This window comes from Mixophyes fleayi, chromosome 7, assembly GCF_038048845.1.
Source record: "Mixophyes fleayi isolate aMixFle1 chromosome 7, aMixFle1.hap1, whole genome shotgun sequence".
Taxonomy (NCBI): domain Eukaryota; kingdom Metazoa; phylum Chordata; class Amphibia; order Anura; family Limnodynastidae; genus Mixophyes; species Mixophyes fleayi.
Window position 1 is genome coordinate 95,517,639 of NC_134408.1, and position 130,000 is coordinate 95,647,638.

Sequence of the window (130,000 nt, forward strand, 5' to 3'; positions counted from 1 at the left end):
TTTTGCAGCTCCAGCTTCTCTTTTTTTTTTTATCCCTTGTCATGTAAGGTAAAGGGATAAGGCATGGTTTTCTCTGAGTTTTGTCCTTTAGAGTGTTGGGGCTACTTGGCTCTATAGCAGGCTCACTTTCTATCTTTTGATGGTGTGCTGCTTGTCTTATTCACTGTGTTTTATTTATCTGGTTTTCTTGACTCTGTTTTTATCCCACCTGTTAACGTGTCAGGGAAAAATTCTTGAAGGTTAAGGCTGGGGTGACTTCTATGTTGAAGTTTACCTGTGCCGCCTTTAATGCTAAGTTGCCATCCGCATAGTCAGGCGCGATCGCCTTGTAAACAGCCTGCCAGTCTGGTGATTGCATGCCATGTGTGTCACGGGATTCTGGTTCCAACTGGGCGGAGCCCGCAAGAGCTCTCTCACTAACGAATACTGTGGCTAAACTTGCCCAATTGGTGCGGTCTCAGTCTATGGGCAGTCCTTCTCCAATTCGCTCTGCCTCAGTTGCAAGTGCGTTGGATTCTGCTTTAGATTCGCTAAGCCAGGGCTGCATTCTCAGTACAAGGTTTGGGGTCTGTCTCCTCATTAGAAGAGGATGTTGCAGTCCGCTACGCCATCCTCCTCTTCTAAGCGCAAGTGGGAGTGGAAATTGATTCTGACAGGGATGCTGCTTCTGTTGTGGTGGAAGGTCATTCTGACCTTCAGAGCGTGGAGGAATTGATATGGTCGGTGCGTCAGGTACTAGAGATTCCTGAGGTGGCAGTCCCTGAGGCTTCAGAGCCCTCTCTTTTTACATGTCGGACAAAACAATCTTTGTCATTTCCCTCCTCTTAAGAACTGCAAGCTTGACTGGATCGCAAGTTTCACGTGTTCCTTTGGCTACAGTCATGTTATCCTTTTCCCCCTGAGGTTCTTGCAAAACAGGAGGCTCCTCCTGAAATGATTCCCTTTCCTGTGAGTGGTTTGTTTGCCCCTCAGCTTGACACCATTATCAGTCAAAAAACAGGTGGAAAAAGTACTTTTCTATCTTTCAGTGCTCCAAAGCCGAAGATGTCTAGGTTTTTTGTTTCTTTTGCTCTTCCAACAAGTATAGGGGTCAGTACTTTGCGGGTCAGTCCTCCAGAGGTCAGTCGTCTACCCTCGGAGTGGTCTTGCAGCATGGAAATCAGGCCTGGTCGGCTTGGCGTCTGGCAGCAGACAACAGTAGTCGTGATGGGCTTTCTGACCCTGTACGATCATCTGTGGTGGGAGCCCGTCTTCTCCTATTCAGGGATCAGTGGTTCCAGTCTACCACAGATGCCTTGGTACAGAGGGTTATGGACCGGGGTTACATGATTGATCTGTTTTGGAGTAGTTATTCTGGTTCCAGATTCCCAAAAAGGTTTGGGATTCTATTCCAACATTTTTCTTGTTCCAAAACCCGACTGCTTATTCAGACTGATTTTGAATCTGAAATCCCTGAACACCCAGGTCAGGGTAACCAGATTCAAGATGGAGACCTTGCGGTCAGTGACTCACAGCATGGAACAAGGGAAGTTCAATGTGGCTCTAAAACATCAAGGATGCCTACCTGTATGTTCCCATCTGGGTGGGTCATCAGTCCCTCCTCAGGTTTGCGGTTCAGTCTGAACTACCAACTTTAGGCCATTCTTTTTGGCCTGGCCTAATTCCCGTAGAGGAATGATAATAGTCCTGTATAAATCTCATCATAGTATCAGGATTAATAATTATAGTGGTGACGCTAAAGGACAATATATCAGAGTAAATATTCCCAAATAGGAGCACTAGGTGTCTGATCACTTGTTAAAAGGCTAAATTGTTATGTGAAATGGATTTTAAAACACAAACCTTATTGTGAATGTATTAAAATAAAATATACCATAAACATTACTGTGCCATAACCTGCTATTGTGAACTATGAAACAAGATACAGTACAAAAACCATGAATAACATCAGACTCCCCTGGAGGGTTCCATGTGGTGCTACCTGTCCATCTCTATATCCATTACTGGCTGGATAATCATGGGCTTCTTTATTATGCCTTATTGCTCTGTTGGGAATTATGATCATCCCTTACCTGGACAATATTCTCCTGAAGGCAGAGTCTCCGGTGGTACTCCTGTCTCATATCCAGGTAGTGACCCAGATTCTGGAGTTCCATGGTTGGACTCTTAACTACAAAAAAAATCGAAGTTTACCCCAACTCAGCGAATGATCTTTTTGGGACTTTTGATTGACGCCAAGCAACAGAGGGTGTTCTTGCCTTTGGACAAGAATCTGGACTTGCAGAAGATAAGATCTCTGTTGGCTGTCAAACAGATATCTGTACGTTTCAGATTGAGAATTTTGGGCAAGATGGTATGGAATTTCGAGGAGGTCCAGTTTGCTCAGTTTCATATGTGGGAGTTCCAGTTGGAACTCCTGTCGAAATGGAACAAATCCCATCTGAATCTGTCCAGACAGGTATTCTCTGTCTCCTTGTGTGTGCCAGTTGCTCCTTTTGCACAAGCAAAATCTCTTCAAGGGTTGTCCATTCTCACACTGGGATTGCACTTTGATTACAATGGATGTCAGTCTTTTGGATTGGGAAGCCATCTGTCTTCACGCTCTGCTTCAGGGTCTTTGGACTGTAAGGAATCCAAACTTCCAATCAATGTCTTGGAACTGCAGGCAGTGTTCCATATTCTGATCATAGCACAACATTTGCTACAGGGAAGGGTGGTGAAGATTCAGTCTGTTAATGCCACGGAGGTGGCATACCTCAATTACCAGGGCAGCACGAAGAGTTCTTTAGCCATGCGACAGATGCACAGGATCTTTCAGTATGCCAAAGTTCACACTCTAGCGGTCATGGCCATCCAGGGGTAGAAAATTGGGAATCTATTTTTCTCTGCATCCTGGCGAATGGTGCATTCTGAGGTGTTTTGCCAGTTGGTAGACAGGTGGGGTCAACCGGACGTCGACATAATGACATCTAGGTGGAACTACAAGGTTCACCTATTCTTTTCCCGGGCAAGAGATCCTGTGGCTATTTCAGTAGACTCCATGTCCGTTTCTTGGAGGTACCACTAAGTTTACCTTTTCCTGCTGGTAGTCATGCTTCCGAGGGTGTTAAATAAGATAAAGAGAGAGGTTGTTCCAGTCCTTCTAGTGGCACTTGATTGGTCTCAGAGGGCCTAGTACACAGACGTTCTCTCAACAGTTGGGGGTCGGTCGTGACGTCTGCCACTACGTCCAGACCTGTTAACTCAAGGATCTTTCTGTCTTCTAGGTTCGGATCGTCTGGCTTTAACGATGTGGCTGTTGAAGGCATGATTCTTCGAGCTAAGGAGTTGTCTGAGAGAGCGGTGCAAACCATGAATCGGGCTCGAAAACCGAGTTCAGACAGAATATATAATTGGGTCTGAAATACATATATTGCATGATGTGAAAGGAAGGGGTATCCTACCTCTTCTTTCAGTTGTCCAGGTTACTTATGTTCTTGCATGACGGGTTGGACGCTGCTTTGCATCTTAGTTCTCTTAAGGGTCAGGTGTCGGCTCTTTCTGTCTTCTTTCAAAGACTGCTCGCTTTGATGACTAATGTGCAAACCTTCATTCAGGGAGTGCTTCTTGTGCACCCTCTGTATGTTCCTCTGGTAGCGCCTTAGCATTTAATTTTGGTGTTGAATGCTTTAAACACTTGAATTCGGTGGATCTCAGATTTCTGACCTGGAAGACAGTCTGCCTTTTCGCTATCTCTGCGGCAAGACGAGTTTCCGAGCTTGCAGTCTTATCTTGCATATCTCCTCCTCTTGTTTTCCATTAGGATAGGCAGTTCTTCAGACCAAGCCTTCATTCCTCCCTAAAGTGGTGTCTAGATTTCACTTAAATGAGGACATTCCTGCCCTGACTTAGTGTCGGTCTTCGGAGAACAAATGTTCTGTTCATTCTCTCGATGTGGTGCTTGCCTTGCGTATATATGTGCATTGGACTTACGATGTGCGCAAGACTGAAAATCTTCTAGTCCTCTATGATGCACACAAGAGTGGCTAGCCAGCTTTTAAGGTGACTCTTGCTTGGTGGCTTACGGATATAATCCATCAGGCTTATAGTGGGGCTGGGCAGCCTGTTCCAGATAATCTTCGAGCTTACTCCACGAGGTCTGTGAGTGCTTCCTGAGCGGTACGGCATGGTGTATTGGCTGAGCAGCTGTGTCAGGTAGCCACGTCAGGCAGCCACGTGGTCATGTGCCCATGTTCACTACAGGTTTAATGTGTTTGCATTCGGGAATGCCCGTTTTGGGAGAAAGGCGCTTCACCACACTATTACTTCTAAGCGTTCCCATCCGTCATTGTGGCTTTTGGATGTCTCCAATGTCCCCGGTGTCCCCCAAATGAACTAGAGAAAAAACAACATCATTCTCCAACCACAATGATAACATGTAATCCAACAAGAGAATCCGAGCATCAAAGGTGAGTGCCCAGTGTACCCCAATGGACTAAGAGAAATGCATTTTACGTAAATATAAAAATCTTTCCATGTCTTCCTACATACCAGTATTCTTGTATTGGATGCACTTTTATTAATCAATTTTTTAACAAAATCTTCACATAAGCATTGTCACTGGATGTGGGCTGGTAATAAATTAGCACAAATTTCATATTAATATCTTCTGTGTGTGCTCACATTATGCAGTTATAAGAATGTATATAAATTAGTTTTGTTTGTACCTTTGCTGTCAAGATCACTATAGGCTATTCCAATGTTGCCTGTGTATATAAAAATATAGAAATGTTGTACCGTGCGTTAAAGCCTTAAGGTTGTGCATTAATGAGACAAGCACCATTGTTACTTGATGCAGTGGGATCGCAAATCAAAATTAGTTTTTCGTGTTTTATTGGGTTGTTGCCATATTTTAGTATTTCTACCAGTAATACACGCAATAATTGCTGATAAGTTTTACCAGCAAGATCACCAGTCCCACAAAGAGAAATGTCTCCATTTTTTTTCATCAAACTTTAAAATATTATTTGAAGAATAAAGAAACCTAAAGTTATGCTGATATTGTGTTTGGACAAGGCATAAAAATAGAGAAATAATTACTTATTGAATTTGTCTGTGTTGATACTGATATTTTTTTCTTTTTTTCATCTAGAAATGGGTGAATAGAGAAATTTCAAACTTTGACTACCTCATTCAGCTGAACACAATAGCTGGGAGAACATACAATGATCTTGCACAGTATCCAGTGGTAAGTGACTAATATGCATATGTGACCACATGGCATTACTGTTGTTCAAACCTCATTACTACTTTTATAAAAATGTGAAATGATGCTTTGACAATATCTTGAATGCTTTTTTTTTTTTTTTTTAAACTCTTTATTTGAAGAGGAAACAACAGGAACAGTACATACAACATTTTTGACAAGAAAAATCTTAATAATCAAGGTGTTTCCTCTGAGTTTTATACTTTTATATCGGTGGGGAGGGAAGGGAGGGAGGGGGTAGAGAGGCACAAATATTGTCAACAAAATAGCTAATAAATAGATAGGCACGTAAACTTGAAACAATGCTAAGAAAAGCTGGAACACACAGTTACAGTTGTTACGTGACAGAGAGGTAGCATATAGACATTACTCGCCCACCGCGCACCATATCCATCCTGGGGGGTCCAGAGGCGGCCCAGAAGCTATGTTCCAACTGCCGGGGGAGGAGCCGTATTGGATAGGCAGCTACGGCTTTCTAGTAAGTACCACGGGGCCCACACCTTATCAAAGTTATATGATTTATCATGAAGGTAGCACGTTATACTCTCCATGCTTGCGACATGACCTATGTACGACCGTAACTCCTGCATAGAGGGAGCCCTAGGGTCTTTCCAGTGCATTGCTATTAGGGATTTAGCGGCTGCCAGAATATGGGAGATAAGCTTGTTAGAAGGCACGCTTTCATCAGGTATAGGGCGAGAGAGAAGGAATGACCAGGGGTCTTTACTTATCTGTTGTTCTGACACAGAGTTTGAGTGTAAGAACCATATTCCAGAAAGGAACTATACGAGGGCAGGTCCACCATATGTGTAGCATCGTACCTCTCTGGCCACATTCCCGCCAGCAGCTCAGAGTGGCCGTAGGAAACATTCGAGACAGCTTATCGGGAGTATAGTACCACCTATAGTACACTTTGTAGGCAGTTTCCTTAATCAAAGTAGAGATTGAGCTCTTGGCAGTCCCCTCCCTGACTTCCTCCCAGCATAAGTCATCTGGGGGAGGACCCAAGTCATTTTCCCATTCCCGCTCATGTCGTCCTGGAGTATCGAAAGTATAATCTATGAGCCAATTATAGATCTGGGAGATCATCCCTTTGGTGAGAGGTAAATGTAAACACATGTACTCAAAGGAGGTCGGGGCCCGGAGAGCCTCCTGGGGGGGCAAAGACATGGCGAAGTGTCGGACCTGGAAGTACTCAAAAAAGAGCGGACGAAACGGTTGAAATTTATGATGAAGTTCTGACATAGAAGCCCAAATTCGATTAACCACCAGGTCCGAAACCACCCGTAATCCCGCCTTTATCCAGAGTTTAAATTGCTTGGTCGAATTGCCAGGAGGGAAGTGTGGGTTGCCCCAGAGGGGGGTCAGAGGTGAAATAGGGGAGGACAATTTATATTTGACCCAGCATGAGTCCCAGAGGGATAAGCAGAATTTAAGAGATTGAAGAGAGGAGGCCGCTGGTGGTCTATCTATGTTGGCCAACCCCCAGAGTGATGCCATGGAGGGGACCCCCATATAGTGGGTCTCCAAGTCCACCCAAGCTATGGACTGGTAAGGCGTATAAGTTACCGCCACCTGGGTCAGATGGGATGCTAAATAGTAAAATTTAATGTCAGGAAAACCCCTGCCTCCCCGAGCCCTGGGCTTCTTAAGCACTGCTATCGAAATTCTAGGGGGCTTGGCACGCCATATAAACTTTAGAAAGGAGGAATGCAGATCCCTAAACACAGAGTCGGGAACCCTCACTGGGACCAAGTTCATCTTAATAGCAATAATCCTCCCCAGCCACGATATGATATAGCTCTTCCAAGTGTCCAAATCCTGTTTGATTTTTGACAGAAGGGGAAGGAAGTTTTCCCCATACAATCTCTCATAGGACGAGGTGATATAAACTCCAAGATATTTGATCTTATTTACCTGCCAACGTAGCGTAAAATTTGTCTGTAAGCTGGACCTAAGGGAAGGGGAAGCGTGGAGGAGCATGGCCTCTGATTTAACAAAATTAATTTTATAGCCAGACAGGAGGCCATATTCATCGATAAGTTTATATAAGGCGGGTAAAGACTCCTGAGGATTTGTCAGAGAAAGAAGTATGTCATCCGCGAAGAGAGATATCTTGAAATCCCGCGGCCCCACTGTCACACCCGAGATCAATGTCGACTGTCTGATCATCGCCACCAGGGGTTCTATCAGTAGAGCAAAGATTAAGGGCGAAAGGGGGCATCCCTGTCTCGTCCCGTTGGAGAGGAAAAGAGGGTCGGAAAAAGACCCATTAACCAGGACCCTAGCTGAGGGAGAATTATAGAGGGCAGATACCCCAGTCAGAAATTCAGCCGTGAAGCCATACGCCTTCAGCGCTAGGGTCATAAAATCCCAAGAAATCCGATCGAACGCCTTCTCGGCATCTAGTGAGAGCATCATGGCCGGGAGGCGCCTGTGATTAATAATTTGAACAAGGTCAATCGCGCGGCGAGTATTTTCCCTCGCCTGGCGACCCGGGATGAAACCCACTTGATCATGATGAATTAGACCCGGAAGGACTTCATTCAGCCGGGTAGCCAGGATCTTTGCATATAACTTTAATGTCAACATTGAGAAGGGAGATGGGACGGTAGCTTGCACAGTCGCTAGGGTCTTTTCCCTCCTTATGTATAACTACAATCCGCGCCTCTAGCATTGTTTTCAGGAAGAGTTCACCATGTAAGACAGCATAGAACAGGGAGCGGAGGTGAGGAACCAAGGTCTGGGAAAATCTTTTATAGTAGGCTGTGGAGAAGCCGTCAGGCCCTGGGGCCTTGGAGGTCTTTTGGGCTTTGATGACTGCCAGTATTTCCTCCGAAGTAATCTCCTCATTTAGTTGTTGGATTAGGCTACTGAAAAGGGTAGGGAGGTTCGCTTGCCGCAAAAAAGCTGCTATTGTGTCCGCAGGAGGGGCACTCCCGGGATTCAGAGCATCCAAGTTATACAGTGAAGAATAAAATTTCTGAAACTCTCGCCCTATCTGATCGGGACGGTAAATAGGTAGGCCGGAAGGAGACTTCAGGGCCATGACGTTGTTTTGAGATCTCTGGGCCCTTAGACGGGAAGCTAGTATTCTGTCAGCTTTATCTCCCTTTTCGTAGAACGTCTGCTTCAGCCGTTTCAAGGCCGAGGCAGTGGATTCGGAGAGTAGGAGGTTCAAATCAGATCTCACCTTTAGGAGTTTGGTCAGTATCTCGTCATTTGGGGAGAGTTTATGCTGTCTCTCCAAAGTCTGGAGTTGAATAGTTAGTGACGCACGTTTAGAGGTGGCCAGCTTCTTACGGTGCGAGGCCATGCTGATAAGATGGCCGCGCACCACTGCCTTATGGGCTTCCCAGAGGGTCATGGGGGAAGTATCAGGGAGATCATTAAAGAGAAAATACTCGTCAAGAAGGGTCCCGAGCTCTAAGATAAGTAACTGATCATGGAGAATGGAGTCATTAATACGCCACGAGGCGGGGCGAGGAATAATATCTGATAGGTCAGCTGATATAGGAGAGTGGTCAGACCAAACCATCGGGTGTATGTGAGCCGCCCTGAGTCTTAAAGACAAATCGTGGCTGAGGAAGACCATGTCTATTCGTGAGTAGGTACCATGAACCGGGGAGTAGAATGTGTAATCTCTGGATGAGGGTTCCCTGAGCCTCCAGGAGTCAAAGAGGAGATGATGGGAAAGAAGGTAAACCAAGGCCTTAGATTTACGGGACTCCGAGCCACAAACGGGGGGAGGCAAGGTGGACGATCTGTCTATGGTAACATCTACTACAACATTAAAGTCCCCTGCCATAATCACTTCTCCCTGGCGTACCTGAGAGAGCAAAGAATCTAAGGCAGCCAGGAATGAACGCTGGTTTTGGTTTGGGCCATAAACATTAACTAGGGTGCATATAGTATTATTACGTTTGTCCACTAGGATTAGAAATCGACCTTCAGGGTCAGAGTGAGATGTCAAGAGCTCAAATGTTATGTGAGATGCAAAAAGTGTAGCTACTCCTCTCTTTTTCTGTCTGGGGTCACAAGCATGGAAAGCAGAAGGGTACTGTTTAGATTTCAGTTCTGGGTGTGAATGGCGGGTGAAATGTGTTTCCTGAAGAAAAACTATATCTGCTCTGTTGTTTAAGTGTGAGATAAAGTGTTGTATGCTTTTGTGGGCTGTTCAAACCTTTGACGTTCTATCTTGAATGCTTTGAAATTTTATGTTTGTTTTAGTTTCCATGGGTACTGCAAGATTACACATCAGAAGAGTTGGACCTAAACAACCCAGCTGTCTTTAGAGACTTGTCCAAGCCCATTGGGGTGGTGAATGAGAAAAATGCTGCTGCTGTACGAGAAAAGTGAGTGGGTTTTACTCGTAACACAGTGTTCCAGTGCAGTCCTAATATCAGTGGGATTCCACGCATTCAGTATAGTTCTTTTCCTGTCATATAACTTGAATTTTGTTCTCCCTGTGAACAGGCATGTAAACCAATGAAATTTATAATGCCATGTTGCACTGAAATATATATTTGAAGACTTCTGATAAGGAATAAAAATTTGGTGGGGAAGGAGGGGATTTTGAGCTGTTGCATGAAACAAAGTTTCAATACAGACAGTATTATCCAAGATGGACTGAAGATATTTTCTAGGATCTTTACATTGCTATACAGTGTGTAAACCAACATAATGACATTTAGTGGTAGATGATGTCTTTGTCTACTAGTTCAAATCTATCACATAGCACATTTACTCCATCAGCTGAATAGACACACAGGCATTAATGATGGGGCACTTCTACAAAGAAAGTTCTCCTTTCTGGTTTAAGGCTCCTCCCGCTGTACAGTGGGTTTATTGTTTATTTAATCACCCTTAAAATAGGAGTCTGGCCCATGTATTTTTTAATGTGAATAAGGATTTATTTTTCCTATATGCATGGTTCACATTTCGCTTGTCAGAGTTTATTTCTGACCCCTAGAATGTAATATGGATGAGGTCTTCGCTTCCATACATTCCCTACATACGTGGCATTCATTTCTCGCCTTGTTTAGGAATACTTCACAATTTCCCTAGCATGCAGATTCTCTTCAGTGGTACTTTTGGGTAGGTACAGTCGGGAATGTTGCACCATCAGACCAAAGTTTTTTAGCGCATGGTGTATATACCATTAGTCTGGGATGAGATCCCAAAGTTTGTACCACTTCTTGGGTCTTTACATAGAGTGTTGAGCTCTTTCTTCTGCAGTGTTGATTATTAAATCTTTGTATAGGTTTTTGTTTCTTTTAACATATGAACAGTGAACGTAAAATGCATTGCTCATTGTTAACCTGACATTACTTTTTAACAGTTGCAGTAGAAAATATTACCTTCCTGCCCGCTACTCCCCTATATCCCTTTTAAAATGTTTTTCCCTGTTGATGTACTATCTTCCTATTTTTTGTTTTACTTTCTGTACCCCTACATTTTGAAAAATGACTCCATAGAGCAAAGAAAATATTACCTTACAACTCATTAGCGAGAACTGTCCCACCTCTTTAGGACCGTATTCTGTTGCAGATCAGAAAGCTTCGTCTGGCTGTGTATTAATTTAAAAACTGTGCAGTTGCGATAAAGTGCAAACCTCTACAAATTAGAAATTGCACTTTTAATAATCTTGTAAAGTAATAATTTGAACGTATGCCATTAACCAAAAAATATGAATTTAAGGTATGACAATTTTGAGGATCCTTCAGGAAAGATTGACAGCTTCCACTATGGTACACACTACTCCAATGCTGCTGGTGTGATGCATTATCTCATCCGGGTGGAACCGTTCGCTACCCTTCACATCCAGCTTCAGAGTGGAAGGTAACTATTTTTAACCTATAAACCAGTAGCAGTATGGATTAACTTGCTAAACTACCTCTTCAATGGCTAGGTTTATTGGGTTCCCCTCTAGTTTAATTTGCAATGTTCCTATGCCATATGCTCTGGAAATATATTATTGTGAAAAAAATTCATACTTGGTTATTGTGACCTTGAGCAATCTGTTTTATGTGGAGGCATAGTCTTAAAACTTTGCTTTGTTAATTCCTCAAATTAGAAACAACTAGTCATAAGGTTTACACCTGCTTCATGTGCGTTGCAGCAAGTACACTTTAGGGAAAGAGGCTTTGGAGTCCAAAAAGTTTTATGTGACATCATTTAATATATATATATATATATATAGTAGGTCCAGTATAGGTATCACTGGTTTCCACCTTTATTTCTTTCTTTGTAGATTTGACTGCGCTGATCGCCAGTTCCACTCCATTCCTGCAACATGGCAAGCTCTTATTGATAACCCAAATGACGTGAAGGAACTAATTCCAGAATTCTTTTATTTCCCTGAGTTCCTGGAGAATAAGAATGGTAAATTAGTAATTTCATTGTTACAGTACAATTAATGTAATGAAATCTATATAAAAAGCATATATGTAGATAAGCTTGCGTTAATTAATACCCTGCCTGTGGTCTTCCCTTTAGATAAGCTTACTGGAGGGAAATAAAACAAATAAGGGCTATTGCTAGAATCTGAGAATTGTTTAGTGCTTGACTTGGCTGCCAATCAAAGGCTCAGGTTGTTAATTTGTTGTTTTTATAGACCATGCAAATGAATAATACTAGTTTATTCCAAAAGTACTAAAACAGTATTGGAGTGATGGTGATTTGAAGTAAAAAATTTGACCTTCATAGTTAATCTGAGTGTACTAGTGCATACTTTTAAACTGTCTCGTATATTTAGACCATTACTATTGTCCAGTTTTCGGGCAGTTTAATAAAGCTGCAAGTGCAGATTTAGAGGAAAATTATAGATCCCTGAAAACCGCTCCAAGGCAGAAATACTTCTTGAACCTTTTAACTTATGAAATCTGTGTACTTACTTTAATTCTATGGTGGAGTGGTGTTTTGTACAGCAGCAGCAGACTGCGAGTGCATTTGTGGCATCACCTTCTGCTTATACACTTAACGTAGGCTTTCGTCCCAGGCTCACAAACTACCTGCTTCTACCTAGCAAATCAAGGCTAAATCCAATAGGTTTGGAGTCACCCCACTTCTGGAATACCCCTGGGGAAAATTTAAATGGGGGGGGTGGGGGGGTGAAGCCAGTCGGGATCACAGAGTACTGTACTAGGAATGCTGTTGCAGGGAATGCCTGTTCCCTCTGCCTACTTTAAAGGCATCTAGGATACAATCCTTAAAGAGGGAGGTTGAAGAGTAGGAGGTTCCCACAGTTATGCATGAAGATTAGCCTCTTTGGACTATATGTACACCATCCTAAGCAGCATATGTCCCTTTCTTGGCTACAATTAACAAATAATGGAATAATTCAGTTTACCATTTCAATAGACATAGATCAAGTTTCAAAAGAGAACTGAAAGGCACCTTATGTGTCTCGGGGGCACTCAAAGGATAATGAGATTATTTAAAACTTATATAAATTTTATTAATGTCAATTAAAATATAACTACTAGAATATGGTTAGGAGTAGTGAAATATTAAAAACAAGTATATGACACAATGAACCAAAGGTAATGACTGTTAAGATCGATAGGTAGACTATCGAAACGTGCTGATTCTCCAATAGTCTTTATCAGTTTAAGATGGGTGCTGAATATAATAGAGAGTTATCATAGACTCCCTGCTGAGCAGTGTTCATTAAAGGGGTTAGATTATGAATCCACTGGGTATTGGTCATACATAAATATGTATCCCTAATTGGGGATTGATGATACACAAGTGTCCTCTCTCAGATTATTACATGTAATGAGAGTCAAGGATCATAATGTGTTCTTATAGTATGCCCCAATCCTTAAATTTCCCAGTATCTGTCATGTGGGATTAATTCCAGATCCCACCAATCAAAGATTATATATGTGAGAAAACTCCCTTTAAGAATCAAGAATCACATTACACATAAGGAGACGATCCCTAATTGGATTGTAGTGGTCTTAATCACAAAATATAATAACCATTGTCCAATAGTTATAGAAGTCCCTTATCTTTTATATAGATTGAAATGTGAAAGTGTATAATGGGTTGCTCAAACTGTATTGTTCCTATAGAGAAAAGACATAACGGACTGTAATTGCCATCAGCCGTTAGTCCTATACTGATACCGCTACTAAGTTGGCAAAATAAGCCTATGATATCAATTGATCTAAGCAGCCACACTACACAACCTGCTCAGCCCTATAGCATCCCAAACTATATAGTAATATATAAGAACAGGAGAGAAACAGCACGTGTAACGCCGACGCGCGTTTCACTCTGCTAAGCTTTATCAAGGCAACCTCGAGCCAGGCCTAGAAAAAAGAAAGCAAACAGAAATTTACAAATCCGCGCGGCGCCGGGACCCAGCAGCCTCCTCACTCCCGCAGCTGTCACTGAATATCGACGTCAGTGACAGCTGTGCGAGAGAGGAGGCTGCAGGGTCCTAGCGCCGCGCGGATTGGTAAGTTTCTGTGCTTTACTTTTTTCTATAACTGGCGCAGGGCAGAGGAGGGGGGCAGATGGCAGAGAAGGAGGGGGACAGATGGCAGAGGAGGAGGGGGACAGATGGCAGAGGAGGAGGGGGACAGATGGCAGAGGAGGAGGGGGACAGATGGCGAGGGCAGAGGAGGAGGGGGGCAGATGGCGAGGGCAGATGGCGAGGGCAGAGGAGGAGGGCAGAGGAGGAGGGGGCAGAGGAGGAGGGGGACAGATGGCGAGGGCAGAGGAGGAGGACAGATGGCGAGGGCAGAGGAGGGGGACAGATGGCGAGGGCAGAGGAGGGGGACAGAGGGCAGAGGAGGAGGGCAGAGGAGGGGGACAGAGGGCAGAGGAGGAGGGCAGAGGAGGGGGACAGATGGCAGAGGAGGGTGACTGCGTGAGAGAGGGCAGAGGAGGGTGACTGCGTGAGAGAGGGCAGAGGAGGGTGACTGCGTGAGAGAGGGCAGAGGAGGGTGACTGCGTGAGAGAGGGCAGAGGAGGGTGACTGCATGAGAGAGGGCAATGTGCCTGGATGCAGAGGGGCATTTTTGCATACAACTAAATAATTATATCTGTCGTGACCTAAATACTTATTACAATTTTTTGACCCAACTACTTCTAAAACAGGACTGCTCAGTAATTATTTTGGAGGGGTGCCTTGAAAAAATTTGGAGACTCTAAGGGTGCCGCGAACTGCAAAAGTTTGGGAACCACTGGTCTAGAGAAAACAAAATCAAGACAGTGGCCATCCTGATGAGTAGTGGATTCAATCCACTGAGAGAGGTCAAGCGAGTAGGTTAGAGAGAGCAGTTTTGAAGCAGCATTGGAACACGGATTAGCAATAGGGATGTTGAAATCACCCATGATGATGGTGGGGATGTCAGAGGATAAGAAAAGTGTTGAATAAATTGTTGGTGGGGTCCAGGGGGGCGATAGATGACCGCAACACGCATAGAGAATTGGTTAAAAATCCTAATAGTATATACTTCAAAAGATGTAAACGTGAGTGATGAGACATTTGGTAGAACTGTGAATGTTCACTGTGGGGAGAGAAGTATTCCAACAGCACCTCCTTGTCTGCCTCCAGATCTGGGGGTGTGGGTGAAATGGAGACCACCATGTAATATAGGGCTGCAGGTGAGGCAGTGTCTGATTGCGTGAGCCATGTTTCTGTTATTGCCATAAGGTTGAGGTTGTTTGAGAGGAAGAGGTCATGTATGGAGGGAAGTTTGTTACAAACAGAGCGTGCATTCCAAAGGGCACATTTAAAGGACTTTGAAAGAGATGGGAGAGAGGTGATGCATTTGAGGTTTGCTGGATTTCGGTAGCGTTCAGATATATGCGTGTGGGAGAAGTGTGGGGGACCTGGATTAGGTGATATATCACCAGCTAATAGAAGCAGGGAGGAAGAAAGATTGGAAATGATTGTAAGATGTGCATCATTTTAGTTTCTGGCGACAGGGTGAGGCTGTTATGAACTGTTTTCCGATTTAAATTCGAAAGTTATGAGTGTTCACTAGAGGTGAGTGAAGTAATGAAGGGCCAATGTGGTCAGAGGTGATTGTTGCAGGAAGGGTGAAGTAGGATATAGTTCTAAAGATAATGCCATGAAGGAAAAGCAAGAAAAATAATTTTGCAAGCTTTGGTAGTTGTAAGGAAAATAGAAACAAATACAGGAATTAAAAAAAATTACCTAGTTGTAATGTCCTGTGCAATCAGAAGTAGCAGAGTAAAGATGCATGCATTCTACGAAATTGCTTCCTAGAATGCAACAAATATATATATACGTGGACTCCTGTGACCCTATCACATTTTAGATTTTGGCAAGGTAATGTCTTCTGCCCAAATATTTGAAAAGTACAGAATTCCACACAATGAAATGTGAAAATAGATTCATCATCCTTTAAAATCCCATTTGACAGATCAAGAGATCAAAGATAAGTTAAGTATATTCTGTACTGGACAATGAATTAACCTTTACTTTCCAAAATCCCATTTAGGAGCAAATGTAAATCAAGACCAACGCTATCTTACTGATTGTCGCTCTACTGCAGTGATGGGCAACAGGCGGCCCTAGGGACGTATGCCACGCTCTGAGCCTTCACCTGCAGCACCCAGTTCCTTTTTTGCTTTATTGGCAGATTTGTTGAAACCAAAGTTTATCAGATTGCCTACCTCTGTTTCAGAGGATGCCAGATTTAATGGATCCACGGAACACATTTGGTGATCATGCCCAGTAGCAGCACTTTTCTGGAACCAAATCATATCATTGATTTTACAAGTCCTGGGAACTCACTTCCCTTGGGAAAAAAAACCCTGCAATATTTTTTGGGGGGGAGACACTTCTCCAAGTGGATTTCATATATCTGCACCTTAATGTAATAGTTTATTTGTATGGCAGCAAAAATCCACAATCTTATACAATGGAAAGCTTCTCTCTCTCAGGTACCTTCCAAACAAAATAGTAATATTATCATTAGAGGTATAAAGTGTGATGCACATGTCAGCTACTGTATATTAACTCTGCATCTGAATTAGAACTTGAGGGGACTTCAACAACTCTGAGGAGAATGACAACCTGAACCCTTCCAGCCCCCATCCCCACATTCTCTAACACAGGCCTGTCCAACCTGCGGCCCTCCAGGTGTTGTGAAACCACAAGCCCCAGCATGTTTTGCCAGTAGACAACCTGTTGATAGCTGGAAGGGCATGCTGGGACTTGTAGTTTCACAACATCTGGAGGGCCGCAGGTTGGACAGGCCTGCTCTAACATTTCATGTTCTTCTGTTTTAGACTGTTATGCCCCTGCAATGCTGATATTATTTACTTAAACACCCAATACAATTTAAGTTGAAAAAGAACCTAATTAGTGTTTGTCTGATTATATATTGCAGGGTTTGATTTGGGGAGACTGCAAATTTCTAAAGAGAGAGTCAATGATGTGATTCTACCAAAATGGGCTAAAAGTCCTGAAGATTTCATCAACAAGCACAGACAGGCACTGGTATGTGGTTTTGCGTTTGAGTGCCCCAACTGACAATTGTTTAAGGATTGTATTTGCTAATGCCAGTGTCTGTCACTAGGAGTCAGAGTTTGTTTCCTCTCATCTTCATGAATGGATTGATCTAATCTTTGGCTACAAGCAGAGAGGACCAGCTGCTGTGGAGGCTCTCAATGTGTTCTATTATTGTAGTTATGAAGGTATTAATCATATATATTAATGATGTTTTTGTAATAATGAGCAATTATAAAAGTATACTCTTTAGGGAGCATACATTAGATCAATGACCTATGTTACCAATAGTGTTGGGGAGTAGTACAATAATGCCATAATCAACCAGTCTTAGGCCCCATACTTGAGGGGAGGGGTGTTGTTCCTACTAGCAGCTTATCGTTTGCCCACCACTGTGATCAACAGTGATATATACTCAGTCTTTTTTTTCCACTCATTCATTATAATGTGCAAGCTAACATGAGAAGAATCAATATTACGGTATTCTTAGTGTATCATAAGCAGGCTCTATATGTAGTTTTTTAGTTTAAGTAATTTAATTCTTCCTTAAACGTGTGTACAAATTGCGTAATCCCATCACTGGGTGTGTGAGCTTAACCCAGAAGTGGGCCACACACAGGTACAGCCAACATTACATTGCCATCCAGTTGTTTTGGTATTGCTCAGGCCAAGGGGGTCCAGTTTATTTGCAGCCACTTCTGGTTATGTCATCCTGATCTTGGTTTTTATATTTCCATACCTGCACAATCAGGTGCTGTGGACCTAGATGCCATTGCAGATGAAAAAGAAAGGAAAGCAATAGAAGGAATGATCAATAATTTTGGGCAAACACCATGCCAGCTGTTGAAGGTACGTAAATGTTCTATCATTTTAAAGCTCACTTATTGCTTTGCATATTATACATGAAAGATAACTCCAGTCCATTCAGTTTCTAATTAAAATGTGGCATTGTTACCAATATCAGTTAGTAAATATTGAAAAGGTCTGGTACTAAAATACCTGCAAAACTAAAGCATGCATCGTTTCTTAAGTATAAAAGTATATAAAAAAAAAATGTAAATGAAAAAAATAAGATTCCTCTGATTCACAGACGACTGTGTGTAAATGAATATTGCTCTATATTTTAATTTCTTTATCCAATTGCAACACAGGAACCTCATCCAGTTCGGCTAACAACAGAAGAAGCTTTGCTGAAACTTACCAAACTAGACAATGCAACACTTAACTTATTCCAAAACCTAACAGAGCTAAAGTCATTCTTCATAAAGGTAACTTGTGAATACCTTGTCAGATATTTTATTACAGTTTAGAAACCAGAACTTATCAGAAGTTTACATTAGAATATAATTAAGCATTGACTCTCTGTTTTTCTTCTTTTATTGTATGTATCTCTATAATTTCCTACCCCATATTAGTCTTTAATAATTCAGGGAAAATACTTTTCTCCACAGTGCTTGTTGTGTATACTGGAAAACTGATCATGACTTGCTCTATTTTCAGGGAATTAGTGATGAAATTCCGGTTGTTAAAGCCATTGTTCCAAAGAGTCAGTTACGTTCCTTTATATCTCAGGGAAGCCCAGAAATGTTGGTGAGTTTTTTAAAGTAGCTTTTTGACAAATCATTGAAATTAGTTTCATGAACCTTACTGACATGTCGACAAACTACCTGTGATATATCATTTTAATGATTTTGTTTTTGCTTTCTGCAAATTTGTTTAGGTAACCATTAGTCAGAACCTGGTTATTGGAACCCATGGATGGCTGCCTTATGATAAGAGCATTTCCAATTATTTTACATTTACCAAGGACCAAACTGTAAATAATCAAAAGTAAGAAGTCTGAGATCATTCTGAGCATGATAGAATACATACCTAGTAGTTATGTGGTTTATTATCTGCATTATGATTATTATTCCAGTTATTTTAATGCAATAATGTTAAAAGGTGAATGGGGTTAGATTTAAAGGTTAAATTTGTACTTTTATTAGATATAAGATATGGGTTATATTTTGCGCATTTAACACCAAAGCTAAAAAATTCACACAGCTACTTTTTAAAATGCAAAATAAAATACATAACGAGAATGTAATGGTCGTATCTGCGCAAAAGTCTCTCTTCAGTGATGATGAATAATGTATGGTTTATGCCTTTATTCTGATTCCAAATAAACACTGACATTAGCCTGTGAAACCAAATTACAGAACCCAACGTTTTGTGTCTGGCCCATTTGCTCCTGGCCTTGAGATTACCTCCAAACTGTTTGTGGTGTCCCATGATGGGAAGGTGCTGTTCAGTGGAGGCCACTGGGATAACAGCATTCGAGTATCATCACTGGCTAAGGGGAAAGTGATTGGACAACACATTCGACACATGGGTGAGGATGAGCAGTTTTTTTTCTCACTTCTGTAGATTGCTTTTAGTTTAAAGACTAATTTGACCCACGCGTAAATTTGAATTACTCCTTTCTGGAGCCTTAGCATTGGTCCATGCTCCACCCGCAGCAGACAACAGAATTTGCTGACACTTGTGCATGAACCGCAGTTGACTGATGAGCTGTCTCAGGAAGGGTTGTTCCCTCAGGACCCAGGGATCGATATTTACTGAATAGTTCTGCTACTTCGTTGGTGGGAGACTACTTTCATTGGGCACCACGGTGGCTCAGTGGTTAGCACTTCGTTTTTACAGCACTGGAGTCATGAGTTCAATTCCCGACCATGGCCTTAGATGTGTGGAGTTTGTATGTTCTTTGTGTGGGTTTCCTCTGGGTGCTCCGGTTTCCTCACCCCACTCCAAAAAACAGTAGTAGGTTAATTGGCTGCTATCAAATTGACCTATTCTCTGTGTGTGTATGTGTTTTTTAGGGTATGGGGCAGAGACTGATGTGAGTGAGTTCTCTGTACAGCGCTGTGAAGTCAGTGGCGCTGTACAGATGATAATGTAATTGAAAACAATACAGATATTCCCAGATTTTGTAGAGCAGACTCTGGTTTGACATTTCCTACTTGCTGTTGATGCTAAAACTAGGAATTGTCAATGAACATGTCTGCTAACTTTGTGTCTCTGAAATCTGTTACTTCTTAAGACTCCAAGGGGCATATTTAATTAGAATTCGAGGCCGCGATTACGCGCGGATGCACGGGTCCCGGTACTGCAACATTGCAGATATCTGTGCGCACCCCATAGGGCTGCGCACAGAAATCCGCAATGCTGCGGTACTGTAATGTCACTATAGAATAACTAAACTAACTTTCTTGTAACAACCTTATGTCTGTGCTGATAATTGTGTGTTCCTTCGCTACTGGTAAACATGATAACATTAATCACTTTTAGTTTAATTTCTCCTTGATTTATCCCCCTAGAGCATAAACCAGTGATGGGCAAGAGGCAGCCCTCCGAGCCTTCACCTGCGGCCCATAGCTCCTTCCTGTTATTTTGTCAGATTTGTTTGTATATTATATATTGCAACACTTGTTTAAAATGCTGCTGATATGTTGTTACAGCTACATGACTCCTTATTTGTTTAAATGTATTAACTTATTACGGAGATTAAGGGTAATGCACGGCCCTTTTGAAGGTTAGAGGGCTGCACAGTGTGGCCCCCAGAGTGTATCAGGTTGCCCCTCACTGTTATACACACCCCTGCTACATGTATTAGGCACCGTTTTATTGTCTGGGCCACTCAGAGATGATAGGGAAGCTGAGTTCTGTAAATTGGGACATGGCTGACAGATGATCCTTTACCCGGGACATTGTATTATAGCACAAAAGCAAGATAGGGTTATCCCGTAGAGAAATGATAATAGTCCTGTATAAATCCCATCATAGTATCAGGATTAATTGGTGGCGCTATAGGACAATATATCAGAGTAAAGATTCCCAAATAGGAGCACTAGGTGTCTGATCTCTTGTTAAAAGGCTAAATTGTTATGTGATTTTAAAACATAAACCTTATTGTGAATGTATTAAAATAAAATATACCATAAACATTACTGTGCCATAACCTGCTATTGTGAACTATGAAACAAGATACAGTACAAAAACCATGAATAACGTCATCAGACTCCCTTGGAGGGTTCCATGTGGTGCTACCTGTCCCTCTCTATATCCCATTACTGGCTGGATAATCATGGGCTTCTTTATTATGCCTTATTGCTCTGTTGTGATTTAGTGTGGAAACCCCACAGTTGCCCTGGTCTCCAGGGGCTAAACCAGCCTAAGGATGGGGCATACTGAAATGGTGGTAAAATTCTGACTGACTTAACTATTGCTTTAACTGTAGAGCCTTGTACGGTCTTGTAGGTCTAAAATATCACTTAATCTGGGTTCATGCAATCCACCTGATCTTGCAGTACCACCTGTAATAAGGCAGTAACAAAGTTCATGATTACTTGAAGCCAGCTATGTGGCTAACACTCATTATATAGCGACAGAAAAATGGTAACATCTAAGCTAATGAAATGGGGGGTTCAAAACAGTGCTGGATACAGAGGGGGCGATTCCACCCCATACACTCACCCCAGGAAAAAGTCTAGATGCACCCCTGGTTTTAGAATAGTAGGAGGTTGTCATTTTGATGTGATCTTTACACTTTTGCATGGTACACTTCTTCCAAATTTTTTCCATTGTTGTTATCCTTTAACCCTTGAAAAGCTATACTATTTCTGTGGGATTTAATTCGTATTGGGTATACATGTGTCATCAGACTTTGATTTAAACCTATAATACAGATGAATCTGTTTTGATTTTGCAATGTCATAGTTAATTTTACTTACATGTCATGATTTACATGGCCAAAGCAATTACTTTGAGAGATAATGTTGCTACAGAGCTTATCAGGCATCCAGACAATATGCTGACTAGTCATTTCACAGAGACCAAACTCTCGGTACAGCTCTAGTGCATAAGATCCCTAATCTATACATAGTAAATAGAGTTGCTTTTAAAATGTCTGGCATCACTACGGTTTATTGAGCTTGTATTCTCCTGCTTTGTGTACAACACATTTGGTTAACTTGCAACTGCTTGTGTTTACAAAAAAAAAAGTCATTGATGTAATATCCCCTTTATTCATTTGGTGAAATAACAAGCATGTGTATACATGGGTATATGTTGTATGGATGGTTATTTTACACGGTTTTGGTTGCAGGCATTATTATTCCTCTTACATCCGAGCACTATATATTATTATTTACACTGACCATATAAAGTATATCAATAATATATAAGCTGTGTAACTTCACAAATTGTATGGAGAGATCCAATATCATCTTTCTAGTCTTGTATTGTTAAAGATCTGTGACTTGAGAAATTGTTTGTCTACTGTAGAGAATGGTTACGTCTGAAACCTTTACCAGTATTGTCTTTTTAATATCATATGGGAATCTGCAGTATATTGAGAATAACAACATGTATTGATGGGAAGAAGGAAACCGTATGTATGCTTAGGTCACGTTGCTGTTACCATCTGTCTCTTAGATGCATTGATATAGACCTTTATGTTACAGATAGTTTTAGCTTGCCTTAAACTGGATCTGTCACCGGCAAACAGTGGAGACAGTCATTTTGTGGACAGAACCATATACAGCCTATTAATGAGCTAGGAACCATTGACATTACCGCCGCACTGACTGACCAGTGTTTATTATCACTTTCATCCTTTATTTTTATGATAATACTACATTCTGCAGCTCGTTACAGAGAATATTAAATCATTCATATTCGTCCCTGCGCCATTGGAACGTAGAGTCCAATTATCTACCACACACAACTGGCAGAAGCCAGTTAACCTACTATTATGTTTTTGGACTGTGGGAGAAAACCGGAGCACCCGGAGAAAGCTCGCGCTAACATTGGGAGACCATACAAACTCCACACAGACCTTATAAATACCTACTGTGTCAAGTTAATACAACATTTGAGCTCTTATTTGTGAACATTTAATATCCTTTTTATGTACAATAACATGACTTTTAGTTGTGTGTGTCTGTGTTTGTATTATGTTTTATATATGTATAATGTTCACAATAGCATTACCATTTGTGCTCAGGTAACATTACTAGGCATGCATTGGCAGCTTATCTACAATAATCCAGCTGTTTTAGACTTGAGTGTCTCTCTCTCTCTCTCTCTCTGTAACAGACATTGTGACCTGCCTAGCCACAGATTACTGCGGCATTCATCTAATTTCTGGCTCTCGGGACACAACGTGCATGATCTGGCAGATCTCGCAGCAGGTGGGTAATAAATTGGCCTCATGCTTATTAACATCTTCTAGTATTGCATTTTAAGGTATGTAATTTTTAGTTCAGAAATCACTTATTGGTGGTTTTAGTGCCCTACATCAGGCACAGAGACTGGAAGCTGCCCTGTTTACTGTTCTGCAATGAATTTCAATGCTACTTGCCAGAATAATTCCGCTCTCATTAAACAGCCCAACATTATAAACACACAAGCTAAAAGTCAGGTATCTGTGAGATAGAACTTCTAAGGACAAACGCATCTATATCATGAAACCATTCAACTATATTAATGTACATATAATAAATGTAACTAAACTTAAAGTATCACGTTCTGAAACAGATACACAGTATCACGATCTAGTGTCTTACATCATAAGGGAAAGACTGTCTAATATGTTTAGTTACTTTCTATGTATTTAATTTGTGTTTGGGATTACTTCAGCACTGTGACTTTTAATGGCAAAAATTATTCAGATTTGCAGCAGCTAAAGGTGAAAGTATTCCGTTTCTTGTGTGCATTCCAAGTGCACAATATAGTGACTCAATAAAGTCTTTATACACTGAACATTGACCATGTATGTAACTTATGATTAAACAGTATTTTTCCTTGTTCTTCTCAGGGTGGTGTTTCTGGTGACCTGTTTGCTAAACCTATGCAGATCCTGTACGGACACACAGATGAAATAACTAGTGTTGGCATCAGCACTGAGCTGGACATGGCCGTCTCTGGAGCTAGAGTAAGATTCTCTTCACTAAATAAAAAGCTGCTTAAGTTCTTTCTTATGTTTGTTTTACAGCTGTACACATTTCTCACCATACATTTCCACCTAGACAGTAGAAAGTGGGGGTTCCTTATGATGATTTTTTTTGTTCCAGGATGGGACAGTGATTATTCATACAATCCGAAGAGGCCAATACATGAGGACCCTTAGACCACCAAGCGACAGTTCACTTGTCATGACCATTCCTAATTTGGCCATCTCCTGGGATGGACATATTGTCATCCACAGCAGCTTGGAAGGGAAAGGAACTCTTAAGGTGGGTTATTCATCACGGTCCTTTACTAGGTGTATCATACATGGCTTTTCTGTGTAGTTTGTGTCAAGAAAGTAACTATAAATAACTGTAACATGATAAAGTGCTTTAAACAGTCCCACCATTGGAATGTTGTGTGCGACTTGCTGTGATTTTCTGTACAACATAAGAACTCGACCAGAACAAAGATTGATGTATTTTTGTTCCATGGTAACAGGTGATAATTTAGTGATGTGTTTATGATTGTAGAACAAGAATGCCTTACATCTGTACAGTGTAAATGGAAAGTATCTGTGCTCTGAGAACCTGAAGGAGAAAATACTGGACATGTGTGTCAGTGGCGAGTACATTGTGATTGGAAGCCGGCAGGGACATCTTTCTATACGTGATCTTTACAGGTTAGTGCAGGAAGTGTAATCTATATTTTTGTAATGTTTATCACACACACACCCCCATTTTGTCAGAAGTCAATTAACCTATTAGTATGTGTTTGGACTGTAACACAAACACAGGAGAACATACAAACGCCACTCAGATAGGACAATTCTAAGAATCAAACCTAGGACCTCAGCGCTGTGAGGCAGCAATGCTAACCACTTTGTATATATGTATATTGTTTTATACAGCACGATGTCAGAGACGTAATTGGGTTTCAAGAGGAGGGTGTAATCACTGGATGAAGAGGATGGGCATGGCAGCTAGTAATCCAGGGATTACAAATAGTTTAAACATTTATCAGTGATCAAGAATTGGCAGTTATTCTTAAAGACAAATGATGCTGATTCATTTAAGACTGTTGCAATTTTTGTATTTGTTTTTTTGTAATAAAATAATCCATATGTTTGAGGTTCTCTCTCCAACTTTCCTTCATAATTCACAGTGGATAATATAGTCCTCAATACCAGGCTTTATAGACTGTAAGTAACTGAGCTGGTTCTTAAAGCAACTAAACATTGTATAAATCCTTAATTAAACAGTAGAAATGGCACTGTAACCACACAATAGGGTGATATTGCTGTCTCTACAGTGGCGGATCCAGAGGGAGGGGGGGGGGGGCGGCGATCGGGGCAATCGCCCCCCCCCCCCCCCCCTAGCAGGGGCTTGCTGCCGGCGGCTGCACACTATGTGCAGGTTCGCTCGGCAGGGACAATATGCTGCCCGGCTGCTCTGATTGTGTGATTGTGTTTAAAACACAATCAGAGCAGCCAGGCAGCACATTGTCACTGCCGAGCGGACCTACACATACTGTGCAGCCGCCGGCAGTCTTAAAAGTCAGAAAGGGGGCGGGGCCTAAATCCCCTTTCCCCCTAAATTGCCCGAGATAGAAAATCTTTCTAGATCCGCCCCTGTGTCTCTATAGTAGATACTATGATTAATTTGGAAAAATGTAAACTGGTTATGTTAACATTCTTTTTTTGTTAATAATGTTCAATTGTTCACAGTCTGAATCTCAGTGTTTCACCTTTGACCATGCGTGTTCCCATTCATTGTGTTTCGGTGACAAAAGAGAGCAGTCACATTCTCGTGGGTCTGGAGGATGGCAAACTGATCATTGTTGGTGTTGGCAAACCAGCAGAGGTGAGGATTTTTCAATCATATAAATGATCAGAATGTTAATAATCATATGGAGCCGAATCTTACAATCTCCATTGTCGAGACTTTGTTCCTGAACCAGACCATCCATGTGAAAACGAGACTGACCATTCACTTCAGCTGTCCTGGAGGGTGTGGTGAAACTGTAGCAACAAAATCCAGGAGTATTATTTAGTAGAAACCGGTCTTCACTCACTTGGACAGAGCAGCTGAATATGAGCCTAATACAAATCTAAATCCATTCACCCTAGATAAAAAGGCACCTCAGAACCAGCATTATCATATTGGTTAGTGGGAATACATTAGATACCACTAAATCTAAAATAAAAGTTAACTCTCCATGTGAGAAGGCATCTTGTAACATTCACAGTTGTATATGTAAAGTGCCAGCATGACACTTCAGATGTTTGACATTTTATTCACTTCTTCTATACGAGCTGCTCTGTCAGCCTTTCAGGTAGAGATACTCCCTATAGCAGGGGTGGGCAACCTGCGGCTCTCCAGGTGTTGTGAAACTACAAGTCCCAGCATGCTTTGCCAGTAGATAACCAGCAGATAGGTGGCAAGGCATGCTGGGATTTGTAGTTTCACAACACCTGGAGAGCCGCAGGTTGCCTACCCCTGCCCTATAGTATCTTTGAATAGGTTTAGACAGCAAGTGTGAGATGCATAAAAATATCTCCCCACTACAATGTTATCTCCAATATCTTCCTTTCTGAGTAACTATGAAACATTTGCATACATATTGAGAATATTTGTCCTATAATGTAACTGATATATTTGGTTTAGTGGTCTCATAAAAGGGTAAGGACCACTCTTTTTGTGCATTGTGTAGTACATGCAGCTCTTGTTTGGACAGAAGCAGCAGCCACTTAATCAGGGGCCCTGGTTACTGCAGACTTTGCATGATTAGGACAGTTTGAGCTCTCTGCCAGCAGTCGGCACTGGCTGCATTCATATTGGTGGAGGGTCCCTATCACAGGAGTACATGGAGGTGGCTGGTTAGAAGGTAGAAAACCTCATGTAATAAACCTGTCTGTGATGGATTCTGCAGGCCTAATATAATACAGGCAAAGTTTGAGAACCATACTTTTGCCTGCTCTAGCTGTTTTAATGTCTTGTGTATGAGGTAAATAGATACAACAGAGAAAGAGGACAGCAATAACATTCTCTGGAACTAAAAAGACAGCATGTCAAACCAAACAGAAACTAGAGCGTCAAGGGTGGGCACCTGGTGTCCTCCAAAGGACTAGGGGAAACGGATGTCATGTATAACGGTGTTGGATCTTCTAAGTAGTGACACATCCCTTATTACACTTGCTACTTATCCTGATTTCCACTGCGGCTTTTTCAAAACTTTATTTGTTCATCTTTTTTGTTTTTCTAGGCGAAGTCAGGTCAAATTTCCAGAAAGCTTTTTGGTTCCAGCAGGCGACTCAGCCAAATATCATCTGGAGAAACTGAATACAACACACAAGACTCCTAAATTCACTACATCCCATTCTAAAAATGCTTAGAAAGAGGAGTGCACATTCTTAAGTCTCTATTTGCTGCCTTGTGATACTGTTGTGAGGAGCATTGTAAACACTACATTATGGGTATGTGAGATGAAGTCCTCTTCAAGCATGTGTATTGCTGATGTGGACAACCATGTACTCAGTGTTGACATGTACACATCATGGATTTGAGAAGATGTACATTTAAGTACATTTTTGTTTAATATTGCCTTAAATTGCTGCTTATTTCTTTTGCTGCCAGGTGTTTTCTCCATTCAAGCAGCAAAAACGTTTTTATAATGTAAAAACTGCTTATTGTAATATCCTATATGAGAAACCTTTTTTCCTTGCACTACATGTTTAATGCAATATGTCTCAATTACTGACCATCATGTATATCATATTGGAGATTCCAAGCACTACTGGGAAGTAGGACTACATTCCTCTTTGCTAGTAAAGAACACTCACCTTTTAAATGTTAAGTTTTATAACTTTGTCCATGGTATAAGTGGATGTATTAGGTAGGAGTACATGATCCAGACAATGGAGATACAATCCCTTAGCATAGTTAAGTCTTATTTACATGGATTGTGACATTGTAAATCAAGTATTTTATGTGGATTGTGTGTAATCTGAAATAATAATAGTTTATATGGACTTGTCTCATAGTTCTGCCTTGCTTTACAGAAGTCTGATGGATTACTGACACACTTCTCATTCCTGTTGTCTCATTCAGATAATAGCGATTACATTTCTAAAAATGTCCATTTCTCTGGGCTCTACCCATTTCTGATAATTGTGTCATCTGGGACCTTCATTCCAGGTATTCAGAAGCTATTAGCCTCATTGTTTTAATAATTCACAGATTCACTTTGTTGGTAGACAGAAGGATGTAATAATTCAATTACCATCACTCCTGCAGGGCAGCTTAGCTTATATGGGGAGATTGTGGCCAGCCATAGGAAGGGAAGCGGGGGCAGTAGTGACCAGATCCACACTATGGCCCATTACACAGGAAATACAGCTTAACACTACACACAGAAAAATAATATGCCTGGCACACACATTCCAGATGTAACATTTTTTTCAAGTGATAGTTCTAAAGGCAAACAAACACTACTAGGGTTACACAACCTAAAACTCTCCAGTCTACCTCTGATTTATACCTTAGAGCAGTGGATCCCAAACTTTCTTAGTTCGAGACACCCTTAGTCTCGCCATAATTTTTTCAAGGTATCCCTAAGCAAAAGTAATTACCAAGTTGTCCCCTGCCTTGCTCATCACCTGCCCTGGCCGCTGCACCCCTTTGAGATCGCCTCGGCACCCCGGGGAGCCACGGCACAGAGTTTGGGAACCACTGCCTTAGGGCAAAACTAAGTTGGCCTTTATATAGACAGTAAACCACATGGCCCAGACAAATGTATGATATAGGTTGCCTTCTATGCATATTTTACATGCCTAATTAAGGGTGGCATAGGCTTTTACAAAATATATTCTCAACAGCACCATTTGGTCCTACTTTAGTTTTAACATTAAACAAGTGCCCTAACTATATATCTCTAAATAGATGTTACTCAAACAAAATCCCTTTAAACTGTGATTTAATGAATACCGTAGTAATCTTTTATCTACTTGAACCAGTTGTACAAAATACATTAAAAAGAACAGTCACAGATCAATCACTTGAAGTTCCCACTTAACGTATGTATTATAAAGTTGTGTGTGGGTAGTTATTTTTTAGGAAGCCAGTCCCATCAACCCCTGCAGCAACTGTGTGTATATGAACCTTGTAGGCATTCGACAGGTCCTCTATGAGATTGTCATCTCTGCTTCATGTATGCAGTGTCAGGTGTAACTAGCGTCTAACATGTGGATGCACAGCTTGAAGTAGTAACACACCTATCAGGAGTGACACAAGCACAAGAGTTTGGGTAAATGGATATCATACTACATATTTATTTAGAGGTTTTTGGGTTTTTTTTAAGCCTTGCCAGAGTAATAAACTAATATGTGATCTATTTCAAACACCTAATTATTGTATATGCGCTTGCTTCCAGAATATATGTGAATCAAATCTATTTATGTTGAGGTTAAATGTGTTATGCTTTAATTGTATTCGGTGCTGTACGTCTTTTTACCAGTAACAAATATCAAACTGTATAAGGTGTACATTTGTATTGCTTTCATACAGACCACACATGCTGCTTAAAGGGCATCCCTCACCTACACACAATGGAGGCAGCCATTTTGTGAGCTGAACCAATATCCATCAATTTACAAGGATCTCATGCCTCAGTGATGTCTCTAGACCAGGGTTTCCCAAACCCAGTCCTCGGGGCTCCCTAACAGTGCAGGTTTTCCGGATCACATGTGAAATAATTAGGACCACCTGTGGATCTGTTACAATGTGTCGGTCAGTAATGAATACACATGTGCTCCAGCAAGGAGATATGGAAAACCTGCACTGTTAGGGAGCCCTGAGGACTGGGTTTGGGAAACCCGGCTCTAGACTATTTCCTAATGAACTGTTTGGCTATATAGGTGATGGGTGACATGCAGGGCACCATGATATATAACTTAGCGTGTTGCTTGCTCTATATCCAAATACCAGACTTGGTGGATACTGTTTTGTTAGTGAAATATTACAATAATTGTTTTTATAGAGTCTACCAGTGGATACAAAATTATAATGGGGTCCAAAATATTTGTAAATAGGAGAAACAAATCAAATCTATGTCACGGTTGCACAAAGCCATATATTTATTTCTAATTATCTGAATTTCTCTGTAGCATATTGGAGTGCTATTAAACATTAGTTTTAAGTTATAATTTGCTTTAGTAAAGGTCACGAGAACAATGTACGACTTGTATATAGAAATCCAGCCTTTTAATTACTTACGTACCTTCATTGAAAATATGAATAATTCACGCTTATTTTTTACTATACTTATTTGATTTCATCTTAAGTAAATTATTGTTGGAATAAATTACATTATTTGCAGAATGAAAAAGCAGCTTTATTATTCTGCTTAAAAGCACAAATAGTGACCATTTTAAATCTCCAATTAAAGTTCTGTTGAATGTCGGTCTCAAACATTCACAGAACTAGCATTTTTATATATTTGTTGTTTTGCTTCTTCCCTAATATACTTTATTTGCATTTACTAAACATAAATAAAACAGGTAATAGTACTGTGCATCCCCCACAATTGGCTGTATTGTGTAGATGTGCTATATCACCCCTGTTACAGGAAGATGAGTGGTGCCAAAGGTGAACATCAGAGGGCCTGGCTATAAGCAAGTGCAAGGACCCTGCTAAATAAAGTGAACGTCAGGGGTCCAGTGGAAGGGTCACCATGTAATATTTTCGTCTTCCAATAACCGTAATTTAGTAAAACTGATTCGTAAAGTGGAAAATCCCTTTAAAATGTTGTCTACACTACATATATAATTTTCTCAGATATGTATAGCTTGTCTACATTAAATCAAGATCCTAACCCATGGGCTATACAATTATCTGTTAGAATTGCTGCTTATGCATTGCCAGGTCTATGCTTCCTACATGCAGTCTAATTGTTTTTCATGTTAAAGAAGCATCATACAACACTGACATTAGTACAAATAACAGAATCAAAATGTAACGTCTTCCAGTATTGGGAGTGTGAAAGGGTTTGTTTGGAAATGGTAACTAATAGCTTTGACCAAAACCTATTTTCTATGTATTTAAAGCTCTTACACATTTCTAATCCCTCTCAGCAACGCTGGTCTATGATGTTGCCGTGTGCAATATAGGTTATTTTTGCGTGTTGTTATGATCATGGTCTCTAGAAATGGCAATATTATATTATCTCACAATATATTATTGCACCATGTGTACTTCATTTTGTTACTGTAATTGCGTCTGCCTATTTTCTAATCCACAAAGTGGAGGAAGAATCTAGACCTTTATTTTATTGAAAACTGACTTTACATTACTTAAAAATGCATGTGTTTGTACCTTAGATACTATGGGTTATATTCATTTAAGTGGGGTAAAAAAAAACTGGTATAGTAAGTATGAAATCCTAATGTAACTATAGTTGCTCCAGTTTTTTTCTTTATTTTACTTGTATAAATATTCCCAAATTTCTACTGACAATTCATAGAGGTTTTATGTATCTACCTTTTGAAAATAATAACTTTACTGGTTTGTACTGAAATTTCCTTGTGTATTTTGTGCAATATATTTTGTTTTTATTTTGAAGTGTACAACCTGTCTTCTACAGAGTGAGCTTGTGACCTGAAATTTTAATAATTCTATGCCTTTCAGCGGCAGGGGGTACACCAACCACTTGCAGAAAGAAATAGTGTGGACCTTTCTGGTGCTGAAAGGACTGTGTGTATATCTGCTCTATTTTATGTACAGGGTGATTGTGGATGTTTTTAAAATGTTTTGCACTTTTCTAGAAACTCAAATTTTTAAACTGTAACAATTTAATATTTTGTACAGAATATATTTGAATCGACTATTGTATATACTGTAATTCGGCAACAAAGAGAATAAAATTTTGAATAATGTTTGAAATGTCTGACTGTGTAACAGTTTATACTTTTAATCAACATGGTCTTATTTTATTCTCTTGTCCTATCCTACACTTTTCAGTTCTCATTAAAAACAATGCTAGAAAGGACATTTATGTACAAAAAGCGCACAATAATAATTAACCCAATATCGCTTCACATGGAGTTTGCTACTACAAAATTGTTTCTGCTCTGTTTTACTTGTTAACATGGAACTATTATCTTTCTTGCACAGATAATCGAAGAAAACCAATTATGATAATTTTAAATGTACATTATCAGTATTTTATAGCATTAACTAAAACCTGTATCAGTGACCACCGTGTAGATGGCAGCATGGTACAATCAAGATGAATAGTGAGGGAATGCTTTACTGTAACAGGAACCTCATTAATATAGTCCATTAGCTCAAAACAATAATTAACGCTCATTTTACCTTTTTCAAGGGACTGGTAAAAAGGTTTAAAATGAAGTGGTTAAAAACATCACGTTAAATAGGGAAAAAGCACACTTGGCTATTTGCAGTTGTCATTGTTTCCTTTTCACTGAAATTAACATAGCTGCTTTATCTGATGAAATAAAACTAGTTACATTACTGAACTCTTGTAGTAATAATAAAACAGAACTTCCATATCCTGGTCTGACCAAGCAACTACCTTTTTCAAACTGGACCTCACAGGCGTCCCCAGCTTCCACCCAGACTGGAGGCCTGATTATAACCACCTGCTCTGTCGCATGCATCTTGCTGAGATCAGGCCATCGTCAATTCCTGAGTTTAATCTGCCCAAAGATATCCCCATCACTGCAATTTGGGAGACTTATAAAGCCACTGTTAGAAATTGATAAATATTAAAGCAACTCTGAGCAGGTGCAGTAGGGAGAGGTAAGAAGCGCAGTGTCTTCTAAACATAAAAGGTGTCCCACCAGCAATACTGTATCGTGTATTCGTCTTTATTAGGTGGCAGTTGGATGCAATTGTCTCAGAAAAAGCTGCTAAAACCCTCAAATGGCTCCAAAAGCAGTTTTTTGACAAGGGCAACAAGACAGACTCGATCTTGGCTAATAAACTAAGAGACAAACATACAAGAAATGGGATATACGCAATTATAGACTCCAATGGGAATCTGATGAATAACCCATGTAAAATCGCTCCTTTTATGCTTACCTTAATTGTAAAAATACACAGCTCAGAACTCCCAGTCGTTTTCTGCCTCAATTGAGCAATATCTTGACTTACTGTGAGCTCCCTCAATTAAATTCCTCTCTAATAGACATTCACAATTGTGACATATATTGTCTGAGAAAATTTTCCAGGCTATCAAAGTCCTTAAATCATCTAGTTTTACAAGTGCCAGCATGCTGTGGCAGCCATGAGTATGCTTGCACTTGTAGTTCTACAACCTAAACAGTTTAGGGTGACCAGGGATTGCTGGCACCAGTGATCAGCAAAGAGAAAAAAAAGCTAATATTTATCTATTACAAAGCCATAGTGCTTGCAGAACATTGCAGTTTTTCGTCTAGAGGGGCCTATTTTTTGCTGGTCAGATTTCCCTTAAGGAATTCAGTCTTGTGCTAAAAAGGCTAGAGCAGACATTGACATGAGACCTCCAGGTTACTCTGTTATAGTGTCACCAGCTCAGCTTGTAATAGCCTAGTGCTGGTAGCTGCTCTTTTTAGTGGGACCCCACACTGTTCACCCCCACCCCTCTCAAATATGGTGTTACCAGCCCAGACAATAAAAGTTGTTGCTGGAAACACCTTTTGGGGGGTGGGGGTTCCACCGTTTTGTTCTGTTTTTGTTCTTTATTATAGTTATATATTTTTTTTTTCAACACTACATTAAAACACAAGTCATCATCATTAATATGATGACTGACCTATCAACAGTATGGTTTAAGCATTCACACACAATTACATGTATGATGATTTGCACGGCATATAGGCATAGTAGCGGTAAAATGCATCTACATTTTTTGACACAAATGCATCCAACTAGGCTCATTTACGCATACATGTTGTAAAGATATATCTGATTTTCACAGTCGTCCACTCTGGGGGACACTGCTACCATGGGTTGTATGAGGGCACATGTAGTTGGCACTTAGGTTTAACTATTTAACTTGCTGACTCCGCCCCTCTGCAGCCACTACTAGCCTCAGTGTAGTTTAAGTGCCCAAGGAGTTGGACTGCCTTAGTACTGCTCCGCAGTACTTACTGCTAGTTTTATTGTTTGTTTTCTTAGTTTCACTAGTTAGAGAGATGTAAGTGCTGTTGGGCAGCGCTTACATCTGTAGCCAGGGACGCAGAAGCGTTCCGAGTTCTTCTTTCTTGGAATGTCACAGCAGTAGGGGCACAAGTCATCGCTCCTCAGCACAGTGACAGTGCGCAATGCGTGGGGGTCATGGTAGGTACCCTACAGGTTTGCGCTGCAGGTAGCAGAGAACGCCAAGTCCCACTTATGAGAGCGCCCTTTATAGGGAGATACCAAATCCCCCGCTGAAGCGGATTGGATCTCCCGTGGCCATATGGAGGCACCATTCAGAGGCAGCCGGCGGTGACAGTGCAGGGTATCCTGATAGCACTCTGAGCACCGCGGCTGGGCTGGAGAGGTAAATGGCTGAGCTGTGACTCCCTCCCTCTCCTGATTCTTTACTGTTGAGCCTCTTTTGGGGTGATTTTTTATATGTGTATATATATATATATATATTACATATAGTGATATTACTGATATGCCTCACATTTTGTAATAGAGAATTCTATAATTGAACTCTAAGGAGGGAAAGACTAAGTAGTTTTAGGTCAGGCTTCTCTTAAAGGTGTACAGCCTGTAAGCAACTACAGCCCTATCAAATTCCAAATCCGTGCTCTTCGGTCCAGAACTAAATAACAAGATAAATCAGGCCGTGGGGGAGAGAGTACTTTTCTCCCAGTTAATGTTTCCAGAGGGCGGACGCCTAGATTTGGCTCCTTTCGGAGCTCCTTTCAGGGAAGCCCGATCTCTAGGGGTCAATCGCTCACTAGGGGAAAACCTCTTGGTTCACAAGGACAAGCGCTCAGGGGCAGAGGTTCATTTTTCCAAGAGGCGTCCCTCCTCTCCTCACGGCTGCGGGGGTAGGGGATCGCCTTCAGTTGTTCATAGATCAATGGGTGGCGACCAGGGCCGCCGAGAGGGGGGGGGAGCGGGTACAGTTTACCCGGGGCCGGCCATGCCAGGGGGCCCGGGCCAGGCCCTCGCTGCTAATTTAATTTTTTTTATTTATTTATTTTTTTCTCTTTTGTGATATTTTTTTTTAACTTTTTTTATTTTTTTTCCCGCGGGGGGAAGGGTCTTGGGTTTCTTGGGAGCTGGAAGAAAAAAAAAAACAAAAAAAACCCAATACTCACGTGATCGCGCGGCGCCGTGTCCCTGCTCTCCTCTCCTCCATTCACACTGACTGCCGGGCGTGACGTCATCAAGTCACGCCTGTCAGTCAGTGAGGAGCGCCGCAGCCAGCATGAAGAAAGAAGACGAGCAGAAAAGAAAGAAGTTGACAAAAGGCAAGTAAAGAAACGGAGAGGCAAGGGGAGGAAAACAGAGAGGGACAGTACTATAAAGAAAGGGGAGAGAGAAACAGAGGAGGAAAAAAAGGAGAGAGCCACAGGGGAATAAAAAAAAAAGTGGGAGAGAGGAACAGAGGAGGAAAAAAAGGAGAGAGCCACAGGGGAATAAAAAAAAAAGTGGGAGAGAGGAACAGAGGAGGAAAAAAAGGAGAGAGCCACAGGGGAATAAAAAAAATTGGGGAGAGAGGAACAGAGGAGGGAAAAAAAGTGGGAGAGAGGAACAGAGGAGGGAAAAAAGGAGAGAGCCACAGGGGAATAAAAAAAAATTGGGGAGAGAGGAACAGAGGAGGGAAAAAAGTGGGAGAGAGGAACAGGAGGAAAATAAAGTGGGAGAGAGGAACAGGAGGGAAAAAAAGTGGGATAGAGGAACAGAGGAGGAAAAAAAAGTGGAAGAGAGGAACAGAGGAGGAAAAAAAGTGGGAGAGAGGAACAAAGTAAAAAAGAAGGGGGAAAAGCAGCATGGAGGTCGCAGTGTGAGCATAAGGGGGTACAGTGTAGTTGTGATGAAGGGGCACAGTATTGTGTGTGTGATGGCACAGGGGGCTTGTTGCAATGTAGTGTGTGTGAGGTAGGTGGCGGCTAATTAATGGGCGCTATTTTGTTTGTAGGGTGATGGTGAGGCAATTTAATAGTGGGGACTATTAATTTAAGATGGGGTGGTTTGGGGGCTATTGAATGTTGGGGTGAGTTTAGGGAGAATGAGGTCTATTTATTAAATGTGACTATGAATTATTTCATGGCAGTGATGGTTGCGGGAAATAGGTATTGCTGGGGCTGTTTGCAGGAAGGGAAATAGGTTTATTTATTAAATGTGAATAGTATTATTTTAATGTTGGGGCTGGAGGAAGGCCTAATTATTAATCGTGGGTGCTATTGATTTAACGCCGGGGCTGGCTGTAATTTTCTAAATGTAGCCATTTTTTTTTCAAAATAGGTCCTTCAACATTTCTGGATCCGGACAAGCCACAACTAAAGAAACCAGCAGCCACAGGTGGAGAAAGTGAGAAGAACAGGTAGGAGAGAGCAGCACAGTGTGTGAAATGTTGTGATTTTTAGTAGGGACAATACCAATTTTTGGTGAATGTTGTGCCCAATGTAAGGTGTAGGCCAAGACTGAACTGTTTGTGTACACACTGCATTGTTTGTATACTACACTGTGGTGGTAGATGTCCTGAAAGTCAGGAGTGCTTGAACATATGTGACGCTCCGGCGAATTGAGAGCCTAGTGGTTTTGATGTTAGCCACGCCCCCAATGGCACGTTTGCCACACCCCCAAATGCATGACCACACCTCCCAAAAATTTTGCCGTAAGGCGGCGCAAAAAAATTTTGGGGCTTACTTGACTATGAGGGGGGGCCCCATGAATTTGTTGTACCCGGGCCCTGAATTCTTCTTGGCAGCCCTGGTGGCGACCTCCCAAAACAATTGGGTTCTTGGGATTGTGTGCAAAGGGTACATAATAGACCTGTTGGAACCCGTTCCTCATCTTTTCTTTGTTTCCTCCCTGCCATGGAAGTTGGAAAGAAGACAGGCGATGCTTCAGTCGGTCACATCTCTTCTTTCCGCGGGAAGTTATTTGCGAGGTTACGGATTCTCAAAAGAGACGGGGTCCAGATCCTTCCGTCCCATTCTCAATCTCAAGGGCTTCATTTAACACCTTCAGGACCTACTCCTTCAGGTCGCCTCGTCTTTTGGATTTTTTGCAGGCGGGCTTGGAAACATGTCTTGGGCTCTCTTCTCTGAAGGTCCGTCCAGGTTTGTCTCTCTCCCTGTTTTTCCAGTGTCTGCTCACAGTCCTTCCGGATGTGCAAACTTTTCTCCAGGGAGTGCTGCAGATACAACTGCCATATGTTGTGCCTCTGGCCCCCTGGGATTTAAACTTGGTTTTGGAGATTCTTCAGAGGTCTGCTTTTGAACCTCTGAGTTCAGCTGAATTGAGGCTGTTAACTTGGAAAACACAACAAGGATCACAGGTGCAAAATGACCATAAATCTCGGGAAGAAACTATTTATCTGCAGCTCCCACTTGTCAATCTGCTGAAATTGCCACGTACATAAATCACAAAAAAAGAAAAAATAAGTAGAGAAGAGCTGATAATCTACCATGTTGTTTATTCAAACAATAAAATCCATAAAACAGAATACTTTTATAAATACATAAAAACCATGTTACCCAAAACTATATAAATCCGGATTGGTTTTAGGCAGGTATGCACTTATCAGGTCATATATTGGCACATCAACATGTTGATCAATGTTATATGGACAGTTCAATTAGTCCTCATATTGACAGTAATATATGCACAAATAAAGTATATACGATGTATAATTCAGAACCCCATTTATCCCATTGGATCTGTATCAGCGTTCGTATTCAGTCCATAAGACCAGGCTCATAACTGGCTGCACCCAATTTGGCACCTGTTGTTAAAAGAAGTTCCTAAGCAACGTCTCAATTAAGGCATTCGGATCTCTCTATATATATATATATATATCTCTATCTCAATTAGGACACCAGTATGCATCCAATGTATATATATTGATGGTATAACTTATCTTTCTGAAGAGTCCTATGCACTGCCGTCCGTTGGAATGGCCATTAAATCCGAATGGTATGTTTGAATAAACTCACATATGGCTGTTAATGTAATGTTAGATGTCGACTGGAATTCCGGAAATTGTCACCTGACACGTTTCTCTGTCTGAACTAATGGTTTCATCGGAGTTAAGTAAAATCTACGGAGACTACGCTCCTTATAACAGGTCTACCATACAAGATTGTCCAATCAATAGCCTGATCTTACTAATAAGATGAAAGACCCAAATATATGTAACAAGTCATTATCTTGCTTCACTGGCCCATTGATTTGCGATTCATAATAATCAGCCAATCAAGTTAGTCCTGGATCTCCATGCAATAAATTAAATGGTAAAGTTCTTCCAATCACGATTTGTTTCCTTGCTTGGTTGCTAGGCAGATTAGGAATCTCTTTTCAATTTACCTAGATTACATCGTAATATCTCTTTCCACAGACCTATTTTAGGCAACCATTAACCAAGTAGTTGCAAACTTGCAAATCTTGGCAGGCCAACAGCATTATATTCATTACAAGTCTATTCCAAATAAAGATAAACGCATATGTTAGATTCAATCATAAATATGATTATATGTTTATCAATTACCAATCCGGTTTTAAATGACCTCAGTATATTTCTAAAAGATCCATGTATACATGCATCTATTGCACATACATGTATACATATAAACATTCAATTTAAATATTTCATACAACTAATGCGTTCGTATTCTGAAATTGAATTATAAATTTTAAACATTCTACTTTATTTTGACATAATTCCCAGTTTATTGATAGTGTTTAGCGGCTTGGATATATAAATAAATTTTTCCGCCACACATCTCAGATTTATGTATATGTATAATACAAAAATCCATACGCAATCAAAACAAATTATACATAGTATTTTATATAATAACTTCTTAATAAATCAGCTAGGTGGCTCAAATGAATCCAGGCCAAAAACATAATATATATCATAATCATAAAAGCTGCAGAAAACATTTTATATATTATTCAGGGCCAAAGCGTCATTTAGGCCACATGGCGACAACGTTTTAAGTTTAAAGATCCAGAAAGCTTCACGTTTACACGAATGATTGAATCTATCACCTCCTCTCTTTGTATTTTCAATCTGTTCTATAGCTTTCATTTTTACATCTTTCAAGTCACCATTTTGACATCTGTTGATATGCTCAGACAGCATGTGTCTTTACACTCTTGATAATGTTACGCTGATGCTCAAGAAATCGTAAATGTAATGATCTAATAGTCCCTCATACATATTGTATACCGCATCCACAATGGATGAGGTATACTACATCTACAGTTTAGTGATTTCATAATTACAAATTTCTCTTTGGAAACAAATTAAATAAATTCCTTTGCTCCATGATCCACTGATTTACATGTTAAACAGCGTGCCCTTTCACATCTATAGAAGCCACAAGTTCTATTCATCAACCGACTCATGGGATTACTAATTATGGAGGTGTCACCCAAACATTCTAATCGTGACCTTATCTTATATTTGGATGCGCTACCTTCATGGGATCCCAAGAAATGACTTGGTGCCAATTTCTCCTTCAAATTCCATGCCCTCCTGAACACTACATTTCTACCTTTATTGATCTGAGATCCTATTAGGGCATCCATCTCCAAAATAGGAAGATTGTTAGTGAAAATTCTACTTATACTCTGTGCTAGATTGTTATATTTGGTAACAAATATTAGTGACCTATCCTTTGTTTTCTCTGTAGATTTCTCTGTATGTATCAATAGCAAATTACGATCCATCAATTCCACCTCACTCAAGGTATTATCCAGTAATAATTTAGGATATCCTTGTTTAATAAATGACTGATATAATATGGCAGCTTGTTCTCTAAAGTCAGTTATTTCAGAACAATTGCTACGCACTCTAAGGAACTGTCCTTTCGGTATATTAGTCTTCCAATTTCTAGCATGCCCACTTTGAAATGTAGATAATTGTATGTATCAACCTTTTTGTTAAAGTTTTCGAGACAATATTACACATGTCAATGTATAATGACACATCCAAATAATTAATCTCTGTTTGACTATGCACACTTGTAAATCTCAGGCCAAAATCATTATCATTTATACAAGACATAAACAAATTAATAGACTCCTCAACTCCATCCCAAACAAAAAATAGGTCATCAATATATCGGCCTTGGAGAACCAGGCCCAGTCCAAGCGGCGAACCCCGTATATATTGGTCCTCAAAGAGGCCTATACAGAGGTTTGCATAACTCGGGGCGAACCTGTTTCCCATCACCGTACCTATAAACCTATAACTTGCAAATAAAATACTGAATCAAATGTAAAATAATTGTGTTCTAAAATAAATTTAATTGATGACAAAATAAATTCAACCAAAGAAACATCCATAGTCAGGTCCTGTCTGAAAAAATATTTCACAGCTTTCAACCTGCGTGCATGCGGAATATTGGAATATAGAGCCTCTACATCACATGTAATGAATCTGTAAGAATCTTTCCATTCTAGCCCAGCCAATAGATGTAAAAAAAAACTAGTTGTATCTTTCAAATGAGACCTCAATGCAAGTCCAAATCTTTGAAAATAAGCATCTACAAAAAACGATAGATTACTTGTGAGAGATCCTATACCCGAAATGATCGGTCTACCTGGAGGTGATTTCAAACTTTTATGGATCTTAGACAATGGGTAAAATGTTACCGGATAGTTAATATATATAAAATTACAGATGTCTTTATTGATCACTCCCTTCAAGAGTGCTCTATCCAAAAAAGTTTTCAGTTCATACTGATACACCAGAGTGGGATCTGATTTCAGTTTACTGTAAAAATTACAATCACTTAGCTGTCTATAAGCTTCACTAGTGAATATTATATTAAAATATTTTCTTCAATATTTTGCAGAACCACACCACCCCCTTTACCCGCAGGTTTGATAAGGGTTCTGTCAGAAATCAATTTCTTTAGTACCAATCTCTCTTGTCTTGTTAAATTGTCTCTGAAAGGTTTTCTCTCCGCTCAATCACATAATAATCTAAAGTCTTCCATAGTTTTCTTATAAAAACTTTCCACAAAAGGACCCTTATGTTGGAGTGGGTAAAAATTAGATTTGTTTCTCAATAACCTGACTGGGTCATCTTATTAGTAAGAACAGGCTATTGATTGGACAATCTTGTATGGTAGACCTGTTATAAGGGGAGTAGTCTCCGTAGATTTTACTTACCTCTGATGAAACCGTTAGTTCAGACAGAGAAACGCATCAGGTGATATAATTTCCGGAATTCCGGTCGACAGCTAACATTACATTAACAGCCATATGTGAGGTTATTCAAACATACCATCTGGATTGAATGGCCATTCCAATGGACGGCAGTGCATAGGACTCTTCAGAAAGATAAGTTATACCATCGATATATAAACATTGGATGCATACTGGTGTCCTAATTGATGTATATACAGAGATTTAAGTGCCTTAATTGAGACGCTGCCTTAGGAAATTCTTTTAACAACAGTTGCCAAATTGGGTGTGGCTAGTTATGACCCTTTTCTTATGGACTGAATACTATCGCTGATGCGGATCCAATAGGATAACTGGAGTTCGGAATTATACATCGTATATATTTTATTTGCGCACATATTACTATCATTATGAGGACTAATTGAACTGTCCATATAACATTGATCAATATGTTGATATGCTAATATATATGTCCTGATAAGTGCATACCTGCCTAAAATCAATCTTGATTGATACAATTTTGGGTAACATGGTTTTTATGTATTTATAAAGGTATTCTGTTTTATGGATTTTATTTGAATAAACGTGGTAGATTTATCTGCACTTCCCTACTTATTTTTTCTTTTTTTGTTAACTTGGAAGGTGCTGTTTTTACTGGCAATAGCATCTGGTCGAAGGGTGTTGGAACTGGGTGCTTTGTCCTATAGGACTCCTCACTTGGTGTTACATGAAGATATAGCAATCCTTATGACTGTTTCTTCTTTTTTACCCAAAGTGGTCACGGGGTTCCATATTAAGCAGGATATTGTGATCTCGGCTTTTAGGGAAGGAGCGTCTTCTTTGGAGCCTTCATTTCCTGCATTCTTGGATGTAGTCAGGGCGTGTGTATGTCAATAGAACATCGCCTTCTAGAAAGATGGATTCCCTCTTTGTACTTTATGATTCCCAGAAGAGGGGCTGGCCTGCCACCAAGCAGACTATTACTTGGTGGATTAAGGACATAATCAGGCATGCTTATGTAAGCTAGAACCGGCCTGTGCCAGGGCCACTCCACTCGTTTGGTGGGGGCCTCTGCGGATCAGCTTTGCTGGGTGGCCACCTGGTCCTCTGTTCATACTTTTACCAAGTTCTATAATTTTAATGTTTTTGTGTCTTCTGACGCAGAGTTTGGCCGCAGTGTCCTGCGGGCCAGGCTATTAGGGCGGACCCTCCCATAAGGGGCTGCTTTAGAAAGTCCCCATGGTAGCAGTGTCCCCCGGAGTGGATGATTTAGAAAAGAAGTTTTATGTATTTATGTTAAATCTCTTTCTCCGAATCCATATGGGGACACTGCGTTCCCTCCCTTTTGCTCTTCTGCTGTGTGGTCTTGGTTGTCTGGCCTTCTCTCTTGGGGCTTTTGTAGTACACTGAGGCTAGTAGGGATTGCAGATGAGTCAGCAGCAAGTTAATTTTAACTATTTAAGTGACAATTCCATGTGCCCTCATACAACCCATGGACGGTGGCTAAGTGGTTAGCACTTCCGCCTCACAGTGCTGGGGTCATGAGTTCAATTCCCGTACATGGCCTAATCTGTGTGGAGTTTGCATGTTCTCCCCGTGTTTGCGTGAGTTTCCTCCGGGTGCTCCGGTTTCCTCCCACACTCCAAAAACATACTAGTAGGTTAATTGGCTGCAATAAAAAAAATAAAAATTGACCCTAGTCTGTGTGTGTCTGTCTGTGTTTGTGTATGTTAGGGAATTTAGACTGTAAGCTCCAATGGAGCAGGGACTGATGTGAGTGAGTTCTCTGTACAGCGCTGCGTATTCAGTGGCGCTATATAAATAAATGGTGATGATGAACCCATGGTAGCAGTGTCCCCCGAGTGGATTGAGAGAAAGAGATTTAACATAATTACATAAATCTTTGTTTTATTTTCCCTATCACAAATTTCCATATTCCAAACGCTCCTGAATTTATGCTTCTTCCCCTCCTGGTGCAAGATGTCACAAAACATCTCTATAAATTAATTAGGCATATTTGAAACTCTGCTAACTGCTTAAAGAACCAGGCCCCCTCCCCCACATATGCCATAGTGAACAGCAGAATTTGGCACACCTACTCCATGGAGTACATGACCAGTGTAATCAGAGACATTGAAAAATCCTCCTCTGCAATTTGGAAGCCCTGGCTCAACCATTTCAATCTTCCCTCGTAGCCCAATACAAGTTTTCACAGTGTGCTGGCCCTGTTCTTACTCTTGTGAGCTATTTCACTCACGACTCAGCCATCTGAGTCCCTCCACTCTTACTCTCTCTACCTCCCTTCTATTACTTCATCCAAAATGGTGTATGTGCACTATACAATATACACTTTGTATTACAGTAACATTATTATTTTACTACTGAGTGTAATATTATGACAGAAAAATACATTGTAAAAGATAAAATCAGGGAAACTGAATTGTTGAAATGCTTAAAAAAAAAAAAGCAGGAATCATGAAATAAGTGTAAAATGGAAGTTTAATTATTACACTCTTTGATATCATGGTCTAACACTACACAGGACACGGATTCTCCCATAAAGAAATGAGAATTTTCAGTTCAGTTCACAAGCTGATGAGTTCCCATATCTGCTAAGCAGGCTGCAGTTGTTCTGTATTCACCCTGGTTAATGAGTTTTATTCACATATGGGGCAGTTCACATGTGGACAACTGAGGAGGAAATAAAAGACAAAATAACAGAGAAGATGGTAGATGGAGATTCATTGGTAGAAGTCTAGGACTGGCCTTGTTCGTGACTGCCCAACCCACCGTATCCACAAGATTTATTTGCACCTCTTCTTTCAAAAGGACAGGGGTAGGGAGATTTCTAAGAAAATTCAATCATAGATAACCGGCGTCACAAGGCACAGTCACCTATTACAATGCTGGCCACACAAATATGCACACCAAACAAAGGGTAAATGTGCGCAAGGTATAATGACCGGTAGTGAGTATGGGGGACACATGGTACCTTAAATGGCTGAACAGAAGGACACATGGTAACAGGACAGGCATAGAAGGGGCTCTCCCCAGATTGCTATGGATATATAGACTACAATGACAGATACAACTAAGACTAAGAATGTGGGACCTGGGTGCACAGGGAGTGGTAAGGAGGACAGATAAGAAATGGTCATGGAGGAGGTATGTGTGATGTATATAATTTGTGTATAACACCAATTCTACACCACAGCCTTTACACCACTCATAAAAGAATATCACACACTTCTTAAGAGAAGCCATCCATTTATTGTCACATTTATGCTCATCACTGTTGCAAGAGGAAACTGAAGTCTTGGCCAGGTTCATGCTCTGATGGGGATTTACCTCTGCACAAGGAAACAAAAGGGCAGATTGTTTAGTTCTCTAAAACAACTAATATGTTTTAATGCAATAACAGAGACCTGTATATGCTACCTAAAAATGGGTTCTACAGGTTTCCATATCACCAGTGTAAAATATAGAAGTATAATTTTCTGCATACAAAATAGAACAGACTCCCCACAAGTAGCAATATTGCCCACATTTACTTAACATGAAGATTTGCTTAGGTGGTATCAGAGAGGTGATTTTGCATGCATCGTTTTAATACTGGAATGGAAATGCTGGGGTATTGTCAACCGAGATCTCCAGATATAGAAAGGCTGCATACCACTTTTCTATAGTGTGGGCGGCTTTTGTCTCACAGAACTCCAGTGTTTTCCATTAAGTAAAATAGATAGGAAAAATGTCAGAAAAGCTTCTGAACAATACGTTCAAAAGTGCACGTCTGACACCACGTTAAGTATTCGAAGCACATACTGTATCCTAGATCACGATTACTGTGACATCCATCCTAATATACTGTATAATCCCGTGGCATATTGACAAAGCAGTGACTGTGAAATATGCATTGTGGGTTAGGATGCTGAACCACAACATACATTATGCTTTTTTATAGTACTGATTTATTAAATATATATTGATGATAAATTATTTGACCCCTATTACTACAGGTTAGGTATTTTTAGGCCTTCATGATTTAGTCATACGGTTGAATTGTTATTTATTGATCATTGACTATGGGATTGCTATAATTTATTTTATATCTTGATCAATTATAATCATTAATAATTATCTGATTTAGTCATTGGTATTTTGCAAAGTGATACTAATTTATTGGAATTCTTATCTGGTTTCAGCAGGCCCTGAATCAGGATATTGAAAAATGATTTAATTACTGCATAGTTTTCTTTTTTTTTGTGTGTGTGTTTTTTCAATCTATGATGTATAAATTAAATAAAAAATTGAATTTATTTACCTTTTGGCTGAGTAGTATCATTGACTCTAATGTATTCTTTAGTTTAAATATTGCTTGTCTTAGTCAGCACCCATCACTACTAAATTGATATTTAGGAGGTTGTATAGTCTATTCATTTTCATGGAGCAACCGATTTTTGATTAAATATACAGTATATACCTTGAAAAAAGTCGGGCTTTAGTTATACCAAGAAGTGTTGCCTTAGTTCCCTCCACTAAAAGCATACATCCCTCTCGTAGACCCTGCAAATGTGAAGTAGTAGGTTAAAATAAAGAAAGAAATCAAATAAATAATTTACTATACGGTTACTAAATTTGTATTAACCGCCAATAGACATGTCATAAGATCCTTAATACATCTACAAGGAATTCTGGAGGAAAAGTACATAGCTTTCAATATGAGTCTAAGGAGTCGTTCCAGTTAATGGAAATGGCATATGTAATGAAACTTAACTGTGCACCAATCATCAGAACTGACTACACTATAGGTATTTTATATTTGACTTCATTATATATTCCTATATACGTAAAATGTATGTACAATGGATAATACAAATTAAAGTCCAATTACTCTCACGTTTATGACAATATGTAATGTTCACTAACCTACTCCTTAGTGCCTGTATATGGCGAGACTTCATTTTAAGTGGCAGGAGAATAAAGTCATAATTTACTATATTTATTCTAATTATTGTTTATGGGTGATTACAATTAACTGCTTCCAGCCACGAAGAAGAGAGGGCACTAGAAGCCAACAAATATATAGTAAGAAGTTCCCTGGTTTAGTAATGAAAAGTTATAGAACTATGTGGCACATTTAGATCACACCGTAAACTAAGTACACACACTTTGAAGTTAGGTGACATAGGTATACCCATATGGTATTTTTGGAAAAAAGAACAAAACACTGCTTTCTATAACATGCAGATGTGGTCAGATCCATGAGGTGGTAAAGTGTGCTATAAGAGTGCATACATTTAGGACAATTATTTTCTGTTTGGAGAAGGATGACTCCAGTTTAAAAGTAGATTAGTACACGCAGTGAAAAACATGTAATTGGCAGAGCCACTCTGGATAGTTGCATGCCCCCTAACTGTCCTTACATCAGTGGTCAAAAGGGTTGTTGCTTACAGGATTATGGGTGTGGCCATGGATAAATGGAGCATAGTCTGGCAGATCACAGGCATTGTCCTTTTTTTAGTTTTACATGTTGGAAGAATCCAATCATAGACTTCCAGGATATCTGTACACATTTATTGGGAATGGACCCTATTTTACTGTTAGATGTAATGATAAAACAACAAAACAAGTTCCTTGGAATGAGATTTTTTGAGAAAATAACCAGGTGAAATCTGAGGACAGGTTGTTTAGGTAAACAGTGGAGATTTGGATGCCACAGTTAGTTTTTGTACAAGTGCTTGCTAGTGTTGCTGAAATGATTTCCCTGCATACTATGCCACTAATGCTTTGTTTTCTATAGTTGTAGCGGTCATAACTGCACATATACAAACTAATTGAGAAGTAATTTAAACATGTATACACGTTAAATCAGGGCACATTCAATAAACTGGAAATTACAGAATACTGAAATATGTGATACCCAAATTCAATTTAACCAAAACCATGTAACCAAGAAAACAATAAATAATTTAACCATTATTACTTACAAGGACAGGAGGAGTATCTGGTTCAAGATGGTACTGAAATATCCTTTGTTCTCGGGTCTCCTGAACAAACAAAAATTATGATCAATCGCTATAGCTCTTTTGGAGATAATATATTAACATGATCGCAGTAAATAAAATTAACATTTACATAAATACACTGTCATTCTTAATCTTTCAGGCTGCCCTTAATTAATAATAGTTTAAAGAAGAAGTAAAACCACTATTGGACATACATCAAGGCAAGTATATTACTGAAGAAATGCTCTGAAACATGTGGTCATGTAGCAAGACAGGTAGGCATTAAGAAAAGTAGCAATGCTTCTGCTGTGGCTTGCTCTGTATTTATCCTATAAAAAGCTCTGCATTTATTAATAAGGTCCAACTACTCCATATATAATCCTGCTCACATGGGACAGATTTTCTACTGTGGTAAATATGTACATAACCTGATAACTCTAGTAATGACTGGGACTTTTTTTTCTCCTTATTCAGCTGGGGGACAAGTTTTTAGCCCCTGGGGATACCCTATGGAATTTTTTTTTAACTTAAACCCTATGAAAGCATTCCACAAACCATTGGAGAAGTGAACTAGCATACCCCCATGTGTTTGCTGTTAGTATCTGGCTCCACGTAGTGAGGGTTTATGTTGAACGGTACCAGCCCAAGCGCTTGTAGAGAGGGTGGATACACAATTGGCATGTCATTGGTGGTGTTGATGCTAACTGTAGCCACATTGGTGCCCGCACTGGAACCTATGTAAGGGATCCCATTCTGAAAACACAAATAGGAGGCCATGGTAATCATTGAAAAATCCAATATTTTACAAAAACATGTTAGCACCTCTTTCTCTTAGTGCAATGTGTTAACTGCTCAAACTTACTTCCCCCTGTGTCTGCTTGCATTGGATGACCTGGGCACACTACTACAACAACTATATAAAGCAAAGTATTATCTATAAAGTGCCCACATTTATAATAGTACATCTTTAGCTATAAAACTTATTACCTTGGGCACCGAACATAACTCATCCCTGCCCCCTTAATTGAATACTTCCCTTAATGTCCCCTGCATCTCATTGTCTTACACCATTGTAATGCATCCCTTTAGCACAGTTTCCATCAGGGATGTAATGACTATGCATAAAATATTCATGCCCTCCAGGAACACACATTACCTCAATCACTTTTTTCCTGATGACCGAAATCAAACCATTATCATACAAATCTTTTAAAAGCTGGAATGTGTTACCACCGCCTGTAATTACGATACAAAAAGGCTGTTTAGTACTCACAGAGTGGCCTATTATAGACCCCAAAACATTCACCTTGTGACATTCACAGATATAGCATATTGTATTTCAAATATGTAAGAGTAAATGTATCAAGCTGAGAGTTTTCTGGCAGGTTTGAAAAGTGGAGATGTTGCCTATAGATTCTAGCTATCATTTTGTAGAATGTACTAAATAAATGATAGCTAGAATCTGATTGGTTTTTCAAACCCGCTGGAAAACTCTCAGCTTGATACATTTATGTCTGTAATAAGCAATTTCTGGCAGCTTATTTGCCATGCATGCCTCTGAGCAGCTGGGCAGGTAAGCAATCAGATCATGTAATCGCACTGCAGCAAATCACTCCAACGGGGGCTAGGCTCACTAGGAGCTTCCTGATGGGCTCCCTGCACTTTTAGGTTTGTCTTCCAATATCTTCCACTAGGGCTTCTGACCTTGTCCTTCAATGTGTGTAACAAAATGTGAAACATTTACAGATTTGCAAATGTTGGCAACAGATGTCTTCTATGAATAAAGGTATTTTAATTTAGAGCATTTAACATGGAAACATGTAAATCCTGTTCATGTCCAAGGCAAATATCTGCAAGATTACACATTACATAAGAGTACAGTGTAGAATTATACAAATATTGTATCACTGTATTTATTTAGTGTATTGGATATTTCCAGTATATTTTTAAAATGTAATATAGAGTTAGTAAGGTTGAAAAAAAGAGATACATGTATGAAAGGTTAAATTCAAAGAACATTAAAACTGCAATGATTTAGAGGAAGGAAAAAGAAATTCACAGTTTTACAGGTGCCCACTTAGTCTCATGGGGAGGTGGTGGGAAGATGGGTCCAACTAAATATTATATACTAATTATATTACTGTTTCTTGTAAAAAAAAAAAAAAAAGGTAATGAATCCATGTTTAAATTCTGTTAATTTGCCATTACCACTTCATGTCATAAGGGATTCCACAGATTAACCACCCTTACAGTAAAGAAGCCCACTCTATGCTCATGGTTAAAGAGTGTTTCCTCTATTCGCAATTGATGACGCTTTCTCCTCCATATGGTGCTTGGTATGTAAAGTTTGTTAGACACATTTTTGTATTGGCCTTACTTTTTTCCACAATAAACAAGCCTTGTTTATCCAATCTCTCTTAATAATGTAATCTTTCCATTGTCTTTATTAATGGGGTTGCCTGCCACTGTACCCGCTCAAACTCTCCTATGTCCTCCTTATAGTGAGGTGCCCAAAACTGTACCCCATATTCAACATGTGTCCTAACTAGTGACTCATACAATGCTAATACTAGGCTTCATCCCCCTTTTTATGCATCTCAGGATTTTATTATCCTTTGCAGCTGCTGCCTGGCATTGTGAGCTGCTACTCAGCTTCAGGACAACCAGTATCTCTGAGTCATTTTCCATCTGAGTGCTCCCATATTGTATTTCCTTTAAGGTTAAGTAGCATAGTTATTAGCACAGCTTAGAGTCAGAACCCTCCATATAGCTACATTAAATGTCAACTGTCATGTCACAGTTCAGTCTTACTCTTCATTAATAACACTACAAAACTACCACCAGTTCTGTAGGTTCATATTTTTCTCCTAGACCTAGATCTCTACAGACTTATGTGGAACAATATGCTGTGGTTTTTTAACGTTTGTACATCATCTGCTACAACTCTCATCTTCTCCTAATCTGAACCTCACCTCATCTCATTGTAACTTGTTCTTCTCCTGTAAACTATGTATGCTAACAAGAGGGTGTTATCTATTGTTATAACCAGTGTTAGACTGCTGATCAGTGAAACATATTTTAGGGCACCATTTGTGCATGAGTAAGACCAGTAGCTGACCAGTAAGCACAGATGTAGCTAATTTATAGTTTTCCTAACTATATCTTAGCATTCACTTTAAGTGGAGATGCGTTGTTTTTTTTCTACACTTGTGTTGGGAAATGCACAGTTAAACAAACAAGGAACAACCTGTATGCCTGCCAATAACTCCACATGCTGCAGCCTGCCACTAAATGTCTTATTTTACTATCCTGGACATTGTAACTAGGTAATTAAATGATTATTTTTTCTCTTTATTCCCCTGCCTCACTCTCACCCCTACAGCTGCTCAATTCCGGCTCTCTCTGACCCCTATACTTTCACTTGGTATTCTGCTTTCCACAAACTCTCTCACCTCCACCTTTCTGACTATTCACTGCTCTCCTGCCACTAATTTCACCTCCCTCACTATTTTCCCAATGCCTTTGTATTTACTACTACTAACTCTATCAATATTGTGCTGAATTGTGTTTGCCATTGTACTGCTCTATCAAAACATTGCTGTGCCAAAATATTACAATGTCATAGTATTACCTTTTACGTTGTTTTACCACTTTTATTACATTGCTGCTGTCATACCTTACTTGCCACCATCTGTCTTCTGCACTACTTAGGCCCAGACACCACCATGACCTCCCCACCTTCTAGGCCTCAGCACCATCAAGACCATTGCCCAAATAGGCCTCTGCACTATCCAGGACTCTGTACAACCTAGTCCACTGCACCACCATGGCTCCATCTAGGCCCTTACAGCCTGCCATGAGAATCTTGCAGATCTCTGCGTCATTGTAAATCTCACAATGTCTATTGCCCCAATTTCTACATTTATGCTTCATTAGTCCCTCCCTTTAGAATGTAAGCTCTCATGGACAGGGGTCCTTTACCTTAAATATCTCATGTCTGTACACTATGTCTCATTTTTACCCACTTCTCTCCTCTTCAATGTCCCCATTTTATCTTCTGCTGAATTGTTTTTGTATTATTAATTGCATCAATGCATTTATTATTCTGCTTATCTGAACCATTTGTTCTTATCTGTATGTACTTATGTAATTTTGTTTTATGTTCTAACCTCCTATGTATGGCGCTGCAGAGACCTTGTGGCGCCTTATCAATAAAAGATAATAATAATACAAATATATCACATTAATTGCACTACCAAAATCAGTTTGAAACAACTTATATGCTATGCATGACTAGTCCTACATGAAACCAGGCTAATGCTGTGTAATCAAGTAATTTTCTACAATATATTTCAGAACTGTATCCCTTGGAAACCTTTAAAAACGTACTCATGATAGAGGTCAGGCTTACAGATCTAATATTTCCTGCCTACTGTAAGAATATTTGACATTCAGAAGGAAATGTTTGTTCTTAGGAAACCTCTAGCTCTTCAGCTGTTGACTAGCAATTCCCAGCATGTTTCTTTCAGTAGATATAAAATATAAAGTAAAAATCCAATGCACATGTCACAATTTTTGAAAATAATGAATGTTTAAGAGACATTTCAAATTGTTAAATTGTGAGAATTGGCAAACCTGGATAACTTTATATTTATATTGCTTAATTTTATACTAAATAGCATTACCAATAAAAATGGCCTCTGACTTCTGTACTGCATCTACAGGATCAGCAGCTTCATGTATGCTGTCTAAGCCATAACCTGAAAAAAATACAGTATTTGGTGATTTGTAACAATGTGCGAATTATGGCAACACAGCTTTGCTTTATTTCATGATACATCTTTGGGGAGATATAATAATGGAAAAGAGGAACAATTTCAGAATATTAGATAACTGGTGATCCACCTGACCCAATTGGTTTTCTGGGGGTAAATGTATTAACCTCAGGATTCGTCAGGGTTATTGGAGGCTCTTCTTGTCCCTGCCAGCAAGGTTTTGTCCATAGTCACCACACTGCCTTGCTTGAGCTAAAAGAGCATCTCCAGACCACAGCAGCAACACAGAACTCGTCTTACTCATTAGACAGCAGCTGGCACTAAATCAAACAGTTTGCCAAAGTGCACCAATCAACCATGTGAACTAAGGCAAAAGAGGAAACATTCAAACACATGTTTTAATACCTTAGATAACACTTAGTTGCTGGGTTTTTGTTTTGTTTTTTACATTTATTTGTTGTTATTTTAAACATACAACAGTTTATTATAATTTTTTTAGGTAGTGGCTAATACCACTTTTGTAAATAGTGATAGTTAATGCCAAAAAATAGTTAATCATAAAATAATAAAATGATAAGGAGTAAATATATGAACAGTATAGAATGAATTCAATTCCAGACCATGGCCTTATCTGTGTGGAGTTTGTATGTTCTCCCCGTGTTTGCGTGGGTTTCCTCCAGGTGCTCCGGTTTCCTCTCACACTCCAAAAAGCATACTAGTAGGTAAATTGGCTACTATCAAAATTGACCTTAGTCTCTCTCTGTCTATCTGTGTGTGTATGTTAGGGAATTTAGACTGTAAGCTCCAACGTGGCAGGGACTGATATTAATGAGTTCTCTTTACAGCGCTGCGGAATCAGTGGCGCTATATAAATAAATGGTGATGGTGATGAATAGTGTTCAAAAATCATCAAAGAGATATAGAAATATATTATGTGCATAGAGAGGTCTATGTCATGTAATAGTAGGAGGGCAAGGGTAAATGAGGAGAAGTGGAAATTAATATGGTACAGACGGAATGGCTTACTTGTAGAAGTGTAATGGGTGGTGTAGCTGAGAAGAAGAAATATGATTAGTTAAGTTTGATATGGTAGTGGATGGAGAAAGGGTGAGACAGGTGATAGACAATATGGGAAAACCAGGCTGTGGAAAGGAAGAAAATGTAAAATAATATGTATTCTTCGATAGTGTGAATAAAGGAATGGTTAAATAAAGATAAGATAAATAAAACTAGTAAATTATTTCAAAACAATGTATAAGTACAGCAATGATTGTCACGTTTCAAGTACGGAGGTAGCCACTGACTGGTATTGACACAACAAGACTGAGAGATGCAGTCTAACGCACCCTTGGTTTTCACCAGGGACCCCCGCAAAGAAGGTATGGGCTTGGCTGCGTGAGGTGCACAGGTCGCGGTTCTCCCAGGTAGTCATCAGTGCAATGGAGTGTACACAGGATGCGAGGCAAAATAAAAAGGGGAATCCAGAAGAATGGTCAGAAAAGCAGAGGTCAGGAACTAGCGGACAAAAGGTACCAAATCACAAAGACAAAGGGGAAGTCAAGGAACAAGCTGAAGGTCAAGAATAATAGCAATAAACAGGAACAGGGAGAAGGACTCTGGAACGCTGGAGACTGGTGAACCAATACTCTGGCAATGTGCCAGTGGAAGTGGAATCCTTATATATCAGGAAATGGACCCTGATTGAGGAGAGGAATTTCGGTGGTCAGAGTACATCTGACCGCCAACCTAGCCACGGAGAGGGCGTCCCAATAATTCCGAGAGAGATAAGCCACAGTTTTCTTGATACCTGCATGGCCGACAAATTTAGAACTGTGAGCCCATTTCAGGATTTGAGGGCGAAGGTGGACATCAACGAAGGAACAACCCACAGGAGGAGACTTGATTGTGGATTGAGTCAGTGCCATAATCTGAACAAGATTGATGATAGGTTTGGCTCTAAGGGAATTTGCATCAGTAGGATCGAAGGATTGAGAGTGGGCATCAGCTCTGAAATTCTTGGAGCCTGGCCGAAAGGTCAAATTAACCTGAAATCTGATGAAGAATAGTGACCAAATGGGCTTGCCTGGAGTTTAAACATTGGACGGATTAGAGATAAGTAAGGATTTTATAATCCGTGAACACTGTGACTGGAAAGCGGGCACTCTCTAGCAAATAACTCCTTTCTTCTAAAGCAACTTAACACCAAGCCTGCCAGACCTACTATTTCTATTTCAGCAATGACAATTAGCAATGGAGCTCTCCTGAATGTCACAGGAGACTTTGAAGAACACTGCTACCCCTCCTCTTTCTTTTCTACCTATGACGTTGCCCAACCGCACTAGAGACTGCCAAGAACTGTGCTAACCCTTCTGTGTCCCTCTGTGAAATGGCGCTGGATCGCCGTTTGAGGGCGGTACTTATAGAATCCAAAAGTCATGAGATCTGAGATCCGACCACGTAACAATGACGTTTTGCCTCATTTTCAATTCCAAGGGCGCACGAAAGTACCGAGTCGGCTCGCCTCTGTACTCAGATCTGCTAAGTTCGGGTGTGTTCGGTTCTTGGGGAACTGAGCCTGAGCATCTCTAATTATTATTATTATTGAACAAATATAACTAGTTCTTTTATTTACTCTATACACCTACACATTCCTTTACACTTATACTCACCAATCCATCACCTCTGCAACATATCCATCCCCACATCTACCTATCTACCCTCATCCTCCTACTATTTACATCACATAAATCTCAGTCTATATTCCTTTTTTATCTTATCTCTCTGATCATTATTTTTTTCTTTCTTAAAATTCAACATTATTCTTTTTCTATTATTCATACATGTACTCACTTTCTCTCACCATCATTTTATTATTCTATGAACTTTTGTTATGATCAACTATCACTATGTATTATAGCTATAATAATATTTTTACCATTCATACAATCCCGATCCTCTATCATGTACGACCATCAGACCCTGAAGTCTTATGCCACACCACTCTGTACATACACATGTAAGACGTCCAAAGCCAGATGACACCCAGTGTTCCACAGCAACGAATGGCTAACAATAACTTTTTTCTAGTTTAAATAGGTGGAGGACACTGTGTATGTATGCCAAGCACATAGGTGAACCTATCTACCATGCCTAACATAAGTCTACAGATGCATCTGTTACTACTGCAAGTACTATATCAATGACAAAATGCTGAGCTTCAGCCATTGATGAAAATATCTGCAACATACTAATGAATTGTGACAACATAATATAACAACAAATACAATGAAAGCATACTAAAATGCCTGATAAATGTGTCTCTTCTCTTTTTACTAGTATGCAGTAACAGTAATAACAAATAGGTAATGCAATACTTAATGCAAACACGGTGGTAAAATATAACGAATTAAAAAATTATTTATGAAAAAAACAGCATTATACATAAGTAGTTTGGGATGTACTTTGATAATGAAACTGATTGTAAAGTTTTTGTATAGCAGACATAATCATTTGGAACACATTTCCTGTTTTTCACAGTTAGCACAGAATATGTGACAACTCGTGATTTGTCATAGGATTGCCAGCTAATTTCACACCCAAAAACAAGTGGCTGGATTCATGCTGTGATTAGAAAGCTTCAACTTACCCAAGCTTTCAAACTTCTGTCTTGCAGTTTTAGCATAGGAATCTCTGTCATGGAGAGCATAAGGGATGAAAAGGACTCGTTTCACTTTTCTGGAAAGAGATAAAACTGGGTCGTACAGGGTTTCACAAATGATAAATGATAAAAAAAACAGATGAAGCTAAAAAGCCACATTGATTTTTTTGTTTATAATTTACCGTTTCACAGACTGTTATATGGCAGAAGATAGATGGAGATATGATAAATTCTGCAGTAATAGAAACTCTATAATGGAAAATTTAGAATAAACATGAGGGGTCTGATTCATTAAGGATCTTAACTTAAGAAACTTCTTATTTTAGTCTCCTTGACAAAACCATGTTACAATGCAAGGGGTGCAAATTAGTATTCTGTTTTGCACATAAGTTAAATACTGACTGTTTTTTCATGTAGTACACAAATACTTGATAGCTTATTTGTACACTGAAATTTAAAGTTGATATCTGTGTGCTACATGAAAAAACAGTCAGTATTTAACTTATGTGCAAAACAGAATACTAATTTGCACCCTTGCATTATAACATGGTTTTGTCCAGAAGACTGAAATAAGGAGTTTCTTAAGTTAAGTTAAGTTTAATGAATCAGGCCCGAGGTTCTTACCGCACATTTTGATCAAACTGTGGATGCCCATCTACCACGTCAAGATAACCTAACACTAAGAATTTATAATTTTACAATATGGCACTTACTTCATTTAGTGCTTCTAAACTACAAGGAGTATTGGTAGGAACCAGACTGCTTTGATTAAAAACACACACACACACACACATATATATATATATATATCTGCTTAAAGAGAGCGCCTACATCTTGGATTTTATATATATATATATATATATATATATATATATATATATATATAAGTTTTGAGAATGACTCATATATTATTTTTCACAAAGTCTGCTGCTCAGGTTTTATGATGGCAATTTGCATATACTCCAGAATGTCATGAAGAGTGATTAGATGAGATGCAATTATTTTCAAAGTCCTTCTTTGCCATGACAGTGAACTTTATCCCAAAAACAAAATTTCCACTACATTTCAGCCCTGCCACAAAAGAACCAGTTGACATCAGGTCAGTGATTCTCTCGTGAACACAGATGAGAGTGCTGATATGGACAAGGCTGGAGATCACTCTGTCATGCTGATTGAGTTAGAATAACAGGCTGGAAGCTTTAAAAGGAGGGTGGTGCTTGAAATCATTGTTCTTTCTCTGTTAAACATGGTTAACTGCAAGGAAACATGTGCAGTCATCATTGCTTTGCACAAAAAGGGCTTCATAGGCAAGGATATTGCTGCTAGTAAGATTGCACCGAAATCAACCATTTATCGGATCATCAAGAACTTCAAGGAGAGAAGTTCAATAGTTGTGAAGAAGGCTTCAGGGTGCCCGAGAACATCCGCCAGGATTGTCTTCTAAAGTGCATTCAGCTGTGGGATGGGGGCACCACCAGTGCAGAGCTTGCTCAGGAATGGCAGCAGGCAAGTGTGAGTACATCTGCACGCTCAGTGAGGCGAAGACTTTTGGAGGATGGCCTGGTATCAAGAAGGCCAGCGAAGAAGCCACTTCACTCCCGGAAAAACATCAGGGACAGACTGATATTCTGCAAAAGGTACAGGAATTGGACTGTTGAGGACTGGGGTAAAGTCATTATCTCTGATGAATCCCCTTTCAGATTGTTTGGGGCATCTGGAAAAACACTTGTCCGGAGAAGAAAAGGTGAACGCTACCATCATTTTACTTAATGTCATGCCAAGAGTAAAGCATCCTGAGACCATTCATGTGTGGGACTGCTTCTCAGCCAAGTGAGTGGACTCACTCACAATTTTCCTAAGAACACAGCCATGATTATAGAATGGTACCTAAACACCCTCCAAGAGCAACTTGTCACCGAAGAACAGTTTGGTGAAGAACAATGCCTTTTCCAGCATGATGGAGCACCTTGCCATAAGGCAACAGTGATAACTAAGTGGAATCAAAACATTGCAATTTTGGGTCCATGGACAGAAAATTCCCCAGGCCTTAAATCCATTGGGAACTCTGATCAATCCTCAAGAGGCAGGTGGACAAACAAAAACCCACAAATTCTGACAAACTCCAAGTACTGATTAGGCAAGAATGGACGGCCATCAGTCAGTATGTGGCCCAGAAGTTGATTGACAGCATGCCAGGGCGAATTGCAGACGTCTTCAAAAACAAGGGTCAACACTGCAAATATTGACTCTTTACATAAACTTCATGTAATTGGCAATAAAAGCCTTTGACACTTATGAAATACTTGTAATTTTACCTAAGTATACCATAGCAACATCTGACAAAAAGATCTAAAAACATTGAAGCAGCAAATTTTGTGAAAATCAATACTTGTGTCATTCTCAAAACTTTTGGCCATGACTGTACACACACACACACACACACACACACACACACACACACACACACACGCTGCACAGAAACATTACAATAACAAGGATATGCATTATACAGTATATGTCCCTGTTATAAATGCCTGACCTTGCTAACCAAGACTGCATTAACACTATAGAACACTTTTATAAAAGCTTCAGAACAGCACAGTGTCCTGTGGTAACAAAGATGCACAAAACCAGAAAATCAGTCTAGTTATTAATTGTACAAATTACAGAACTAAACCAACAATCAGTAAGAAGGCAGTCAAAAAGCAGCAGTTAGTTACTTAGTCCACTTACGCCCCCAAGAACTTTTGAATATGGTCTTGGCAGTGTTCCAAATATCCCCCTCCGTGAAGAGTTGAGTTGGAAACAAGCAACAGATGTCTTTTCGGCGTCATCATTGATTATTGTTCTCAGCCAGGAAAGTTGCAGAGAATATAAGCTGCAGAGAAAAAAAGTTATAGAGCAAAAGATGTGTGACACGTCATAGAATAGCTGAGATCTGCAAATCCTGTCTTCTGCACTGAAAGAACAAAGTATTTTTCTGCACTTTATTGCACTTTTTTTTTTTAGCATGGATAATGCTGACCTAAGTACAAAGATATGTTTCACAGTCTAAAGGTTAACAATTGTTTTGCTTTTAAAAAGGAGATGGTTAAACAATAAAGTAATTTAAAACTATAGATAGGGAAAGAAAAGTAGTTCATAAATAATTTTTGCCATTGATACACACACTATATTTCTTTTTCATTTTTCATGTCACACATGGGGGTAAATGTATGAACCTCCGGAATCTTCAACTCCGGCGAGTTCAGCGTCTTTAGCGCTTAAATTTAAAGCTTTAAATTTAAGCGCTGAAGACGCTGAACTCGCCGGAGTTGAAGAATCCGGAGGTTCATACATTTACCCCCTGGTGTGTTCTAAGTGGACCTCTGTGCAACAACCATCATGGTATGTTTGATTAATATGATTATAGTCATCATACTTTCAGAACTTCTCCTTTACATCTGGTAGCAAATAATGTGTTTTCACTAAATATTTTTTCAATTTAAAATGAAACATACTATGTTTATAAATAGGGAAAACATTTACTTGATTTTTATATAGATCTTCATAAAGACCATAAGCATGCAAAAATAATTTTAAAAATCCCATGATTCTGTCCTTTTATTTTCACACATATATTGAAACTGCAGAATGTGACCATAACATTTCTCCTGAAACATCTTCATATAACATTTATAGGGACACCAAATACGTGTATTTGTATAGGTATTCACCTTATATGTGTAGCGATTACCGGGCATATTGAAAATAAAGGTTAAGCTCAATTGCCATCCCATCGCTCATAATTGTATTACATGACATGTGTTACTGCATACAATGTATTTATTTCAAAGTGTGGTATTTTATATTCTTAAATGTCATAAGGTGGGTTATTTAGCTACCTTTGATTCTCCAGCATTTTTCAGAAAAAGGCTACCTTCACCTGGACTTATCAGGACATTCAATCACCAAGAGGCAAAAAGAGAAGTGGTGCCAGCTGCTGGCTAAATACTTCTTTCGCTATCGGTTGGCCAAAAAGACACTCATGGGTTGATTCAGAGATGGGACATGGACTTAAGGGAGTTATCATTTATGGCCACCCAAATGGGTGTCATTTGTTCTTCTTCAACTTTACTGGGAATTGCTATTTGAGAACATTCCCAACGAGGCCACACCACTGAGAGAATGGGACCGGGCTTAGAAGAGCGAGCCCAGGTACTGTCCCCTGTTCTACATTTTACTTTGGACACAGTTACTAGGGGTCACGACTTCTTTTGGACTGTCCCACAATAACGCTTGTTGGAGATCAACATCTCCGTGGGCTGTGCTTGTTTGTGGACCAGTAAAATGCAGGAGGACAGTGAGCCTGGTCCCTGACCAGCTGGCACAGTAATGGAAATATGAAGAGTGATAAATGTTAACTCGTGCACAGGTTAGGTAAGCTAGGGTATCAATGTGATCGTAAAGGTGGTGTCTTGAAGCTTGGATCACAAACGGAAAGAGTGGGCACACATTGATAAACATATATACATATAACAAACAGATTTATTCATAGGACTATAGCTACATTTGGGTATAGGACTTTTTTCGTATACGTTATAATACTGTTGTTTTGAGTTAGCCAAATGTGGCTCCTTTTTTTCACGCACACTGGCAGAAGATACAGTGTTAGTTGCTGACTATTTCTTGGATCTCAAAAACAGAGTGTGAAAACATCAGGACTTAAGCATTCTTAAAGGTACTGTGTCCGCTTTTATGGAACAACTGTGGAACACTACAGTTGGAACCGTGTCCTCAGATTTATCGTTGTAAATAAGAAACTTATCCATTTCACAGTGTTTAAAACCGGACAACTCAGTAGAGAGTGAGCAACTTTAAGTTGGATAAGAATTATTAATACCTTCATTACCTTGTACTTATCCACATTATATACCATATGCAATGACACCATTGAATATGTACTATTTATCTCCATGTTGCACTAGAGTATCTGCCCTAGTACACATTATGACTGTCTGTATACATGTAGTATGTGTTTTCATTCCCCATAGCATGTCTCTGCTGACCCCCATATTGTGTTTGAATATCAGCCTTAAAATTGGTAATATGTGAGATTGTGTTATGCTATCTATTACACTGTAGATGAGGTATTCATGTTAGTTGTATGCTAGTTTACTATTGTTTACTTATGCCAAAAGAGTCTATGTGTATTCTAGATCTGTAGAAACAATACATCAATAATTATATTATCAGGTAAACCAGACTATTGTTTAACGGAAGCTATCTTTGTTTACCTAAACCACAGGAGATCTAGCTAGGGGCAGTGCCCCACCCTCTCTGTTCCAAATCTAGCCAGTCAAGTGTTATGTTTAAAGCACAATAGCCAACATTACATTATGATGTAACCATGTATATAGATTGTAAATATTCTGTCCTGTTATTTACATTGCTATTTAACCACATGTTACAGGCTAACAGTGAGAAATTGTAAGATTGTGCTTTTAGTTACATCTGTAAGCAAACTAGATAGGGTTTAGGAGTGTATTCACAAGCCAGACAGGGTGGCTTTCTATGTCTTAAGATCCTAAGACAAAGAAGAAAGCAAAGCACACCAATACAGCCTTAGGTTATTCTGTGGGTATAAGAAGGAGCAGTTTAGTGTTCAAAGGGTATTAACAAAGATCAAGCACGACTAGGAAGTAATGGTTCCAGCCAGCTGACTGAGGACGGAGATCGGGAGAAGGACTGCAAGGACCCTTGCTCCCCTTCCTTTGGATAAGTTACCCCAGGTCTTGTGAATCTGTGCACTCGCCAAAAGCGAGGTGACAGTGGAGCAGGACCTCCTCCCTGCTGGCAGTCACTGAGGCTTCACAATCCTGGGACTTCTGCTAAGGAGCGTAGAAGGAGCTGGTAACAAAGCATAAGCCTAAAGTCGGATTTCCCAAGGTAGCCATAATAGGACTTACATTGAATTGTATGTACAACCCTCATGTCCATTGTGCGAAGCTGTATTTATTACTCCTGTACATATCTTGGTTTTGTGGCTGTTGTTGTTCCATTAATAAAAACTACCATTGGTTAAGTTGGATATCTGCCTGGGTGTAAGTATGTACCCACATACAGGGGAACTCATTAGGCTGCTCAGCCTTGGTAGACACTGTTTCCTCACATTATACATCTGTAACACCCCTTTCAGAGCGATGAGTGTGGCCACACACCCCTGGTCACGTTAAGAGAAGGTCACTCAGATGGAGAGCTGGAGCTGAGGAGCAAGTTTCGGGAGGGAGCATGGACAAGCAAGATGAGAGAGTGTCTGCAAATAGAGGAAGGCTAAAGTGTTTTACCCAGAGCCATACAGACAGCAGGGGAGCAGGGAGGGGTTGTGGCTGAGTGACTGAGTGAGTTTGTGGCACTACTGCACTCAGGACTACCTGGTATGCCATGTGAGAAACTGTACTGCTTTTGCAACTGAAATGTCTACTATTTGAGAACTGTACAGGTGTAGTTAGGTGATGTACATCATTATTTAAATACTGCAACTAAAGTGTGTTGGAGTGGAAGCCAAAAGTGTAAATATAGTTCCTTTGCTTTGCATATCAGAGATGGTCTGGCACCCAAGTTACTGTGACACCTGGTTGCACTGCACCAATAGCATACATTTTTTTCGACATATAAAAGTTATTGTATGATAAGCATGAGTTAGGACTTTTCTGATTACCTGTGCCCATACCCAAGAGTGCAAGGTAGGTGGAGAATCCCCAACAAACGCACCCCCACCCCACAGAGACAAGGAGCTCCAAATTAGCACTCAAGATTGGGATTGAGCAAGTCTGGAAAAGCTGGTGCTCGCAGGACACATGGAACGAGTGAAGAAGGCCTGGATGGAGAAGCACCCATGGAGGCATTGTCGAAGTCAGCAAATTGGATAAAGTCATTTCAATTAAAGTCGAGCACACTTGGTTGTCTTTGTCTCAAAAGATGCGTACGGTACGCTACGACATACAAGGGCACGCAACGGCGTGAAAGGGCGTACGCATCCACTACACGTGGCAGCAACAGTAATTGGTCTTTTACCATACATTCGCACAAACACGCATACTTATAAAATAGTACACTTTAATGGTAGTTGCAACACATAGTCAGTTATGTCGAAATATAGTAGTGTTTATGTGTTATATTAGAGTTACATGCATATTAGTGAAATATACGGAACAGGTTGAATCATATCATGAGTGGTATCATAATAAACCTCTTAACATTTCCTACTGTTTGGTTCACTCTGCGAAGGAATCGCAGAGTGCATACACAAGTTATGAATGATAGGGAATTATGAACTACTTAAGACTAAGGAATCTTGGCAGGAAGAGCCGAGTATACCCCCTGGAGAGGTGACCCCCTCCTTTGGATTCCTTAGGATGAACTAGCCAATGATTGACAACCTTTCTGAGACCTGGACCAATAGATGCAAGCTATACCATCTTCATTGTATTACTGTATTTCTGTGTGTATATAAGCAGCAGCTTCATATCTAGTGTTCAGACATCTTGTCCCCAGACTTCAGGATTGAATGATTGCACAATGGATCCAGAGCGCCTGCGATAAGTAACGGCTGTATTTATTATCACTTTGCTTGAGCATATTATTCTACTTGTTGCGAATAAATCTTTGTGCGTTGGAAACACAAATCGAGGTTCGACAATCGTTATTGGTTAGCGACAATACGCACATAACAATTTGGGGGCTCGTGAGCTTTGGAGGTTTCGTTGCTGACGATACGCAAGACCAACGGATTTCGGTTCCGCAACAAAGGGTGGAGACGCGTCATATACGGGTAAGAATGCAATGTGTTCAAAACCTGAATTTTACTCTGTGTTGTGAAACCGAATGTCCGTTTTGCATTATCTAGGGCACGCTAACAAGAACCTAGGGACAAAAGAGAAAACGGTTTCTATTTACTGTCATTGTGCGTTTTAACTGTATTGCATTGCTTAGCGTATGTGTATTTCCTGCTGTGCGTACGCGAACTTCCGGTAGATTTGCCACGTGGTTAAACAATCATTTTGATAGTTATTATATGTATATAGTATAAGCTTGTGAAAACCTCTGAGACATTATTACTGTTGTTGGGAACTTTTGATTTTCTGCACAGAAAAGGTGTATAGTGTGTGATATTGTAACGGTGATATACTGTTTTAGGGTTGATTGTGCTCAGTTGCTGTCTGACGAGGCGGATTGCCCAACTGAAGGACGGTATACAGGGCAGGTATACCGAATGCGAAAACCGGGTTTTCGCAAAGTGCTACCAATAGATCGCAAGGTTTGCTAATAATTAGTATTGGTAGGCAGTGCGATCTAACCGCACCGTTAGTGCAAATTGGTGAAGCAGCTAGGAGGAATTATACTGGAAAGGCAGGTTGATTTTATCAACTTGTGCTCCCAGCGATAATAAACTCAGCAGATTTTGTGGTGAGCCAGGGTATCGAGGAGCTGATAGCCCTTGGGGCCCACAGTGATATTTCTGTGTTAGGGAATTCTTGTTCGGAACAAGAGAAAGCGAGTGGACGCGGCTATCTGGAAATACGTTCACAAGGGTATTAGAGATCTCTAGCAGTGATTGTAGCAACAGGGTTGAAATTGTTGGGTGGAAAGAACAGAGCATTGCGGTGTGTCTGTGTTGCACAGAGAAGAGTATTGTTGGCCGGAAGGAACAGAGCATTGCGGTGTGTCTGTGTTCCGTGTAGATTGGAGTTGTTCAACATGGGTGCTAAGCATACGCTAGAGAAGGTCAGTGTACTGCCTAAGGAAGGTCCTATTGGTTCAGCGAGGTTTCTCATGTGTAAGAAATATGGTGCATACGCAACTGTGTATTGTGACACGTGGGTCAAGATGACCAAAGATTGTGATAGGCCTTTCCCAACAATAGGAAGTTTTACTGCAGAGGTACTAAATACTGTAAAAGATAAAGTATGGTTGATCAAGTCAACGAAAAAGAGAAATAGAAATAATGATTGTTTAAAATTGTGGCAAATGGAAGGTAACACGTGGCAGAGCAGCGAAAGCACAGCGAAAGTAGGCGTGGCTAAAAGCGCGCGCACAATGGACGTGGCCGTTGAGAAGCGTGGCGAATGCAGCACAAGCGCGCCCCCGCCACCTTCTGTGGCAGGAGCGGTAAGTACAGCTGTTATTAAAAGTGAAAAAAGAAAAATTGCTAAGTTGTATCCTGTTTTAAGCCAGTTTAAATCAAGTGTATCTGAAGATGAAGATGAACCCACTGTGATTTCGGCCATTGCCCATGCTGTTAGTGTATTAGAGGCTCAGCGCAAGTATGAGAAAATGGCTGAGATAGGTGAGAGTAGCGTGATCACTAGGAGTGAAAGCGTTCTAAATCTTGAAACAGCAAATCCTGTAGTGTCCCCTGAAGTCAGTGAACCAGTGGGTGCGTACCCAGTCCGCACAATATCAGTTCCCAATGGGAAACCGGATAAGGATGGTGTAGTTCCTTTAAGAAATGTTACAATGCATTGTCCCTGGACTAGATCAGAATTGCGTTCCATTATGACTGAATTCCCAGATCCTAGAAAAGAGTTGGCAAAGTGTCAGAAATTTGTTAAAGACTTAGGAAATGCACACGAACCAACCAATAAGGATTGGCGTGTAGTGTTGAGGGCGTGTCTTCCTCCCAATACTGACATACAAAAATTTATTAAAGATTGTTTGTTGGAGGAAGATGACACCTTGACTGATGAGATTAACCAAGAAAATATAGAACAAATTGTCAAACACTTAGCCATCTATTTTCCAGTAGTAGTAAATTGGAGTAAGATTTTCACCATAAAACAAAAGGATAGTGAAACAGCCTCAGATTACTTTGCTAGAGCTATAGCAGCGATAACACGGTTTACTGGGATATCCAACATAGGGGAGGACCCACATCATAGAGAAGTAGCTGTAGGAGTATTAATGGATGGCCTTAGAGAAAATTTAAAAACCAGAGTACAAACCACATTACCTAATTGGAGAGGCATCACAGTAGATTCTCTTAGGGAGTCTGCTGTGGAGCATGACAAAAACCTTTTTAAAAAGAAGGAGGAGAAAGGTGCTAGATTAATGACGGTGAGTATACAGGCTCTAGAGGGGATGCATACACGACCAACAGCATACAACCCATATAACAAGAAACCTAAAGTGATCAGATGTTTCAGGTGTAACGAAGAAGGCCATATTGCAAGAGACTGTAAAAAAGCAAGACAGGATACACATATGGATAGGGAATCATATAGGTATCCTCCACGGAGAAACACACATAGGCAAGAGAACACACCATTACCTGCGCATGTTATAGCAGCAAATGCTGCGCGGGAAAGCAATAGTCAGCGCTAGGGGTCAGGTCATACCTGTAGTCTACAGCCAGTGAGGTTAACTGAGAGTCAGAGAGAAGAACCAACAATGATAGTTGACATAGCTGGTAGGAAAGAAACTTTTCTTGTAGATACAAGAGCGGCCCGATCTGGGATAACCTCTCCTTTCAATCTACAGGTGACCAGTAAAACAATTCCAGCCATCGGGGTAATGGGAAAAGTGTTGCATTATCCACTAACTAAACCAGCTGAGGTTACTATCGGGCCCCTGCATACCAAGCATTCGTTTCTCTTGGCTGCGGCGGCTCCTACTAACTTGCTAGGGAGAGACTTGTTATGTAAAATGGGATGTGTCATATACTGTACTTCTGATGGTGTGATATACCGGAGAAGGTCGCACATGAGGTACAGGATATATTGGACACCCCTCAAAGGTTAATGTTACACTCTCCTGTTATGGAACAAAGTCCATCTCAAGTAAAGGGGATGTTGCTGGAAATACCAGGTTCACTATGGACCAGAGATGGACAGGACACTGGACTGATGGCAAACGTAGCCCCTGTCATGGTCAATCTAAAAAGTGGTAGAATAGCTCCAAAAATCCCACAGTATCCAATAAAACCGGAGGTGGAACTAGGGGTATATCCTGTTATTGAGAGGCTGTTACAACAAGGGATTTTAATTTGTACAGCCAGTAATGCAAATAGTCCCATTTTCCCTATGAAGAAGAATGGGGGAGGGGCTATAGATTAGTCCAGGACTTAAGGGGAATTAATAAAGTTGTTGAGAGCCAATTCCCCGTAGTGCCGAATCCAGCTGTCATCCTCATGCAGATTCAACCATCTGCCAGTCATTTTACTGTCATTGATCTATGTTCTGCTTTCTTCTCAGTCCCTCTTCACCCTGACTGCCAATACCTTTTTGCATTCTCCTACAGGGGAGTGCAATACACATGGACCAGACTACCCCAGGGGTTCATTGACAGACCCAGTATTTTCTCCCAAGCCTTACATGACTGTTTGCAATCCTTTCAACCCCACAATGGGTCTGTTCTAATTCAATATGTGGACGATTTGTTGTTGTGCTCTGATTCTTTTATGTCATGTTTACATGATACTAAATTGTTGTTGCTTCATCTTTCACAAACAGGGCACAAGGTGGCAAAGGATAAATTACAGCCATGTCAGACTAAGGTCAAATACTTAGGACACTGCCTCACTAAGGGGCTAAGACACCTGACGACCGACAGAATTGAGGCCATACAACACATGACTCTGCCGCAGAGCCAGAAGCAGATTCGTACTTTCTTGGGGATGTGTGGATACTGCAGATCCTGGATCCCAGGTTTTTCTATTCTGGCATTACCATTGCAGGAGCTAGTCTCTACCTCGAAACCAGAACGTGTTGTACACACAGAAGAGTCAGAGCAAGCGTTCTTTACTCTTAAAGACAGTCTGACTAGAGCACCTGCATTGGGAATACCTGATTATGAAGCCTTTTGAGCTATTTTGTACAGAAGCTGATGGTTGTGCAGCAGGTGTCCTCGCACAGAAACATGGTGACGATAGCAGACCGGTAGCATACTACAGTGCACAATTAGACAATGTGGCAAGATCACTCCCAAACATGTCTCAGAAGTGTAGCAGCAACGGCTCTTCTGGTAAGTAAGAGCGAGGACGTAGTATTAGGACATAATTCAACTATCTATACACCCCATGCTGTATTAGCTCTGTTAAATTCAGCCCAAACCAGACATGTTTCTTCAGCTAGATTCACAAAGTGGTAACTAGCCCTGATGGCACCCTCAAACATCACCATCAAACGATGTAGCACCTTAAATCCAGCTACATACCTTCCATATGTGTCTCAAGAGACACAAAGGGTGGGAGGTGAGGAGACCCTGGTTGATGATGAGTTAGGCAAGAATACTGACACGCATGACTGTATGGAACACCTGAATCAGACCTTTACTGCAAGGCCCGACATACGTGACACCCCCTTAGAAAATGTAGATTTTACGTTTTATACAGACGGAAGTTGTCATAGACAGACAGAGACGGGAGAGCTATGTACTGGTTACGCTGTTGTAGACGATCAGGATGTGGTAGAAGCTGAACCCCTTGGCCCACCTCACTCAGCCCAGGTGGCGGAACTAGTAGCACTAAGGAGAGCGTATGAATTGGCAGAGGGTAAATCAGCCAATATATATACTGACTCTAGGTACGCCTTCGGGGTAGTGCACGATTTTGGGGCCCTTTGGCGTCTTAGAAACTTTACCACAGCAGCAGGTACACCAGTAGCACACTCACAACACATAAAATGACTTCTGACAGCGATACAGTTACCTAGAACAGTAGCCGTCATAAAGTGCAAAGCCCATACCTTTGAAGAAGACCCAGTGTCATTGGGCAACAACAGGGCAGACGAAGCTGCTAAATGGGCAGCAGGGCAACCTATGACTGTATCGACCGAGACTATGATGGTTTTTCAGACATTAGACATGCAGAAATTAATTGAAATGCAAATTTTGTGTTCCCTGCAGGAAAAGGCGGTCTGGAAGGCGAAGGGATGTGGTCAAGAGTCCTCAGGACTCTGGAGGGATGGACAAGGTAAGCCTGTAGCTCCCCGAACATACTATCCAAGCCTGGCTGAAGCAGCACACGGTCTGACTCACCTGGGTAAAGAAGGTATGTGCAAACTGGTGAGAGCATACTGGTGTGCTCCCGGATTTTCCTCTCAGGCTGGTAAGAAAGCAATGTCATGTCTTACTTGTTTGAGGAAAAATGTTGGGAAAACTATTCCAACTGAGCCATCCCACATCCCTCCTACAGACGGACCTTTTCAGGTAATACAAATTGACTATATCCAATTACAACCGTGCAGGAATCTAAAGTATGTGTTAGTGTGTATTGATGTGTTTTCCGGTTGGGTACAAGCATATCCGGCAGCCACTAATACTGCTGTGTTCACTGCAAAGAAAATTGTACAAGACTTTGTGTGTAGGTTCGGTATCCCTAGAATCATTGAAAGTGATAGGGGTACCCATTTTACTGGTGATATCTTCCAAAATATGTGTAAACTCATGAGAATCGGTAGCAGACTTCACACCCCTTACCGACCACAAGCCAGTGGTAAGGTGGAGAGAGTAAACGGTACTATAATGAACAAGCTTGGTAAAATAATGGCTGAAACTGGGTTGGCATGGCCTGAGGCTTTGCCATTGGTCCTCCATAGCATTCGGACCACTCCTAGACCTCCTCTTAATCTGTCCCCCTTTGAGATACTGTTCGGACGACAGCCTCATTTGATCGTGAGTCCACAAGACGACTTGAAGTGTAATAATGAAGTGACTGTACAATATCTTATAAGAATGAGTAGACAGCTAAAGCAACAACAACAAAAACTAAAAATGCTGTCACCTGGTATGCCAGAAACAAACTGTCATGATGTTGAACCTGGAGACTATGTTATAATCCGCAATTTCTTACGTTCAGGTTGTTTAACAGACCATTGGGAAGGCCCGTACCAAGTGCTGCTGACCAGTACTACATCACTGAAGGTTGCAGATAGAGACACTTGGGTCCATTCCACCCACTGCAGGAGAGTCCATAATCCGGAGAAAGTGCAAGATAAAACTAAGACCGACGACATAGATCTGTCACTTGTGAGTCTGTTCCGGGAGACCTAAAGCCTGCAGTCGAGACACTTGAACCAGAGACGTTGCCCCAGAACTATCTTTCCAGCGATGGAGTGGCGGTTTTTGTTTTTCTTTTGTTCCAGGATTTTCCTTGTTTTTACTCTTTCTAGGACATTCTATTTTTGTGAAGGAGGATGGAGGACGGAGGAGAGTTCTGGTAGTGATACGGATGAGATGGAGGCAGAGGAAAAGTTTTAGGATACTCAGAGCAGCCCATTATCAAACTTGGTCCGGGGGTTATGAAAAGGTCTGCTAGCTCAGGAACTCGGAGGCAGTGTGAGGGGCTATTGTCTGATGAGTATTGTATCTGCAAGTTCTGCGACTCCCTAGTTGAAGAGAGATGCATCCAACGATGCCAGTCCCCCAGTACTCTGAATATAGGCGGGCATCCTTTGGAGGATTATCACTCCCTAGTGGGTAAGGTGCTAAACCAGACCGAGTGTTGGGTGTGCTCTCACGTGCCGCAAGGGCAGCATAATATAGGACTAGTGCCATTCCCTCTAAACATATCCGAAGTACTCGAATTGAGGGGTGGGAGGCCCATAGACAGGAGGTACAATAACACTAGGTCCCCTAGTCTGACGCTTCGACAATACTCAATAGGCAGATCTTTGCTGTGCCCTAATATATCTCATGCAAAGCGCCTGGAGAATTGGGAGGCTGACCTATCAGATCAGACAATGGCTCGCCACACTCATTTTAGAGGGAGACTCACAAGGTCACTACTAGGCAGGAATGTTGATGGAAGTCACAAACTAGGGCGTATAACCAAACATAAGAAGGTATCCATTGGAAAAGTCTCTACAGATAAATGTAAAAATGTCATTAATGCCGACACATGTCTAGAGCAAATGAAGACACTAGGCATGGGTAGTTTTATCAAAACTCTGTGTGATATAATTCATGGGCATACTGTTCCTTATGTTCTCCCTGATGATGTGTATTTTGTTTGCGGAAGGAAAGCATATTCCTGGGTGACTCCGAGTTCCAAGGGCTTGTGTTTCTTAGCTAAACTGGTTCCTGAAATCATGACTATTACTCATGAAGAAATGGTTGGTATTCACAAGACTACATCACCACCATACATACACACACAGTATGAACACCGTGGCAAGAGAAATATGATTCCTGGTGAGGAACCCATAGCTACAAAATTGATTAGTGAAACTGCTGGTTTCAAAGTTATGGTTGCTCTAGATCTCACCAGGACCACTCGGGGAACATTAAACTTTAAATATATCCAAGACCTAGCTAAATTAATAGATAATATCACCGAGATGTATGATGACACTTTCAGTTATACTGGAAGGGAGCTACAAGCGTACAAGAAGGAGTTGGTGCAATATAGACTGGTACTAAATTATCTCACCTCTATTACTGGTGGGTGCTGTGTAACACTGGCCACCCAGTTCGGTGTCAAATGTTGCACGTACATCACTAATAATACGGATGACCCTAAAGAGGTTATAGACCGGAAGATGGATGAAATTTTGCAGCTGAAATGGGAATTTCGAAAGAGTCACAATTCTTCATTATATGAGGTCGGGGAGAAGGTGGCGGGTTGGTTCTCGTGGTTGAACCCCGTGAAATGGTTCTCCGGTCTGGGGGAGTGGGTACAGGAAATGGTTGCTAGTGTAGGTAAGCTCCTTCTCCTTATACTGGGTGTCATCTTAGCAATTGGTTTAGTTGTCAAATGTGTTCCTACTGTGTTGAAGTGTGGAAAAAGGTCTCATAGGAGTAACACTGAGAAAGAGACTGAAAGGGTGGTACCAGATACCGAGATCATGGTCTGTGAAGAAGTATTGTATAATCCTGAACTTGAAACGGTGATTGGGTGATAGTTTGTTACACTATCAAAGGGTGGAGCTGTCGAAGTCAGCAAATTGGATAAAGTCATTTCAATTAAAGTCGAGCACACTTGGTTGTCTTTGTCTGAAAAGATGCGTACGGTACGCTACGACGTACAAGGGCACGCAACGGCGTGAAAGGGCGTACGCATCCACTACACGTGGCAGCAACAGTAATTGGTCTTTTACCATACATTCGCACAAACACGCATACTTATAAAATAGTACACTTTAATGTTAGTTGCAACACATAGTCATTTATGTCGAAATATAGTAGTGTTTATGTGTTATATTAGAGTTACATGCATATTAGTGAAATATACGGAACAGGTTGAAGGAATCATATCATGAGTGGTATCATAATAAACCTCTTAACATTTCCTACTGTTTGGTTCACTCTGCGAAGGAATCGCAGAGTGCATACACAAGTTATGAATGATAGGGAATTATGAACTACTTAAGACTAAGGGATCTTGGCGGGAAGAGCCGAGTATACCCCCTGGAGAGGTGACCCCCTCCTTTGGATTCCTTAGGATGAACTAGCCAATGATTGACAACCCCTTGGACCTTTCTGAGACCTGGACCAATAGATGCAAGCTATACCATCTTTATTGTATTACTGTATTTCTGTGTGTATATAAGCAGCAGCTTCACATCTAGTGTTCAGACATCTTGTCCCCAGACTTCAGGATTGAATGACTGCCCACTGGATCCAGAGCGCCTGCGATAAGTAACGGCTGGATTTATTATCACTTCGCTTGAGCATATTATTCTACTTGTTGCGAATAAATCTTTGTGCGTTGGAAACACAAATCGAGGTTCGACAATCGTTATTGGTTAGCGACAATACGCACATAACAGCATGATGTCTGGCTATCTTGAGACAACACGAGTCAATAGGGAAAACTGGCCCCCAACCATATGAGGAGTGACTACACCCTGGCATAAGTACCATGAAGGGGCAGTCCAATCCGGCATTCCGACGGATTTGTGGATTATAACTAGTGAGATTTTCAAAGTGCTTTCCATGACCAAATATGGAGCAGCAACATGCCAGGGACTAGGACTTGTAGTGCTGCTTAAATACAGAAGAAAGAGGAGTAGGCAAGCAAATAAAAGAGCTCAGTGTGGGAAGTTCCGTCTATATGTTTCTCCATGAGTTTCTTTGCAAAGAGTGGCACACAGTGTAAGGAACCCTGCTGATCAAATGCCACCTACTGCTGCTTTTTGTGTTTGCTGAGTGTGCAGGCCATTGACAGTTAAGATGTTGTCTTCTCGTCATTGTGAATGGTGGCAGTTGAAGTAGTCCTATGCATATGCTATTGTACATACACAGGAACTACTACTGCCATGGTTTATGACATTCATGCTGTCAATGTATTGAGATAATGTAACATCACTTACTAATGTGATATATTGTATGAAATTTGCCATTCATGTGATTTATGTAGATTTTACATGGAAGATGTAATAACAAAAATTTTGCTTTCACACATGCGTATGCGTGCTTGTGTGAGATCGGTGCATATGAGAGCTGGAGCCAGACATTCGAAGGGGGCGTGACTGAGCAGTGGTGTCAGGGCAAAAGAGCGTACAAGAGTGTAATGACAAAAATGTTGGTCTCACACATGCGTGTGCTGTGCATGAGTGATATAAGTTGGTGTACAGTCATGGCCAAAGGTTTTGAGAATGACACAAATATTATTTTTTACAAAGTCTGCTGCCTCAGTTTTTATGCATTCATAATCCAGAATGTCATGAAGAGTGATCAGATGAATTGCAATTAATTTCAGTCTCTCTTTGCCATGACAATGAACTTTATCCCAAAAACAAAATTTCCACTGCATTTCAGCCCTGCCACAAAAGGACCAGCTGGCATCAAGTCAGTGATTCTCTCGTTAACACAGATGAGAGTGTTGACGAGGACAAGGCTGGAGATCAGTCTGTCATGCTGATTGAGTTAGAATAAAAGACTGGAAGCTTTAAAAAGATGATGGTGCTTGAAATCATTGTACTTTCTCAGTTAACCATGGTTACCTGCAAGGAAACACGTGCAGTCATCATTGCTTTGCACAAAAAGGGCTCACTGGCAAGGATATTGCTGCCAGTAAGATTGCACCTAAATCAACTATTTATCGGATATTCAAGAACTTCAAGGAGAGAGTTTCAATAGTTGTGAAGAAAGCTTCAGGGCACCCAAGAACGTCCAACAAATGCGGGGACCATCTCCTAAAGTTGATTCAGCTGCGGGATCAGGGTACCACCAGTGCAGAGCTTGCTCAGTAATGGCAACAGGCAGGTGTGAGTGCATCTGCACGTACAGTGAAGCGAAGACTTTTGGAGGATAGCCCGGTGTCAAGAAGGCCAGCAAAGAAGCCACTTCTCTCCAGGAAAAATATCAGGGCCATACTGAAATTTTGCAAAAGGTACAGGGATTGGATTGCTGAGGACTGGGTTAAAGTCATTTTCTCTGATGAATCCCCTTTCAGATTGTTTGGGGCATCTGGAAAAACACTTGTCCGGAGAAGGAAAGGTGAGAGCGCTACCATCATTTTACTTAATGTCATGCCAAGAGTAAAGCATCCTGAGACCATTCATGTGTGGGTCTGCTTCTCAGCCAGGGGAGTGGGCAAACTCACAGGGCTGTACAATCAGGGGGACACCCCTCTTCTACTCACCCCCAAAAGCAAGTACATAACCCTACGGGTACCATTCGCCACCCACTGCCCTGTCCTGTCCCTGGGAGTTATCAGAGCCACCGGAGCCCAGGCTGGAGAAGAAGTGCTACAACTGCAAGAAAACCGGTCATTTAAAGATGGACTGCCCCACAACCCCAGCACCCCAGACTCGTGCCCCTAATCCGAGTCTTGAGGCCCGGCTGACTTGCTTAACTGGCGAAGGTGAGCCAGTAGAGACTGTTTCCACCCTGCAAGCCCAATGGAGTGTGGCGTTTCCGAAGTTGATTCAGCAGAGAAAGTCACTTGTTTGTCCAAAAGACCCCCCAAAAACATGTGGAGGAACCTGCAGATGATCCAAGTGGGACACCTGTAGGGTAAAGGACTGTTTAGGACTGTGAGTCCCAATCTTATTGATCCTGCTGCAGTATTGCATGGTCGCACTGCCAAAGTTACTGTGGCAGACTGGAGAAGGAAGTGCCTGTCGCAATGGTGTATCTGGACTTGGGAGATGGCCGGGAGTTTTGAGATGTTGCCGTTATGGATGGCCTTCCAACTGATGTGATCTTAGGCAATGATGTTGGGGGTAGAATTGTGACCGCATTTCTCAACTATATTATCCGAAGTCAAGCTGCTAAATTACAGTCTTCAGGATCTACACCTGCACAAACCAGCCCAGAGGAAAAGACCACAGCGGCTAGACAACAGCCATCACCAGCAACCACAGATTGAACTAGCTGCTATTTCTTCAGGAAACTGCCCGCCCTTTGCCTCTGGAAAGACTACGGCGGCCAGCAACGCAGAGGAAGTTGTCTCTTGCCAACCTGATATTGTGGGGGTGCTCTGTGATGCTCCTGTCCCTAGCAGTATGTCAGCTCCAGCGGTGAGTATAGCAGACCACAGTGACCCCTCCTTTGACTGACCCCACTTTGACTGACCCTAGTCACCCCAGCATAGGCCTCCCCCCCCCCGCAGCGTATCCTGCCTTAGACGATAGTGAGGGTCGCAGGGAAGAGTTCAGGGCAAATCAGCTCCCTGAATCCTCACTGGAATGCATGAGGTGTCACGCTGGCAGCAGCCTTCCAGCGATGCAGGTGGGGAGTGTGACCTGGCGAAAAGGGTTGTTGTACCGTGTAGCTAGGAAGGTAGATGGGGATAGACCAGCTCGAGAACAAGTTCAATTGGTTGTACCACGGGGCTTTCATGTGCAACTAATCTCAGTTGCCCATGAAATCCCTATGGTGGGACACCAGGGAAGAGACCAAACACTGAAGCGACTGACACAGAACTTTTTCTGGCCTGGAATGTCGGATGTCGTCTGGGCCTACTGTAAGTCCTGTGATGTATGTCATTGTCTCGGGCGCCCCAGTGCTCGTGCTCCCCTCAGGTCCTTGTCAATAATTAGAGAACCTTTTCAGCGAGTGCCTGTGAACATAGTAGTCCAGTAGATCGGGAAAGAGGTACATCCTCACTGTGGTGGACTAGGCTACCCAGTATCCAGAGTCTATAGCTCTGTCCTCCATAACTGCGGAAATGGTAGCGTAGGCACTGCTAGGAGTATTTAGTACAGAAGGGTTCCCTAGAGAGATCCTAACCGATCAGGGGACACAGTTCATGAGTGAACTGGTCAGTCTCTCTGGGCAAAGTGCGGAGTGCAGCAACTTCGTACTGCCCCCTATAATCCCCAGACTAACGGACTATGCAAGCGGTCAATGGCACTCTGAAGCAAATACTACGGGCATTTGTAACTTTGGAGGGGAAGGACTGGGAACGCTACCTGCCTCACCTCCTGTTTGCTTATCGGGAGGTGCTGTAGGGTCTACTGGTTTCTCCCCCTTTGAACTAATATATGGCCGCATAGTCCGTGGACCTCTTGACCTGTTCCGGGAGTCTTGGGAAGGGAAGCTACCCACCCCGGATGTCTCTTTGTTGAAGCTCAGAGATCGGTTAGAGAATCTCATGGGGCTCACGCAGGCTAGCAGAAGTGCAGGCGGAAACAGATGACTTGGTATAATCAGGGCGCGCATGCCAGTGTTTGTGGTAGGGCAGAAGGTCCTTGTTCTGATATCCACACGCCAGAACAAGCACCAGGCTACCTGGACTGGACCGTACATGGTCTCAAAATGCCTGAATGACATCACTTACGTGGTGTCATTTGATAGCGACGGTAGACGGCAGCGGACTTACCACATAAATATTTTGAAGGCATACCAGGAGCGTGTGGAGTCGGTAACAGCGGTTTGCTGCTTACCGACTGAGGAACCAGGAAGTGACCCACTACGTGACCGCTTCGCTGATGCCAGAGGTGAAGGTGGTGTAGAGAAGTGGGCTGGGATGAGCAGTTGAGTGCCTGCAAGAGGGAGCAGCTTGAGGCAGGTTAGGCAACCCACTTATTGGGTCTCACCAGAGGCCAAGGAAAGTATATACAAGGAGGAACAGGAAATGCTTGAGCTAGGGGTGATCCAGCCATTGCATAGTCCGTGGGCACAATCCGTAGTATTGGTTCCCAAGAAGGACAAGACAAAGCGGTTTTGCGCAGTCTACCGCCGGTTGAATGAGGTAACCGTGTCTGATGCCTATCCCCTACCCAGAATTGACGCTCTTTTCAGACAAGTTAGCTAGAGCAAAGTACATTTCCACCTTTGACTTAAGCAAGTGATATGTCACGGTTCCGCGTCACAATTCTGCGACAGGAGTGGTAAGGAACGGTAACCAGCCTGGAACTAATACAACTCCCAGTAAGGCGCGGAGTCTAACAATGGAGAGGTATTCGCCAGAGACCAGCCACAAGGCGGTTTGGACTTAGCTGCATCCCCTTGAGGGTCGCGGCCTTTGCTGGAAGCGACCAGTTGAGATATGAGAGAGATAAGCCACAAGAGTAGCAGGTTACTCACGAATAGCAGAGATGTGTTACAGGATGTAGCAAGCAGGTTACGCTGGAGCAGAGAAGCGCTGTAGAGTGTCAGTTCTGCGGTTGACTGTTTACCACTAGCGTGGTGGCAGGAATCCTATTCAGTAGTCAGCAGGACTCTCGAATAGAGATGATGATTTGCAGGGTATAGACAGCAGGTTATGGAGGAACAAGATGAGGCGCTGTAGAGTGTCAGCTCTGCGGACGACTGTTTACCACTAGAGTGGCGGCAGGAATTCTATTCAGCAGTCAGCAGGACTCACGAATGGTGGAACAGCAGTACAGCCAGTAGACAGTCAGCTCTTTGGACTAGAAGTAGACTTGGAGCCAGGAACCCATGGAAGGTACATTAAGATCAGGCACTGAGGACAGGGACCAGGTGCTTTTTAAACTTTGGAGCCAAAACTCTAAACAATAGGAATAGGGACAGAATAAATGACAGATCGGGTCTGTGCATGCGCAGACCCGGAAATATGGCGGCGCCCACAACGGACCGAGCGGACGTCAGGAGTAAGTAAGCCGGGGATCGGGTATATAGCCTGATTCCCCAGCGCGTGATAGTACGCCCCCTTTAAAGATGGGCACTGCACGCCTATTATTGGGCTTCAAAGGAAATTTTTTGTGAAATATCTCCAATAACCTTGGTGCGTGGATGTTGGAGGACCATACCCATTACCGTTCCTCATGGCCGTACCCCTTCCAATCTACTAGATATTGCAGGCTACCTTTATAGTACTTGAAATCCAGGATTTGTTTAAGCTCGAATTCCTCCTCCTGATGAACATTAGGAATGGTGGAGAACGGTACTGAAGAGAAACGATTGATCCTTAATGGTTTTAATAAGGAAACATGAAAAGAGTTATAAATATGAAGGGAAGCAGATAATCACAACTTGAAAGATACAGGACTGATGACTCGAGAGATACCAAAAGGGCCAATAAAGCGAGGAGCTAACTTCATACATGGCACTTTGAGAAGTATATTTTTAGTGGAGAGCAAGACTCTATCTCCAACTTTAAAGGGAGGAAATACTCGGCGTCTTCTATCCACAGCTAATTTATAGCGAGTGGATGATTTCTTGAGACAAGATCTTGCTTGGGTCCAGATAGAATGGAAGTTGCAGTGAAGAGCATCAGCAGCAGGAACTTGGGTGGGTGGGAGGGAAGTAAATTCTGGAAGAGAAGGGTGATGTCCATAGACCACAAAAAAGGGTGACACAGAAGTAGATTCGTGGAAGGCATTATTGTGGACAAATTCAGCCCAAGGTTAAATATCCACCCAATTGTCCTGATTGGCCGAGGAAAACATTCTGAGAAAAGACTCTAAGGGGTATATTTACTAATCTGCGGGTTTGAAAAAGTGGGGATGTTGCCTATAGCAACCAATCAGATTCTAGCTTTCATTTATTTAGTGCATTCTACAAAATGAAATCTAGTATCTGATTGGTTGCTATAGGCAACATCTCCACTTTTTCAAACCCGCTGTTTAGTAAATCTAGCCCTAAGTCTTGGTTCACACGTTCGGTCTGCCCGTTGGATTGAGGGTGGTAGGCGGAAGAAAAATTCAATTTGATATTCAACAACTTGCAGAGGGATCTCTAGAATTTGGATACAAATTGGACGCCTCGGTCCGAGACTATTTCGGCAGGACACCCATGTAAACGGAATATTTATTTGATAAAGTGGGATGCCAGAACTGGAGAGGATGGCAGACCAGGCAGAGGAATGAAATGGGCCATTTTTTTAAAAACGGTCCACTACGACCCAAATGACGGTGCAATTTTTACTGGATGGTAAGTGAGTAATAAAGTCCATACTGATATGAATCCAGGGTGCCCGTGGTACGGGCAGTGGAAGTAATTGGCCAAGAGGAGACTGATGTGAGGACTTGTGCTGCATACAGATGTTACAGGAAGAGATGTAATCCTTGACATCGGAGTGTAGACTTAGCCACCAGTAGTGCCTGGAAATCAATTCAGTGGTCTTGCGAATTCCAGAATGACTGGAGAAGAGGGTAGCATGGAAATGTTTTAAGAGTTTTTGGCAGAGGCCAGTAGACACAAAGGTTTTTCCCGTTGGAGGAGTTGGAGGTCGGAGCCTCGTGGTGCCCAGGAGGCATGTAGGATCCAAGATGGAACGAGTGTTACAACTCACCTGTCCTCCAAACTGGACCACTTACCCAGGTCATTCCCCCCAAGGTGAATAATAAGTACTGAGGGGCGCCCAAACCTACTCTCATTGGGCCTGAGTCATTAAGGCAAAAAAGGAGTAAATGTTCTCTGGGACAAACCATGTTTCAATGCAAGGGGTGCAAATAAGTTTATTATTTTGCAGATAAGTTAAATATTGGCTATTTTTTCATCTTACACACAAATACTTAATAACTTTATTATTACAATGAAATTTAATGTTGATCTAGGACATGCCCTACCCCAACTATAACTCTGTCCCCACATTTTAAGTTAACCTCCCCCTCCAATGCAACATGGTTTTACCCAGGTGCAAATGATACTACTTTTTTATGCTTTGCTCTCCTTAATGACTCAGGCCCATTGTCTTTTAGGATATTGAACAAAGACGCCCAACGCATTCCCCTAACACCTATCCATCTTATTGACTCTGCCCGGGGAAATTTGCTCAAATCATGAGCATGGCTGCTCTTACCGGCCCAGAAAATAAATGAATGGCCGACCAACCAAATATTCCTCCCATCCTGACGTGCACCTGCAACATGGAGTAATAATGCATGTAAATGAAATGACAAAACATATTATGATTAATACGGAAAAACAAGAATACACCACATTCGCGCATGACGCAGGGTAACCCATGCGGAGGTAAAACCGGAAACCCCGGGGTGCCACCGCCAATCAGGCCCCCGGAGAAAAGAAATGGCAAAACCCTCCACGCTCCCTTTCAACAAGGTAAGCAACGCAACGTCATGGGTCAGCCTTACTACATCGCACTGACTAAGCCTATAACGCCACAGCTGGCCTCACATACCTCTTAAAACACTTAGACCTCCATCTACCCAAAGCCATAATGCTTTGATCAGACACACCTTCTTCCGCCGCTACCGTAGCTGCCCCAATCCTAAAGGAATGCGTCCCATAGTCAGCTGCACTCAAACCAAGCTTAACCACGCAACTCTTGAATACTGCTGATAATTGAAACTTCGTAAGGGGAAGACCATCACTATGTCTAAGCCAATTATCACTGGGAGCAGGAGACCTATCCCTGTACAATCTTGTCAATTCTACTGGACAAACTGCTGTATCCTGGTTCAGCTGCAAAGTGACCCACTTCCCCCTACCCAATGAATCGGTCTTTGATCTATGAATTTTACAAGCAATACTCTCATCTTGTACCACAACATTCCTAAACAGCAAGCCCGAATCAACAGCCGTCCTAGACGACGCTACCAGCTAGAGGAGGCTACCAACTCACCTATTCTAAAAGCCCCGAAGAAAGCCATAACAAATGCCAGCCGAAACAAAACCGCCTCAAACTCATCCGTCGCCACAACCGTGATAACATTCAAAAGGTTCACTAACATTCTCTTATCAATCGGTCTACGTTTATCCTCTAACGGGGGGGAAATTCTAGCCCAACCTCTTAAAACCTTGCGCACCAATGCCTGTTTGGTAACATCCCGACTAACTGTAACCTGCAGAAAAAACGAAATACCAGCCAAAGCAGACACCATATATGTTTTAGATCTACCCGCCTGAAAACAATGCCACACATATGCAAGCATGCACTCCCGCCTCGTCTTACCTCGAGCCTCATCAGATCCACAAAACCCCTCCCAGGACGACCAAGCCTCCCGATATTTCTTCAACGTCCCAGGTGCAACCGAATGCCTAGCAAGCTCTTCTATACCGACCTTATAATCTGCCAGACAAAATCGGGGCATGAAACGCCAGTCACATTCGCATGAGGGGCTAACAAACAAAACTTATTCCAATCAAACCTAGACAAGGCATCCACAATACTGTTATCTACCCCAGGTACATGCCTTGCCCTAAAAGTGATGTTAAGAGTAAGACATCTATAAACCAAATGTCTCAACAACCTCAGAGCTGGCAGGGAGGTGGCCCTCTGATTATTAATAGCATGTACTACCCCCAAATTGTCACACCAAAACAATATACTTCTATCAATCAGACCAACACCCCACAACTCGATAGCTACAATGATGGGGAACAACTCCAACAGTAAGAGATTCCTCGTGAGGCCCTCCTGACGCCAAGTACCTGGCCAAGCCGCTGCACACCACTCCCCGTCCAGGTAAGCCCCAAACCTGGAAGACCCAGCAGCATCAGTAAACAATTGCAACTCCACGTTATTGGCGCCAGGCAGGGGCCACAAGCAAACTCCGTTAAAACGTTCCAAGAACAAAAGCCACATAGCCAAATCATCCCTAATCTCTTTGGACATTCTCACAAAATGCCTTGCCTTTGTAATGCCAACCGTAGCCCTCTCTAGGTTCCGACAAAAAACCCTCCCCATGGGAATGACTCTACAGGCGAAATTAAAAAGACCAAGCAGCGACTGCACCTGCCTCAACTGCACTTTACACTCACCCTGGACCGTCTCCATTACACCCCTCAGCTTAGCCACCTTCTCTGCTGGAAGCCTACAACAACCCGCAACCGTGTCAATCTCAATGCCTAGGTATGACAATCTCACAGTCGGACCTTCCGACTTGTCCGCTGCCACCGGAACTCCCATTACTCTAAACAGCGCCTGCGCAGAAAACAACAAATCCTGACACACTGCCGTACCTGCTGGACCAATGAACAGAAAATCATCAAGGTAACCAGCCTGGAACTAATACAACTCCCAGTAAGGCGCGGAGTCTAACAATGGAGAGGTATTCGCCAGAGACCAGCCACAAGGCGGTTTGGACTTAGCTGCATCCCCTTGAGGGTCGCGGCCTTTGCTGGAAGCGACCAGTTGAGATATGAGAGAGATAAGCCACAAGAGTAGCAGGTTACTCACGAATAGCAGAGATGTGTTACAGGATGTAGCAAGCAGGTTACGCTGGAGCAGAGAAGCGCTGTAGAGTGTCAGTTCTGCGGTTGACTGTTTACCACTAGCGTGGTGGCAGGAATCCTATTCAGTAGTCAGCAGGACTCTCGAATAGAGATGATGATTTGCAGGGTATAGACAGCAGGTTATGGAGGAACAAGATGAGGCGCTGTAGAGTGTCAGCTCTGCGGACGACTGTTTACCACTAGAGTGGCGGCAGGAATTCTATTCAGCAGTCAGCAGGACTCACGAATGGTGGAACAGCAGTACAGCCAGTAGACAGTCAGCTCTTTGGACTAGAAGTAGACTTGGAGCCAGGAACCCATGGAAGGTACATTAAGATCAGGCACTGAGGACAGGGACCAGGTGCTTTTTAAACTTTGGAGCCAAAACTCTAAACAATAGGAATAGGGACAGAATAAATGACAGATCGGGTCTGTGCATGCGCAGACCCGGAAATATGGCGGCGCCCACAACGGACCGAGCGGACGTCAGGAGTAAGTAAGCCGGGGATCGGGTATATAGCCTGATTCCCCAGCGCGTGATAGTACGCCCCCTTTAAAGATGGGCACTGCACGCCTATTATTGGGCTTCAAAGGAAATTTTTTGTGAAATATCTCCAATAACCTTGGTGCGTGGATGTTGGAGGACCATACCCATTACCGTTCCTCATGGCCGTACCCCTTCCAATCTACTAGATATTGCAGGCTACCTTTATAGTACTTGAAATCCAGGATTTGTTTAAGCTCGAATTCCTCCTCCTGATGAACATTAGGAATGGTGGAGAACGGTACTGAAGAGAAACGATTGATCCTTAATGGTTTTAATAAGGAAACATGAAAAGAGTTATAAATATGAAGGGAAGCAGATAATCACAACTTGAAAGATACAGGACTGATGACTCGAGAGATACCAAAAGGGCCAATAAAGCGAGGAGCTAACTTCATACATGGCACTTTGAGAAGTATATTTTTAGTGGAGAGCAAGACTCTATCTCCAACTTTAAAGGGAGGAAATACTCGGCGTCTTCTATCCACAGCTAATTTATAGCGAGTGGATGATTTCTTGAGACAAGATCTTGCTTGGGTCCAGATAGAATGGAAGTTGCAGTGAAGAGCATCAGCAGCAGGAACTTGGGTGGGTGGGAGGGAAGTAAATTCTGGAAGAGAAGGGTGATGTCCATAGACCACAAAAAAGGGTGACACAGAAGTAGATTCGTGGAAGGCATTATTGTGGACAAATTCAGCCCAAGGTTAAATATCCACCCAATTGTCCTGATTGGCCGAGGAAAACATTCTGAGAAAAGACTCTAAGGGGTATATTTACTAATCTGCGGGTTTGAAAAAGTGGGGATGTTGCCTATAGCAACCAATCAGATTCTAGCTTTCATTTATTTAGTGCATTCTACAAAATGAAATCTAGTATCTGATTGGTTGCTATAGGCAACATCTCCACTTTTTCAAACCCGCTGTTTAGTAAATCTAGCCCTAAGTCTTGGTTCACACGTTCGGTCTGCCCGTTGGATTGAGGGTGGTAGGCGGAAGAAAAATTCAATTTGATATTCAACAACTTGCAGAGGGATCTCTAGAATTTGGATACAAATTGGACGCCTCGGTCCGAGACTATTTCGGCAGGACACCCATGTAAACGGAATATTTATTTGATAAAGTGGGATGCCAGAACTGGAGAGGATGGCAGACCAGGCAGAGGAATGAAATGGGCCATTTTTTTAAAAACGGTCCACTACGACCCAAATGACGGTGCAATTTTTACTGGATGGTAAGTGAGTAATAAAGTCCATACTGATATGAATCCAGGGTGCCCGTGGTACGGGCAGTGGAAGTAATTGGCCAAGAGGAGACTGATGTGAGGACTTGTGCTGCATACAGATGTTACAGGAAGAGATGTAATCCTTGACATCGGAGTGTAGACTTAGCCACCAGTAGTGCCTGGAAATCAATTCAGTGGTCTTGCGAATTCCAGAATGACTGGAGAAGAGGGTAGCATGGAAATGTTTTAAGAGTTTTTGGCAGAGGCCAGTAGACACAAAGGTTTTTCCCGTTGGAGGAGTTGGAGGTCGGAGCCTCGTGGTGCCCAGGAGGCATGTAGGATCCAAGATGGAACGAGTGTTACAACTCACCTGTCCTCCAAACTGGACCACTTACCCAGGTCATTCCCCCCAAGGTGAATAATAAGTACTGAGGGGCGCCCAAACCTACTCTCATTGGGCCTGAGTCATTAAGGCAAAAAAGGAGTAAATGTTCTCTGGGACAAACCATGTTTCAATGCAAGGGGTGCAAATAAGTTTATTATTTTGCAGATAAGTTAAATATTGGCTATTTTTTCATCTTACACACAAATACTTAATAACTTTATTATTACAATGAAATTTAATGTTGATCTAGGACATGCCCTACCCCAACTATAACTCTGTCCCCACATTTTAAGTTAACCTCCCCCTCCAATGCAACATGGTTTTACCCAGGTGCAAATGATACTACTTTTTTATGCTTTGCTCTCCTTAATGACTCAGGCCCATTGTCTTTTAGGATATTGAACAAAGACGCCCAACGCATTCCCCTAACACCTATCCATCTTATTGACTCTGCCCGGGGAAATTTGCTCAAATCATGAGCATGGCTGCTCTTACCGGCCCAGAAAATAAATGAATGGCCGACCAACCAAATATTCCTCCCATCCTGACGTGCACCTGCAACATGGAGTAATAATGCATGTAAATGAAATGACAAAACATATTATGATTAATACGGAAAAACAAGAATACACCACATTCGCGCATGACGCAGGGTAACCCATGCGGAGGTAAAACCGGAAACCCCGGGGTGCCACCGCCAATCAGGCCCCCGGAGAAAAGAAATGGCAAAACCCTCCACGCTCCCTTTCAACAAGGTAAGCAACGCAACGTCATGGGTCAGCCTTACTACATCGCACTGACTAAGCCTATAACGCCACAGCTGGCCTCACATACCTCTTAAAACACTTAGACCTCCATCTACCCAAAGCCATAATGCTTTGATCAGACACACCTTCTTCCGCCGCTACCGTAGCTGCCCCAATCCTAAAGGAATGCGTCCCATAGTCAGCTGCACTCAAACCAAGCTTAACCACGCAACTCTTGAATACTGCTGATAATTGAAACTTCGTAAGGGGAAGACCATCACTATGTCTAAGCCAATTATCACTGGGAGCAGGAGACCTATCCCTGTACAATCTTGTCAATTCTACTGGACAAACTGCTGTATCCTGGTTCAGCTGCAAAGTGACCCACTTCCCCCTACCCAATGAATCGGTCTTTGATCTATGAATTTTACAAGCAATACTCTCATCTTGTACCACAACATTCCTAAACAGCAAGCCCGAATCAACAGCCGTCCTAGACGACGCTACCAGCTAGAGGAGGCTACCAACTCACCTATTCTAAAAGCCCCGAAGAAAGCCATAACAAATGCCAGCCGAAACAAAACCGCCTCAAACTCATCCGTCGCCACAACCGTGATAACATTCAAAAGGTTCACTAACATTCTCTTATCAATCGGTCTACGTTTATCCTCTAACGGGGGGGAAATTCTAGCCCAACCTCTTAAAACCTTGCGCACCAATGCCTGTTTGGTAACATCCCGACTAACTGTAACCTGCAGAAAAAACGAAATACCAGCCAAAGCAGACACCATATATGTTTTAGATCTACCCGCCTGAAAACAATGCCACACATATGCAAGCATGCACTCCCGCCTCGTCTTACCTCGAGCCTCATCAGATCCACAAAACCCCTCCCAGGACGACCAAGCCTCCCGATATTTCTTCAACGTCCCAGGTGCAACCGAATGCCTAGCAAGCTCTTCTATACCGACCTTATAATCTGCCAGACAAAATCGGGGCATGAAACGCCAGTCACATTCGCATGAGGGGCTAACAAACAAAACTTATTCCAATCAAACCTAGACAAGGCATCCACAATACTGTTATCTACCCCAGGTACATGCCTTGCCCTAAAAGTGATGTTAAGAGTAAGACATCTATAAACCAAATGTCTCAACAACCTCAGAGCTGGCAGGGAGGTGGCCCTCTGATTATTAATAGCATGTACTACCCCCAAATTGTCACACCAAAACAATATACTTCTATCAATCAGACCAACACCCCACAACTCGATAGCTACAATGATGGGGAACAACTCCAACAGTAAGAGATTCCTCGTGAGGCCCTCCTGACGCCAAGTACCTGGCCAAGCCGCTGCACACCACTCCCCGTCCAGGTAAGCCCCAAACCTGGAAGACCCAGCAGCATCAGTAAACAATTGCAACTCCACGTTATTGGCGCCAGGCAGGGGCCACAAGCAAACTCCGTTAAAACGTTCCAAGAACAAAAGCCACATAGCCAAATCATCCCTAATCTCTTTGGACATTCTCACAAAATGCCTTGCCTTTGTAATGCCAACCGTAGCCCTCTCTAGGTTCCGACAAAAAACCCTCCCCATGGGAATGACTCTACAGGCGAAATTAAAAAGACCAAGCAGCGACTGCACCTGCCTCAACTGCACTTTACACTCACCCTGGACCGTCTCCATTACACCCCTCAGCTTAGCCACCTTCTCTGCTGGAAGCCTACAACAACCCGCAACCGTGTCAATCTCAATGCCTAGGTATGACAATCTCACAGTCGGACCTTCCGACTTGTCCGCTGCCACCGGAACTCCCATTACTCTAAACAGCGCCTGAGCAGAAAACAACAAATCCTGACACACTGCCGTACCTGCTGGACCAATGAACAGAAAATCATCAAGGTAGTGGGCCACACTCTGATGCCCAGACCCGGCCACAACACACCAGTGGAGAAAAGTGCTTAAACATTCAAAAACGCACATGACACCGAACACCCCATGGGTAAACATTTATCCACATAAAACCCATCAGACAACCGAAAACCCATATACCGAAATGAAGACGGATGCAAGGGCAACAACCTAAAAGCCGACTCAATGTCCAATTTAGCTAACAGCGCACCCGCACCACATTGCTGCACCAACGACAAGGCATCCTCAAAAGACTGGTAACCGACTGAACATTCAGACTCTGCAATCGCATCATTCACAGATGTGCCCTGCGGGTGAGATAAATGCTGGATTAGACGAAACTTTCCCACGTCCTTCTTTGGCACCACTCCCACCGGGGAAATAACTAAATCCTGAATCAGGGGAACCGAAAAGGGGCCACACATTCTGCCCAACGACACCTCCTTACACACTTTCTCGTGCACTACCATCGGTAATTCAGTAGCCGATTTCAAATTCCGGGGCGTACCAGTCTGCACCACACCTGTCACCGGCAATATGAAACCAACATTGAAACCATTCCATAAAAACTCAGCAGCCCTCCTATCAGGGTACCACCCCAGCTATTTCCCAAGTTCGACCAATACAATGGGCGATGCCGCCTTACCGAGTCGCGCCTCTGGTAGCGGCTCTATCAGTAGTGGCAGGACCGTTCCTCCTGGGGCACTCCCTCCTTGGGTGACCCCCACTGCAGGCTGAACACACATGTCTGAATCTGCAAGCCGCACCTCTCTCACATTGGTACCCGTTGAAAGCAAAACACTTCCCTCGAAAGAGCTGGCTAAAACGCACCGGGGGCTGCCTCTGTCTTTCCACGCTCACATCAGTACCAGCCATCCTCGGCTGTGTCACATCCAACCATACCTCCACATCCTTACACCCAAAATCCATCAATGACATTCCATCTTGCTTCCTCCGGAAGGCCTCATCGTACTGCCTCCACATAGTACCCCTGGATCGGGTAAACATCCCTTGTATTAAGCATATGTACTTAATCACGCTCATGTGCTCAGCTGGCCTGGTTTCCAGGTAACATGCAGCAAAAACTAGGAAGCCCTCCAACCAACTCTGAAAACTCTGATATGCTTCCTCTACCACGCCAGAGCGTGATCGTGCTGCTATTAAGCCATCCTTAGCCTTTTTCGTGATGGCAAACATGTCCACAAAACGACCAGCGCGTATCTTACTGCGCACACTGCTCCTGATGTCACGGAGGACCGCTGTATTAGCACAGCGCACAACATCACCTCCCGAGGTACCACTGTCCTCCCGAGGCCCCCCGCCTCCAACCTCCGCCCTACGGCGGGAACTCTGTAATTTCCTCCTCAGGAGCCTCACCAACTATGCGTCTGCTCTCCCAGACCTGGCCGGAGCCTCACTCTCTGAGGCTGAAGAACTTAGATCGGAGCTAAAACCAGACCCCCTGCTGGCATGCTCACTGATTACATGGCCACCTCCTTCCACACCCGATGATGGGCCCACCGTGGCCAATGATGCGGCTTCCGTGGAAGAAGCACGCCCAGATCTCCAACCCGATCTCACACGCCCCTGCAGACCTGCAGATGGGGGAACAGAAGAAGAGCTCTCCGGCCTGGGATCCCCGGTTCCCGCACTCACGAGCAGTGCCAAACTCTGATCACTAACACTCTGGCTAGAAGCCACCACTGCACTTGCCTGTCGACTCCGTGCACTTGTTGCCGCCATGCAGGGAATGACCCGAAGACCGGCAGGGGAGGACACTGCACCCTGCCCCGAACCCGGCCCCCCAGACGTCAGCTGCACGTCTCTAGGCCCTAACAGCACTGCCGGCGAGGAAACGGGAACTCGAAGCCCCTCCGATCCTGCCGCCCCTAGGGTGGCGGCCCCTGTGGAAGAAGCACTTGACGTTAACACAACATTACCCGGACAGCCGGGACCCAAGAAGTACGGCCCATAAGCCAAAGGAGGAGGAAGATAAGGTGTGGCAAACCCCCAAGGTGGGTATGAGTATGGAAAAGGGAAATTCGGAAACCCTTGACCCTGCGGCCCTCTGACCGAACCAGACCCTTGTCACTGTAAGGGAAACTGATGGAAACCTGTAGTTGGCACCTGACCCGGCCCATACCCCATAGCCCATGGAGGATAATAACCTGCCCCAGGGGGGCCAGACATAAATGTTTGCCCCATAGATGCTCCAGGGTCGCGCCTGGGAGGAAAAGGCATGTGCCCCCCTGGATATAAAGCGCCTGTCCCCGTTGAACTAATCGTATCTAGACTCTGTGTGGCACACACTGCAGCAACTGGAGGGGAAATGGGAAATTAAACAGACACGGGACTGGGGAATAGGGGAGGAGGGGGAGAAGGGGAAGTGAAAGGAACCCCTGGGGGAAGAGTGATCCAGAGGAGGGAGGAGGGGGGGGGGGGAAAGATGGAAGAAGAAAATGCTGAGGCTGGGACAAAGAAGTGGAAGGGGCCTGGGTGGGACTGGATGCAATGAGGGGAGAAGGAAGGGGGGCAGAAACAAGCACCGTTATATGGGGGGAACTGCCAAGGGGAAAAGGTACAGTGGCCTGGGAAAACGCTGCAGCAGGGGACTGCTGACAGCCAGAAGTTATGGTGTGGGGGGGTTTATAACATTTCCACCCCCCTGGAGAAAAACGGCAGAGCCTGCAGCCTCCCCCCCCTCCACAGCAAGGACCACCTGGTCCCCGGCGGGGGGAGGATCAACAGAAGCCAGGCTAACATTGGTGGCAGCGGTGGAACTGGCGGGCGCTCTGTGAACTAAACTGAAACTAAAATGGCCACCGGGACCCCTGCACCTGACAGCGCATGCACGGCCGAACGCGCGTGCCCCTGGTCGCGCGCGCACCTCCGCGCATGCGCAGAAACCTTTTTCGCTGCCGCAGTAGCAGCGGATGAACACGGCCTGCCGGCTCCCATCCCGGAGGGGGGTGCGGGGGGGGAACAGTCTGCGGCGAGTCCCGGAGCTGGGCTCGCCACTTGGAGAGGGGAGTGGAGGAAAGGGAAGCCTCAATAAGGCGATGGGGGGACGGACCCGGACCCGTTTAGCACGGAGCATGGTGAAAGATGGAAAAAGGGGTGAGAGGCTGGAAAGGCAAGAAGGGGGGGGTAGGTAAAACCGGAAAAATGGGGGAAATGTGACAAGAAAAGGGAAAGAAATAGCAAAGAAAGCAGGTAAAAAGAGAAAATATAAAGAAAAAAAGGCAAAAAACACAGACCACAGAAATAAAGTACTAAAAGAAAAACACCGCTCTAAAACAGAATCACACAGTATTACACAGTATTACACAGGATATAACAGTATAACACAGTAACACAGCAAAAAGCAGTATACAACAATACTCACCAGGATAGAAGAGAGCAGATACTCACTCTCTAACGACTCCAAAGGCAAGAGGAAATGATATCCTTTTCCTATATGTTATAAGCCTCCTCTGGAAACCTAACCCCTCCCCTTCCGGTTCTACTAATTGGTAGCTCATATTTTACCACTACCCAGATAAGTTAACTCCTGGTATGCCTGTACTTTTTCTACTGCCTGCACCCACAGCGTTTATGTCACCTCGGTCTCATATAATCCCTCTGTTATATTTACCACTGGAGCTGCACACAGCAGGAACGGAAGCCATGAGGCGGCAGTGATGATCTTCGCGCAGCAGAATATTAACACTGGAGCTGCAGACAGCAGGAACGGACGCCAGGAGGCGGCTGTGATGATCTGCGGGCAGCAGAATATTACCACTGGAGCTGCAGATAGCAGGTCCGGACGCCAGGAGGCGACAGTGATGATCTGCGGACAGCAGAGTATTACCACTGAAGCTGCGCACAGCAGCACCGGACGCCAGGAGGCGGCAGTGATGATCTGCGGACAGCAGAATATTACCACTGGAGCTGCGGACAGCAGGACCGGACGCCAGGAACGGCAGTGATGATCTGCGGACAGCAGAATATTGCCACTGAAGCTGCGGACAGCAGCACCGGACGCCAGGAGGCGGCAGTGATGATCTGCGGATAGCAGAATATTACCACTGGAGCTGCGGACAGCAGGAGCGGACGCCAGAAGGCGACGGTGATGATCTGCGGACAGCAGAATATTATCACTGAAGCTGCGGACAGCAGCACCGAACGCCAAAAGGCGGCAGCGATGACCTGCGGACAGCAGAGTATTACCACTGGAACTGCGGACAGCAGGACCGCTCGCCAGGAGGCGGCAGTGATGACCTGCAGACAGTAGAGTATTACCACTGGTGCTGTGGGAAGCAGGACCGGACGCAAGGAGGCGGCAGTGATGACCTCCGGAGAGCAGAACAGCAGAGTATCACCACTGGAGCTGCGGACAGCAGGAACGGACACCAGGAGGCGACAGTGATGACCTGTGGACAGCAGAGTATTACCACTGGAGCTGCGGACAGCAGGACCGGATGCCAGGAGACGGCAGTGATTACCTGTGGACAGCAGAGTATTACCACTGGAGCTGCGAATAGCAGGACCGCTTGCCAGGAGGCGGCAGTGATGACCTGCGAACAGCAGAGTATTACCACTGGAGCTGCGGAAAGCAGGACCGGACGCCAGGAGGCGGCAGTGATGACCTGCGGACAGCAGAGTATTACCACTGGAGCTGCGGACACAGGAACAGACGACAGGAGTCGGCAGTGATGACCTGCGGACAGCACAGTATTACCACTGGAGCCGCGAACAGCAGGACCGGACGCCAGGAGGCGCCAGCGATGACCTGCGGACAGCAGAGAATTACCACTGGAGCTGCGGACAGCACGACCGGACGCCAGGAGGCTGCAGCGATGACCTGCGGACAGCAGAGTATTACCACTGGAGCTGCGGACAGCAGGACCGGACGCCAGGAGGCGGCAGCGATGACCTGCGGAAAGCAGAGAATTACCACTGGAGCTGCGGACAGCAGGACCGGACACCAGGAGGCGGCAGCGATGACCTGCGGACAGCAGAGTGTTACCACTGGAGCTGCGGACAGCAGGACCAGACGCCAGGAGGCGGCAGTGATGATCTGCAGACAGCAGAGTGATACCACTGGAGCTGCGTACAGCAGGACCGGACGCTATAAGGCGGCAGTGATGACCTGCAGACAGCAGAGTATTACCACTGAAGCTGTGGAAAGCAGGACCGGACGCCAGGAGGCAGCAGTGATGACCTCCGGAGAGCAGGACAGCAGAGTATCACCACTGGAGCTGCGGACAGCAGGACCGGACGCAAGGAGGCGGCAGCGATGACCTGCGGACAGCAGAGTATTACCACTGGAGCTATGGACAGCAATACCGGATGTCAGGTGACGGGAGTGATGACCTGTGGACAGCAGAGTATTACCACTGGAGCTGCGTACAGCAGGATCGCTTGCCAGGAGGCGGCTGTGATGACCAGCGGACAGCAGAGTATTACCACTGAAGCTGTGGAAAGCAGGACCGGACGCCAGGAGGCGGCAGTGATGACCTGCACACAGCAGAGTATTACCACTGGAGCTGCGGACAGCAAAACCGGACGCCAGGAGTCGGCAGTGATGACCTGCGGACAGCACAGTATTACCACTGGAGCTGCGGACACAGGAACAGACGACAGGAGTCGGCAGTGATGACCTGCGGACAGCACAGTATTACCACTGGAGCCGCGAACAGCAGGACCGGACGCCAGGAGGCGCCAGCGATGACCTGCGGACAGCAGAGAATTACCACTGGAGCTGCGGACAGCACGACCGGACGCCAGGAGGCTGCAGCGATGACCTGCGGACAGCAGAGTATTACCACTGGAGCTGCGGACAGCAGGACCGGACGCCAGGAGGCGGCAGCGATGACCTGCGGAAAGCAGAGAATTACCACTGGAGCTGCGGACAGCAGGACCGGACACCAGGAGGCGGCAGCGATGACCTGCGGACAGCAGAGTGTTACCACTGGAGCTGCGGACAGCAGGACCAGACGCCAGGAGGCGGCAGTGATGATCTGCAGACAGCAGAGTGATACCACTGGAGCTGCGTACAGCAGGACCGGACGCTATAAGGCGGCAGTGATGACCTGCAGACAGCAGAGTATTACCACTGAAGCTGTGGAAAGCAGGACCGGACGCCAGGAGGCAGCAGTGATGACCTCCGGAGAGCAGGACAGCAGAGTATCACCACTGGAGCTGCGGACAGCAGGACCGGACGCAAGGAGGCGGCAGCGATGACCTGCGGACAGCAGAGTATTACCACTGGAGCTATGGACAGCAATACCGGATGTCAGGTGACGGGAGTGATGACCTGTGGACAGCAGAGTATTACCACTGGAGCTGCGTACAGCAGGATCGCTTGCCAGGAGGCGGCTGTGATGACCAGCGGACAGCAGAGTATTACCACTGAAGCTGTGGAAAGCAGGACCGGACGCCAGGAGGCGGCAGTGATGACCTGCACACAGCAGAGTATTACCACTGGAGCTGCGGACAGCAAAACCGGACGCCAGGAGTCGGCAGTGATGACCTGCGGACAGCACAGTATTACCACTGGAGCCGTGAAAAGCAGGACTGGACGCCAGGGGGCGGCAGCGATGACCTGCGGACAGCAGAGTATTACCACTGGAGCTGCGGACAGCAGGACCGGACGCCAGGAGGCGGCAGCGATGACCTGCGGACAGCAGAGTATTACCACTGGAGCTGCGGACAGCAGGAACGGAAGCCAGGAGGCGGCAGTGATGACCTGCAGACAGCAGAGTATTACCACTGGTGTTGTGGGCAGTAGGACCGGATGCCAGGAGGTGGCAGTGATGACCTGCGGAGAGCAGGACAGCAGAGTATTATCACTGGAGCTGCGGACAGCAGGACCGCTCGCCAGGAGGCGGCAGCGATGACCTGCGGATAGCAGAGTATTACCACTGGAGCTGCGGACAGCAGGACCGGACGCCCGGAGGCGGCAGCGATGACTTACGGACAGCAGAGTGTTACCACTGGAGCTGCGCCCAGCAGGACCGGACGACAGAAGGCAGCAGCGATAACCTGCGGACAGCAGAGTGTTACCACTGGAGCTGCGGACAGCAGGACCGGACGCCAGGAGGCGGCAGTGATAATCTGCGGACAGCAGAGTGTTACCACTGGAGCTGCGGACAGCAGGACCGGACGCCAGGAGGCGGCAGCGATGATCTGCGGATAGCAGAGTGTTACCACTGGAGCTGCGGACAGCAGGACCGGACACCATAAGGCGGCAGTGATGACCTGCAGACAGCAGAGTATTACCACTGGAGCTGCGGACAGCAGGAACGGAAGCCAGGAGGCGGCAGTGATGACCTGCAGACAGCAGAGTATTACCACTGGTGTTGTGGGCAGTAGGACCGGATGCCAGGAGGTGGCAGTGATGACCTGCGGAGAGCAGGACAGCAGAGTATTATCACTGGAGCTGCGGACAGCAGGACCGCTCGCCAGGAGGCGGCAGCGATGACCTGCGGACAGCAGAGTATTACCACTGGAGCTGCGGACAGCAGGACCGGACGCCCGGAGGCGGCAGCGATGATCTGCGGATAGCAGAGTGTTACCACTGGAGCTGCGGACAGCAGGACCGGAAGCCAGGAGGCAGCAGTGATGACCTGCAGACAGCAGAGTATTACCACTGGTGTTGTGGGCAGTAGGACCGGATGCCAGGAGGCGGCAGTGATAACCTGCGGAGAGCAGGACAGCAGAGTATTATCACTGGAGCTGCGGACAGCAGGACCGCTCGCCAGGAGGCGGCAGCGATGACCTGCGGACAGAAGAGTATTACCACTGGAGCTGCGGACAGCAGGACCGGACGCCCGGAGGCGGCAGCGATGACTTGCGGACAGCAAAGTATTACCACTGGAGATGCGGACAGCAGGCCCGGACGCCAGGAGGCGGCAGCGATGACCTGCGGACAGCAGAGTATTACCACTGGAGCTGCGGACAGCAGGACCGGAAGCCAGGAGGCGGCAGTGATGACCTGCAGACAGCAGAGTATTACCACTGGTGTTGTGGGCAGTAGGACCGGATGCCAGGAGGCAGCAGTGATGACCTGCGGAGAGCAGGACAGCAGAGTATTATCACTGGAGCTGCGGACAGCAGGACCGCTCGCCAGGAGGCGGCAGCGATGACCTGCGGACAGCAGAGTATCACCACTGGAGCTGCGGACAGCAGGACCTGACGCCCGGAGGCGGCAGCGATGACTTGCGGACAGCAGAGTATTACCACTGGAGCTGCGGACAGCAGGACCGGACGCCAGGAGGCGGCAGCGATGACCTGCGGACAGCAGAGAATTACTACTGGAGCTGCGGACAGCAGGACCGGAAGCCAGGAGGCGGCAGTGATGACCTGCAGACAGCAGAGTATTACCACTGGTGTTGTGGGGAGTAGGACCGGATGCCAGGAGGCGGCAGTGATGAACTGTGGAGAGCAGGACAGCAGAGTATTATCACTGGAGCTGCGGACAGCAGGACCGCTCGCCAGGAGGCGGCAGCGATGACCTGCGGACAGCAGAGTATTACCACTGGAGCTGCGGACAGCAGGACCGGACGCCCGGAGGCGGCAACGATGACTTGCGGACAGCAGAGTATTACCACTGGAGCTGCGGACAGCAGGACCGGACGCCAGGAGGCGGCAGCGATGACCTGCGGACAGCAGAGTATTACCACTGGAGCTGCGGACAGCGGGACCGGACGCCAGGAGGCGGCAGCGATGACCTGCGGACAGCAGAGTATTACCACTGGAGCTGCGGACAGCGGGACCGGACGACAGGAGGCGGCAGCGATGACCTGCGGACAGCAGAGTATTACCACTGGAGCTGCGGACAGCGGGACCGGACGGCAGGAGGCGGCAGCGATGACCTGCGGACAGCAGAGTATTACCACTGGAGCTGCGGACAGCGGGACCGGACGCCAGGAGGCGGCAGCGATGACCTGCGGACAGCAGAGTATTACCACTGGAGCTGCGGACAGCGAGACCGGACGCCAGGAGGCGGCAGCGATGACCTGCGGACAGCAGAGTATTACCACTGGAGCTGCGGACAGCAGGACCGAAAGCCAGGAGGCGGCAGCGATGATCTGCAAACAGCAGAGTATTACCACTGGAGCTGCGCACAGCAAGGCCGGACGCCAGGAGGCGGCAGCCATGACCTGCGGACAGCAGAGTATTAACATTGGAGCTGCGGACAGCAGGACCGGACGCCAGTAGGCGGCAGCGATAACCTGCGGACAACAGAGTATTACCACTGGAGCTGCGGACAGCAGGGCCGGATGCCAGGAGGCGGCAGCGATGACCTGCGGACAGCAGAGTATTACCACTGGAGCTGCGGACAGCAGGACCGGACGCCAGTAGGCGGCAGCGATAACCTGCGGACAACAGAGTATTACCACTGGAGCTGCGGACAGCAGGACCGGACGCCAGAAGGCGCAGCGATGACCTGCGGAAAGCAGAGTATTAGCACTGGAGTTGCGGACAGCAGGGCCGGATGCCAGGAGGCGGCAGCGATGACCTGCGGACAGCAGAGTAATACCACTGTAGCTGCGCACAGCAGGACCGGACGCCAGGAGGCGGCAGCGATTGCCTGTGGACAGCAGAGTATTACCACTGGAGCTGCGGACAGAAGAACCGGACGCCAGGAGGCGGCAGCGATGGCCTGCAGACAGCAGAGTATTACCACTGGAGCTGCGGACAGCAGGACTGGACGCCAGGAGGCGGCAGCGATGACCTGCGGACAGCAGAGTATTAGCACTGGAGCTGCGGACAGCAGGGCCGGACGCCAGGAGGCGGCAGCGATGAGCTGCGGACAGCAGAATATTACCACTGGAGCTGCGGACAGCAGGACCGGACGCCAGGAGGCGGCAGCGATGACCTGCGGACAGCAGAGTATTAGCACTGGAGCTGCGGACAGCAGGGCCGGACTCCAGGAGGCGGCAGCGATGACCTGCGGACAGCAGAGTATTACCACTGGAGCTGCGCACAGCAGGACCGGACGCCAGGAGGCGGCAGCGATTGCCTGCGGACAGCAGAGTATTACCACTGGAGCTGCGGACAGCAGGACCGGACACCAGGAGGCGGCAGCGATGGCCTGCGGACAGCAGAGTATTACCACTGGAGCTGCGGACAGCAGGACCGGACGCCAGGAGGCGGCAGCGATGACCTGCGGACAGCAGAGTATTACTACTGGAGCTGCGGACAGCAGGACCGGACGCCAGGAGGCGGCAGAGATAACCTGCGGACAGCAGAGTATTACCACTGGAGCTGCGGACAGCAGGACCGGACGCCAGGAGGCGGCAGCGATGACCTGCGGACAGCAGAGGATTACCACTGGAGCTGCGGACAGCAGGACCGGACGCCAGGAGGCGGCAGCGATGATCTGCAAACAGCAGAGTATTACCACTGGAGCTGCGCACAGCAGGACCGGACGCCAGGAGGCGGAAGCGATTGCCTGCGGACAGCAGAGTATTACCACTGGAGCTGCGGACAGCAGGAGGGGACGCCAGTAGGCGGCAGCGATAACCTGCGGACAGCAGAGTATTAACACTGGAGCTGCGGACAGCAGGACCGGACGCCAGGAGGCGGCAGTGATGACCTCCGGAGAGCAGGACAGCAGAGTATTACAACTGGAGTTGCGGACAGCAGGACCCGATGCCAGGAGGCGAGAGCGATGACCTGCGGACAGCAGAGTATTACAACTGGAGCTGCGGACAGCAAGACCGGACGCCAGGAGGCGGCAGCGATGACCTGCGGACAGCAGAGTATTACCACTGGAGCTGCGGACAGCAGGACCGGAAGCCAGGAGGCGGCAGCGATAATCTGCAAACAGCAGAGTATTACCACTGGAGCTGCGCACAGCAAGACCGGACACCAGGAGGCGGCAGCGATTGCCTGCGGACAGCAGAGTATTACCACTGGAGCTGCACACAGCAGGAGCGGACGCCAGGAGGCGGCAGCCATGACCTGCGGACAGCAGAGTATTAACATTGGAGCTGCGGACAGCAGGACCGGACGCCAGGAGGCGTCAGCGATTGCCTGCGGACAGCAGAGTATTACCACTGAAGCTGCAAACAGCAGGACCGTTCGCCAGGAGGCGGCAGCGATGACCTGTGTACAGCAGAGTATTACCACTGGAGCTGCGGACAGCAGGACCGGACGCCAGAAGGCGCAGCGATGACCTGCGGAAAGCAGAGTATTAGCACTGGAGTTGCGGACAGCAGGGCCGGATGCCAGGAGGCGACAGCGATGACCTGCGGACAGCAGAGTATTACCACTGTAGCTGCGCACAGCAGGACCGGACGCCAGGAGGCGGCAGCGATTGCCTGTGGACAGCAGAGTATTACCACTGGAGCTGCGGACAGAAGAACCGGACGCCAGGAGGCGGCAGCGATGGCCTGCAGACAGCAGAGTATTACCACTGGAGCTGCGGACAGCAGGACTGGACGCCAGGAGGCGGCAGCGATGACCTGCGGACAGCAGAGTATTACCACTGAAACTGCGGACAGCAGGACCGGACGCCAGGATGCGGGAGAGATGACCTGCGGACAGCAGAGTATTACCACTGGAGCTGCGGACAGCAGGACCGGACGCCAGGAGGCGGCAGCGATGACCTGCGGACAGCAGAGTATTACCACTGGAGCTGCGGACAGCAGGGCCGGATGCCAGGAGGCGGCAGCGATGACCTGCGGACAGCAGAGTATTACCACTGGAGCTGCGGACAGCAGGACCGGACGCCAGTAGGCGGCAGCGATAACCTGCGGACAACAGAGTATTACCACTGGAGCTGCGGACAGCAGGACCGGACGCCAGAAGGCGCAGCGATGACCTGCGGAAAGCAGAGTATTAGCACTGGAGTTGCGGACAGCAGGGCCGGATGCCAGGAGGCGGCAGCGATGACCTGCGGACAGCAGAGTAATACCACTGTAGCTGCGCACAGCAGGACCGGACGCCAGGAGGCGGCAGCGATTGCCTGTGGACAGCAGAGTATTACCACTGGAGCTGCGGACAGAAGAACCGGACGCCAGGAGGCGGCAGCGATGGCCTGCAGACAGCAGAGTATTACCACTGGAGCTGCGGACAGCAGGACTGGACGCCAGGAGGCGGCAGCGATGACCTGCGGACAGCAGAGTATTACCACTGAAACTGCGGACAGCAGGACCGGACGCCAGGATGCGGGAGAGATGACCTGCGGACAGCAGAGTATTACCACTGGAGCTGCGGACAGCAGGACCGGACGCCAGGAGGCGGCAGTGATGACCTGCAGACAGCAGAGTATTACCACTGGAGCTGCGGACAGCAGGAACGGACGCCAGGAGGCGGCAGCGATGAGCTGCGGACAGCAGAATATTACCACTGGAGCTGCGGACAGCAGGACCGGACGCCAGGAGGCGGCAGCGATGACCTGCGGACAGCAGAGTATTAGCACTGGAGCTGCGGACAGCAGGGCCGGACTCCAGGAGGCGGCAGCGATGACCTGCGGACAGCAGAGTATTACCACTGGAGCTGCGCACAGCAGGACCGGACGCCAGGAGGCGGCAGCGATTGCCTGCGGACAGCAGAGTATTACCACTGGAGCTGCGGACAGCAGGACCGGACACCAGGAGGCGGCAGCGATGGCCTGCGGACAGCAGAGTATTACCACTGGAGCTGCGGACAGCAGGACCGGACGCCAGGAGGCGGCAGCGATGACCTGCGGACAGCAGAGTATTACTACTGGAGCTGCGGACAGCAGGACCGGACGCCAGGAGGCGGCAGAGATAACCTGCGGACAGCAGAGTATTACCACTGGAGCTGCGGACAGCAGGACCGGACGCCAGGAGGCGGCAGCGATGACCTGCGGACAGCAGAGGATTACCACTGGAGCTGCGGACAGCAGGACCGGACGCCAGGAGGCGGCAGCGATGATCTGCAAACAGCAGAGTATTACCACTGGAGCTGCGCACAGCAGGACCGGACGCCAGGAGGCGGAAGCGATTGCCTGCGGACAGCAGAGTATTACCACTGGAGCTGCGGACAGCAGGAGGGGACGCCAGTAGGCGGCAGCGATAACCTGCGGACAGCAGAGTATTAACACTGGAGCTGCGGACAGCAGGACCGGACGCCAGGAGGCGGCAGTGATGACCTCCGGAGAGCAGGACAGCAGAGTATTACAACTGGAGTTGCGGACAGCAGGACCCGATGCCAGGAGGCGAGAGCGATGACCTGCGGACAGCAGAGTATTACAACTGGAGCTGCGGACAGCAAGACCGGACGCCAGGAGGCGGCAGCGATGACCTGCGGACAGCAGAGTATTACCACTGGAGCTGCGGACAGCAGGACCGGAAGCCAGGAGGCGGCAGCGATAATCTGCAAACAGCAGAGTATTACCACTGGAGCTGCGCACAGCAAGACCGGACACCAGGAGGCGGCAGCGATTGCCTGCGGACAGCAGAGTATTACCACTGGAGCTGCACACAGCAGGAGCGGACGCCAGGAGGCGGCAGCCATGACCTGCGGACAGCAGAGTATTAACATTGGAGCTGCGGACAGCAGGACCGGACGCCAGGAGGCGTCAGCGATTGCCTGCGGACAGCAGAGTATTACCACTGAAGCTGCAAACAGCAGGACCGTTCGCCAGGAGGCGGCAGCGATGACCTGTGTACAGCAGAGTATTACCACTGGAGCTGCGGACAGCAGGACCGGACGCCAGAAGGCGCAGCGATGACCTGCGGAAAGCAGAGTATTAGCACTGGAGTTGCGGACAGCAGGGCCGGATGCCAGGAGGCGGCAGCGATGACCTGCGGACAGCAGAGTATTACCACTGTAGCTGCGCACAGCAGGACCGGACGCCAGGAGGCGGCAGCGATTGCCTGTGGACAGCAGAGTATTACCACTGGAGCTGCGGACAGAAGAACCGGATGCCAGGAGGCGGCAGCGATGGCCTGCAGACAGCAGAGTATTACCACTGGAGCTGCGGACAGCAGGACTGGACGCCAGGAGGCGGCAGCGATGACCTGCGGACAGCAGAGTATTACCACTGAAACTGCGGACAGCAGGACCGGACGCCAGGATGCGGGAGAGATGACCTGCGGACAGCAGAGTATTACCACTGGAGCTGCGGACAGCAGGACCGGACGCCAGGAGGCGGCAGCGATGACCTGCGGACAGCAGAGTATTACCACTGGAGCTGCGGACAGCAGGGCCGGATGCCAGGAGGCGGCAGCGATGACCTGCGGACAGCAGAGTATTACCACTGGAGCTGCGCACAGCAGGACCGGACGCCAGGAGGCGTCAGCGATTGCCTGCGGACAGCAGAGTATTACCACTGGAGCTGCAAACAGCAGGACCGTTCGCTAGGAGGCGGCAGCGATGACCTGTGTACAGCAGAGTATTACCACTGGAGCTGCGAACAGCAGGACCGGACGCCAGGAGGCGGCAGCGATGACCTGCGGACAGCAGAGTATTACCACTGGAGCTGCGGACAGCAGGACCGGACGCCAGAAGGCGCAGCGATGACCTGCGGAAAGCAGAGTATTAGCACTGGAGTTGCGGACAGCAGGGCCGGATGCCAGGAGGCGGCAGCGATGACCTGCGGACAGCAGAGTAATACCACTGTAGCTGCGCACAGCAGGACCGGACGCCAGGAGGCGGCAGCGATTGCCTGTGGACAGCAGAGTATTAACACTGGAGCTGCGGACAGAAGAACTGGACGCCAGGAGGCGGCAGCGATGGCCTGCAGACAGCAGAGTATTACCACTGGAGCTGCGGACAGCAGGACTGGACGCCAGGAGGCGGCAGCGATGACCTGCGGACAGCAGAGTATTACCACTGAAACTGCGGACAGCAGGACCGGACGCCAGGATGCGGGAGAGATGACCTGCGGACAGCAGAGTATTACCACTGGAGCTGCGGACAGCAGGACCGGACGCCAGGAGGCGGCAGTGATGACCTGCGGACAGCAGAGTATTACCACTGGAGCTGCGGACAGCAGGAACGGACGCCAGGAGGCGGCAGCGATGAGCTGCGGACAGCAGAATATTACCACTGGAGCTGCGGACAGCAGGACCGGACGCCAGGAGGCGGCAGCGATGACCTGCGGACAGCAGAGTATTAGCACTGGAGCTGCGGACAGCAGGGCCGGACTCCAGGAGGCGGCAGCGATGACCTGCGGACAGCAGAGTATTACCACTGGAGCTGCGCACAGCAGGACCGGACGCCAGGAGGCGGCAGCGATTGCCTGCGGACAGCAGAGTATTACCACTGGAGCTGCGGACAGCAGGACCGGACACCAGGAGGCGGCAGCGATGGCCTGCGGACAGCAGAGTATTACCACTGGAGCTGCGGACAGCAGGACCGGACGCCAGGAGGCGGCAGCGATGACCTGCGGACAGCAGAGTATTACTACTGGAGCTGCGGACAGCAGGACCGGACGCCAGGAGGCGGCAGAGATAACCTGCGGACAGCAGAGTATTACCACTGGAGCTGCGGACAGCAGGACCGGACGCCAGGAGGCGGCAGCGATGACCTGCGGATAGCAGAGTATTACCACTGGAGCTGCGGACAGCAGGACCGGACGCCAGGAGGCGGCAGCGATGATCTGCAAACAGCAGAGTATTACCACTGGAGCTGCGCACAGCAGGACCGGACGCCAGGAGGCGGAAGCGATTGCCTGCGGACAGCAGAGTATTACCACTGGAGCTGCGGACAGCAGGAGGGGACACCAGGAGGTGGCAGCGATGACCTGCGGACAGCAGAGTATTAACACTGGAGCTGCGGACAGCAGGACCGGACGCCAGGAGGCGGCAGTGATGACCTCCGGAGAGCAGGACAGCAGAGTATTACAACTGGAGTTGCGGACAGCAGGACCCGATGCCAGGAGGCGAGAGCGATGACCTGCGGACAGCAGAGTATTACAACTGGAGCTGCGGACAGCAAGACCGGACGCCAGGAGGCGGCAGCGATGACCTGCGGACAGCAGAGTATTACCACTGGAGCTGCGGACAGCAGGACCGGAAGCCAGGAGGCGGCAGCGATAATCTGCAAACAGCAGAGTATTACCACTGGAGCTGCGCACAGCAAGACCGGACGCCAGGAGGCGGCAGCGATTGCCTGCGGACAGCAGAGTATTACCACTGGAGCTGCACACAGCAGGAGCGGACGCCAGGAGGCGGCAGCCATGACCTGCGGACAGAAGAGTATTAACATTGGAGCTGCGGACAGCAGGACCGGACGCCAGGAGGCGTCAGCGATTGCCTGCGGACAGCAGAGTATTACCACTGGAGCTGCAAACAGCAGGACCGTTCGCCAGGAGGCGGCAGCGATGACCTGTGTACAGCAGAGTATTACCACTGGAGCTGCGGACAGCAGGACCGGACGCCAGAAGGCGCAGCGATGACCTGCGGAAAGCAGAGTATTAGCACTGGAGTTGCGGACAGCAGGGCCGGATGCCAGGAGGCGGCAGCGATGACCTGCGGACAGCAGAGTATTACCACTGTAGCTGCGCACAGCAGGACCGGACGCCAGGGGGCGGCAGCGATTGCCTGTGGACAGCAGAGTATTACCACTGGAGCTGCGGACAGAAGAACCGGACGCCAGGAGGCGGCAGCGATGGCCTGCAGACAGCAGAGTATTACCACTGGAGCTGCGGACAGCAGGACTGGACGCCAGGAGGCGGCAGCGATGACCTGCGGACAGCAGAGTATTATCACTGAAACTGCGGACAGCAGGACCGGACGCCAGGATGCGGGAGAGATGACCTGCGGACAGCAGAGTATTACCACTGGAGCTGCGGACAGCAGGACCGGACGCCAGGAGGCGGCAGCGATGACCTGCGGACAGCAGAGTATTACCACTGGAGCTGCGGACAGCAGGAACGGACGCCAGGAGGCGGCAGCGATGAGCTGCGGACAGCAGAATATTACCACTGGAGCTGCGGACAGCAGGACAGGACGCCAGGAGGCGGCAGCGATGACCTGCGGACAGCAGAGTATTAGCACTGGAGCTGCGGACAGCAGGGCCGGACTCCAGGAGGCGGCAGCGATGACCTGCGGACAGCAGAGTATTACCACTGGAGCTGCGCACAGCAGGACCGGACGCCAGGAGGCGGCAGCGATTGCCTGTGGATAGCAGAGTATTACCACTAGAGCTGCAGACAGCAGGACCGGACACCAGGAGGCGGCAGCGATGGCCTGCGGACAGCAGAGTATTACCACTGGAGCTGCGGACAGCAGGACCGGACGCCAGGAGGCGGCAGCGATGATCTGCAAACAGCAGAGTATTACCACTGGAGCTGCGCACAGCAGGACCGGACGCCAGGAGGCGGAAGCGATTGCCTGCGGACAGCAGAGTATTACCACTGGAGCTGCGGACAGCAGGAGGGGACACCAGGAGGCGGCAGCGATGACCTGCGGACAGCAGAGTATTAACACTGGAGCTGCGGACAGCAGGACCGGACGCCAGGAGGCAGCAGTGATGACCTCTGGAGAGCAGGACAGCAGAGTATTACAACTGGAGTTGCGGACAGCAGGACCCGAAGCCAGGAGGCGAGAGCGATGACCTGCGGACAGCAGAGTATTACAACTGGAGCTGCGGACAGCAGGACCGGACACCAGGAGGTGGCAGCGATGACCTGCGGACAGCAGAGTATTACCACTGGAGCAGCGGACAGCAGGACCGGACGCCAGGAGGCGGCAGCGATGACCTGCGGACAGCAGAGTATTACCACTGGAGCTGCGGACAGCAGAAACGGACGCCAGGAGGCGGCAGCGATGATCTGCAAACAGCAGAGTATTACCACTGGAGCTGCGCACAGCAGGACCGGACGCCAGGAGGCGTCAGCGATTGCCTGCGGACAGCAGAGTATTACCACTGGAGCTGCGGACAGCAGGACCGGACGCCAGGAGGCGGCAGCGATGACCTGCGGACAGCAGAGTATTACCACTGGAGCTGCGGACAGCAGGAACGGACGCCAGCAGGCTGCAGGGATGACCTGCGGACAGCAGAGTATTACCACTGGAGCTGCGGACAGCAGGACCGGACACCAGGAGGCAGCAGCGATGACCTGCAGACAGCAGAGTATTACCACTGGAGCTGCGGACAGCCGAACCGGACGCCAGGAGGAGGCAGCGTTGACCTGCGGACAGCAGAGTATTACCACTGGAGCTGCGGACAGCAAAACCTGATGCCAGGAGGTGGCAACGATGAGCTGCGGACAGCAGAGTATTACCACTGGAGCTGCGGACAGCAGGACCGGACGCCAGGAGGCGGCAGCGATTGCCTGCGGACAGCAGAGTATTACCAATGGAGCTGCAGACAGCAGGACCGGACACCAGGAGGCGGCAGCGATGGCCTGCGGACAGCAGAGTATTACCACTGGAGCTTCGGACAGCAGGACCGGACGCCAGGAGGCGGCAGCGATGACCTGCGGACAGCAGAGTATTACTACTGGAGCTGCGGACAGCAGGAACGGACGCCAGCAGGCTGCAGGGATGACCTGCGGACAGCAGAGTATTACCACTGGAGCTGCGCACAGCAGGACCGGACGCCAGGAGGCGGCAGCGATTGCCTGCGGACAGCAGAGTATTACCACTGGAGCTGCAGACAGCAGGACCGGACACCAGGAGGCGGCAGCGATGGCCTGCGGACAGCACAGTATTACCACTGGAGCTTCGGACAGCAGGACCGGACGCCAGGAGGCGGCAGCGATGACCTGCGGACAGCAGAGTATTACTACTGGAGCTGCGGACAGCAGGACCGGACGCCAGGAGGCGGCAGAGATAACCTGCGGACAGCAGAGTATTACCACTGGAGCTGCGGACAGCAGGGCCGGACTCCAGGAGGCGGCAGCGATGACCTGCGGACAGCAGAGTATTACCAATGGAGCTGCGGACAGCAGGACCGGACGCCAGGAGGCGGCAGCGATGATCTGCAAACAGCAGAGTATTACCACTGGAGCTGCGCACAGCAGGACCGGACGCCAGGAGGCGGCAGCGATTGCCTGCGGACAGCAGAGTATTACCACTGGAGCTGCGGACAGCAGGACCGGACGCCAGGAGGCGGCAGCGATGACCTGCGGACAGCAGAGTATTACCACTGGAGCTGCGGACAGCAGGAACGGACGCCAGCAGGCTGCAGGGATGACCTGCGGACAGCAGAGTATTACCACTGGAGCTGCGGACAGCAGGACCGAATGCCAGGAGGCAGCAGCGATGACCTGCAGACAGCAGAGTATTACCACTGGAGCTGCGGACAGCCGGACCGGACGCCAGGAGGAGGCAGCGTTGACCTGCGGACAGCAGAGTATTACCACTGGAGCTGCGGACAGCAAAACCGGATGCCAGGAGGTGGCAACGATGAGCTGCGGACAACAGAGTATTACCACTGGAGCTGCGGACAGCAGGACCGGACGCCAGGAGGCGGCAGCGATGACCTGCGGACAGCAGAGTATTACCACTGGAGCTGCGAACAGCAGGACTGGACGCCAGGAGGCGGCAGCGATGACCTGCGGACAGCAGAGTATTACCACTGGAGCTGCGGACAGCAGGACCGGACGCCAGGAGGCGGCAGCGATGATCTGCAAACAGCAGAGTATTACCACTGGAGCTGCGCACAGCAGGCCCGGACGCCAGGAGGTGGCATCGATTGCCTGCGGACAGAAGAGTATTACCACTGGAGCTGCAGACAGCAGGACCGGATGCCAGGAGGCGGCAGCGATGACCTCTGGACATCAGAGTATTAACACTGGAGCTGCGGACAGCAGGACCGGACGCCAGGAGGCGGCAGCGATGACCTGCAGACAGCACAGTATTACCACTGGAGCTGCGGACAGCAGGACCGGACGCCAGGAGGTGGTAGCGATGACCTGCGGACAGCAGAGTATTACCACTGGAGCTGCGGACAGCAGGACCGGACGCCAGGAGGCGGCAGCGATGACCTGCGGACAGCAGAGTGTTACCACTGGAGCTGCGGACAGCAGGACCGGACGCCAGGAGGCGGCAGCGATGACCTGCGGACAGCAGAGTATTTCCACTGGAGCTGCGGAAAGCAGGACCGGACGCCAGGAGGCGGCAGCGATGACCTACGGACAGCAGAGTATTACCACTGGAGCTGCACACAGCATGAACGGACGCCAGGAGGCGGCAGGGATGACCTGCGGACAGCAGAGTATTACCACTGGAGCTGCAGGCAGCAGGACCGGATGCCAGGAGACGGCAGCAATGACCTGCGGACAGCAGAGAATTACCACTGCAGCTGCAGACAGCAGAACCGGACGCCAGGAGGCGGCAGCGATGATCTGCAAACAGCAGAGTATTACCACTGGAGCTGCGCACAGCAGGACCGGACGCCAGGAGGCGGCAGCGATGACCTGCGGACAGCAGAGTATTACCACTGGAGCTGCGGACAGCAGGACCGGACGCCAGGAGGCAGCAGCGATGACCTGCGGACAGCAGAGAATTACCACTGGAGCTGCGGACAACAGGACCGGATGCCAGGAGGAGGCAGCGATGACCTGTGGCCAGCAGAGTATTACCACTGGAGCTGCGGACAGCAGGACCGGACGCCAGGAGATGGGAGTGATGACCTGCGGACAGCAGAGTATTACCACTGGAGCTGCGGAAAGCAGGACCGGACGCCAGGAGGCGGCAGCGATGACCTGCAGACAGCAGAGTATTACCACTGGAGCTGCGGACAGAAGGAACGGAAGCCAGGAGGCGGCAGCGATGACCTGCGGACAGCAGAGTATTACCACTGGAGCTGCGGACAGCAGGACCGGACGCCAGGAGGCGGCATCGATGACCTGCTCACAGCAGAGTATTACCACTGGAGCTGCAGACAGCAGGACCAGACGCCAGGAGGTGTTAGCGATGACCTGCGGACAGCAGAGTATTACCACTGGAGCTGCGGACAGCAGAAACACACGCCAGGAGGCGGCAGGGATGACCTGCGGACAGCAGAGTATTAACACTGGAGCTGCGCAGAGCAGGACCGGACGCCAGGAGGCGGCAACGATTGCCTGCGGACAGCAGAGTATTACCACTGGAGCTGCGGACAGCAGGACCGGATGCCAGGAGGCAGCAGCGATGGCCTGCGGACAGCAGAGTATTACCACTGGAGCTGCGGACAGCAGGACCGGACGCCAGCAGGCTGCAGGGATGACCTGCGGACAGCAGAGTATTACCACTGGAGCTGCGGACAGCAGGACCGGACACCAGGAGGCAGCAGCGATGACCTGCAGACAGCAGAGTATTACCACTGGAGCTGCGGACAGCCGAACCGGACGCCAGGAGGAGGCAGCGTTGACCTGCGGACAGCAGAGTATTACCACTGGAGCTGCGGACAGCAAAACCTGATGCCAGGAGGTGGCAACGATGAGCTGCGGACAGCAGAGTATTACCACTGGAGCTGCGGACAGCAGGACCGGACGCCAGGAGGCGGCAGCGATTGCCTGCGGACAGCAGAGTATTACCAATGGAGCTGCAGACAGCAGGACCGGACACCAGGAGGCGGCAGCGATGGCCTGCGGACAGCAGAGTATTACCACTGGAGCTTCGGACAGCAGGACCGGACGCCAGGAGGCGGCAGCGATGACCTGCGGACAGCAGAGTATTACTACTGGAGCTGCGGACAGCAGGAACGGACGCCAGCAGGCTGCAGGGATGACCTGCGGACAGCAGAGTATTACCACTGGAGCTGCGCACAGCAGGACCGGACGCCAGGAGGCGGCAGCGATTGCCTGCGGACAGCAGAGTATTACCACTGGAGCTGCAGACAGCAGGACCGGACACCAGGAGGCGGCAGCGATGGCCTGCGGACAGCAGAGTATTACCACTGGAGCTTCGGACAGCAGGACCGGACGCCAGGAGGCGGCAGCGATGACCTGCGGACAGCAGAGTATTACTACTGGAGCTGCGGACAGCAGGACCGGACGCCAGGAGGCGGCAGAGATAACCTGCGGACAGCAGAGTATTACCACTGGAGCTGCGGACAGCAGGGCCGGACTCCAGGAGGCGGCAGCGATGACCTGCGGACAGCAGAGTATTACCAATGGAGCTGCGGACAGCAGGACCGGACGCCAGGAGGCGGCAGCGATGATCTGCAAACAGCAGAGTATTACCACTGGAGCTGCGCACAGCAGGACCGGACGCCAGGAGGCGGCAGCGATTGCCTGCGGACAGCAGAGTATTACCACTGGAGCTGCGGACAGCAGGACCGGACGCCAGGAGGCGGCAGCGATGACCTGCGGACAGCAGAGTATTACCACTGGAGCTGCGGACAGCAGGAACGGACGCCAGCAGGCTGCAGGGATGACCTGCGGACAGCAGAGTATTACCACTGGAGCTGCGGACAGCAGGACCGAATGCCAGGAGGCAGCAGCGATGACCTGCAGACAGCAGAGTATTACCACTGGAGCTGCGGACAGCCGGACCGGACGCCAGGAGGAGGCAGCGTTGACCTGCGGACAGCAGAGTATTACCACTGGAGCTGCGGACAGCAAAACCGGATGCCAGGAGGTGGCAACGATGAGCTGCGGACAACAGAGTATTACCACTGGAGCTGCGGACAGCAGGACCGGACGCCAGGAGGCGGCAGCGATGACCTGCGGACAGCAGAGTATTACCACTGGAGCTGCGAACAGCAGGACTGGACGCCAGGAGGCGGCAGCGATGACCTGCGGACAGCAGAGTATTACCACTGGAGCTGCGGACAGCAGGACCGGACGCCAGGAGGCGGCAGCGATGATCTGCAAACAGCAGAGTATTACCACTGGAGCTGCGCACAGCAGGCCCGGACGCCAGGAGGTGGCATCGATTGCCTGCGGACAGAAGAGTATTACCACTGGAGCTGCAGACAGCAGGACCGGATGCCAGGAGGCGGCAGCGATGACCTCTGGACATCAGAGTATTAACACTGGAGCTGCGGACAGCAGGACCGGACGCCAGGAGGCGGCAGCGATGACCTGCATACAGCACAGTATTACCACTGGAGCTGCGGACAGCAGGACCGGACGCCAGGAGGTGGTAGCGATGACCTGCGGACAGCAGAGTATTACCACTGGAGCTGCGGACAGCAGGACCGGACGCCAGGAGGCGGCAGCGATGACCTGCGGACAGCAGAGTGTTACCACTGGAGCTGCGGACAGCAGGACCGGACGCCAGGAGGCGGCAGCGATGACCTGCGGACAGCAGAGTATTTCCACTGGAGCTGCGGAAAGCAGGACCGGACGCCAGGAGGCGGCAGCGATGACCTACGGACAGCAGAGTATTACCACTGGAGCTGCACACAGCATGAACGGACGCCAGGAGGCGGCAGGGATGACCTGCGGACAGCAGAGTATTACCACTGGAGCTGCAGGCAGCAGGACCGGATGCCAGGAGACGGCAGCAATGACCTGCGGACAGCAGAGAATTACCACTGCAGCTGCAGACAGCAGAACCGGACGCCAGGAGGCGGCAGCGATGATCTGCAAACAGCAGAGTATTACCACTGGAGCTGCGCACAGCAGGACCGGACGCCAGGAGGCGGCAGCGATGACCTGCGGACAGCAGAGTATTACCACTGGAGCTGCGGACAGCAGGACCGGACGCCAGGAGGCAGCAGCGATGACCTGCGGACAGCAGAGAATTACCACTGGAGCTGCGGACAACAGGACCGGATGCCAGGAGGAGGCAGCGATGACCTGTGGCCAGCAGAGTATTACCACTGGAGCTGCGGACAGCAGGACCGGACGCCAGGAGATGGGAGTGATGACCTGCGGACAGCAGAGTATTACCACTGGAGCTGCGGAAAGCAGGACCGGACGCCAGGAGGCGGCAGCGATGACCTGCAGACAGCAGAGTATTACCACTGGAGCTGCGGACAGAAGGAACGGAAGCCAGGAGGCGGCAGCGATGACCTGCGGACAGCAGAGTATTACCACTGGAGCTGCGGACAGCAGGACCGGACGCCAGGAGGCGGCATCGATGACCTGCTCACAGCAGAGTATTACCACTGGAGCTGCAGACAGCAGGACCAGACGCCAGGAGGTGGTAGCGATGACCTGCGGACAGCAGAGTATTACCACTGGAGCTGCGGACAGCAGAAACACACGCCAGGAGGCGGCAGGGATGACCTGCGGACAGCAGAGTATTAACACTGGAGCTGCGCAGAGCAGGACCGGACGCCAGGAGGCGGCAACGATTGCCTGCGGACAGCAGAGTATTACCACTGGAGCTGCGGACAGCAGGACCGGATGCCAGGAGGCAGCAGCGATGGCCTGCGGACAGCAGAGTATTACCACTGGAGCTGCGGACAGCAGGACCGGACGCCAGGAGGCGGCAGCGTTGACCTGCGGACAGCAGAGTATTACCACTGGAGCTGCGGACAGCAGGACAGGACGCCAGGAGGTGGCAGCGATGACCTGCGGACAGCAGAGTATTACCACTGGAGCTGCGGACAGCAGGACCGGACGCCAGGAGGCGGCAGCGATGACCTGCGGACAGCAGAGTATTACCACTGCAGCTGCGGACAGCAGGACCGGACGCCAGGAGGCGGCAGCGATGATCTGCAAACAGCAGAGTATTATCACTGGAGCTGCGCACAGCAGGACCGGACGCCAGGAGGCGGCAGCGATTGCCTGCGGACAGCAGAGTATTACCACTGGAGCTGCGGACAGCAGGACCGGACGCCAGGAGGCGGCAGCGATGACCTGCGGACAGCAGAGTATTACCACTGGAGCTGCGGACAGCAGGACCGGACGCCAGGAGGCGGCAGCAATGACCTGCGGACAGCAGAGTATTACCACTGCAGCTGCACACAGCAGGACCGGACGCCAGGAGGCGGCAGCGATGATCTGCAAACAGCAGAGTATTACCACTGGAGCTGCGCACAGCAGGACCGGACGCCAGGAGGCGGCAGCGATTGCCTGCGGACAGCAGAGTATTACCACTGGAGCTGCGGACAGCAGGACCGGACGCCAGGAGGCGGCAGCGTTGACCTGCGGACAGCAGAGTATTACCACTGGAGCTGCGGACAGCAGGACAGGACGCCAGGAGGTGGCAGCGATGACCTGCGGACAGCAGAGTATTACCACTGGAGCTGCGGACAGCAGGACCGGACGCCAGGAGGCGGCAGCGATGACCTGCGGACAGCAGAGTATTACCACTGCAGCTGCGGACAGCAGGACCGGACGCCAGGAGGCGGCAGCGATGATCTGCAAACAGCAGAGTATTATCACTGGAGCTGCGCACAGCAGGACCGGACGCCAGGAGGCGGCAGCGATTGCCTGCGGACAGCAGAGTATTACCACTGGAGCTGCGGACAGCAGGACCGGACGCCAGGAGGCGGCAGCGATGACCTGCGGACAGCAGAGTATTACCACTGGAGCTGCGGACAGCAGGACCGGACGCCAGGAGGCGGCAGCAATGACCTGCGGACAGCAGAGTATTACCACTGCAGCTGCACACAGCAGGACCGGACGCCAGGAGGCGGCAGCGATGATCTGCAAACAGCAGAGTATTACCACTGGAGCTGCGCACAGCAGGACCGGACGCCAGGAGGCGGCAGCGATTGCCTGCGGACAGCAGAGTATTACCACTGGAGCTGCGGACAGCAGGACCGGACGCCAGGAGGCGGCAGTGATTGCCTGCGGAAAGCAGAGTATTACCACTGGAGCTGCGGACAGCAGGACCGGACGCCAGGAGGCGGCAGCGATGACCTGCGGACAGCAGAGTATTACCACTGGAGCTGCACACAGCAGGAACGAACGCCAGGAGGCGGCAGCGATGACCTGCGGACAGCAGAGTATTACCACTGGAGCTGCGGACGGCAGGACCGGACGCCAGGAGGCGGCAGCGATGACCTGCAAACAGCAGAGTATTACCACTGTAGCTGCGCACAGCAGGACCGGACGCCAAAAGGCGGCAGCGATTGCCTGCGGACAGCAGAGTATTACCACTGGAGCTGCGGACAGCAGGACCGGACGCCAGGAGGCGGCAGCGATGACCTGCGGACAGCAGAGTATTACCACTGGAGCTGCGGACAGCTGGACCAGATGCCAGGAGGCGGCAGCGATGACCTGTGGACAGCAGAGTATTACCACTGCAGCTGCGGACAGCAGGACCGGACGCCAGGAGGCGGCAGCGATGATCTGCAAACAGCAGAGTATTATCACTGGAGCTGCGCACAGCAGGACCGGACGCCAGGAGGCGGCAGCGATTGCCTGTGGACAGCAGAGTATTAACATTGCAGCTGCACACAGCAGGACCGGACGCCAGGAGGCGGCAGCGATGACCTGCGGACAGCAGAGTATTACCACTGGAGCTGCGGACAGCAGGACCGGACGCCAGGAGGCGGCAGCGATGACCTGCGGACAGCAGAGTATTAACACTGCAGCTGCACACAGCAGGACCGGACGCCAGGAGGCGGCAGCGATGATCTGCAAACAGCAGAGTGTTACCACTGGAGCTGCGCACAGCAGGACCGGACGCCAGGAGGCGGCAGCGATTGCCTGCGGACAGCAGAGTATTACCACTGGAGCTGCGGACAGCAGGACCGGACGCCAGGAGGCGGCAGTGATTGCCTGCGGACAGCAGAGTATTACCACTGGAGCTGCGGACAGCAGGACCGGACGCCAGGAGGCGGCAGCGATGACCTGCGGACAGCAGAGTATTACCACTGGAGCTGCACACAGCAGGAACGAACGCCAGGAGGCGGCAGCGATGACCTGCGGACAGCAGAGTATTACCACTGGAGCTGCGCACAGCAGGACCGGACGCCAAAAGGCGGCAGCGATTGCCTGCGGACAGCAGAGTATTACCACTGGAGCTGCGGACAGCAGGACCGGACGCCAGGAGGCGGCAGCGATGACCTGCGGACAGCAGAGTATTACCACTGGAGCTGCGGACAGCTGGACCAGATGCCAGGAGGCGGCAGCGATGACCTGTGGACAGCAGAGTATTACCACTGCAGCTGCGGACAGCAGGACCGGACGCCAGGAGGCGGCAGCGATGATCTGCAAACAGCAGAGTATTACCACTGGAGCTGCGCACAGCAGGATCGTACGCCAGGAGGCGGCAGCGATTGCCTGCGGACAGCAGAGTATTACCACTGGAGCTGCGGACAGCAGGACCGGACGCCAGGAGGCGGCAGTGATTGCCTGCGGACAGCAGAGTATTACCACTGGAGCTGCGGACAGCAGGACCGGACGCCAGGAGGCGGCAGCGATGACCTGCGGACAGCAGAGTATTACCACTGGAGCTGCACACAGCAGGAACGAACGCCAGGAGGCGGCAGCGATGACCTGCGGACAGCAGAGTATTACCACTGGAGCTGCGCACAGCAGGACCGGACGCCAAAAGGCGGCAGCGATTGCCTGCGGACAGCAGAGTATTACCACTGGAGCTGCGGACAGCAGGACCGGACGCCAGGAGGCGGCAGCGATGACCTGCGGACAGCAGAGTATTACCACTGGAGCTGCGGACAGCTGGACCAGATGCCAGGAGGCGGCAGCGATGACCTGTGGACAGCAGAGTATTACCACTGCAGCTGCGGACAGCAGGACCGGACGCCAGGAGGCGGCAGCGATGATCTGCAAACAGCAGAGTATTACCACTGGAGCTGCGCACAGCAGGATCGTACGCCAGGAGGCGGCAGCGATTGCCTGCGGACAGCAGAGTATTACCACTGGAGCTGCGGAGAGCAGGACCGGACGCCAGGAGGCGGCAGCGATTGCCTGCGGACTGCAGAGTCTTACCACTGGAGCTGCGGACAGCAGGACCGGACGCCAGGAGGCGGCAGCGATGACCTGCGGACAGCAGAGTATTACCACTGGAGCTGCGGACAGCAGGACCGAACGCCAGAAGGCGGCAGCGATGACCTGCGGACAGCAGAGTATTACCACTGGAGCTGCGGACAGCAGGACCGGACGCCAGGAGGCGGCAGCGATGACCTGCGGACAGCAGAGTATTACCACTGCAGCTGCGGACAGCAGGACCGGACGCCAGGAGGCGGCAGCGATGATCTGCAAAACAGCAGAGTATTACCACTGGAGCTGCGCACAGCAGGACCGGACGCCAGGAGGCGGCAGCGATTGCCTGCAGAGAGCAGAGTATTACCACTGGAGCTGCGGACAGCAGGACGGGACGCCAGGAGGCGGCAGCGATGATCTGCGGACAGCAGAGTATTAACACTGGAGCTGCGGACAGCAGGACCGGACGCCAGGAGGCGGCAACGATGACCTGCGGACAGCAGAGTATTACCACTGGAGCTGCGGACAGCAGGACCGGACGCCAGGAGGTGGCAGCGATGACCTGCGGACAGCAGAGTATTACCACTGGAGATGCGGACAGCAGGTCCTGATGCCAGGAGGCAGCAGTGATGATCTGCGGACAGCAGAGTATTACCACTGGAGCTGCAGGCAGCAGGACTGGATGCCAGGAGGCGGCAGTTATGACCTGCGGACAGCAGAGTATTACCATTGGAGCTGCGGACAGCAGGACTGGACGCCAGGAGGCGTTAGAGATGATTTGCGGACAGCAGAATATCACCACTGGAGCTACGGATAGCAGGAGTGGACGACAGGAGGCGGCAGTGATGATCTGCGGACAGCAGAATATCACCACTGGAGCTACGGACAGCAGGAGTGGACGGCAGGAGGCGATAGAGATGATCTGCGGACTGCGAATATTACCACTGGAATGGTGGAGGATAGCAGTAGACAGTAGGACAGGGAGAGCTGCAGAGATACCAGGAGGTAAATCCACAAGGAGCTCCCAGGTGAAAATGTGGACCAAGAACAGGCAGAGGATCTGAGTGGAAGGTGACTTAAATAGGGGTTGGTAGGCGGTGGAGTGAGGACGCCGGCGGAGAGGTGAGTGAGCCGGGTCTCGGTTTAACCGAACCGAAGACCCGGCGAGTGACACTTTGCTTTAGTCTAATATTATTCCCCAAATCACATCGAGATTTCCGGTCCCTAATAAAAAAATGGGCATAAGCAAGAGAAAGCAAAACAGGTCCATAGCGCTAGTCATAAAAGAGCTAGGGGGTATGTCTATCACTCACCCTTTAATAAGAGTGGAGCAAGGTCATCTGTTTCGGCAAGACGGTGTCCATTTGAGTAATGAGGGAACTGTTATCTTTATTGAGCAACTTTCCGCACAGTTGAGTAAGGCAGTGAGGTTATGTGTTGGCGGGCTGTGACTCCGCAAGAAGTCTCAGCGGTGGTAGGAGAGCGGGCAGTCAGCGGTTAATAAGCAGATGGTGTTACCAGTATAGCTAAATAAACTATTATCTTATGCCAAGTTACAAATTGTATGTGTGGTTACTCTTGTTTTAAAGTTATAAGAATTACTTTCTGTTAAGGTTAAGTACATGGGTAAAAACATATGACCTATGCAGTTTATAGATATGAACATTCAAACACATAAAATATATACATATATACATATATACAGAAACCATTGCTCTAACCAGCATTGCTATCATCTCGGGCTCGTTGCCGTTGGGAGCATTTTCCACTTGGAGGTGACAAATGTGAACCCTCTAAATATGGCCTGGTCCTTGGCTGCTATTGATGGTCTCTGGGCCTCTGCTTTCTCCATCCTGTTTAAATCCATCTTTCTGGAGGGTGAGTGTGTAATCGTTACCTATAGAAAAGCACAACAAATGTGTACTTTAGCTATAACTGTATTTTTTTTTTTAGTAGATACAGAAATGATTTAGGATGCTGCCAATTGTTCTTTTTGAGCAGTTTGGGCCTGATTCATCATCGGACGCATCTTGTGTTTAAATAACGGTCACTTAACATGATCATAGTTTTGACTTTATTCAAATACAAGCGTATCTCATATTACTTGCTGTATGTAAACTGCTGTATGATAGTCGTCAATATCAGTCAGCACTTACACCTATCCTATAGCTAGTACAAATGATGTGGCTAAAAACACGTACTGAAGAGAAACCCAGGACTTGCATGAGCCACATCTGTGTTGGCACGCCCACAGCATGGCCTTACTGTACATTGCCTACGTTCATTCATCCCTTGCTTATCCCATTCCACCCTTCAAGTCGTAGGCAGTGGTAAATGTCACTTGTGTTCAGAGAGGAATTGCATGCAATTGCATTCACTGTTGCAAGGTACATTTCTGAGCATGCTCAGAGCTATTTCACACAAGATAGGGCGCACAAAGGGACTTACGTCTGAAGATGAATCAGGCTCCTTATGTATAATGGAGCAATTTTTTGTCTCTTGCAACATTTCTGCAGATCGCTGAATGAGATATCATAAAAGTGGCGCAAATATAGAAAGTTATTGCTCAGAACAACAGTTTTACAGAAGTGACTAAATTATTTCACAAATCTTCCCATTGTGTCATGTGCTTTCTGGCCTCTTACAGCGTTACAGTGGTGCTGAAAGAATAAGAAGGGCTGAGTCATTAAGGAAAGTAAGGCAAAGAAAGGAGTAAAAATAGTAATAAGTAATGTTCTCCGGGACAAACCATGGTACAATGCAATGGGTGTAAATTAGTTTATTGTTTTGCACATAAGTTAAATACTGGCTGTTTTTTTTATCTAGCACACAAATACTTGCTAGCTTATTTTTACACTGAAATTTAAAGTTGATCTAGGACATACCCTTCCCCAACTATAAATTTGTCCTCACATTTTAAATTTACCTCCCCTCCAATGCTACATGAATTTGCCCAGGTGCAATGTTACTCCTTTTTCTGCTTTGCCCTTAATGACTCAGGTCAGAAGAGTTTATTTACAGGAAAGCAGCATATATTTATATAAAAGTATCACAGAGTGATGTAAAAAATAAGAACAGCTATTATGACATCACAGTAATAAACCTGTTAGAGATATTGAAACAGGTTGAAATGTTGGAAGGGAACACTGTAACTGTGTCTAGAAACTGTATCACAATTGTAAATCACTATTTTCTGACGACAGATTCCTAAATGGTTCTTACAAAGTGTAGGACAACATGGGTTTGTGAGGGGATCATCAGATACAACCAATACATTTAGTGGGGAGATCTCTGTCTTTCTATTATGGAAATATATTAAACTAATGCAGCCATGTGCATTATGTGAATTATATGCCATTGGTCAGATAAAAGTAATTACACAGTGGAGGTATTTTATGAATTGCTCCCAGTGCTTACTATAAAATGCCTTGATTTTCCATCACCTCTTATGGATGTTCCAAACAGAGCACTACTCTAGAGAGACGCTTCCATAAACTAGATGTGTATCTCTGTGTGCAGAGAGACTAATTAATCTCTAGAAGCTCACTGTGCAAAAGTGTAAACATGATCGACCTACTAAAACCCCTTTCATTGTTTCTTCAGTTTTTCTTCTAAAATACTATATTATATATGACAACTTTGAGTATGTGGAGCTCAAAATGAAACTTAAGGACAAAAGGGTTACATTAACGTTTAGGATGAGCCCCAAAGATCAGCAGCGATGAGCTAGTGCAAAAGATAACCTGGTTTATGCAATAATCTGGAAATGTAGGTGTGCTGGTGTGCCTACTACCTGCTTCGTACAAAACTCCCTTATTCTACACAAGTCCTCTGATTGTGCATACTAGTGGTCTTCCACTAACATTACCATCTTGCTCTGCAAGCCTAGATGGAAATCTAGGTACAGTGATGGAAATCAAGACACATGGTACGTTCATAGCTGGTTTTGTGCTGTGCAGCAGACATGTTGTGCTTCATAATAGATGCCCAGGAGATTAAATATATTTGTGCCCTGAACCAACATTCAAGATAATGAAGCCCATCATTTCGCAAGCAACTTATGACACCACTGAAGCTTGAGGCCCTTTGTCATATTAATTTAATATGAAGTGCAGCACAAACATTTACTTTACAAAAATTGTTAGCGGATGTTTTCACATATGTGAATTCAGCTAACAGAAAGTATGGTTAAAGTAATAATAAAGTATTTTCTACTTATTTGTCTCCAGAGGGTGAAAGGAAACTCTTCCAAATGTGCCTTGTTGTAATCTTTCTTTAGCCCTGAGCATGCATTTTAAATTTCACTGTTATAATTATAAAGAAGACATTTTTTTGCATAAAAAGAAATGTCAAATGGTTGCATGCCATCTGATACACGTGTACACATGTCTACATCTCAGTAGGTCTATGTGCCTTGTACTTATGTACCATATGCTGAACAGCATTTATTTACAGGCTCTCCAAGTGTTTGTACAAGTTCTGCTGTATACTTACAGGTGCAGGTTTGTATGGGGGTTCAACCTTAAGGGCTTCCAACGAGACCCAGTCAACATTCTTAAAGAATGGATGCTGGCGGATGTTTCCATGAACTCCTAATCGCATGCCTTGATCTTTACAGAGGAGCTGAAAGAGTAATTTGATTTTAATTTAGGCACTTTGATTTACTCAGCACGGAGCACAGACTTTTTCAGTCATTGCATTTCTACACAATATAATCAATTTACAAACATTTTGCTGCAAGGAACAGAGGCATATAGCATGATTTGTCCATGGCTACAGGAGGTCGATACAGAGATTATATCTGGGGTCTGTAGTATGTCTCACATTATAAATATTCTACAATCAGAACATCTAACCACAAATCATTCTTTATATTTGTCCCAATATTGATCTCTCTATGCAAGTATGAGTGTTTCTTGTAACTTCATTGGAATGTACTTTATCTTTATGTATTTTACTGTACCCTATTGTGTATGAGAGGAGAATATCTCTGGTCAGGAAATCTAGAGCCACATCTATGAGTAGACATCATTTATTTCACATTTTAGGAATGGTCTCTGTTATCGTAGTGTCACATGGTGCCTTTTATGTTGCGTTCATGCTCTTGAAAGGCAATGGTTATTGTACATAGTTCTCACAAGTAAAGTGCCGAAGCAACTTTTCTGCCTATAGATATTAAAATTGCATCATTTACTGTGATAACTTCTAATATTAAATTTAAAATGTATTTTACCTTTTTCACGATGTCCTTTACATCTGCGCCAAGTGCTTTGAATAGTGTGGTATGATATTTACGTCTTCCAGTGATCATTTGGGTCACAATGACGCCAAATGAGTACCAATCAGCACCGGCATTATATTCCTCACCAGACAGCATCTACCGGCAGAGAGATAATAGTTATTACAATTTTTAGCAATCAATTTTTACTTCTTGTTCTTTAATCCCATTGCCCAAGTCCATAACTCTCTCTATAATAGTTTATATGAAAATAGATAAGATACTGGCATTCAGTTAGTTAGTATCAAAATATTCAGGACATTGATGTGCGACAAACTTGTAGATACAGAAACATGTGCTGTATTTCATGTGGTAGGCTGCAGTTACTTTACAAATGTATTATCATTATTATTATTAATTTCTTTCATCATTTATAAATTCTGAACCTGACATTTTAGGGAATCTAATAATAGTTTATGACTTATTCACCTACCTTTCCCCACACTTTCTTCCTATTTACTGATGATAATAATACTTTTATTTATATAGTGCTTTTTTCTCAAAGGTGTCCAATAGTGACATTAAAAGACATATCATTTAATACATATAATAAAATACAACCTAAACTTTCCTACCAAAATAGGTAGCTATCACCTGTATTATAGCCAGGACTCCCTACCACTAAAGCAGGGCACAATGAGTGTGGGGTCTATTTCTTTCCATTGTTGGATCATCAGTGGTCTTCTGCAGACATATCAACTGTACAACTTAAACAGGGTAGACCTGAAGGTTCACTATGAAGTGAGAATGATAAATATGCAAAATCATCTATTTATGTAACGGATAATAACAATGGCTTCAAAATGCTAACTGACTGATAATCTCTGTTGGAAGGTCTTGTGTGAAACCGCACTTTGCTTTACTCATTATTGGATAGCTTGCAGATGCAGTTAATGTGCAGGCTGTTTCTAAAGTGTCCCCTTTGTAGCCACATTGCTTTTCTCTAGGCTTCTATACAAAATATCTATGGTTACATAAGTAAACTGTAGGAAAATCCTGTGAGCCTCACCTCAGGAGCAGTATAGCCAGGTGTTCCAGCATATCTAGTGGCTGTTCGGTCTCCATAGATGTTCTCAACTGCAAGACCGAAGTCTGCGATCTTTAAATGGCCCGTTTCAGTCACTAGGATGTTCTCAGGCTTGAGGTCTCTGTGAATAAACAAAACCTTTCTATGACCTTTGCCATAAAGCGATGCTTTCATACAAACAAGATTTATTTTGTTGTGCAAAATGAAATTACACTTTAATAATTTACATTGCAAACATTAGTAGTTTTGAATGTATGTTTAGCAGTGTCACTCTGGAAACCTTTGATCACTTTTAATGCTCTGAGAATGATTGCATTTAGTGCCATTTTGATATTCAAAGCGGATTTAGCATAATGTCATAAACAAACCCAATTTACTAATCTCACCATTACTGTTTATACCCCACACATTATACTCAGTCGTGTCCTCACACATTATACCAGAACATTATACCTGCACAGTGACCCCACACAATTTAGAGAATTAGAGACCCTGTGCAGAGCCCTTTCCAGTGACTAGTGTACAGGATTGCCTTTCCCCTAGACCACATTTTCTGTGCTGCTCCCTGATACCCTGATTTATAAACAGGCCCAAACTCAATCAACTCCAATTGTTTATAATAAATGTTTTTATTCACCAGTAATTAAAATGCTCAGTGATGTTTTTAATGGTGGCAGACATGTGTGACTCATGGCATCAGAGCCCTTTCGCCCAACAAAAGTACATATATTTAAAATAAGTTACAAATGGGATCTGATGATGAAAGCGTGGTCTGCCTACTACCCTCTTCTGACCCAGGCAGGGCCTATGTTCCTTGGTATCCAGTTTAGAACTTTCTAACTCATATATTCTTTCACTTCTTTCTCTGAGCTGCTGCTAACCTTTACTATTATTTGCTAAATCGCATCTTCTATAACTCCCATACTGAACTCTAGTAACGGTTTGGACTTTCAGAAGAAAATTAACACTAGCCAAACGTAGCTTATGGTCTGTTCCTTGGCTTGTACTAAACTCTACTGCCCAATTTCCATGGCATAGAGGATGTAGAGCTGCTATCAGTCAGTTGTAGAGGGAAATATTTGCCAATGAATAGAAAGTAGAGAGCAGACCTTTTATTAAATATATTATCTGGAAATTAGAATTCATTGTAATACAACTTTATTAAACTACTGTAAAACTATAGCATTATAATTACCGATGGACTATGCCCTTAGAATGGAGGAATTGAACCCCGCATATGATTTCAGCAGCGTAGAACCTGGTGGAAAGAAAAATAAGTTAATTTTGCATTAGTGTAATGGTAAATTTATGGCTAAAATCCTTTAAAACTCCTCTGTTTTTATTTCTACACTGACCAACTGTCTAATATGATGCTTCTTGTTCTGTGTGCTAGATGAAAGTCTCACATTTATTTATTCAATATATTCATTATAAGGGTTTATAGAAAATAAGTATATAAATTAAAAAATTAACTAAAATACAATCAGACAATGATTATGTCCATTAACAGAGGATTGTTACAAACTATAGTATGGAACCCATTTAACCACTTCTAAGATCGGCTATAAAAGGTAGCCACATGTAAGGCAATATCTGTGGCCTATTTGGACTTGATAAACTGCCTGGAATTGTTTAGTGTATTAGCTCCTGCAACCTATAACAATCAGCCACAACAAGAATAACATTAGATTTTTATCCTGCATTCTCAAAAGTATAATAATCCATGACCGAGACATGTATGTGACACATATGTTGTTTGATATAGGGAGAGAGACTGTTTCTTTGCCCCAGTGATGTGTCTTGTGTGGAGCTGCTATAGGGGGAGAGGACATTGATGTATCCCTGCCTCAATCAACAATTAAATAAACATTAAATAAAAGGCTTGTAAGGAAAAATACAAAGCATACAGTATTGGAAATAACAGTAGATGCCAATAATGGTAATGCCATTAAACGATATATCTATAATACATAAAAGCAATAATAGCAACATGCATGAATAGCAGAAATCATATGTTAAAGAATGATGGTGGATTTAAGGGCAGGGGGGGTTTGATAAATAGGCCCCCTATGACTGATAACTTAACGCTGTCAAAGAGAAGTATCACATATATGCAGATTTGAAGGGAGACCTCTTGGGGATTTTGTGTTCAGCTGATACATCCATCGGTCTTCCTCTTTCAAGATCATGCCAATAAATGATTCCTACTCCTCCTCAGTTTGAACTTTTTAGATGGCAATAAATCTGAGAGCAGTGGGGTCGATGGTCTATCAGGAAGTGATTTTGAAGGCTATGGTTTTCCAATTTGTTTGTTATAATTCTCAGATGTTCTGAGATTCTTACTTTTATGCTTCTGATAGTAATTCTAATATACTGAAGGACATTCTAACAAATACCCTGCTGGTGTCACACATGATTTTTGTATTTCCACCTGTTATGCTTGACACACAAAACTTAGAGGGTGAGGTTTTTAGACTGCAGAGGCTGAAGAGTGTCACAACTATTAATAGGAGTAGATGGGCAGATTTGGGCATTCCTAGCTTAGTTCATCCAGGCACTTCAATGCATCTAGTTTTGAGAGAATACAAGTTCCTGGTTTAGTGTCTGGCCATAGAGACTAACTGGCCCCATAGCTCTAACTTTAAATATTGCTGGTTTTATCAATCATGGTAATATTGCTAAGTTTTTTCATCTGGGACCCAGAACTAATAAAATTCACAAAGCTACGATGGCTATGCTGATGGCTTTACCCAGGAGTCAGTTGATGTTGAGACTGCGACCTGTTTTTCACTACTTATAATTCGGTGGTAATTGTTTTTACGATTACCACCATTCCGACACCTGTCATGTCTCTAAAACAAACCCGAAAGAATACAAAATTGACTTGCAAATAATTAGACTTACCTTGAAGATGACGCTGAAGATCCCTGAAGACAGCAGCATAATGACAGGAAGGCTTTCCAATTGGAGAACTCATCACGTCAGACGTCTGTCAAGCTAAATTTAAAGCGGTAATGTTCGGTTAAGTGTTTAACCACTTAACCTTAATAAACCCCACATTGCCGCTTTAAATTTTGCTTCACACACGTCGTGATCACGTCGGCCAGCAGAGGCGGGGAGTTCTAAGATCGGAAAGCCTTCCTGTCATTATGCTGCTCTTTTCGGGGATCTCCAGCGTCGTCTTCAAGGTAAGTCTAATTATTTGCAAGTCGATTTTTTATTCCTCCGGCTTTTTTTTGGAGGCATGACAGGTGTCGGAATTACTACCATTGTTTTATCGTACCCCACCCTTATAATTTTGTATCCTACTTATAAGATATAACTCAGATATGAGTCATGCTTTAGAAAACCTATTTCTATTGGTAGCACTCTTTCTGCAAAATATAGTGTAAATAGTTATTTATAATATGCCATCTATCTCCATGATCAATGCATTTAGTCCTTCCTATATCTAGTCCTTCCTATATCCAGTGGCTTTTACAATGTTTTATTCTTATATTCACCTTGCACTGGGGATGTTAAGGGGGCCTTTCCTGCACAGCAAGTCGTGGAAATCGCCGCCGCTTGCATATTCCATTCCAAGTAGCACAAGCTCCTGTTTTGTGGTAGAAGCAGAATTATAATTAAATATGTGGGGTTAGCCAGGGGGAAAAAATCAACAATAAATAAAGAAATATATATGTTATGTATTTTTAAATATTTCCCTCCCTCCCTGTTTCCTTTTGGGATTATAACAGACAGACATTGGGAGGGCAGATGGAGAGCAGGAGATACAAGAGTGAAAGATGAGGAAATTAGAGGCATAAAGAACATGGAGTAATACAAATCAGACTTTCAGCAAGGAGGAAGCTGGAGAATATGCTTTTAGGAGACAATAGCAGGACAGACTTGAGGAAATGCAATCATTATTCCAGAGGCTGTATTAGCACTACAAGCTGTTATTGGTAGCAGCCATACACAACCTGTGGGCCACATGAGGCCCCCCAGGCCATTTCTGGCAGTGTACATGCAGCAGGACAGATGCAGGGGTACCTATTATTATCGTTATTATTATTATACCTAAGAAATATAACTCTTCCCCCTGTATTAGTCCTGTCCCACATTGTACTGAGTCTCAGTGTAGTTGTAGGGGTTTGCCCACTGTGCTGCAGTGAAGCATATCAATATGTTAGTGAAGTCAGTCTGGCAGTGAATCAGAATGAATGAGCTACCAGATCATCACTGTATTACAGTCGAGCATAGTCTCGCATTTCTACTGCCTTGGAAAATTATATGAAGGGAAATGCATGACAGGAGGGGCGCAGGGAACAAGTGTGTTGCAACAGAGGGGACTGAATGTTTTACAGGCGAGGGATGGGGAAGAAATGTGTTACTTTAGAGATAAGGGGATAGGATGTGTTACTAGATAGGTGAGGGGGAGAGAATGTGTTACTACAGAGGTAGGAGGGGTGGGAAATGTGATACAACAGGTGGGAGAATCGAAATGTGTTGCTACAGTGGTAATGGGGAGAGTGCTTTACAGCAGTGATGGTGGATGATATATCACCAACTATATGATAAAAGGAGTCATGGACAGCTGGCTCGTAACTGAATTTCCAATGTAGGACATTTCATCCTCATGATCCACCACCTTGTCCCTTATATCAGTCCAGTGAGTACTCATTCCCAGATAAACTCAAAATGAAATGACTAAATGACCAGTACGGAAGTAGTGGACAGGGCAGGAGATTCAAAACTGCAGTGGAGAGGAATATAAAACTGAATGTGGAACTTAATTGTGATGCGAATGAGCCCGAAAGATTCTGGATCTATCTGGAATGTAAGAGATAAGATTTGCTGTTTTAGTAAAGAAACATAATTTGCAATAGAAACAAGTGAGGTTATATTGTATTTGTGTGAATATTTGACAATAAGGAGGTGGTCACAGCGGTACCTTGGTCTGGAAAGCAAAGCAGCCATGAACGAGGAAAGCACTTCCAGATGCACGTTGTAATACTCTACGCTCCACCATCACACTCTCTCCGCCCTCAACCAGCAGATCCCTCTTACTGATGACTTTCACAGCCAAATGGTGACTTGTAATGGAATCTTTTGCCAGCAGGACCTAGAGGAGACATTACAGGGTCAGCCTCATAAAGAGTGCAGAAACATAAAGACAAAAGCATATGTAACATAGAGGACTAATAAAGTATGTGTGCAAAAGTTTATAAATATCTTCCGAAATTGTGACATGACCCTTTAAAGGTGTTACATGTAATATAATGGGGAATACATATTTTATAATATTTAACCATGTGTTGCCATGGTTTAGCTAAATGTACCTAACTACTAGTGTAAAATATTAACGGGAACCCCATCACATTCCCGTTTAATTATAACACCCAATGCACATACATACACACATATATATACACATATATGTCCATGAATTTTACCTATGATGCCTTTCTTACTGGGTATTTTCCAAAGTCTACCCTTATATCTTGTCTGCCCAACTCATGTCACAACATTTAAACCACCTGTCTAATATTGTGTAGGTCCCCTTTGTGCCACCAACACAGCTCTAACCCATGGAAGCATGAACTCCACAAGACCTCTGAAGGTGTCTTGTGGTATTTGGCACCAAGATGTTAGCAGCAGATTCTTTAAATCCTGTAAGTTGTGAGGTGGGGCCTCCATGGCTCAAACATGTTTTTCCAGCACACCCCATGCTTGATTGGATTGAGATCTGGGGAATTTGGAGGCCAAGTCAACACCTTAAACTATTTGTCATGTTTCTCAAACCATTCCTGGGGTATATATTCAGTAAACTGAAGGTTTGAAAAAGTAGAGATGCTGACTATAGAAGCCAATCAGATTTTAGCTTTCATTTATTTAGTGCATTCTACAAAATGGCAGCAAGAATCTGATTGGTTGCTATAGGCAACATCGCCACACTTTCAAACCTGCAGTTTAGTAAATATACCCCCTTGACTGTTTTTGCAGTGTGACAGGGTACATTATCCTTCTGAAGGAGGCCACTGCCATCAGGGAGAACCATTGCCATGAAGGGGTGTATTTGGTCAGCAGCAATGTTTATGTAGATTTTTCATGTCAAATTAGCATCCACATGAATGCTAGGACCCACAGTTTCTCAGTAGAACATTGCCCAGAGCATCACACTGCCTTTGCTAGCTTGCTTTCTTCCCATAGTGCATCCTGGTGCCATCTCTTCCCCAGGTAAACGACACACATGCACCCAACCGTCCACACGATGTAAATTACAATGTGATTCATCAGACTAGGTCACCTTCTTCCATTGCTCCAAGGTTCAGTTCTGGCGCTCACATGCCCATTGTAGGCACTGTTAGCGGTGGACAAGGGTCAGCATGGGCACTCTTACTGGTCTGAGGCTGCCACGCACTGTGTGTTCTGACATCTTTCTATAATAGCCAGCATTAACTTTTTCAGCAATTTGTGCTACAGTAGGATAGTGTGGGATAGTGTAGGATTGGACTAGATGGACTAGTCTTCACTCCCCACGCACATCAATGAGCTTTGGGTGTCGCCAGTTCACCAGTTGTTCTTCCTTGTACCACTTTTGGTAGGTACTAACCACTGCAGGAACATTCCACAAGACCTACAGTTTCGGGGATGCTCTGAGCCAATTGTCTAGCCTTCACAATTTGGCCTTGGTCATATCCTTACTTGCCGATTTTTCCTGCATCCAACACATCAACTTCCAAAACTACCTATTATATCCCACACCTGGACAGGTGCCATTGTAACACAATAATAAATGTTATTAACCTCATTTGTCAGTCTTTTTAGTGATGTCACTGATCAGTGTATGTATGCTAAACCTGTGTTCTTTGGCTCAAAGGATCTAAAGCTCAGATTGCCAACGCTAAGCCTCTAAGTGATGTCCAGGAAGGGTACTTTGTACATGCCCCCTGCGCTCTTTCAATAACCATTTCTTGTGGGCAAAAGTTTGCAGCAATGATAAGTACAGTGGTTGGTATTTGTTAAGTGTGTATTAAAAGTAGAAGTGCAATTAGTTTGCACTGAAGTGCGAAAATCAGTTTTTAATTTTTAATACAGGATTAGTTAAATAAGATTAAGCCAGTTATTTACATGGTAATCCCTGCTATTATCACACGGCGTCTTAGTGGTTAGCACTTCTGCCTTACAGCACTGGGGTCATGAGTTCAATTCCTGACCATGGCCTTATCTGTGAGGAGTTTGAATCTTCTCCCCGTGTTTGCGTGGGTTTCCTCCGGGTGCTCCGGTTTCCTCCCACATTCCAAAAACATACTGGTTTGCTGCTATCAAATTTACCCTAGTCTGTGTGTATGTGTGTGTGTGTGTGTGTGTGTGTGTTATGGAATTTGGACTGTAAGCCCCAATGGGACAGGGACTGATGTGAGTGAGTTCTCTGTACAGCGCTGTGGAATTAGTGGCGCTATATAAATAAATGGTGATGATGATGAAGTTAAAATATTGCTACTCCTGAAGTCTTCACCTCTATTTTTATAATCAGACGCATATCTATCTATCTATCTATCTATTTTGGCAAAGCGGGGGTGTATACAGAGGTATTCCGTACCGCCACTTTTCATACCTAACGCCTTCATTGTAAAATTATTAAATTCTATTCACTTATATTTTTAATGCCTCCATGTCTAAATTTCCACTTCGACCACTATATACTATATATAAACATTTCTTTACACGATGTATAAAATAAAATAAAAAATCACACACACAAAATTGACATTTATAATAAAGACAGAGATGATATCCTATCACTCTCAAGGTTAATTTAAGTTGTAAATGCTGCTACACCAAATCTTATTTTGAAAGAAGTAGGTAAACGTCTAAGTTAATAAAAGGTTTGGAGGATGAACTTTACATTTCTTCCTCCTCCATGCAAACCATCTCCTTCAGGGGCAAACGCAGGATTTGAGGAGGGGAAATTCCCCGCCACGATACCAGTGGACGTGTCCAGTATGTGTAGGGGGGTGCTACAAACACACACTGGGTCAAACACACAGACATGTAAACTGTCCCATACACATACTTGTAAACTTTCTAGAGTTGGCTTCCGGGAGCCTGCCGGGGGAGGTGGGCGTGATGGGGGGCAGGGCTCCAAAATTCGTGTCATTTTGGACCCGCCCCGTGACGTAATGACGCAAATGCGTCATTTTACAGTAGGGGGCGGGGTCAAACACCGATTCCCGGAGAATCGCAGCGTTTTGGACCTAATTCTGCCCATTTCACTAGGAAGTGGGCAGATCCGGGAGATTGCCACACTCTCCCGGGAGTCCGTGAGACTCATGCGAAATGCAGGAGTCTCCCGGACATTCCGGGAGAGTTGGCAAGTATGCCCATACACAGACTCACATATACACAAACACACACAGGATCATACACACAGACATGTAAACTGCCATATACACAGATACACACATACACAAACACACAGGATCACACAGACATGTAAGCTGTCACATACACAAACACAGACTTACATACACACACACACACACACACACACACATTCTTACCTTCTTCTTCTGCTGCCTCCTGCATAACACCCATGCTGGCCGTGTGGGAGGAAGGGGTGGGGCCAAACTGCAGGCAGAGAGCTGTGCTTACACAGCAGGGGACTGACTGGGAGACGATCGCAAGCTACAAGCAGTAGTGTCTGGTCCCGGGAGAGGGGTAAGCCACTGTAAGCATACGATATCTCAGGTAGGACATGGGTTTCTGGGGACCAGGAAACCCCCTCCTGGCTGTGCCCCTGTCCTTATTATACCATAAATGCACTGCAGAACACAATGAATTGACAATATCGTCCTCCCAACTTTATAAATTTGCCCAAAGCAGAATTCACATACGTTGCAGATTATTGAATGTCGAGCAAAACTGAGAGATTATATCTACAGAGAGGCCTTTCCACTGCAAGATATGATATATACGAAACTTGGATGAAGCTTTGCTCATATCCAATAACATCCACCTTCATACATAAATCCCTTGTGACTATTGAACAGTCATTACTTACCTTTCCAAAACTGCCCCGTCCGAGCTCACGGCAAAACGAAAGTCTCAGGATGTTTTCAGAGACTCCGAGGCAGATGGGCTGAGCAATGCTGGTTCCTAATGGA

At 45.7% G+C, this 130,000-nt stretch overlaps 2 protein-coding genes across 2 annotated transcripts in view; one reads left to right on the forward strand and one right to left on the reverse strand.

The window, feature by feature from the left end:
* Positions 1-31,673, forward strand: part of NBEAL1 (neurobeachin like 1) — a 119,056-nt gene extending 87,383 nt beyond the window's left edge. Inside the window, exons 40-56 of the mRNA XM_075180152.1 lie at positions 5,132-5,227; positions 9,476-9,600; positions 10,946-11,086; positions 11,499-11,629; positions 16,624-16,733; positions 16,813-16,930; positions 17,494-17,591; positions 17,894-18,010; positions 18,243-18,332; positions 18,463-18,572; positions 18,944-19,116; positions 22,881-22,975; positions 23,602-23,718; positions 23,858-24,019; positions 24,266-24,414; positions 25,459-25,594; positions 26,997-31,673. Of these exons, the coding sequence (XP_075036253.1) occupies positions 5,132-5,227; positions 9,476-9,600; positions 10,946-11,086; positions 11,499-11,629; positions 16,624-16,733; positions 16,813-16,930; positions 17,494-17,591; positions 17,894-18,010; positions 18,243-18,332; positions 18,463-18,572; positions 18,944-19,116; positions 22,881-22,975; positions 23,602-23,718; positions 23,858-24,019; positions 24,266-24,414; positions 25,459-25,594; positions 26,997-27,095 (2,067 nt within the window). The 3' untranslated portion in view covers positions 27,096-31,673. The remainder of the gene's footprint in view (positions 1-5,131; positions 5,228-9,475; positions 9,601-10,945; positions 11,087-11,498; positions 11,630-16,623; positions 16,734-16,812; positions 16,931-17,493; positions 17,592-17,893; positions 18,011-18,242; positions 18,333-18,462; positions 18,573-18,943; positions 19,117-22,880; positions 22,976-23,601; positions 23,719-23,857; positions 24,020-24,265; positions 24,415-25,458; positions 25,595-26,996) is intronic.
* Positions 31,674-43,582: 11,909 nt separating this feature from the next.
* Positions 43,583-116,356, reverse strand: LOC142097911 (alpha-aspartyl dipeptidase). Its single transcript, XM_075180154.1, has 9 exons — positions 116,268-116,356; positions 58,273-58,417; positions 55,528-55,616; positions 51,792-51,866; positions 48,263-48,342; positions 47,686-47,859; positions 47,089-47,148; positions 45,582-45,664; positions 43,583-44,451 (listed from the first exon to the last, which is right to left on the reverse strand). Exons 2-9 carry the CDS (start codon positions 58,374-58,376, stop codon positions 44,391-44,393), a joined length of 726 nt encoding a protein of 241 aa, XP_075036255.1. The 5' UTR covers positions 58,377-58,417; positions 116,268-116,356; the 3' UTR covers positions 43,583-44,390.
* Positions 116,357-130,000: the final 13,644 nt, after the last annotated feature.

Excerpts from the sequence above, each read along its gene's own strand:
- LOC142097911 (XM_075180154.1), bottom strand. The coding sequence starts at position 58,376 with ATGATGACGCCGAAAAGACATCTGTTGCTTGTTTCCAACTCAACTCTT. Across the intron at positions 47,149-47,685 it reads CTAACAGCAAACACATGGGG|GAGACCCGAGAACAAAGGAT; the intron begins GTATGCTAGTTC and ends TTGTTTGTTCAG. Across the intron at positions 44,452-45,581 it reads AAAGCCCGACTTTTTTCAAG|AGGTAAATCCCCATCAGAGC; the intron begins GTATATACTGTA and ends TTCCTTGTGCAG.